Source organism: Neofelis nebulosa, chromosome 16, assembly GCF_028018385.1.
Source record: "Neofelis nebulosa isolate mNeoNeb1 chromosome 16, mNeoNeb1.pri, whole genome shotgun sequence".
Lineage (NCBI taxonomy): Eukaryota > Metazoa > Chordata > Mammalia > Carnivora > Felidae > Neofelis > Neofelis nebulosa.
In genome coordinates this window covers 51,336,194-51,479,784 of record NC_080797.1, presented here as the reverse complement: position 1 = coordinate 51,479,784, position 143,591 = coordinate 51,336,194, and positions in this window count along the sequence as shown.

Here is a 143,591-nt window from a genome sequence, read left to right as displayed (position 1 = left end):
TTGGGAAGACCTTTATCTCTCCTTCTATTCTAAATGCCAGACTTGCTGGATAAAGGATTCTCGGCTGCATATTTTTTCTGTTTAGCACACTGAAGATATCGTGCCAAGCCTTTCTGGCCTGCCAAGTTTCAAAGGAGAGATCAGTCACGAGTCGTATAGGTCTCCCTTTATATGTGAGGGCACGTTTATCCCTTGCTGCTTTCAGAATTTTCTCTTTATCCTTGTATTTTGCCAGTTTCACTATGATATGTCGTGCAGAACATCGATTCAAGTTACGTCTGAAGGGAGTTCTCTGTGCCTCTTGGATTTCAATGCCTTTTTCCTTCCCCAGTTCAGGGAAGTTCTCAGCTATAATTTCTTCAAGTACCCCTTCAGCACCTTTCCCTCTCTCTTCCTCCTCTGGGATACCAATTATGCGTATATTATTTCTTTTCAGTGTATCACTTAGTTCTCTAATTTTCCCCTCATACTCCTGGATTTTTTTATCTCTCTTTCTTTCAGCTTCGTCTTTCTCCATCACATTACCTTCTAGTTCACCTATTCTCTCCTCTGCCTCTTCAATCCGAGCCGTCATGGTTTCCATTTTGTTTTGCATTTCGTTTATAGCGTTTTTCACCTCCTCGTGACTGTTCCTTAGTCCCTTGATCTCTGTGGCAAGAGATTCTCTGCTGTCCTGTATACTGTTTTCAAGCCCAGCGATTAATTTTATGACTAGTATTCTAAATTCACTTTCTGTTATATTATTTAAATCCTTTTTGATCAGTTCATTAGCTGTTGTTATTTCCTGGAGATCCGTCTGAGGGGAATTCTTCCGTTTGGTCATTTTGGATAGTCCCTGGAGTGGTGAGGACCCGCAGGGCACTTCCCCCTTGCTGTGGTGTGTAACTGGAGTTGGTGGGCGGGGCCGCAGTCCGTCCTGATGTCTGCCCCCAGCCCACCGCTGGGGCCACAGTCAGACTGGTGTGTGCCTTCTCTTCCCCTCTGCTAGGGGCGGGATTCACTGTGGGGTGGCGTGGCCCGTGTGGGCTACTTGCACACTGCCAAGCTTGTGGTGCTGGGGATCTGGCGTATTAGCTGGGGTGGGTAGGCAAGGTGCACGGGGGCAGGATGGGCAGGCTTAGCTCGCTTCTCCTTAGGTGATCCACTTCAGGAGGGGCCCTGTGGCAGTGGGAGGGTGTCAGATTCGCTGCCGTAGGTTTGGCTCGGCAGAAGCACAGAGTTGGGTGTTTGCGCTGAGCGAGCAAGTTCCCTGGCAAGAACTGGTTCCCTTTGGGATTCTGGCTGGGGGATGGGTGGGGGAGATGGCGCTGGCGAGCGCCTTTGTTCCCCGCCAAGCTGAGCTCTGCCGTCCGGGGGCTCAGCAGCTCTCCCTCCCTTTGTCCTCCAGCCTTCCCGCTTTCTGAGCAGAGCTGTTAACTTATGACCTCCCAGACGCTAAGTCGAGCTTGCTGTCAGAACACAGTCCTTGTGGCCCCTACGCTTATCCCAGCCAGACTCGGGGACTCTGCTTGGCCGGCGAGCCGCCCCTCCGCCCCGGCTCCCTCCCGCCAGTTCTTGCAGCACGCACCGCCTCGCCGCCCTTCCTACCCTCTTCCGTGGGCCTCTCGTCTGCTCTTGGCTCCGGAGACTCCGTTCTGCTAATCCTCTGGCGGTTTTCTGGGTTCTTAAGGCAGGTGTAGGTGGAATCTAAGTGATCAGTAGGACACGCTGTGAGCCCAGCGTCCTCCTACGCCGCCAACTTCCGGAACTCCTGCTTCAAAGTCTTTGTCTCTCTCTCAGCACTTTTCTGCTTGCAATGTCCCTCTCTCTCTCTTTCTCTCACTCACTCTCTCAAAAGTGAAATGAATGTTTTAAACTGTTAAAAGACATGGCGCAACGAGGGTTCTTCCGTGACTCATTGGTTCAACATTGCTTCATTGCTAAAGTCATGATCTTATGGTTTGCAAGCCCTCCCCCACATCAGTTCTCTCCTGTGAGCAGGGAGACGCCTTGGGATCATCTGTCCCACTCTACCCCTCACTGACTGCTCTGTCTGTCTCTGTCTCCCTCTCCTCTCTCTTTCTCTCTGAGTCTCCCTGTGTCTGAAATGTAATAAAAACACACCAAAGAGAGGACAATGGTGGAATAGGTACATAGAGACACAGTGTTCCTATGAGAGATGCAAATGGGATAATTCTGTGGATGAAGTGGCTCCTACAATCTCCTGGCAAGCTGACTGTGTCACGAATGAGAAACACCTATGGGCAAGGGCAAAGGGAAACCTCCACTGTTTGCAGTAGGAGTCTTCATGGCAAGATACCTTATTCTTACTCGGGAAAAAGAAGAAAAGCTTCGGGAGTTCACTCTTTTCCTTTTGATCAAAGGAGAGAGGCAGCAGTGTTACCAGGGGCGTGGTGTTGTGTTCAAGTGTTTTGAACTGGCCTGTGGTGCAGTAGTTCTTGAATGGTGTCTTTCCGTGCTAACAAGGTCCTCGCGACTGGTGCCCACGGGGGAGCCAAGTGGTCTTCAGAGTGAAAGCATCCTTAACATGCAGGGAGGGAGACACGTTGGCTAACCATCATTTCTTTTCTCAGCCAGCCAGACACCAAGTACTCCCACGAAGGCTATCTTTCCTGGGGGATATCAGAAACTGATTGCTCTTGGTTTAGCCCAGACAAGAGTCAGAGCTCATTAGGAATGCCTTGGCACTCCCTATGGGGGATGGCCTCCTTGGCCTTGCCTGGGACCCAAGACGTAATTATAAATACATCCATGGGAATTGGAACGGCTACACACACGGCCAAAGGCTTTCATTTCAGCTAAGAATGAGATAAAGTTGAGAAGCAACTGTCCAGCTCCATGTGCCTCTTGTCCCAGAAGTAAGGATCGCTCCCTCCTGATCCCTCTGACCCTGTGTACACACATGCATTCCTGCTGGGCACCTTGAAACGCCCTGGGCTTATCTTTACCAACAGGTTACTGAAAGGCAATTTATTTTCTTTTAGTTTATTGTACGTTTTGAGTTCCATCCAAATTAGTTAGCCTCTAGTGCAACAATGATTTCAAAAGTAGATTCCTCGGGGCGCCTGGGTGGCTTGGTCGGTTGGGTGTCCGACTTCGGCTCAGGTCACGATCTCACGGTCCGTGATTTCGAGTCACGCGTCGGACTCTGTGCTGACAACTCCGAGCCTGGAGCCTGTTTCAGATTCTGTGTCTCCCTCTCTCTCTGCCCCTCCCCTGTTCATGTTCTGGCTCTCTCTGTCTCAAAAATAAATAAACGTCAAAAAAATATTTATAAAAAATAATAAATAAAAGAGTATATTCCTTAACACTTCTTACCCCGTTAGCCCCCACCCTCTCCCACAACACCTCCAGGGACCCTCTGTGTCTTCTCCATATTTAAGAGTCTCTTATGTTTTGGCCCCCTCCCTCTTTGGAGATTATTTGTGCCTCCCTTCCTTTATGTTCCTCTGTTCTGTGTCTTAAAGGCCTCAGATGAGTGAAGTCGCTTGATAGTTGTGTTTCTCTGACTGACTACTTTCGCGTACCATAAAACCCTCCAGTTCTATCAATGTAGCTGCAAAAGGCAAGATGACATTCTTTGTGATTGCTGAGCAACCCTCCATTGTATATATCGACCACACCCTCTTTATCCATTCATCCATCGATGGACATTTGGGCTCTTTCCATACTTTGGCTGTTGCTGACAGTGCTGTTATAAAAGTTGGGGCGCATGTGCCCTTCCGAAACAGCCTTCCTGTCTCCCTTGGATAAATACCTAGTAGTGCAATTGCTGGGTCGTAGGAAGGAACCATATTTAATTTTTTGAGTAATGTCCAGCGTGGCTGCACCGCTTGCATTCCCACCAGCAATGCAAAAAGTTCCTGTTTCTCCACAGCCTCACTGGCCTCCATTGTCAATGTTGGTCTTTCTGGCAGGTATAAGATGGTATCCCGTTGTGGTTTTGATGTGTAATTCCCTGATGATGAGTGATGTTGAGCGTTTTTTTCATGTGTCGGGTGGCCATCTGCAAGTCTCCTTTGAAGCAGTGTCTCTTCATGTCTTTGGTTCATTTCTTCACTGGAGTGTTTGTTTTTGGGGTGTCGACTTTGATAAGTTCTTTCTAGATTTTGGATACGAACCCTTTATCTGATATGTCGTTGGCACATAGCTTCTCCCATTCTCTCGGTCGCCCTTTAGTATTGAGGACTGTTTCCTTCGCTGTGCAGAAGCGTGTTATTTTGATGAGGCCCGGATAGTGCATTTTCCCTTTTGCCTCCTGAAAGGCAATATTTCAGCATATCCTGTGGCCCAGCATATCCCAGAGTGACAAGAACGGGGCCAGAATGCCTAGTAAACGTAGAGGAAATGGCTCTGGGACAGTGTGCCTGAATGGACAACAGGGACAACTGAGGTTGGAAAAGAGCAACAGGGTGGGGGAGAATACACAGAAGGCCAAAGTTCTTTATGAACCAAAGAGAATGGCATATAGCAAAAAAAAAAAGTAAGCGACTAGCAGAATCTCCTGGCAAGATGGTTGTCTCAGCAGTAAGAACACAGTGGGGGCAACAACAAAGGAGACCTCCTGCATTGTTCTTTCAAAAGGAGATGGAAAGTTTCTGGCTTTGGATTTTTCTTTTTTTTTTCTTTTTTCCCTCTCCTCTGAAACAGTCATGCTATACAGTTAGCCTCTTATAGGTTGTGGCTGACCCTCAAGTGTTTGGAAAGTGCCTCTGTTGTACTGTTGCTTGCACGGGCTCTTCCTGAACATTCTGCAGGGCCTGAAGGATTCTGCAATTGGGTGAACCTTCTACACTTCAGAACGCGGTCATCTGTAGAAGATAGTGTTTCAATTCTGCTATTCCCATGCCAACTTTCTTCAATATGTGTCTGTGCGGGGGCAGGGGGGGTAGGGTGGACAGGGGAGGTCAGTGGATAATTCTGTGTAGCAGATACTGAATGCTTTCAGACAGAATTGGAGCAACATCGGAACTTTCCACCAATCCCTGGGTTTCCACTGAGTTATTGACAGCACCATTGTGCCTAGTGGAGCCAGCATATAAATAGATGAACCACAAGGAATGGGCACATGGATGGCTCAGTCGGTTAAGTGGCTGAGTCGTGATTTCAGCTCAGGTCATGATTTTATCCTTTTGAGGCCATGCCCCGCATCACGCTTTGTGCTCACAGCCTGGAGCCTGCTTCGGGTCGGGTGTCTCCTTCTTTCTGTCCCTACCCCACACCTGCTAGCTCTCTCTCTCTCTCTCTCTCTCTCTCTCTCTCATTCCCACTCAAAAATGAAAAATATTTGAAATCAGGATTCAGAAAGGAAAGCAAACCTGTGACAGAATGGGAATGGACACATGGAAGGCCAAAGTTCCTCCTGAACTACGAGAACGAGTGGAAGCAAGAATAGAGTGACTAGAAGAATCTATGTGAAGCTGGCTGTCCTCAGAATAGGAAGCACCTCTGCCGTGGGGAAGGGGGAATAAAACCCCTGTTTTTACCTGGAAGCCCAGTCCAGAGGAAATCTCCTTCTGGAATTCAAATGAGAACGGGATACTACTGAAAAAGTACCATAAGGCTCACAGATTCCTTGTTGCAGATGTCAGACTGGTTTTCTAACTCCTCTGGGCCTGCGTACAGGCCAACATTCTGTGCTGGGCCCCTCCACTGCGCTAGGTTTCCTGATGTTCGCATGGTTCTCAAACACACGAGATGAGAGGCCCCGTAGCCCAAACTATCCCAGAGTCCAGAGAACTTGACCCAAACCCTCACCAAAAATGAGAAAGAATTGGTCCTAAAATCTGGCCCCAAATGCCTACCAGCTGAAATGTACTTTGAGAAAAGACCAGAAATGGACGTGGATACACAGAGGCCCAACGATCTTTCTTACCCAGTAGACAAAGAAAAAGCAAAGGATAAAGCGACGAGCATAACCTCAAATGTAAGACACACCAACGAGTTGCACCCAGACAAATGTCCCCTGACTAAACCTGATGCCCCAACTGCAAGCAGTGTTTCTCTAGAAGGTTGGTAAGCCTGGAATTCTTCTGGCCATTGCCTTGCCTCCTGCCCTGTCCATCAAGTAGAGATGGACTATACAGTATTCCTTCAGTGATTGAAGGTCTGCTTGTGGACCTTCAAGTGTTTGGAACCTGACTCTGGTGCAGGTAGAGCATCTGTAATGTAGAGCCTTGGTCTCCCTTGGAGCCATTGCCACCAATTTGTTATTTTCCAAGCCCTGGGACACATTGCGGGATGCCTGGGCTTTCACTGCCTTCACCCATGCCGAGTCCAAAGGTAGGCGCTAAGCTCTCGCTCTGGTCCTGTGCTATGGGAGAGCAAACAGTAACTTCCAGTGTAAGGAAGGATGTCCCTCTTGACTCCCCTGAGTGCTTGGTGCTTGGCCAGCTCTGGGTAAGGGCAGTGAATTGTGGACCTCCCTCCATTTGGACTCACAGATGGTTCCCCTAAGCACACTATGCTTCTGGACCTGGGCAGCACAGAAGTGGCTCCTTCAAGGACCACTGAATCAGGTCTAGGTTCCAAACACGTGCCAAACATCTAGCATCAGAACCCCTTGCCTCTGCATCAATGGTGCATCTCTTTCCTGACGGGAAGGACGGGGCAAACGAGCAAATCCTTTTCTGCCTCTCTTTCTGAAGGAAGAAAACACATCTCCTGCAGAATTGCATGCTAACGTGTAGCCAATGATGGCTAACCATCATTTCTTTTCTCAGCCAGCCAGACACCAAGTACTCCCAGGAAGGCAATCTTTCCTGGGGGATATCAGAAACTGATTGCTCTTGGTTTAGCCCAGACAAGAGTCAGAGCTCATTAGGAATGCCTGGGCACTCCCTATGTGGGGGATGGCCTCCTTGGCCTTGCCTGGGAACCAAGACGTCATTATCAATACAGCCAGGGAAGTTGAATGGCTACACACACGGCCAATGGCTTTCATTTCAGCTGAGAATGAGATAAAGTTGAGAAGCAACTGTCCAGCTCCATGTGCCACTTGTCCCAGAAGGAAGGATAGCTCCCTCCTCATCCCTCTGACCCTGTGTACATACATGCATTCCTGCTGGGCACCTTGAAACGCCCTGGGCTTATCTTTGACAACAGGGTACGGAAAGGCAATTTATTTTCTTTTTTTTTACATTTCGAGTTCCATCCAAATTAGTTAGCCTCTAGTGCAACAATGATTTCAAGAGTAGATTCCTTAACCCTTCTTACCCACTTAGCCCACACCCCCTCCCACAACACCTCCAGGGACCCTCTGTGTGTTCTCCATATTTAAGAGTCTCTTATGTTTTGGCCCCCTCCCTCTTTGGAGATTATTTGTGCCTCCCTTCCTTTATGTTCATCTGTGCTGTGTCTTAAAGGCCTCAGATGAGTGAAGTCGCTTGATAGTTGTGTTTCTCTAACTACTTTCGCGTACCATAAAATCCTCTAGTTCTATCAATGTAGCTGCAAAAGGCAAGATGACATTCTTTGTGACTGCTGAGCAACACTCCATTGTATATATCGACCACACCTTCTTTATCCATTCATCCATCGATGGACATTTGGGCTCTTTCCATACTTTGGCTGTTGCTGACAGTGCTGTTAGAAAGGTTGGTGCGCATGTGCCCTTTCGAAACAGCCTTCCTGTCTCCCTTGGATAAATACCTAGTAGTGCAATTGCTGGGTCATAGGGAGGTTCCATTCTTAATTTTTTGAGTAATGTCCAGAGTGGCTGCCCCGCTTCCATTCCCACCAGCAATGCAAAGAGATCCTGTTTCTCCACAGCCTCGCCAACCTCAGATGTTGCCTCCGTTGTCAATGTTGGTCTTTCTGGCAGGTATAAGGTGGTATCCCGTTGTGGTTTTGATGTGTAATTCCCTGATGATGAGTGATGTTGAGCATTTTTTTCATGTGTCGTGTGGCCATCTGGAAGTCTTCTTTGGAGCAGTGTCTCTTCATGTCTTTGGCTCATTTCTTCACTGGAGTGTTTGTTTTTGGGGTGTCGACTTTGATAAGTTCTTTCTAGATTTTGGATACGAACCCTTTATGTGGTATGTCGTTGGCACATAGCTTCTCCCATTCTCTCGGTCGCCCTTTAGTATTGAGGACTGTTTCCTTCACTGTGCAGAAGAATGTTATTTTGATGAGGCCCCCATAGTGCATTTTCCCTTTTGCCTCCTGGAAGGCAATTTTTCAGCATATCCTGTGGCCCAGCATATCCCAGAGTGACAAGAACGGGGCCAGAATCCCTAGATAAATGTAGAGGAAATGGCTCTGGGACAGTGTGCCTGAATGGAAAACAGGTACAACTGAGCTTGGTAAAGAGCACGAGGGTGGGGGAGAATACACAGAAGGCCAAAGTTCTTTATGAACCAAAGAGAATGGCATATAGCCAAAAAAAAAAAAAAAGTAAGCGACTAGCAGAATCTCCTGGCAAGATGGTTGTCTCAGCAGTAAGAACACAGTGAGGGCAACAACAAAGGAGACCTCCTGCGTTGTTCTTTCAAAAGGAGATGGAAAGTTTCTGGCATTGGATTTTTCTTTTTTTTTTTCTTTTTTCCCTCTCCTCTGAGACAGTCATGCTATACAGTTAGCCTCTTATACGTTGTGGCTGACCCTCAAGTGTTTGGAAAGTTCCTCTGTTGTACTGGTGTTTGCACGGGCTCTTCCTGCACATTCTGCAGGGCATGAAGGATTCTGCAATTGGGTGAACCTTCTACACTTCAGAACGCGGTCATCTGTAGAAGATTGTGTTTCAATTCTGCTATTCCCATGCCATCTTGTCTTCAATATGTGTCTGTGCGGGGAGGGGGGCGTAGGGTGGACAGGGGAGGTCAGTGGATAATTCTGTGTAGCAGATACTGAATGCTTTCAGATAGCATTGGAGCAACATGGGAACTTTCCACCAATCCCTGGGTTTCAACTGTGTTATTGACAGCACCATTGTGCCTAGTGGAACCAGCATATAAATAGATGAACCACAATGGATGGGCACATGGATGGCTCAGTCGGTTAAGTGGCTGAGTCGGGATTTCAGCTCAGGTCATGATTTCATCCTTGTGAGCCCATGCCCCGCATCACGCTTTGTGCTCACAGCCTGGAGCCTGCTTCGGGTCGGGTGTCTCCTTCTTTCTGTCCCTACCCCACACCTGCTAGCTCTCTCTCTCTCTGTCTCTCTCTCTCTCTCTCTCTCTCTCTCTCTCTCATTGCCACTTAAAAATGTAAAATGTTTGAAATCAGGAGTCACAAAGGAAAGCAAACCTGTGACAGAATGGGAATGGACACATGGAAGGCCATAGTTGCTCCTGAACTACGAGAACGAGAGCAAGCAAAGAATAGAGTGACTAGTAGAATCTATGTGAAGCTGGCTGTCCTCAGAATAGGAAGCACCTCTGCCGTGGGGAAGGGGGAATAAAACCCCTGTTTTTACCTTGAAGCCCAGTCCAGAGGAAATCTCCTTCTGGAATTCAAATGAGAACGGGATACTACTGAAAAAGTAACTTATGGCTCACAGATTCCTTGTTGCAGAAGTCAGACTGGTTTTCTAACTCCTCTGGGCCCATGTACAGGCCAACATTCTGTGCTGGGCCCCTCCACTGCGCTAGGTTTCCTGATGTTCGCATGGTTCTCAAACACACGAGATGAGAGGCCCCGTAGCCCAAACTATCCCAGAGTCCAGAGAACTTGACCCAAACCCTCACCTAAAATGAGAAAGAATTGATCCTAAAATCTGGCCCCACATGCCTACCAGCTGAAATGTACTTTGAGAAAAGACCAGAAATGGACGTGGATACACAGAGGCCCAACGATCTTTCTTACCCAGTAGACAAGGAAAAAGCAAAGGATAAAGCGACGAGCATAACCTCAAATGTAAGACACTCCAACGAGTTGCACCCAGACAAATGTCCCCTGACTAAACCTGATGCCCCAACTGCAAGCAGTGTTTCTCTAGAAGGTTGGTAAGCCTGGAATTCTTCTGGCCATTGCCTTTCCTCCTGCCCTGTCCATCAAGTAGAGATGGACTATACAGTATTCCTTCAGTGATTGAAGTTCTGCTTGTGGACCTTCAAGTGTTTGGAACCTGACTCTGGTGCAGGTAGAGCATCTGTAATGTAGAGCCTTGGTCTCCCTTGGAGCCATTGCCACCAATTTGTTATTTTCCAAGCCCTGGGACACATTGCGGGATGCCTGGGCTTTCACTGCCTTCACCCATGCCGAGTCCAAAGGTAGGCGCTAAGCTCTCGCTCTGGTCCTGTGCTATGGGAGAGCAAACAGTAACTTCCAGTGTAAGGAAGGATGTCCCTCTTGTCTCCCCTGAGTGCTTGGTGCTTGGCCAGCTCTGGGTAAGGGCAGTGAAGGGTGGACCTCCCTCCATTTGGACTCACAGATGGTTCCCCTAAGCACAGTATGTTTCTGGACCTGGGCAGCACAGAAGGGGCTCCTTCAAGGACCACTGAATCAGGTCCAGGTTCCAAACACGTGCCAAACATCTAGCAGCAGAACCCCTTGCCTCTGCATCAATGGTGCATCTCTTTCCTGATGGGAAGGATGGGGCAAACGAGCAAATCCTTTTCTGCCTCTCTTTCTGAAGGAAGAAAACACATCTCCTGCAGAATTGCATGCTAACGTGTAGCCAATGGAGGGTTCCGTTTACCACACCCTCACGAGTTTCTTCCTGCCCACACAGTCAGCCTGCCAGGCGATAGCAGGAGGCCCTGAATTCTAACCCTACCCATTCACTTCTGTAATGATAAGCTTTGGTCCTCGGGGTGTCAACTTGCATGTTATTGTTCTTGTTTTCAAACTAGGATCTGTCTGGGGGACATTCTGAGCCAGAGCCTGAGAAATGTACTCTGAACTACATGTTTGCAGGATCCATGGGTCTGTGTCAGGTACACAGTCCAGGTCCAAAATTTGGTGTGGGTTTGCCAGAGAGTTCCTGAGCCAATTGACCACGATCAGTGTGTGGTATCCCAGACGGTAGCCCGTCTGTCCCCGGGGGCTTGGCGCTTAGTCAGCTAGAGTTATGGCAGGGATGGGTAGCCAGCTGGTCACCATCCCCTGGCTACCAGAGGTGCCTTCCTCCTGCTGAGTAGATGGCTCACGCATATGCACTCTGCCTAAGCCCCTGGATGGTGCCCAAAGGGACGTTGTAGTAAATGTTGGAGCCAGGCCAGGTTCTAACCAGTTGATCATCAGCCTGGGGCCGCAAACAGCCACAGCGGAATCACTGCTGCCACTGTCCTCTGAAGGAAAGGGCAAGAAACAGACCCAGGTCCAGGGAATTCCCTCTCTTTCTAAAGGAGGAATGCAGGCCCCTTGTTCACAGAGCTCCCGGGTATAGCCAGTAAAGGGCCCCTTCAACAAAGCCCGCAGGTGTTGCTTATCCGTGAGACAGCCAGCTTGCTAGCCTTTTGCTGTAGTCACTACATTACCACCACAGCCCTTTCTGATTCCTACTTAAGACCTCTGGCCCTCTGTGAATCTATTTCACCACTTTGCTCTAGTTTCAAGTAGTTCCTCGTTGGGTGCATTCCATCTTCCATGTTTTCAGAGGCTGGGCCTGGTGTTCAGCTGGGTATCCTAGTCCCATTTTTGTGACCGTGTCTAGGTTAGGTCACAGGGTCCCTGGCAAGTTGCTGTCAAAACCATGCAGTCATTCAGGGGCCTAGGCCATTGGAAAGGCCCAGATGAGAACATTGGCAATTTTTCTGGTCCAGAGGATGGAAAGGGGGCTGGCCACCTCCTGTGTGGAGGGAATACGAAGCTACACAGCCCCTTTCCAGATTGACCCCATTCCTATTGAAATATTGAAAAATGAGGCCCTGATTATGGCCACTCCCGTCCCAAGACTCTATGTCTAACTATGTCCCCGTGTAGATTTAGGAGCCATTGGAGCTGTGACTCACTCAACCCACACCCAGGGATTGATTTTCACACCACCTTATGCGTGTTGGGCATGGTCCCCAAGCAAGGCAAGCCAGCCCCTGCTAATGGCTGTACTTGCACTGACTCAGACTTGGGTTTACCTTCCTTCTGGGGCACAGAGGGGCCAGTGGGACCCAGGGGGCATAGGTGGTGGGTGCAGGTCCCCAGCACAAGGAGGTTGCTGGGACAGGTGCCAAGGCATGAACAGCCCTGTGCGTCAAGGCAGTGCCCGAGCAACCTCAGTGGTCCAGCAAAGCCATTCGGTGCTCCTGGTGTGGCAACCTTGGCATTGGCCTGTGCATTGCTGTCCTCCTTCAGCATACTCCACAATAGCCACAGTGAGAGTTCTGGCTGCAAGGACTAGGTCCACAGCCGCCCTTGCAAGGACTGTGGTAGAAGGCAGGGACTGGCACCTAGGCTGGAGCCCATTGGGGCAGAACCTGGTGTTTGCCTCCTTACCAATTCACTTCTCCCAGCCCCTGTTTGGAGCACTAAAGGCCTCTCACATGTGTACCCTCACACGAAATGGATAGTTATGGTGGGTTGTGTTGATGAAAGCCAGGATTAACCTGTAAGAAGGATGTACTGAGTCGCGGTGTTGGCCAGCGTGCAATATGCCTGCAAGAAATGCAGAGGTTGGTAACAGCACAGCGTTGCCTTGTCTGTTCACATATCATTCAGGTTGCCCTGTTTTAAAATGAATAGATCTTGCCCTGAGTATCATTCAGAGAGTGTAACAACTTCCCATTTTACGTTCGTTCTTGCCTTTTCCAGAGGCTGGAAAACGCGAGAGGCTCTGGTAGGGTGACGGAGATATAAGTCGTTGAGGGAGAGCCAAGGCCAGTTGACCCATTATGATTAGATGGCACTCCGGAGAATCCGAACACTCTACAGCAGAACGCTGAAAACATTTGTTCTGTAGCTGTTGTCTAACTAAGGGGACTTAGGTCATCATAATTCGAGGTTACCCCAGAGCACCCTCGTCCTTTCTTCTGGAGGATGTGCCAAGGATGGCCCATGGGTCCAGCAGGCACCTACTCATTTCAGGCATTCCTTGTCCATGTTTGGGCCATTGAGCATGCAGCCAAGCAAATGGATGCGGCTGCCCCATGGCAGAGCTGTCTCTACCCCGTTGCTTCTTTCTCCGTCGTCACTTCCCTAGGGTCTACTTTTTCTTGAAAATATCATCAGTGTGTATGTGCCAAGGCACATGTGGGGTAGTAAACTGGATAGTAAAATGACCGCACATGGACAGCAAGTGAGCATGATTAGAATGCTCAGAATATTGGACTTTCTCATTTCTAATCTCTATTGGTCGTGACCTGCACCCAATCATGATACCTGTGGTCCTGCAGGCCATCTGTGCCCCAGATGGAAGGTAAATCCAAGACGCGTAAGTGCAAGTGCTGTCTCTAGGAGTGGTTGAGCTGCTTTGCTGGGCCCCACCTGCGACGTGCCAAGGCCCGTGGGAAAATGTATCCCTGGACACAGGTCGAGTGAGTGACAGCTCTATGGCTCCTAAGTCAAAATAGGGAAATTGGTAGATAAATAAACATGGGAGGGCCACAGGAGGACCCAGATTCCACATGTCCGGATATTTCTCTGGGACACAGGCTCTGAATGGCATCCAGAGACAAGGGTCTTTGGATACCGAAAAAAGGGTATTCATTGAAACGGAAATGCGAATGGCCAAAGTGATTCATTACTGAAGAGACGGGGACGAAGGTTAGAATGAAGTGTCTAGAATGACAATTTCCTGACAAGGTCCTGCGTAAGGAGGAAGAACACCTGAGGCGAGAGAAAAACTCAAACTCTCTGGAAAGGGAAAACCTCTAGAAAGTCCAGTCTGCAATGGGTCTGCTTATGTCCTTCTGCAACAGAGGGACAGCTTCTGGCCTTGGCTGTTTTTTTGCCATTCCCATCAGGAGACAGAGGCAGCAGGGATTCAGGGGTAGTGGGTCCATGCTCCAGGCTGTCGCTCAAGTGTTTGCAACCGTTTGTGTTATGCATTCGATGGTGAAGGGCCACTGTCTGCACTGACCAGGTCCTGGAACATAGCTCGTATGCGTGGATTGTGTGCTCTTCAGAATCTGAGGCCAAGCAGTAAGTGCTCTCTGAGAGCAGGGCTATCTTTCCTGTGGGTTGTCAGAAAAGAATTTCCCTGGGTGGGCACGGAAGCAGCGTGAGAACTCACTATGCATGCCTGGGAGCTCACTGTGTGACTGACAGCCTCACTGGCTCACCCGGGCTGCAAACCAAGTCCTAGTTAGCACATAGCATTGGCATGGGAATGGCTCTAAAGACAACGAAAGTTTCCTTTCAGATGAGAATCGGAGAAGGCTGAGAGGGAAATGTGTCGCGCCATTTGCCTTTGTCCCAGACGTGAGGTCAACTGCCTTCCCACACCCTTTGGCCCTAACTACACACAAATATCCTCTGTTGGGTACCTTCCCCTGATTTACATCTCATGTTGGCAATTTAGATCTGGAAGGCATGTTGCAAGGCTCCCAGGGCCCAAGTTATTGTGCTGTCACAAGAACTCATCCAGAATCCCCAATTAAAATCAGAGGGAATTGCTCTGAACCATGGGCCCTGATGTGCCCATGGAAGATTCTCATTTTAGAAAGGGTAAACGGGGGCACCTGGATGACTCCTTCCCCTAAACCTCAACTCTTGGCTTCTGCTCAGGTCATGGTCTCCCAGTTCTCGAGTTCGGGTCCCTAGTCGGGCTTCGTGCTGAGATCTCGAAGCCTGGAGCCTGCTTCAGAGTTTTTTCTTTCTTTTTGTGTGTGTGTGTGTGTGTGTGTGTGTTTTTATTTTTTAATTTTTTTATTTTTTAATATATGAAATTTACTTTCAAATTGGTTTCCATACAACACCCATTGCTCATCCCAAAAGGTGCCCTCCTCAATACCCATCAACCACCGTGCCCTCCCTCCCACCCCCATCAACCCTCAGTTTGTTCTCAGTTTTTAACAGTCTCTTATGCTTTGGCTCTCTCCCACTCTAACCTCTTTTTTTTTTCCTTCCCCTCCCCTATGGGTTTCTGTTACGTTTCTCAGGATCCACATAAGAGTGAAACCATATGGTATCTGTCTTTCTCTGTATGGCTTATTTCACTTAGCATCACACTCTCCAGTTCCATCCACGTTGCTACAAAAGGCCATATTTCATTTTTTCTCATTGCCACATAGTATTCCAATGTGTATATAAACCACGTGTTCTTTATCCATTCATCAGTTGATGGACATTTAGGCTCTTTCCATAATGTGGCTGTTGTTGAGAGTGGTGCTATAAACATTGGGGTACAAGTGCCCCTATGCATCAGTACTCCTGTATCCCTTGGATAAATTCCTAGCAGTGCTATTGCTGGGTCATAGGGTAGGTCTATTTTTAATTTTCTGAGGAACCTCCACACTGCTTTCCAGAGCGGCTGCACCAATTTGCATTCCCACCAAAAGTGCAACAGGGTTCCCGTTTCTCCACATCCTCTCCAGCATCTATAGTCTCCTGATTTCTTCATTTTGGCCACTCTGACTGGCGTGAGGTGGTATCTGAGTGTGGTTTTGATTTGTATTTCCCTGATAAGGAGCGACGTTGAACATCTTTGCATGTGCCTGTTGGCCATCCGGATGTCTTCTTTAGAGAAGTGTCTATTCATGTTTTCTGCCCATTCCTTCACTGGGTTATTTGTTTTTCGGGTGTGGAGTTTGATGAGCTCTTTATAGATTTTGGATACTAGCCCTTTGTCCCATGTGTCATTTGCAAATATCTTTTCCCATTCCTTTGGTTGCCTTGTAGTTTTGTTGGTTGTTTCCTTTGCTGTGCAGAAGCTTTTTATCTTCATAAGGTCCCAGTAATTCACTTTTGCTTTTAATTCCCTTGCCTTTGGGGATGTGCCGAGTAAGAGATTGCTACGGCTGAGGTCAGAGAGGTCTTTTCCTGCTTTCTCCTCTAAGGTTTTGATGGTTTCCTGTCTCACATTCAGGTTCTTTATCCATTTTGAGTTTATTTTTGTGAATGGTGTGAGAAAGTGGTCCAGTTTCAACCTTCTGCATGTTGCTGTCCAGTTCTCCCAGCACCATTTGTTAAAGAGACTGTCTTTTTTCCATTGGATGTTCTTTCCTGCTTTGTCAAAGATGAGTTGGCCATACGTTTGTGGGTCTAGTTCTGGGGTTTCTATTCTATTCCATTGCTCTATGTGTCTGTGTTTATGCCAATACCATGCTGTCATGATGATAACAGCTTTGTAGTAGAGGCTAAAGTCTAGGATTGTGATGCCTCCTGCTTTGGTCTTCTTCTTGAAAATTACTTTGGCTCTTCGGGGCCTTTTGTGGTTCCATATGAATTTTAGGATTTCTTGTTCTAGTTTCGAGAAGAATGCTGGTGCAATTTTGATTGGGATTGCTTTGAATGTGTAGATAGCTTTGGGTAGTATTGACATTTTGACAATATTTATTCTTCCAATCCATGAGCAGGGAATGTCTTTCCATTTCTTTCTATCTTCTTCAATTACCTGCATAAGCTTTCTATAGTTTTCAGCATACAGATCTTTTACATCTTTGGTTAGATTTATCCCTAGGTATTTTATGCTTCTTGGTGCAATTGTGAATGGGATCAGTTCCTTTATTTGTCTTTCTGTTGCTTCATTGTTAGTGTATAAGAATGCAACTGATTTCTGTACATTCATTTTGTATCCTGCAACTTTGCTGAATTCATGTATCAGTTCTAGCAGACTTTTGGTGGAGTCTATCGGATTTTCCATGTATAATATCATGTCATCTGCAAAAAGCGAAAGCTTGACTTCACCTTGCCAATTTTGATGCCTTTGATTTCCTTTTGTTGTCTGATTGCTGATGCTAGCACTTCCAGCACTATGTTAAACAACAGCGGTGAGAGTGGGCATCCCTGTCGTGTTCCTGATCTCAGGGAAAAAGCTCTCAGTTTTTCCCCGTTGAGGATGATGTTAGCTGTGGGCTTTTCATAAATGGCTTTTATGATCTTTAAGTATGTTCCTTCTATCCAGACTTTCTCCAGGGTTTTTATTAAGAAAGGGTGCTGGATTTTGTCAAAGGCCTTTTCTGCATCGATTGACAGGATCATATGGTTCTTCTTTTTTTTTTTTTTTTGTTAATGTGATGTATCACGTTGATCGATTTGCGAATGTTGAACCAGCCCTGCATCCCAGGAATGAATCCCTCTTGATCATAGTGAATAATTCTTTTTATATGCTGTTGAATTCGATTTGCTAGTATCTTATTGAGATTTTTGCATCCATATTCATCAGAGATATTGGTCTGTAGTTCTCTTTTTTTACTGGGTCTCTGTCTGGTTTAGGAATTAAAGTAAAAATGGCTTCATAGAATGAGTCTGGAAGTTTTCCTTCCCTTTCTATTTCTTGGAATAGCTTGAGAAGGATAGGTATTATCTCTGCTTTAAACGTCTGGTAGAACTCCCCTGGGAAGCCATCTGGTCCTGGACTCTTATTTGTTGGGAGATTTGTGATAACCGGTTCAATTTCTTCGCTGGTTATGGGTCTGTTCAAGCTGTCTATTTCCTCCTGATTGAGTTTTGGAAGAGTGTGGGTGTTTAGGAATTTGTCCATTTCTTCCAGGTTGTCCAATTTGTTGGCATATAATTTTTCATAGTATTCCCTGATAATTGTTTGTATCTCTGAGGGATTGGTTGTAATAATTCCATTTTCATTCATGATTTTATCTATTTGGGTCATCTCCCTTTTCTTTTTGAGAAGCCTGGCTAGAGGTTTGTCAATTTTGTTTATTTTTTCAAAAAACCAACTCTTGGTTTCGTTGATCTGCTCTACAGTTTTTTTAGATTCTATATTGTTTATATCTGCTCTGATCTTTATGATTTCTCTTCTTCTGCTGGGTTTAGGCTGCCTTTGCTGTTCTTCTTCTATTTCCTTTAGGTGTGCTGTTAGATTTTGTATTTGGGAGTTTTCTTGTTTCTTGAGATAGGCCTGGATTGCAATGTATTTTCCTCTCAGGACTGCCTTCGCTGCATCCCAAAGCGTTTGGATAGTTGTATTTTCATTTTCGTTTGTTTCCATATATTTTTTACTTTCTTCTCTAATTGCCTGGTTGACCCACTCCTTCGTTAGTAGGGTGTTCTTTCACCTCCATGCTTTTGGAGGTTTTCCAGACTTTTTCCTGTGGTTGATTTCAAGCTTCATAGCATTGTGGTCTGAAAGTATGCATGGTATAATTTCAATTCTTGTAAACTTCTGAAGGGCTGTTTTGTGACCCAGTAAATGATCTATCTTGGAGAATGTTCCTTGTGCACTCGAGAAGAAAGTATATTCTGTTGCTTTGGGATGCAGAGTTCTAAATATATCTGTCAAGTCCATCTGATCGAATGTATCATTCAGGGCCCTTGTTTCTTTATTGACTGTGTGTCTAGATGATCTATCCTTTTCTGTAAGTGGGGTGTTAAAGTCCCCTGCAATGACCACATTCTTATCAATAAGGTTGCTTATGTTTCTGAGTAATTGTATTATATATATGGGGGCTCCGGTATTTGGCGCATAGACATTTATAATTGTTAGCTCTTCCTGATGGATAGACCCTGTAATTATTATATAATGCCCTGCTTCATCTCTTGTTACAGCCTTTAATTGAAAGTCTAGTTTGTCTGATATAAGTATGGCTACTCCAGCTTTCTTTTGGCTTCCAGTAGCATGATAAATAGTTCTCCATCCCCTCACTCTCAATCTAAAGTTGTCCTCAGATCTAAAATGAGTCTCTTGTAGACCGCAAATAGATGGGTCTTGTTTTTTTATCCATTCTGATACACTATGTCTTTTGGCTGGCGCATTTAATCCATTTACATTCAGAGTTATTCTAGAAAGATACGGGTTTACAGTCATTGTGATGTCTGTATGTTTTAGGCTTGTAGTGATGTCTCTGGTACTTTGTCTCACAGGATCCCCCTTAGGATCTCTTGTAGGGCTGGTTTCGTGGTGACAAATTCCTTCAGTTTTTGTTTGTTTGGGAAGACCTTTATCTCTCCTTCTATTCTAAATGCCAGACTTGCTGGATAAAGGATTCTCGGCTGCATATTTTTTCTGTTTAGCACACTGAAGATATCGTGCCAAGCCTTTCTGGCCTGCCAAGTTTCAAAGGAGAGATCAGTCACGAGTCTTATAGGTCTCCCTTTATATGTGAGGGCACGTTTATCCCTTGCTGCTTTCAGAATTTTCTCTTTATCCTTGTATTTTGCCAGTTTCACTATGATATGTCGTGCAGAAGATCGATTCAAGTTACGTCTGAAGGGAGTTCTCTGTGCCTCTTGGATTTCAATGCCTTTTTCCTTCCCCAGTTCAGGGAAGTTCTCAGCTATTAATGTCTTCAAGTACCCCTTCAGCACCTTTCCCTCTCTCTTCGTCCTCTGGGATACCAATTATGCGTATATTATTTCTTTTTAGTGTATCACTTAGTTCTCTAATTTTCCCCTCATACTCCTGGATTTTTTTTATCTCTCTTTCTTTCAGCTTCCTCTTTCTCCATCACATTATCTTCTAGTTCACCTATTCTCTCCTCTGCCTCTTCAATACGAGCCGTCATGGTTTCCATTTTGTTTTGCATTTCGTTTAAAGCGTTTTTCAGCTCCTGGTGACTGTTCCTTAGTCCCTTGATCTCTGTGGCAAGAGATTCTCTGCTGTCCTGTATACTGTTTTCAAGCCCAGCGATTAATTTTATGACTAGTATTCTAAATTCACTTTCTGTTATATTATTTAAATCCTTTTTGATCAGTTCATTAGCTGTTGTTATTTCCTGGAGATCCTTCTGAGGGGAATTCTTCCGTTTGGTGATTTTGGATAGTCCCTGGAGTGGTGAGGACCCGCAGGGCACTTCCCCCTTGCTGTGGTGTGTAAGTGGAGTTGGTGGGCGGGGCCGCAGTCCGACCTGATGTCTGCCCCCAGCCCACCGCTGGGGCCACAGTCAGACTGGTGTGTGCCTTCTCTTCCCCTCTGCTAGGGGCGGGATTCACTGTGGGGCGGCGTGGCCCGTCTGGGCTACTTGCACACTGCCAGGCTTGTGGTGCTGGGGATCTGGCGTATTAGCTGGGGTGGGTAGGCAAGGTGCACGGGGGCAGGAGGGGCAGGCTTAGCTCCCTTCTCCTTAGGTGATCCACTTCAGGAGGTGCCCTGTGGCAGTGGGAGGGAGTCAGATCCGCTGCCGGAGGTTTGGCTCGGCAGAAGCACAGAGTTGGGTGTTTGCGCTGAGCGAGCAAATTCCCTGGCAAGAACTGGTTCCCTTTGGGATTCTGGCTGGGGGATGGGTGGGGGAGATGGCGCTGGCGAGCGCCTTTGTTCCCCGCCAAGCTGACCTCTGCCGTCCTGGGGCTCAGCAGCTCTCCCTCCCTTTGTCTTCCAGCCTTCCCGCTTTCTGAGCAGAGCTGTTAACTTATGACCTCCCAGACGCTAAGTCGCGCTTGCTGTCGGAACACAGTCCTTCTGGCCCCTCCGCTTTTCCCAGCCAGACTCGGGGACTCTCCTTGGCCGGCGAGCCGCCCCTCCGCCCGGGCTCCCTCCTGCCAGTCCTTGGAGCACGCACCGCCTCGCCGCCCTTCCTACCCTCTTCCGTGTGCCTCTCGTCTGCTCTTGGCTCCGGAGACTCCGTTCTGCTAACCCTCTGGCGGTTTTCTGGGTTCTAAAGGCAGGTGTAGGTGGAATCTAAGTGATCAGCAGGACGAGCGGTGAGTCCAGCGTCCTCCTACGCCGCCATCTTCCGGAACTCCTGCTTCAGAGTCTTTGTCTCTCTCTCAACCCTTTTCTGCTTGCAATGTCCCTCTCTCTCTCTCTTTATCTCACTCACTCTCTCAAAAGTGAAATAAATGTTTTAAACTGTTAAAAGACATGGGGCTACGGGGGGCTCTTGGGTGACTCATTGGTTCAACATTTCTTCATTGCTAAAGTCATGATCTTATGGTTTGCAAGCCCTCCCCCACCTCAGTTCTCTCCTGTGAGCAGGGAGACGCCTTGGGATCATCTGTCCCACTCTACCCCTCACTGCGTGCTCTCTCTGTCTCTGTCTCTCTCTCCTCTCTCTTCCTCTCTGTCTCTCACTCTGTCTGAAAAGTAATAAAAAAACACAAAAGAGAGGACAATGGTGGAATAGTTACATAGAGACACAGTGTTCCTATGAGAGATACAAATGGGATAATTTTGTGGATGAAATGGCTCCTACAAACTCCTGGCAAGCAGACTGTGTCAGGAATAAGAAACACCTATGGGCAAGCGCAAAGGGAAACCTCCACTGTTTGCAGTAGGAATCTTCATGGCAAGATACCTTATTCTTAATCGGGAAAGAGAAGAAAAGCTTCGGGAGTTCACTCTTTTCCTTTTGATCAAAGGAGAGAGGCAGCAGTGTTACCAGGGGCGTGGTGTTGTGTTCAAGTGTTTTGAACTGGCCTGTGGTGCAGTAGTTCTTGAATGGTGTCATTCAGTGCTAACAAGGTCCTCGCGACTGGTGCCCACGGGGGAGCCAACTGGTCTTCAGAGTGAAAGCATCCTTAACATGCAGGGAGGGAGACACGTTGGCTAACCATCATTTCTTTTCTCAGCCAGCCAGACACCAAGTACTCCCAGGAAGGGTATCTTTCCTGGGAGATATCAGAAACTGATTGCTCTTGGTTTAGCCCAGACAAGAGTCAGAGCTCATTAAGAATGCCTGGGCACTCCCTATGTGGGGGATGGCCTCCTTGGCCTTGCCTGCGAACCAAGACGTCATTATCAATACAGCCAAGGAAATGGAATGGCTACACACACGGCCAAAAGCTTTCATTTCAGCGGAGAATGAGATAAAGTTGAGAAGCAACTGTCCAGCTCCATGTGCCTCTTGTCCCAGAAGTAAGGATAGCTCCCTCCTGATCCCTCTGACCCTGTGTACACATATGCATTCCTGCTGGGCACCTTGAAACGCCCTGGGGTTATCTTTGCCAAGAGGGTACTGAAAGGCAATTTATTTTATTTTATTTTATTTTATTTTATTTTATTTTATTTTACGTTTCGAGTTCCATCCAAATTAGTTAGCCTCTAGTGCAACAATGATTTCAAGAGTAGATTCCTTAACACTTCTTACCCAGTTAGCCCACACCCCCTCCCACAACACCTCCAGGGACCCTCTGTGTGTTCTCCATATTTAAGAGTCTCTTATGTTTTGGCCCCCTCCCTCTTTGGAGATTATTTGTGCCTCCCTTCCTTTATGTTCATCTGTTCTGTGTCTTAAAAGCCTCAGATGAGTGAAGTCGCTTGATAGTTGTGTTTCTCTGACTGACTACTTTCGCGTACCATAAAACCTTCTAGTTCTATCAATGTAGCTGCACAAGGCAAGATGACATTCTTTGTGACTGATGAGCAACACTCCATTGTATATATCGACCACACCTTCTTTATCCATTCATCCATCGATGGACATTTGGGCTCTTTCCATACTGTGGCTGTTGCTGACAGTGCTGTTATAAAAGTTGGGGCGCATGTGCCCTTTCGAAACAGCCTTCCTGTCTCCCTTGGATAAATACCTAGTAGTGCAATTGCTGGGTCGTAGGGAGGTTCCATTTTTAATTTTTTGAGTAATGTCCAGAGTGGCTGCCCCGCTTGCATTCCCACCAGCAATGCAAAGAGATCCTGTATCTCCACAGCCTCGCCAATCTCAGATGTTGCCTCTGATGTCAATGTTGGTCTTTCTGGCAGGTATAAGGTGGTATCCCGTTGTGGTTTTGATGTGTCATTCCCTGATAATGAGTGATGTTGAGCATTTTTTTCATGTGTCGGGTGGCCATCTGCAAGTCTTCTTTGGAGCAGTGTCTCTTCATGTCTTTGGCTCATTTCTTCAATGGAGTGTTTGTTTTTGGGGTGTCGACTTTGATAAGTTCTTTCTAGATTTTGGATACGAACCCTTTATCTGATATGTCGTTGGCACATAGCTTCTCCCATTCTCTCGGTCGCCCTTTAGTATTGAGGACTGTTTCCTTCGCTGTGCAGAAGCGTGTTATTTTGATGAGGCCCCGATAGTGCATTTTCCCTTTTGCCTCCTGAAAGGCAATTTTTCAGCATATCCTGTGGCCCAGCATATCGCAGAGTGAGAAGAACGGGGCCAGAATCCCTAGATAAACGTAGAGGAAATGGCTCTGGGACAGTGTGCCTGAATGGACAACAGGGACCACTGAGCTTGGAAAAGAGCACCAGGGTGGGGGAGAATACACAGAAGGCAAAAGTTCTTTATGAACCAAAGAGAATGGCATATAGCAAAAAAAAAAAAAAAAAAAAAAAAAAAATGAAGCGACCAGCAGAATCTCCTGCAAGGTGGTGGTTTCAGCAGTAAGAACACTCTGGGGGCTACAACAAAGGAGACCTCCTGCGTTGTTCCTTAAAAAGGAGATGGAAAGTTTCTGGCATTGGATTTTTCTTTCTTTCTTTCTTTTTTCTTTTTTGCCCTCTCCTCTGAGACAGGCATGCTATACAGTTAGCAGGTTGTACGTTGTGGCTGACCCTCAAGTGTTTGGAAAGTGCCTCTGTTGTACTGGTGCTTGCATGGGCTCTTCCTGCACATTCTGCAGGGCCTGAAGGATTCTGCAAATGGGTGAACTGTCTACTCTTCAGAACGCGGGCATCTGTAGAAGATAGTGTTTCAATTCTGCAATTCCCATGCCAACTTTTCTTCAATATGTGCTTGTGCGGGGGAGGGGTGTATGGGGGACAGGGGAGGTCAGTGGATCCTTCTGTGTAGCAGATACTGAATGCTTTCAGACAGCATTGGAGCAACATGGGAACTTTTCATCCAATCCCTGGTTTTCCACTGAGTTATTGACAGGCCCATTGTGCCTAGTGGAAACCAAGATATAAATAGATGAACCACAAGGGATGGGCACATGGATGGCTCAGTCGGTTAAGTGGCTGAGCCGTGATTTCAGCTCAGGTCATGATTTCATCCTTGTGAGGCCATGCCCCGCATCAGGCTTTGTGCTCACAGCATGGAGCCTGCTTCATGTCGGGTGTCTCCCTCTTTCTGTCCCTACCCCACACCTGCTAGCTCTCTCTCTCTGTCTCTCTCTCTCTGTCTCTCTCTCTCTCTCTCTCTCTCATTCCCACTGAAAAATGAAAAATATTTGAACTCAGGATTCAGAAAGGAAAGCAAACCAGTGACCGAATGGGAATGGACACATGGAATGCCAAAGTTCCTCCTGAACTACGAGAACGAGAGCAAGCAAAGAATAGAGTGACTAGTAGAATCTATGTGAAGCTGCCTGTCCTCAGAATAGGAAGCACCTCTGCAGTGGGGAAGGGGGAATAAAACCCCTGTATTTACTTGGAAGCCCAGTCCAGAGGAAATCTCCTTCTGGAATTCAAATGAGAACGGCATACAACTGAAAAAGTACCGTATGGCTCACAGTTTCCTTGTTGCAGAAGACTGGTTTTCTAACTCCTCTGGGCCTGCATACAGGCCAACATTCTGTGCTGGGCCCGTCCACTGGCGCTAGGTTTCCTGATGTTCGCATGGTTCTCAAACACACGAGATGAGAGGCCCCGTAGCCCAAAGTATCCCAGAGTCCAGAGAACTTGACCCAAACCCTCACCTAAAATGAGAAAGAATTGGTCCTGAAATCTGGCCCCACATGCCTACCAGCTGAAATGTACTTTGAGAAAAGACCAGAAATGGTCGTGGATACACAGAGGCCCAACGATCTTTCTTACCCAGTAGACAAGGAAAAAGCAAAGGATAAAGCGACGAGCATAACCTCAAATGTAAGACATTCCAACGAGTTGCACCCAGAGGAAAGTCCCCTGACTAAACCTGACGCCCCAACTGCAAGCAGTGTTAATCTAGGAAGTTGGTAAGCCCGGAATTCTTCTGGCCATTGCCTTTCCTCCTGCCCTGTCCATCAAGTATAGATGGACTATACAGTATAACTTCAGTGATTGAAGGTCTGCTTGTGGACCTTCAAGTGTTTGGAACCTGGCTCTGGTGCAGGTAGAGCATCTGTAATGTGGAGCCCTGGTCTCCCTTGGAGCAATTGCCACCAATTTGTTATTTTCCAAGCCTTGGGACACATTGCGGGATGCCTGGGCTTTCACTGCCTTCACCCAAGCCGAGCCCAAAGGTTGGCGCTAAGCTCTCGCTCTGGTCCTGGGCTATGGGAGAGCAAACAGTAACTTCCAGTGTAAGGAAGGATGTCCCTCTTGTCTCTCACTGAGTGCTTGGTGCTTGGCCAGTTCTGGGTAAGTGCAGTGAAGGGTGGACCTCCCTTCATTTCGACTCACAGATGGTTCCCCTTGGCACATTATGCTTCTGGACCTGGGCAGCGCAGAAGGGGCTCCTTCAAGGACCACTGCATCAGGTTCAGGTTCCAAACACGTGCCAAACATCTAGCAGCAGAACCCCTTGCCTCTGAATCAATGGTGCATCTCTTTCCTGATGGGAAGGTCAGGACAAACCAGCAAATCCCTTTCTGCCTCTCTTTCTGAAGGAAGAAAACACACCTCCTGCAGAACTGCATGCTCAGGTGTAGCCACTGGAGGTTTCCTTTTACCACACGCTCACGGGTTTCTTCCTGCCCACACAGTCAGCCTGTCAGACGATAGCAGGAGGCCATGAATTCTAACCCTACCCATTCACTTCTGTAAGTAAAAGCTTTGGTCCTCGGGGTGTCAACTTGCATGTTATTGCTCTTGTGTTCAAACTAGGATCTGTCTGGGGGCCATTCTGAGCCAGAGCCTCAGAAATGTACTCTGAACTACATGTTTGCAGGATCCATGGGTCTGTGTCAGGTACACAGTCCAGGTCCAAAAATTGGTGTGGGGTTGCCAGTGAGTTCCTGAGCCAATTGACCACGATCAGTGTCTGGTATCCCAGACGGTAGCCCGTCTATCCCCGGGGGCTTGGTGCTTAGTCAGCTAGAGTCATGGCAGGGAAGGGTAGCCAGCTGGTCACCCTCCCATGGCTACCAGAGGTGCCTTCCTCCTGCTGAGTAGATGGCCCATGCATGTGCACTCTGCCTAAGCCACTGGATGGTGCCCAAAGTGACGATGTAGTAAATGTTGGAGCCAGGCCAGGTTCTAACCAGTTGATCATCAGCCTGGGGCCCCAAACAGCCACAGCGGAATCACTGCTGCCACTGTCCTCTGAAAGAAAGGGCAAGAAACAGACCCAGGTCCAGGGAATTCCCTCTCTTTCTAAAGGAGGAAGGCAGGCCCCTTGTTCACAGAGCTCCCGGGTATAACCAGTAAAGGGCCCCTTCACCAAAGCCCACAGGTGTTGCTTATGCCTGAGACAGCCAGCTTGCTAGCCTTTTGCTGTAGTCACTGCATTACCACCACAGCCCTTTCTGATTCCTACTTAAGACCTCTGGCCCTCCGTGAATCAATTTTCACCGCTTTGCTCTAGTACCAACTAGTTCCTCGCTGGGTACATATCATCTTCCATGTTTTCAGAGGCTGGTCCCTGGTATTCAGCTGGGTATCCTAGTCCCATTTTTGTGACCGTGTCTAGGTTAGGTCACAGGGTCCCTGGCAAGTTGCTGTCAAAACCATGCAGTCGTTCAGGGGCCTAGGCCATTGGAAAGGCCCAGATTAGAACATTGGCAAATTTTCTCGTCCAAAGGATGGAAAGGGGGCTGGCCGCCTACTTTGTGGAGGGAACACAGAGCTACACAACCCCTTTCCAGATTGACCCCATTCCTATTGAAATATTGAAAAATGAGGCCCTGGTTATGGCGACTCCTTTCCCAAGGCTCTATGTCTAACTCTGTCCCCGTGTAGATTTAGGAGCCATTGGAGCTGTGTCTCACTCAACCCACACCCAGGGATTGATTTTCACATCACCCTATGCGTGTTGGACATGGTCCCCAAGCAAGGCAAGCCAGCCCCTGCTAATGGCTGTACTTGCACTGACTCAGACTTGGGTTTACCTTCCTTCTGGGGCACAGAGGGGCCAGTGGGAACCAGGGGGCCAAGGTGGTGGGTGAAGGACCCCAGCACAGGGAGGTACCTGGGACAGGTGCAAAGGCATGTACGGCCCTGTGCGTCAAGGCAGTGCCCGAGCAACCTCAGTGGTCCAGCAAAGCCATTCGGTGCTCATGGTGTGGCAACCTTGGCATTGGCATGTACATTGCTGTCCTCCTTCAGCATACTCCACAATAGCCACAGTGAGAGTTCTGGCTGCAAGGACTAGGTCCACAGCCGCCCTTGCAAGGACTGTGGTAGAAGGCAGGGACTGGCACCTAGGGTGGAGCCGATTGGGGCAGCACCTGGTGTTTGCCTCCTTACCAGTTCACTTCTCCCAGCCCCTGTTTGGAGCACTAAAGGCCTCTCACATGTATACCCTCACAGGAAATGGATAGTTATGGTGGGTTGTGTTGATGAAAGCCAGGATTCATCTCTAAGAAGGATGTACTGAGTAGCGGTGTTGGCCAGCGTGCAATATGCCTGCAAGAAATGCAGAGGTTGGTAACAGCACAGCGTTGCCTCGTCTGTTCACATATCATTCAGGTTGCCCTGTTTTAAAATGAATACATCTTGTCCTGAGTATCATTCAGAGAGTGTAACAACTTCCCATTTTACGTTACTTCTTGCCTTTTCCAGATGCTGGAGAACGCGAGAGGCTCTGGTGGGTTGACGGAGATATAAGTCATTGAGGGAGAGTGAAGGCCATTTGACCCATTATGATTAGGTGGAACTCTGGAGAATCCCAACACTCTACAGGAGAACGCTGAAAACATTTGTTCTGTAGCTGTTGTCTAACTAAGGGGACTTAGATCATCATAATTCGAGGTGCCCCCAGAGCACCTTCGTCCTTTCTTCTGGAGACTGCGCCAAGAATGGCCCATGGGTCCAGCAGGCACCTACTCATTTCAGGCATTCCTTGTCCATGTTTGGGCCATTGAGCATGCAGCCAAGCAAATGGATGCGGCTGCCCCATGGCAGAGCTGTCTCTACCCCTTTGCTTCTTTCTCCCTCGTCACTTCCCTAGGGTCTACTTTTTCTTGAAAACATCATCAGTGTGTATGTGCCAAGGCCCATGTGGGGAAAGTAAACTGGATAGTAAAATGACCGCACATGGACAGCAAGTGAGTATGATTAGAATGCTGAGAATATGAGACTCTCTCATTTCTAAACTCTATTGGTCGTGACCTACACCCAATCATGATACCTGTGGTCCTGCGGGCCATCTGTGCCCCAGATGGAAGGTAAATCAAGGACGGGTAAGTGCAAGTGCTGTCCCTAGGAGTGGTTGAGCTGCTTTGCTGGGCCCCACCTGCGACGTGCCCAGGCCGGTGGGAAAATGTATCCCTGGGCACGGGTCAAGTGAGTGACAGCTCTATGGCTCCTAAGTCAAAACAGGGAAATTGGTAGATAAAGAAACATGGGAGGGCCACAGGAGGACCCAGGTTCCAAATGTCCGGATATTTCTCTGGGAAAAAGGCTCTGAATGGCACCCAGAGACAAGGGTCTTTGTATACCGAAAAAACGGGATTCATTGAAACGGAAATGTGAATGGCCAAAGTGAATCATTACTGAAGAGACAGGGACGCAGGTGAGAATGAAGTGTCTAGAATGACAATTGCCTGGCAAGGTCCTGCCTAAGGAGGAAGAACACCTGAGGCGAGAGAAAAACTAAAACTCTCTGGAAAAGGGAAAACCTCTGGAAAGTCCAGTCTGCAATGGGTCTGCCTGTGTCCTTCTGCAACAGAGGGACAGCTTCTGGCTTTCGCTGTTTTTCCTGCCATTCCCATCAGGAGACAGAGGCAGCAGGGATTCAGGGGTAGTGGGTCCATGCTCCAGGCTGTCGCTCAAGTGTTTGCAACCGTTTCTGTTATGCATCCGATGGTGACGGGCCACTGTCTGCACTGACCAGGTCCTGGAACATAGCTCGTATGCGTGGATTGTGTGCTCTTCAGAATCTGAGGCCAAGCAGTAAGTACTCTCTGAGACCAGGGCTATCTTTCCTGTGGGTTGTCAGAAAATAATTTCCCTTGGTGGGCATGGAAGCAGCGTGAGAACTCACCATGCATGCCTGGGAGCTCACTGTGTGACTGACAGCCTCACTGGCTCACCCGGGCTGCAAACCAAGTCCTAGTTAGCACATAGCATTGGCATGGGAATGGCTCTAAGGACCACGAAAGTTTCCTTTCAGATGAGAATGGGAGAAGGCTGAGAGGGAAATGTGTCGCGCCATTTGCCCTTGTCCCAGAGGTGAGGTCAACTGCCTTGCCACACCCTTTGGACCTAACTACACACAAATATCCTCTGTTGGGTACCTTCCCCTGACCTACATCTCTTGTTGTCAATTTAGATCTGGAAGGCATGTTGCAAGGATCCTAGGGCCCAACTTATTGTGCTGTCAAAAGAACACATCCAGAATCCCCAATTAAAATCAGAGGGAATTGCTCTCAACCATGGGCCCTGATGTGCCCTTGGAAGATTCTCTTTTTAGAAAGGGTAAAAGGGGGCACGTGGATGACTCATTCCCCTAAACCTCAACTCTTGGCTTCTGCTCAGGTCATGGTCTCCCAGTTCTCGAGTTCGGGTCCCGACTCGGGCTTCGTGCTGAGAGCTCGAAGCCTGGAGCCTGCTTCAGAGTCTTTGTCTCTCTCTCAGCCCTTGTCTGCTTGCAATGTCCCTCTCTCTATCTCTCTCACTCACTCTCCCAAAAGTGAAATAAATGCTTTAAACTGTTAAAAGACATGGGGCTACGGGGGATCTTGGGTGACTCATTGGTTCAACATTGCTTCATTGCTAAAGTCATGATCTTATGGTTTGCAAGCCCGCCCCCAACTCAGTTCTCTCCTGTGATCAGGGAGACGCCTTGGGATCATCTCTCCCACTCTACCCCTCACAGTCTGCTCTCTCTGTCTCTGTCTCCCTCTCCTCTCTCTTTCTCTCTGTCTCTCCCTCTGTCTGAAAAGTAATAAAAACACACAAAAAAGAGGAAAATGGTGGAATAGGTACATAGAGACACAGTGTTCCTATGAGAGATGCAAATGGGATCATTCTGTGGATAAAATGGCCCCTACAATCTCCTGGCAAGCTGACTGTGTCAGGAATAAGAAACACCTATGGGCAAGGGCAAAGGGAAACCTCCACTGTTTGCAGTAGGAGTCTTCATGGCAAGATACCTTATTCTTACTCGGGAAAGAGAAGAAAAGCTTCGGGAGTTCACTCTTTTCCTTTTGATCAAAGGAGAGAGGCAGCAGTGTTACCAGGGGCGTGGTGTTGTGTTCAAGTGTTTTGAACTGGCCTGTGGTGCCGTAGTTCTTCAATGGTGTCTTTCAGTGCTAACAAGGTCCTCGCGACTGGTGCCCACGGGGGAGCCAACTGGTCTTCAGAGTGAAAGCATCCTTAACATGCAGGGAGGGAGACACGTTGGCTAACCATCATTTCTTTTCTCAGCCAGCCAGACACCAAGTACTCCCAGGAAGGCAATCTTTCCTGGGGGATATTAGAAACTGATTGCTCTTGGTTTAGCCCAGACAAGAGTCAGAGCTCATTAGGAATGCCTGGGCACTCCCTATGTGGGGGATGGCCTCCTTGGCCTTGCCTGGGACCCAACACGTAATTATCAATACAGCCAGGGAATTGGAATGGCTACACACACGGCCAAAGGCTTTCCTTTCAGCGGAGAATGAGATAAAGTTGAGAAGCAACTGTCCAGCTCCATGTGCCTCTTGTCCCAGAAATAAGGATCGCTCCTTCCTGATCCCTCACACTTGCATTCCTGCTGGGCACCTTGAAACGCCCTGGGCTTATCTTTGCCAACAGGGTACTGAAAGGCAATTTCTTTTCTTTTATTTTATTTTAGGTTTTGAGTTCCATCCAAATTAGTTAGCCTCTAGTGCAACAATGATTTCAAGAGTAGATTCCTTAACACTTCTTACCCAGTTAGCCCACACCCCCTCCCACAACACCTCCAGGGACCCTCTGTGTGTTCTCCATATTTAAGAGTCTCTTATGTTTTGGCCCCCTCCCTCTTTGGAGATTATTTGTGCCTCCCTTCCTTTATGTTCATCTGTTCTGTGTCTTAAAGGCCTCAGATGAGTGAAGTCGCTTGATAGTTGTGTTTCTCTGACTGACTACTTTCGCGTACCATAAAACCCTCTAGTTCTATCAATGTAGCTACAAAAGACAAGATGACATTCTTTGTGACTGATGAGCAACACTCCATTGTTTATATCGACCACACCTTCTTTATCCATTCATCCTTCGATGGACATTTGGGCTCTTTCCATACTTTGGCTGTTGCTGACAGTGCTGTTATAAAAGTTGGGGCGCATGTGCCCTTTCGAAACAGCCTTCCTGTCTCCCTTGGATAAATACCTAGTAGTGCAATTGCTGGGTCGTAGGGAGGTTCCATTTTTAATTTTTTGAGTAATGTCCAGAGTGGCTGCCCCGCTTGCATTCCCACCAGCAATGCAAAGAGATCCTGTTTCTCCACAGCCTCGCCAATATCAGATGATGCCTCCGTTGTCAATGTTGGTCTTTCTGGCAGGTATAAGGTGGTATCCCGTTGTAGTTTTGATGTGTAATTCCCTGATGATGAGTGATGTTGAGCATTTTTTTCATGTGTCGGGTGGCCATCTGTAAGTCTCCTTTGGAGCAGTGTCTCTCATGTCTTTGGTTCATTTCTTCACTGGAGTGTTTGTTTTTGGGGTGTCGACTTTGATAAGTTCTTTCTAGGTTTTGTTTATTTTTGGGACAGAGAGAGACAGAGCATGAACGGGGGAGGGGCAGAGAGAGAGTGAGACACAGAATCGGAAACAGGCCCCAGGCTCCGAGCCATCAGCCCAGAGCCCGACGCGGGGCTCGAATTCACGGACCGCGAGATCGTGACCTGGCTGAAGTCGGACGCCTAACCGACTGCGCCACCCAGGCGCCCCTAGGTTTTGGATACGAACCCTTTATCTGATATGTCGTTGGCACATAGCTTCTCCCAGTCTCTAGGTCGCCCTTTAGTATTGAGGACTGTTTCCTTCACTGCGCAGAAGCGTGTTATTTTGATGAGGCCCCAATAGTGCATTTTCCCTTTTGCCTCCTGAAAGGCAATTTTTCAGCATATCCTGTGGCCCAGCATATCCCAGAGTGACAAAATCGGGGACAGAATCCCTAGATAAACGTAGAGGAAATGGCTCTGGGACAGTTGCCTGAATGGACAACAGGGACAACTGAGCTTGGCAAAGAACACCAGCGTGGGGGAGAATACACAGAAGGCCAAATTTCTTTATGAACCAAAGAGAATGGCATATAGAAAAAAAAAAAAAAGAAGAAGAAGCGACTAGCAGAAACTCCTGGCAAGATGGTTGTCTCAGCAGTAAGAACACTGTGGGGGCTACAACAAAGGAGACCTCCTGCGTTGTTCCTTCAAAAGGAGATGGAAAGTTTCTGGCATTGGATTTTTCTTTTTCTTTTTCTTTTTTGCCCTCTCCTCTGAGACAGTCATGCTATACAGTTAGCAGCTTGTAGGTTGTGGCTGACCCTCAAGTGTTTGGAAAGTGCCTCTGATGTACTGGTGCTTGCATGGGCTCTTCCTGCACATTCTGCAGGGCCTGAAGGATTCTGCAAATGGGAGAACTGTCTACTCTTCAGAACCCGGGCATCTGCAGAAGAGAGTGTTACAATTCTGCTATTCCCATGCCAACTTGTATTCAATATGTGTCTGTGCGGGCGGGGGGTAGGGGGGACAGGGGAGGTCAGTGGATCCTTCTGTGTAGCAGATAATGAATGCTTTCAGACAGCATTGGAGCAACATGGGAACTTTCCACCAATCCCTGGGTTTCCACTGAGTTATTGACAGCACCAGTGTGCTTAGTGAAAACCAGGATATAAATAGATGAACCACAAAGGATGGGCACATGGATGGCTCAGTCGGTTAAGTGGCTGAGACGTGATTTCAGCTGAGGTCATGATTTCATCCTTGTGAGGCCATGCCCCGTATCAGGCTTTGTGCTCACAGCATGGAGCCTGCTTCGGGTCGGGTGTCTCCCTCTTTCTGTCCCTACCCCACACCTGCTAGCTCTCTCTCTCCCTCTGTCTCACTCTCTCTCTCTCTCTCTCATTACCACTCAAAAAGGAAAAATGTTTGAAATCAGGATTCACAAAGGAAAGCAAACCAGTGACAGAATGGGAATGGACACATGGAAGGCCAAAGTTCCTCCTGAACTACGAGAACGAGAGCAAGCAAAGAATAGAGTGACTAGTAGAATCCATGTGAAGCTGGCTGTCCTCAGAATAGGAAGCACCTCTGCAGTGGGGAAGGGGGAATAAAACCCCTGTTTTTACCTGGAAGCCCAGTCCAGAGGAATTCTCCTTCTGGAATTCAAATGAGAACGGGATACAACTGAAAAAGTGCCCTATGGCTCACAGTTTCCTTGTTGCAGAAGTAAGACTGGTTTTCTAACTCCTCTGGGCCCGCATACAGGCCAACATTCTGTGCTGGGCCCCTCCACTGCGCTAAGTTTCCTGATGTTCGCAAGGTTCTCAAACACACGAGATCAGAGGCCCCGTAGCCCAAAGTATCCCAGAGTCCAGAGAACTTGACCAAACCCTCACCTAAAATGCGAAAGAATTGGTCATAAAATCTGGCCCCAAATGCCTACCAGCTGAAATGTACTTTGAGAAAAGACCAGGAATGGTCGTGGATACACAAAGGCCCAACGATCTTTCTTACCCAGTAGACAAGGAAAAAGCAAAGGATAAAGCGACGAGCATAACCTCAAATGTAAGACACTCCAATGAGTTGCACCCAGAGAAAAGTCACCTGAATAAACCTGATGCCCCAACTGCAAGCAGTGTTTATCTACAAGGTTGGTAAGCCCGGAATTCTTCTGGCCATTGCCTTTCCTCCTGCCCTGTCCATCAAGTAGAGGTGGACTCTACAGCATTCCTTCAGTGATTGAAGGTCTGCTTGTGGACCTTCAAGTGTTTGGAACCTGGCTCTGGTACAGGTAGAGCATCTGTAATGTAGAGCCTTGGTCTCCCTTGGAGCCATTGCCACCAATTTGTTATTTTCCAAGCCGTGGGACACATTGCGGGATGCCTGGGCTTTCACTGCCTTCACCCAAGCCGAGCCCAAAGGTTGGCGCTAAGCTCTCGCTCTGGTCCTGTCCTATGGGAGAGCAAACAGTAACTTCCAGTGTAAGGAAGGATTTCCCTCTTGTCTCTCTCTGAGTGCTTGGTGCTTGGCCAGCTGTGGGTAAGGGCAGTGAAGGGTGGACCTCCCTTCATTTCGACTCACAGATGGTTCCCCTAGGAACACTATGCTTCTGGACCTGTGCAGCACTGAAGGGGCTCCTTCAAAGACCACTGCATCAGGTCCAGGTTCCAAACACGTGCCAAACATCTAGCAGCAGAACCCCTTGCCTCTGCATCAATGGTGCATCTCTTTCCTGATGGGAAGGACAGGACAAACCAGCAAATCCTTTTCTGCTTCTCTCTCTGAAGGAAGAAAACACACCTCCTGCAGAATTGCATGCTCAGGTGTAGCCAGTGGGTTTCCTTTTACCACACCCTCACGGGTTTCTTCCAGCCCACACAATCAGCCTGCCAGGCGATAGCAGGAGGCCCTGAATTCTAACCCTACCCATTCACTTCTGTAATGAGAAACTTTGGTCCTCGGGGTGTCAACTTGCATGGTATTGCTCTTGTGTTCAAACTGTGATCTGTCTGGGGGGCATTGTGAGCCAGACCCTCAGAAATGTACTCTGAACTACATTTTTGCAGGATCCATGGGTCTGTGTCAGGTACACAGTCCAGGTACAAAAATTGGTGTGGGGTTGCCAGTGAGTTCCTGAGCCAATTGACGACGATCAGTGTCTGGTAACCGAGACGGTAGCCCGTCTGTCCCCGGGGGCTTGGTGCTTAGTCAGCTAGAGACATGGCAGGGATGGGTAGCCAGCTGGTCACCCTCCCCTGGCTACCAGAAATGCCTTCCTCCTGCTGAGTAGATGGCTCATGTATGTGCACTGTGCCTAAGCCACTGGATGGTGCCCAAAGGGACGTTGTAGTAAATGTTGGAGCCAGGCCAGGTTCTAACCAGTTGATCATCAGCCTGGGGCCCCAAACAGCCACAGCGGAATCACTGCTGCCACTGTCGTCTGAGGGAAAGGGCAAGAAACAGACCCAGGTCGAGGGAATTCCCTCTCTTTATAAAGGAGGAAGGCAGGCCCCTTGTTCACAGAGCTCCCGGGGATAACCAGTAAAGGGCCCCTTCACCAAAGCCCACAGGTGTTGCTTATCCGTGAGACAGCCAGCTTGCTAGCCTTTTGCTGTAGTCACTGCATTACCATCACAGCCCTTTCTGATTCCTACTTAAGACCTCTGGCCCTCCGTGAATCTATTTTCACCACTTTGCTCTAGTTTGAAGTAGTTCCTCGTTGGGTGCATTCCATCTTCCATGTTTTCAGAGGCTGGTCCCTGGTGTTCATCTGGGTATCCTAGTCCCATTTTTGTGACCGTGTCTAGGTGAGGTCACAGGGTCCCTGGCAAGTTGCTGTCAAAACCATGCAGTCATTCAGGGGCCTAGGCCATTGGAAAGGCCCAGATTGGAACATTGGCAATTTTTCTGGTCCAGAGGATGGAAAAGGGGCTGCCTGCCTACTGTGGAGGGAACACGAATCTACACAGCCCCTTTCCAGATTGACCCCATTCCTATTGAAATATTGAAAAATGAGGCCCTGGTTATGGCCACTCCCTTCCCAAGGCTTTATGTCTAACTATGTCCTCATGTAGATTTAGGAGCCATTGGAGCTGTGACTCAGTAAACCCACACCCAGGGATTGATTTTCACACCACCCTATGCGTGTTGGACATGGTCCCCAAGCAAGGCAAGCAGCCCCTGCTAATGGCTGTACTTGCACTGACTCAGACTTGGGTTTACCTTCCTTCTGGGGCACAGAGGGGCCAGTGGGACCCAGGGGGCATAGGTGGTGGGTGCAGGTCCAAAGCACAAGGAGGTTCCTGGGACAGGTGCCAAGGCATGAACAGCCCTGTGCATCAAGGCAGTGCCCGAGCAACCTCAGTGGTCCAGCAAAGCCATTCGGTGCTCATGGTGTGGCAACCTTGGAATTGGCCTGTGCATTGCTGTCCTCCTTCAGCATACTCCACAATAGCCAGAGTGAGAGTTCTGGCTGCAAGGACTAGTTCCACAGCCGCCCTTGCAAGGACTGTGGTAGAAGGCAGGGACTGGCACCTAGGGTGGAGCCGATTGGGGCAGCACCTGGTGTTTGCCTCCTTACCAGTTCACTTCTACCAGCCCCTGTTTGGAGCACTAAAGTCCTCTCACATGTGTACCCTCACAGGAAATGGATAGTTATGGTGGGTTGTGTTGATGAAAGCCAGGAATAACCTCTATGAAGGATGTACTGAGTCGCGGTGTTAGGCAGCGTGCAATATGCCTACAAGAAATGCAGAGGTTGGTAACAGCACAGCGTTGCCTCTTCTGTTCACATATCATTCAGTTTGCCCTATTTTAAAATGAATAGATCTTGCCCTGAGTATCATTCAGAGAGTGTAACAACTTCCAATTTTACGTTAGTTCTTCCTTTTCCAGAGGCTGGAATACGAGAGAGGCTCTGGTACGGTGACGGAGATATAAGTCGTTGAGGAGAGCCAAGGCCAGTTGACCCATTATGATTAGATGGAACTCTGGAGAATCCCAACACTCTACAGGAGAACGCTGAAAGCATTTGTTCTCTAGCTGTTGTCTAACTAAGGGGACTTAGATCATCATAATTCGAGGTGCCCCCAGAGCACCCTCGTCCTTTCTTCTGGAGGCTGCACCAAGGATGGCCCATGGGTCCAGCAGGCACCTACTCATTTCAGGCATTCCTTGTCCATGTTTCGGCCATTGAGCATGAAGCCAAGCAAATGGATGCGGCTGCCCCATGGCAGAGCTGTCTCTACCCCTTTGCTTCTTTCTCCCTCGTCACTTCCCTAAGGTCTACTTTTTCTTGAAAACATCATCAGTGTGTATGTGCCAAGGCACATGTGGGGATTGTAAACTGGATAGTAAAATGACCGCACATGGACAGCAAGTGAGCATGATTCCTCTCAGAGTATTAGACTTTCTCATTTCTAATCTCTATTGGTCATGACCTGCAACCAATCATGATACCTGTGGTCCTGCGGGCCATCTGTGCCCCAGATGGAAGGTAAATCCAAGACGGGTAAGTGCAAGTGCTGTCTCTAGGAATGGTTGAGCTGCTTTGCTGGGCCCCACCTGCGACGTGCCCAGACCTGTGGGAAAACGTAACCCTGGGCACAGGTCGAGTGAGTGACAGCTCTATGGCTCCTAAGTCAAAACAAGGAAATTGGTATATAAAGAAACATGGGCCACAGGAGGACCCAGGTTCCACATGTCAGGATATTTCTCTGGGACACAGTCTCTGAATGGCACCCAGAGACAAGGGTCTTTGTATACCGAAAATAGGGTATTCATTGAAACGGAAATGCAAATGGCCAATGTGATTCATTACTGAAGAGACGGGGATGCAGGTTAGAATGAAGTGTCTAGAAGGACAATTTCCTGGCAAGGTCCTGCGTAAGAAGGAAGAACACCTGAGGCGAGAGAAAAACTAAAACTCTCTGGAAAATGGAAAACCTCTGGAAAGTCCAGTTTTTTTTTTTGTTTTTTTTTTTTATTTTTGGGACAGAGAGAGACAGAGCATGAACGGGGGAGGGGCAGAGAGAGAGGGAGACACAGAATCGGAAACAGGCTCCAGGCTCCGAGCTATCAGCCCAGAGCCCGACGCGGGGCTCGAACTCACGGACCGCGAGATCGTGACCTGGCTGAAATCGGACGCTTAACCGACTGCGCCACCCAGGCGCCCCGAAAGTCCAGTCTTCAATGGGTCTGCCTATGTCCTTCTGCAACAGAGGGACAGCTTCTGGCTTTGGCTGTTTTTCCTGCCGTTCCCATCCGGAGACAGAGGCAGCAGGGATTCAGGGGTAGTGGGGCCATGCTCCAGGCTGTCGTTCAAGTGTTTGCAACCGTTTCTGTTATGCATTCGATGGTGAAGGGCCAGTGTCTGCCCTGACCAGGTCCTGGAACATAGCTCGTATGCCTGGATTGTGTGCTCTTCAGAATCTGAGGCCAACCAGTAAGTGCTCTCTGAGAGGAGAGCTATCTTTCCTGTGGGTTGTCAGAAAATAATTTCCCTTGGTGGGCACGGAAGCAGCGTGAGAACTCACCATGCATGCCTGGGAGCTCACTGTGTGACTGACAGCCTCACTTGCTCACCCGGGCTGCAAACCAAGTCCTAGTGAGCACATAGCATTGGCATGGGAATGGCTCTAAGGACAACGAAAGTTTCCTTTCAGATGGGAATGGGAGAAGGCTGAGAGGGAAATGTGTCGCGCCATTTGCCCTTGTCCCAGACGTGAGGTCAACTGCCTTCCCACACCCTTTGGCCCTAACTACACACAAATATCCTCTGTTGGGTACCTTCCCCTGATCTACATCTCATGTTGTCAATTTAGATCTGGAAGGCATGTTTCAAGGCTCCTAGGGCCCAACTTATTGTGCTGTCACAAGACCTCATCCAGAATCCCCAATTAAAATCAGAGGGAATTGCTCTGAACCATGGGCCCTGATGTGCCCATGGAAGATTCTCATTTTAGAAAGGGTAAAAGGGGGCACGTGGATGACTCATTCCCCTAAACCTCAACTCTTGGCTTCTGCTCAGGTCATGGTCTCCCAGTTCTCGATTTCGTGTCCCTAGTCGGGCTTCGTGCTGAGAGCTCGAAGCCTGGAGCCTGCTTCAAAGTTTTTTCTTTCTTTCTTTCTTTTTTTTTTGTTTGTGTGTGTGTGTTTTTATTTTTTTATTTTTTTATTTTTTAATATATGAAATTTACTTTCAAATTGGATTCCATAGAACACCCAATGCTCATCCCAAAAGGTGCCCTCCTCAATACCCATCAACCACCCTGCCCTCCCTCCCACCCCCATCAACCCTCAGTTTGTTCTGTTTTTTTTTTTTTGTTTTTTTTTTTTTAATTTATTTATTTTTTATTTTTTAATATATGAAATTTACTGTCAAATTGGTTTCCATACAACACCCAGTGCTCATCCCAAAAGGTGCCCTCCTCAATACCCATCACCCACCCTGCCCTCCCTCCCACCCCCCATCAACCCTCAGTTTGTTCTCAGTTTTTAACAGTCTCTTATGCTTTGGCTCTCTCCCACTCTAACCTCTTTTTTTTTTTTTCCCTTCCCCTCCCCCATGGGTTTCTGTTACGTTTCTCAGGATCCACATAAGAGTGAAACCATATGGTATCTGTCTTTCTCTGTATGGCTTATTTCACTTAGCATCACACTCTCCAGTTCCATCCACGTTGCTACAAAAGGCCATATTTCATTTTTTCTCATTGCCACATAGTATTCCATTGTGTATATAAACCACGTGTTCTTTATCCATTCATCAGTTGATGGACATTTAGGCTCTTTCCATAATTTGGCTGTTGTTGAGAGTGCTGCTATAAACATTGGGGCACAAGTGCCCCTATGCATCAGTACTCCTGTATCCCTTGGATAAATTCCTAGCAGTGCTATTGCTGGGTCATAGGGTAGGTCTATTTTTAATTTTCTGAGGAACCTCCACACTGCTTTCCTGAGCGGCTGCGCCAATTTGCATTCCCACCATCAGTACAACAGGGTTCCCGTTTCTCCACATCCTCTCCAGCATCTATAGTCTCCTGATTTCTTCATTTTGGCCACTCTGACTGGCATGAGGTGGTATCTGAGTGAGGTTTTGATTTGTATTTTCCTGAGAAGGAGCAACGTTGAACATCTTTTCATGTGCCTGTTGGCCATCCGGATGTCTTCTTTGGAGAAGTGTCTATTCTTGTTTTCTTCCCATTTCTTCACTGGGTTATTTGTTTTTCGGGTGTGGAGTTTGATGAGCTCTTTATAGATTTTGGATACTAGCCCTCTGTCTGATGTGTCATTTGCAATAATCTTCTCCCATTCCTTTGGTTGCCTTTTAGTTTTGTTGGTTGTTTCCTTTGCTGTGCAGAAGCTTTTTATCTTCATAAGGTCCCAGTAATTCACTTTTGCTTTTAATTCCCTTGCCTTTGGGGATGTGCCGAGTAAGAGTTTGCTACGGCTGAGGTCAGAGAGGTCTTTTCCTGCTTTCTCCTCTAAGGTTTTGATGGTTTCCTGTCTCACATTCAGGTTCTTTATCCATTTTGAGTTTATTTTTGTGAATGGTGTGAGAAAGTGGTCTAGTTTCAACCTTCTGCATGTTGCTGTCCAGTTGTCCCAGCACCATTTGTTAAAGAGACTGTCTTTTTTCCATTGGATGTTCTTTCCTGATTTGTCAAAGATGAGTTGGCCATACCTTTGTGCGTCTGGTTCTGGGGTTTCTATTCTATTCCATTGGTCTATGTGTCTGTGTTTATGCCAATACCATGCTGTCTTGATGATTACAGCGTTGTAGTAGAGGCTAAAGTCTGGGATTGTGATGCTTCCTGCTTTGGTCTTCTTCTTCAAAATTACTTTGGCGATTCGGGGCCTTTTGTGGTTCCATATGAATTGTAGAATTGCTTGTTCTAGATTCGAGAAGAATGCTGGTGCAATTTTGATTGGGATTGCATTGAATGTGTAAATAGCTTTGGGTAGTATTGACATATTGACAATATTTATTCTTCCAATCCATGAGCAGGGAGTGTCTTTCCATTTCTTTCTATCTTCTTCAATTACCTGCATAAGCTTTCTATAGTTTTCAGCATACAGATCTTTTACATCTTTGGTTAGATTTATCCCTAGGTATTTTATGCTTCTTGGTGCAATTGTGAATGCGATCAGTTTCTTTATTTGTCTTTCTGTTGCTTCATTGTTAGTGTATAAGAATGCAACTGATTTCTGTACATTGATTTTGTATCCTGCAACTTTGCTTTATTCATGTATCAGTTCTAGCAGACTTTTGGTTGAGTCTATCGGATTTTCCATGTATAATATCATGTCATCTGCAAAAAGCGAAAGCTTGACTTCATCTTTGCCAATTTTGATGCCTTTGATTTCCTTTTGTTGTCTGATTGCTGATGCTAGAACTTCCAGCACTATGTTAAACAACAGCGCTGAGAGTGGGCATCCCTGTCATGTTCCTGATCTCAGGGAAAAAGCTCTCAGTTTTTCCCCGTTGAGGATGACGTTAGCTGTGGGCTTTTCATAAATGGCTTTTATGATCTTTAAGTATGTTCCTTCTATCCCGACGTACTCCAGGGTTTTTATTAAGAAAGGGTGCTGGATTTTGTCAAAGGCCTTTTCTGCATCGATTGACAGGATCATATGGTTCTTCTCTTTTTTTTTTTTGTTAATGTAATTATCACGTTGATCGATTTGCGAATATTAAACCAGCCCTGCATGCCAGGAATGAATTTCACTTCATCATAGTGAATAATTCTTTTTATATGCTGTTGAATTCAATTTGCTAGTATCTTATTGAGAATTTTTGCATCCATATTCATCAGAGATATTGGCCTGTCGTTCTCTTTTTTTACTGGGTCTCTGTCTGGTTTATGAATCAAAGTAATACTGGCTTCATAGAATGAGTCTGGAAGTTTTCCTTCCCTTTCTATTTCTTGGAATAGCTTGAGAAGGATAGGTATTATCTCTGCTTTAAACGTCTGGTAGAACTTCCCTGGGAAGCCATCTGGTCCTGGACTCTTATTTGTTGGGAGATTTGTGATAACCGGTTCAATTTCTTCGCTGGTTATGGGTCTGTTCAAGCTTTCTATTTCCTCCTGATTGAGTTTTGGAAGAGTGAGGGTGTTTAGGAATTTGTCCATTTCTTCCAGGTTGCCCAATTTGTTGGCATATAATTTTTCATAGTATTCGCTGATAATTGTATCTCTGAGGGATTGGTTGTAACAATTCCATTTTCATTCATGATGTTATCTATTTGGGTCAGCTCCCTTTTCTTTTTGAGAAGCCTGGATAGAGGTTTGTCAATTTTGTTTATTTTTTCATAAAACCAACTCTTGGTTTCGTTGATCTGCTCTACAGTTTTTTTAGATTCTGTATTGTTTATTTCTGCTCTGATCTTTATGATTTCTCTTCTTCTGCTGGGTTTAGGCTGCCTTTGCTGTTCTGCTTCTATTTCCTTTAGGTGTGCTGTTAGATTTTGTATTTGGGAGTTTTCTTGTTTCTTGAGATAGGCCTGGATTGCAATGTATTTTCCTCTCAGGACTGCCTTCGCTGCATCCCAAAGTGTTTGGATTGTTGTATTTTCATTTTCGTTTGTTTCCATATATTTTTTAATTTCTTCTCCAATTGCCTGGTCGACCCACTCCTTCGTTAGTAGGGTGTTCTTTCACCTCCATGCTTTTGGAGGTTTTCCAGACTTTTTCCTGTGGTTGATTTCAAGCTTCATAGCATTGTGGTCTGAAAGTATGCATGGTATAATTTCAATTCCTGTAAACTTATAAAGGGCTGTTTTGTGACCCAGTAAATGATCTATCTTGGAGAATGTTCCATGTGCACTCGAGAAGAAAGTATATTCTGTTGCTTTGGGATGCAGAGTTCTAAATATATCTGTCAAGTCCATCGGATCCAATGTATCCTTCAGGGCCCTTGTTTCTTTATTGACTGTGTGTCTAGATGATCTATCCATTTCTGTAAGTGGTGTGTTAAAGTCCCCTGCAATGACCACATTCTTATCAATAAGGTTGCTTATGTTTATGAGTAAGTGTTTTATATATCTGGGGGCTCCGGTATTTGGCGCATAGACATTTATAATTGTTAGCTCTTCCTGATGGATAGACCCTGTAATTATTATATAATGCCCTTCTTCATCTCTTGTTACAGCCTTTAATTGAAAGTCTAGTTTGTCTGATATAAGTATGGCTACTCCAGCTTTCTTGTGGCTTCCAGTAGCATGATAAATAGTTCTCCATCCCCTCACTCTCAATCTAACGGTGTCCTCAGATCTAAAATGAGTCTCTTGTAGACAGCAAATAGATGGGTCTTGTTTTTTTATCCATTCTGATACCCTATGTCTTTTGGCTGGCGCATTTAATCCATTTACATTCAGTGTTATTCTAGAAAGATACGGGTTTAGAGTCATTGTGATGTCTGTATGTTCTATGCTTGTAGTGATGTCTCTGGTACTTTGTCTCACAGGATCCCCCTTAGGATCTCTTGTAGGGCTGGTTTCGTGGTGACAAATTCCTTCAGTTTTTGTTTGTTTGGGAAGACCTTTATCTCTCCTTCTATTCTAAATGACAGACTTGCTGGATAAAGGATTCTCGGCTGCATATTTTTTCTGTTTAGCACACTGAAGATATCGTGCCAAGCCTTTCTGGCCTGCCAAGTTTCAAAGGAGAGATCAGTCACGAGTCTTATAGGTCTCCCTTTATATGTGAGGGCACGTTTATCCCTTGCTGCTTTCAGAATTTTCTCTTTATCCTTGTATTTTGCCAGTTTCACTATGATATGTCGTGCAGAACATCGATTCAAGTTACGTCTGAAGGGAGTTCTCTGTGCCTCTTGGATTTCAATGCCTTTTTCCTTCCCCAGTTCAGGGAAGTTCTCAACTATAATTTCTTCAAGTACCCCTTCAGCACCTTTCCCTCTCTCTTCCTCCTCTGGGATACCAATTATGCGTATATTATTTCTTTTTAGTGTATCACTTAGTTCTCTAATTTTCCCCTCATACTCCTGGATTTTTTTATCTCCCTTTCTTTCAGCTTCCTCTTTCTCCATCACATTACCTTCTAGTTCACCTATTCTCTCCTCTGCCTCTTCAATCCGAGCCGTCATGATTTCCATTTTGTTTTGCATTTCGTTTAAAGCGTTTTTCAGCTCCTCGTGACTGTTCCTTATTCCCTTGATCTCTGTGGCAAGAGATTCTCTGCTGTCCTGTATACTGTTTTCAAGCCCAGCGATTAATTTTATGACTAGTATTCTAAATTCACTTTCTGTTATATTATTTAAATCGTTTTTGATCAGTTCATTAGCTGTTGTTATTTCCTGGAGATCCTTCTGAGGGGAATTCTTCCGTTTGGTCATTTTGGATAGTCCCTGGAGTGGTGAGGACCCGCAGGGCACTTCCCCCTTGCTGTGGTGTATAAGTAGAGTTAGTGGGCGGGGCCGCAGACCGACCTGATGTCTGCCCCCAGCCCACCGCTGGGGCCACAGTCAGACTGGTGTGTGCCTTCTCTTCGCCTCTCATAGGAGCGGGATTCACTGTGGGGTGGCGTGGCACGTCCTGGCTACTTGCACACTGCCAGGCTTGTGGTGCTGGGGATCTGGCGTATTAGCTGGGGTGGGTAGGCAAGATGCACGGGGGCAGAAGGGGCAGGCTTAGCTTGCTTCTCCTTAGGTGATCCACTTCGGGAGGGGCCCTGTGGCAGTGGGAGGGAGTCAGATCCGCTGCCGGAGGTTTGGCTAGGCAGAAGCACAGAGTTGGGTGTTTGCACTGAGCGAGCAAGTTCCCTGGCAAGAACTGGTTCCCTTTGGGATTCTGGCTGGGGGATGGGTGGGGGAGATGGCGCTGGCGAGCGCCTTTGGTGCCCGCCAAGCTGAGCTCTGCCATCCGGGGGCTCAGCAGCTCTCCCTCCCTTTGTCCTCCAGCCTTCCCGCTTTCTGAGCAGAGCTGTTAACTTATGACCTCCCAGACGCTAAGTCGCGCTTGCTGTCGGAACACAGTCCTTCCGGCCCCTCCGCTTTTCCCAGCCAGACTCGGGGACTCTGCTTGGCCGGCGAGCCGCCCCTCCGCCCCGGCTCCCTCCCGCCAGTTCTTGGAGCACGCACCGCCTCGCCGCCCTTTCTTCCCTCTTCCGTGGGCCTCTCGTCTGCTCTTGGCTCCGGAGACTCCGTTCTGCTAATCCTCTGGCGGTTTTCTGGGTTCTTAAGGCAGGGGTAGGTGGAATCTAAGTGATCAGCCCGACACGCGGTGAGCCCAGCGTCCTCCTACGCCGCCAACTTCCGGAACTCGTGCTTCAAAGTCTTTGTCTCTCTCTCAGCACTTTTCTGCTTGCAATGTCCCTCTCTCTCTCTTTCTCTCACTCACTCTCTCAAAAGTGAAATGAATGTTTTAAACTGTTAAAAGACATGGGTCAACGGGGGCTCTTCTGTGACTCATTGGTTCAACATTGCTTCATTGCTAAAGTCATGATCTTATGGTTTGCAAGCCCTCCCCCATATCAGTTCTCTCCTGTGAGCAGGGAGACACCTTGGGATCATCTGTCCCACTCTACCCCTCACTGACTGCTCTGTATGTCTCTGTCTCCCTCTCCTCTCTCTTTCTCTCTGAGTCTCCCTGTGTCTGAAATGTAATAAAAACACACCAAAGAGAGGACAATGGTGGAATAGGTACATAGAGACACAGTGTTCCTATGAGAGATGCAAATGGGATAATTCTGTGGATGAAGTGGCTCCTACAATCTCCTGGTAAGCTGACTGTGTCAGGAATGAGAAACACCTATGGGCAAGGGCAAAGGGAAACCTCCACTGTTTGCAGTAGGAGTCTTCATGGCAAGATACCTTATTCTTACTCGGGAAAAAGAAGAAAAGCTTTGGGAGTTCACTCTTTTCCTTTTGATCAGAGGAGAGAGGCAGCAGTGTTACCAGGGGCGTGGTGTTGTGTTCAAGTGTTTTGAACTGGCCTGTGGTGCAGTAGTTCTTGAATGGTGTCTTTCGGTGCTAACAAGGTCCTCGCGACTGGTGCCCACGGGGGAGCCAAGTGGTCTTCAGAGTGAAAGCATCTTTAACATGCAGGGAGGGAGACACGTTGGCTAACCATCGTTTCTTTTCTCAGCCAGCCAGACACCAAGTACTCCCAGGAAGGCAATCTTTCCTGGGGGATATCAGAAACTGATTGCTCTTGATTTAGCCCAGACAAGAGTCAGAGCTCATTAGGAATGCCTGGGCACTCCCTATGTGGGGGATGGCCTCCTTGGCCTTGCGTGGGACCCAAGACGTCATTATCAATACAGCCAGGGAAGTTGAATGGCTACACACACGGCCAAAGGCTTTCATTTCAGCTGAGAATGAGATAAAGTTGAGAAGCAAATGTCCAGCTCCATGTGCCACTTGTCCCAGAAGGAAGGATAGCTCCCTCCTGATCCCTCTGACCCTGTGTACACACATGCATTCCTGCTGGGCACCTTGAAACGCCATGGGCTTATCTTTGCCAACAGGGTACTGAAAGGCAATTTATTTTCTATTTTTTTACATTTCGAGTTCCATCCAAATTTGTTAGCCTCTCGTGCAACAATGATTTCAAGAGTAGATTCCTTAACACTTCTTACCCAGTTAGCCCACACCCCCTCCCCCAACACCTCCAGGGACCCTCTGTGTGTTCTCCATATTTAAGAGTCTCTTATGTTTTGGCACCCTCCCTCTTTGTACATTATTTGTGCCTCCCTTCCTTTATGTTCATCTGTTCTGTGTCTTAAAGGCCTCAGATGAGTGAAGTCGCTTGATAGTTATGTTTCTCTAACTACTTTCGCGTACCATAAAACCCTCTAGTTCTATCAATGTAGCTGCAAAAGGCAAGATGACATTCTTTGTGACTGCTGAGCAACACTCCATTGTATATATCGACCACACCTTCTCTATCCATTCATCCATCGATGGACATTTGGGCTCTTTCCATAGTTTGGCTGTTGCTGACAGTTCTGTTATAAACGTTGGGGCGCATGTGCCCTTTCGAAACAGCCTTCCTGTCTCCCTTGGATAAATACCTAGTAGTGCAATTGCTGGGTCGTAGGGAGGTTCCATTTTTAATTTTTTGAGTAATGTCCAGAGTGGCTGCCCCGCTTCCATTCCCACCAGCAATGCAAAGAGATCCTGTTTCTCCACAACCTCGCCAACCTCAGATGTTGCCTCCGTTGTCAATGTTGGTATTTCTGGCAGCTATAAGGTGGTATCCCGGTGTGGTTTTGATGTGTAATTCCCTGATGATGAGTAATGTTGAGCATTATTTTCATGTGTCGGGTGGCCATCTGGAAGTTTTCTTTGGAGCAGTGTCTCTTCATGACTTTGGCTCATTTCTTCACTGGAGTGTTTGTTTTTGGGGTGTCGACTTTGATAAGTTCTTTCTAGATTTTGGATATGAGCCCATTATCTGATATGTCGTTGGCACATAGCTTCTCCCATTCTCTCGGTCGCCCTTTAGTATTGAGGACTGTTTCCTTCGCTGTGCAGAAGCGTGTTATTTTGATGAGGCCCCAATAGTGCATTTTCCCTTTTGCCTCCTGAAAGGCAATTTTTCAGCATATCCTGTGGCCCAGCATATCCCATAGTGACAAGAACGGGGCCAGAATCCCAGGATAAACATACAGGAAACGGCTCTGGGACAGTGTGCCTGAATGGACAACAGGGACAACTGAGCTTGGAAAAGGGCAACAGGGTGGGGGAGAATACACAGAAGACCAAAGTTATTTATGACCAAAAGAGAATGGCATATAGCAAAAAAAAAAAAAAAAAAAATGACGCCAGTAGCAGATTCTCCTGGCAAGATGGTTGTCTCAGCAGTAAGAACACTGTGGGGGCTACAACAATGGAGACTTCCTGCGTTTTTCCTTAAAAAGGAGATGGAAAGTTTCTGGCATTGGATTTTTTTTGTTTCTTTTTTTTTCTTTTTTGCCCTCTCCTCTGAGACAGTCATGCTATACAGTTAGCAGCTTGTAGGTTGTGGCTGACCCTCAAGTGTTTGGAAACTGCATCTTTTGTACTCGTGCTTGCATGGGCTCTTCTGGGACATTCTGCAGGAACTGAAGGATTCTTCAAATGGGTGAAGTGTCTAGTATTCAGAACGCGAGCATCTGTAGAAGACAGTGTTGTAATTCTGCTATTCCCATGCCAACTTGTCTTCAATATGTGTCTGTGCGGGAGAGGAGGGTAGGGGGGACAGGGGAGGTCAGTGGATCCTTTTGTGTAGCAGATACTGAATACTTTCAGACAGCATTGGAGCAACATGGGAACTTTCCACCAATCCCTGGTTTTCCACTGAGTATTGACAGGCCCATTGTGCCTAGTGGAAACCAGGATATAAATAGATGAACCACAAGGGATGGGCACATGGATGGTTCAGTCGGTTAAGAGGCTGAGCAGTGATTTCAGCTCAGGTCATGATTTGACCCTTGTGAGGCCATGCCCCGCATCAGGCTTGGTGCTCACAGCATTGAGCCTGCTTTGGGTCGGGTGTCTTTCTTTCTGTCCCTACCCCACACCTGCTAGCTCTCTCTCTCTCTCTGTCTCTCTCTGTCTCTCTCTCTCTCTCTCTCTCTCTCTCATTCCCACTCAAAAATGAAAAGTGTTTGAAAGCAGGATTCACAAAGGAAAGCAAACCAGTGACAGAATGGTAATGGACACATGGAAGGCCAAAGTTCCTCCTGAACTACGAGAACGAGAGCAAGCAAAGAATAGAGTGACTAGTAGAATCTATGTGAAGCTGGCTGTCCTCAGAATAGGAAGCACCTCTGCAGTGGGGAAGGGGGAATAAAACCCCTGTTTTTACTTGGAAGCCCAGTCCAGAGGAAATCTCCTTCTGGAATTCAAATGAGAACGGGATACAACTGAAAAAGTACCGTATGGCTCACAGTTTCCTTGTTGCAGAAGTAAGACTGGTTTTCTAACTCCTCTGGGCCCGCATACAGGCCTACATTCTGTGCTGGGCCCCTCCACTGCGCTACGTTTCCTGATGTTTGCATGGTTCTCAAACACACGAGATGAGAGGTCTCGTAGCCCAAAGTATCCCAGAGTCCAGAGAACTTGACCCAAACCCTCACCTAAAATGAGAAAGAATTGATCCTAAAATCTGGCCCCAAATGCCTACCAGCTGAAATGTACTTTCAGAAAAGACCAGAAATGGACGTGGATACACAAAGGCCCAACGATCTTTCTTACCCAGTAGACAAGGAAAAAGCAAAGGATAAAGCGACGAGCATAACCTCAAATGTAAGACACTCCAACGAGTTGCACCCAGACAAATGTCCCCTGACTAAACCTGATGCCCCAACTGCAAGCAGTTTTTATCTAGAAGGTTGGTAAGCCTGGAATTTTTCTGGCCATTGCCTTTCCTCCTGCCCTGTCCATCAAGTAGAAATGGACTCTACAGTATTCCTTCAGTGATTGAAGGTCTGCTTGTGGACCTTCAAGTCTTTGGAACGTGGCTCTGGTGCAGGCAGAGCATCTGTAATGTAGAGCCTTGGTCTCCCTTGGAGCCATTGCCACCAATATGTTATTTTCCAAGCCTTGGGACACATTGCGGGATGCCTGGGCTTTCACTGCCTTCACCCAAGCCGAGCCCAAAGGTTGGCGCTAAGCTCTCGCTCTGGTCCTGTGCTATGGGAGAGCAAACAGTAACTTCCAGTGTAAGGAAGGATGTCCCCCTTGTCTCTCCCTGAGTGCTTGGTGCTTGGCCAACTCGGGGTAAGGGCAGTGAAGGGTGGACCTCCCTTCATTTCGACTCCCAGATGGTTCCCCTAGGCACACTAAGCTTCTGGACCTGGGCAGCATAGAAGGGGCTCCTTCAAGGACCACTGCAGCAGGTCCAGGTTCCAAACACGTGCCAAACATCTAGCAGCAGAACCCCTTGCCTCTGCATCAATGTTGCATCTCTTTCCTGATGGGAAGGACAGGACAAACCAGCAAATCCCTTTCTGCCTCTCTTTCTGAAGGAAGAAAACACACCTCCTGCAGGACTGCATGCTCAGGTGTAGTCAATGGAGTTTTCCTTTCACCACACCCTCACGGGTTTCTTCCTGCCCACACAGTCAGCCTGCCAGGCGATAGCAGGAGGCCTTGAATTCTAACCCTACCCATTCACTTCTGTAATGAAAAGCTTTGGTCCTCGGGGTGTCAACTTGCATGTTATTGCTCTTGTGTTCAAACTAGGATCTGTCTGGGGGCCATTCTGAGCCAGAGCCTCAGAAATGTACTCTGAACTACATTTTTGCAGGATCCATGGGTCTGTATCAGGTACACAGTCCCGGTCCAAAAATTGGTGTGGGATTGCCAGTGTGTTCCTGAGCCAATTGACCACGATCAGTGTCTGGTATCCCAGACGGTAGCCCGTCTGTCCCCGTGGGCTTGGTGCTAAGTCAGCTAGAGTCATGGAAGGGAAGGGTAGCCAGGTGGTCACCCTCCCCTGGCTACCAGAGGTGCCTTCCTCCTGCTGAGTAGATGGCTCATGCATGCGCACTCTGCCTAAACCACTGGATGGTGCCCAAAGGGACGTTGTAGTAAATGTTGGAGCCAGGCCATGTTCTAACCAGTTAATCATCAGCCTGGGGCCCCAAACAGCCACAGCGGAATCACTGCTGCCACTGTCCTCTGAAGGAAAGGGCAAGAAACAGACCCAGGTCCAGGGAATTCCCTCTCTTTCTAAAGGAGGAAGGCAGGCCCCTTGTTCACAGAGCTCCCGGATGTAGCCAGTAAAGTGCCGTTCACCAAAGCCCACAGGTGTTGCTTATCCCTGAGACAGCCAGCTTGCTAGCCTTTTGTTTTAGTCACTGCATTACCACCACAGCCCTTTCTGATTCCTACTTAAGACCTCTGGCCCTCCGTGAATCTATTTTCACCCCTTTGCGCTAGTTTCAAAGTAGTTCCTCGCTGGGTGCATTCCATCTTCCATGTTTTCAGAGGCTGGTCCCTGGTGTTCAGCTGGATATCCTAGTCCCATTTTTGTGACCGTGTCTAGGTGAGGTCACAGGGTCCCTGGCAAGTTGCTGTCAAAACCATGCAGTCATTCAGGGGCCTAGGCCATTGGAAAGGCCCAGATTAGAACATTGGCAATTTTTCTGGTCCAGAGGATGGAAAGGGCCTAGCCACCTACTGTGTGGAGGGAACACGAAGCTACACAGCCCCATTTCAGATTGACCCATTTCCTATTGAAATATTGAAAAATGAGGCCCTGGTTATGGCCACTCCCTTCCCAAGGCTCTATGTCTAACTATGTCCCCGTTAGATTTAGGAGCCATTGGAGCTGTGACTCACTCAACCCACACCCAGGGATTGATTTTCACACCACCCTATGCGTGTTGGACATGGTCCCCAAGCAAGGCAAGTAGCCCCTGCTAATGACTGTACTTGCCCTGACTCAGACATGGGTTTACCTTCCTTCTGGGGTACAGAGGGGCCAGTGGGACCCAGGGGGCATAGGTGGTGGGTGCAGGTCCCCAGCACAAGGAGGTTCCTGGGACACGTGCCAAGGCATGAACAGCCCTGTGCGTCAACGCCGTGCCCGAGCAACCCCAGTGGTCCAGCAAAGCCATTCGGTGCTCATGGTGTGGCAACCTTGGCATTGGCCTGTACATTGCTGTCCTCCTTCAGCATACTCCATAATAGCCACAGTGAGAGTTCTGGCTGCAAGGACTAGGTCCACAAGCGCCTTTGCAAGGACTGTGGTAGAAGGCAGGGTCTGGCACCTAGGGTGGAGCCCATTGGGGCAGCACCTGGTGTTTGCCTCCTTAGCAGTTCACTTCTCCCAGCCCCTGTTTGGAACACTAAAGTCCTCTCACATGTGTACCCTCACAGCAAATGGAAAGTTATGGTGCGTTGTGTTGATGAAAGCCAGGATTCACCTATAAGGATGTACTGAGTGGGGGCGTTGGCCAGCGTGCAATATGCCTGCAAGAAATGCAGAGGTTGGTAACAGCACAGCGTTGCCTCGTCTGTTCACATATCATTCAGGTTGCCCTCTTTTAAAATGAATAGATCTTGCCCTGAGTATCATTCAGAGAGTGTAACAACTTCCCATTTTACGTTCTTTCTTGCCTTTTCCAGAGGCTTGAAAACGTGGGAGGCTCTGGTAGGGTGATGGAGATATAAGTCGTTGAGGGAGAGCCATGGCCAGTTGACCCTTTATGATTAGATGGAACTCTAGAGAATCCCAACAGTCTACAGGGGAACGCTGAAATCATTTGTTCTGTAGCTGTTGTCTAAATAAGGGGACTTAGCTCATCATAATTCGAGGTGCCCCCAGAGCACCCTCGTCCTTTCTTCTGGAGGCTGCGCCAAGGATGGCCCATGGGTCCAGCAGGCACCTACTCATTTCAGGCATTCCTTGTCCATGTTTGGGCCATTGAGCATGCTGCCAAGCAAATGGATGCGGGTGCCCCATGGCAGAGCTGTCTCTAACCTTTGCTTCTTTCTACCTCGTCATTTCCTTAGGGTCTACTTTTTCTTGAAAACATCATCAGTGTGTATGTGCCAAGGCACATGTGGGGATAGTAAACTGGATAGTAAATGACCGGACATGGACAGCAAGTGAGCATGATTAGAATGCTCAGAATATGAGACATTCTCATTTCTAAACTCTATTGGTCGTGACCTGCACCCAATCATGATACCTGTGGTCCTGCGGGCCATCTGTGCCCCAGATGGAAGGTAAATCCAAGACACGTAATTGCAAGTGCTGTCTCTAGGAGTGGTTGAGCTGCTTTGCTGGGCCCCACCTGCGACGTGCCCAGGCCGGTGGGAAAATGTATCCCTGGGCACGAGTCGAGTGAGAGACAGCTCTATGGCTCCTAAGTCAAAACAGGGAAATTGGTAGAGAAAGAAACATGGGAGGGCCACAGGAGGACCCAGGTTCCACATGTCCGGATATTTTTCTGGGACACAGGCTCTGAATGGCACCCAGAGAGAAGTGTCTTTGTATACCGAAAAAAGGGCATTCATTGAAACGGAAATGTGAATGGCCAAAGTGATTCATTACTGAAGAGACGGGGACGCAGGTTAGAATGAAGTGTCTAGAATCACAATTTCCTGGCAAGGTCCTGCGTAAGGAGGAGGAACAGCTGAGGCGAGAGAAAAACTCAAACTCTAACGGGAAAACCTCTGGAAAGTCCAGTCTGCAATGGGTCTGCCTATGTCCTTCTGCAACACAGGGACAGCTTCTGGCCTTGGCTGTTTTTCCTGCCATTCCCATCAGGAGACAGAGGCAGCAGGGATTCAGGGGTAGTGGGTCCATGCTCCAGGCTGTCGCTCAAGTGTTTGCAACCATTTCTGTTATGCATTCGATGGTGAAGGGCCACTGTCTGCACTGACCAGGTCCTGGAACATAGCTCGTATGCGTGGATTGTGTGCTCTTCAGAATCTGAGGCCAAGCAGTAAGTGCTCTCTGAGAGCAGGGCTATCTTTCTTGTGTGTTGTCAGAAAAAAATTTCCCTTCGTGGGCACGGAAGCAGCGTGAGAACTCACCATGCATGCCTGGGAGCTCACTGTGTGACTGACAGCCTCACTGGCTCACCCGGGCTGCAAACCAAGTCCTAGTTAGCACATAGCATTGGCATGGGAATGGCTCTTCTAAGGACAACGAAAGTTTCCTTTCAGATGAGAATGGGAGATGGCTGAGAGGGAAATGTGTCGCGCCATTTGCCCTTGTCCCAGACGTGAGGTCAACTGCCTTCCCACACCCTTTGGCCCTAACTACACACAAATATCCTCTGTTGGGTACCTTCCCCTGACCTACATCTCATGTTGTCAATTTAGATCTGGAAGGCATGTTGCAAGGCTCCTAGGGCCGAACTTATTGTGCTGTCACAAGAACTCATCCAGAATCCCCAATTGAAATCAGAGGGAATTGCTCTGAACCATGGGCCCTGATGTGCCCATGTAAGATTCCCATTTTAGAAAGGGTAAAAGGGGTCACGTGGATGATTCATTCCCCTAAACCTCAACTCTTGGCTTCTGCTCAGGTCATGGTCTCCCAGTTCTTGATTTCGGGTCCTTACTCGGGCTTCGTGCTGAGAGCTCAAAGCCTGGAGCCTGATTCAGAGTCTTTGTCTCTCTCTCAGCCCTTTTCTACTTGCAATGTCCCTCTCTCTCTCTCTCACTCACTCTCTCAAAAGTGACATAAATGTTTTAAACTATTAAAAGACATGGGGCTACGGGGGCTCTTGGGTGACTCATTGGTTCAACATTGCTTCATTGCTAAATTCTTCATCTTATGGTTTGTAAGCCCTCCCCCACCTCAGTTCTCTCCTGTGAGCAGGGAGACGCCTTGGGATCATCTGTCTCACTCTACCCCTCACTGCCTGCTCTCTCTGTCTCTGTCTCCCTCTCCTGTCTCTTTCTCTCTGTCTCTCCCTCTGTCTGAAAAGTAATAAAAACACACAAAAAAGAGGAAAATGGTGGAATAGGTACATAGAGACACAGTGTTCCTATGAGAGATGCAAATGGGATAATTCTGTGGATGAAATGGCTCCTACAATCTCCTGGCAAGCTGACTGTGTCAGGAATAAGAAACACCAATGCAAGGGCAAAGGGAAACCTCCACTGTTTTCAGTAGGAGTCTTCATGGCAAGATACCTTATTCTTACTCGGGAAAGAGAAGAAAAGCTTCGGGAGTTCACTCTTTTCCTTTTGATCAGAGGAGAGAGGCAGCAGTGTTACCAGGGGCGTGGTGTTGTGTTCAAGTGTTTTGAACTGGCCTGTGGTGCCGTAGTTCTTGAATGGTGTCTTTCAGTGCTAACAAGGTCCTCGTGACTGGTGCCCACGGGGGAGCCAACTGGTCTTCAGAGTGAAAGCATCCTTAACATGCAGGGAGGGAGACACGTTGGCTAACGAACATTTCTTTTCTCAGCCAGCCAGACATCAAGTACTCCCAGGAAGGCAATCTTTCCTGGGGGATATCAGAAACTGATTGCTCTTGGTTTAGCCCAGAGAAGAGTCAGAGCTCATTAGGAATGCCTGGGCACTCCCTATGTGGGGGATGGCCTCCTTGGCCTTGCCTGGGACCCCAGACGTAATTATCAATACAGCCAGGGAATTGGAATGGCTACACACACGGCCAAAGGCTTTCCTTTCAGCTGAGAAGGAGATAAAGTTGAGAAGCAACTGTCCAGCTCCATGTGCCTCTTGTCCCAGAAGTAAGGATCGCTCCTTCCTGATCCCTCTGACCCTGTGTACACACATGCATTCCTGCTGGGCACCTTGAAATGCCCTGGGCTTATCTTTGCCAACAGGGTACTGAAAGGCAATTTCTTTTCTTTTATTTTATTTTAGGTTTTGAGTTCCATCCAAATTAGTTAGCCTCTAGTGCAACAATGATTTCAAGAGTAGATTCCTTAACACTTCTTACCCAGTTAGCCCTCACCCCCTCCCACAACACCTCCAGGGACCCTCTGTGTGTTCTCCATATTTAAGAGTCTCTTATGTTTTGGCCCCCTCCCTCTTTGTACATTATTTGTGCCTCCCTTCCTTTATGTTCATCTGTTCTGTGTCTTAAAGGCCTCAGATGAGTGAAGTCGCTTGATAGTTGTGTTTCTCTGACTGACTACTTTCGCGTACCATAAAACCCTCTAGTTCTATCAATGTAGCTGCAAAAGGCAAGATGACATTCTGTGTGACTGCTGAGCAACACTGCATTGTATATATCGACCACACCTTCTTTATCCATTCATCCATAGATGGACATTTGGGCTCTTTCCATACTGTGGCTGTTGCTGACAGTGCTGTAATAAAAGTTGGGGCGCATGTGCCCTTCTGAAACAGCCTTCCAGTCTCCCTTGGATAAATACCTAGTAGTGCAATTGCTTGGTCGTAGGGAGGTTCCATTTTTAATTTTTTGAGTAATGTCCAGAGTGGCTGCCCCGCTTCCATTCCCACCAGCAATGCAAAGAGATCCTGTTTCTCCACAGCTTCGCCAATCTCAGATGATGCCTCCGTTGTCAATGTTGGTCTTTCTGGCAGGTATAAGGTGGTATCCCGTTGTGGTTTTGATGTGTAATTCCCTGATGATGAGTGATGTTGAGCATTTTATTCATGTGTCGGGTGGACATCTGCAATTCTTCTTTGGAGCAGTGTCTCTTCATGTCTTTGACCCATTTCTTCACTGGAGTGTTTGTTTTTGGCGTGTAGACTTTGATAAGTTCTTTCTAGATTTTGGATACGAACCCTTCATCTGATATGTCGTTGGCACATAGCTTCTCCCATTCTCTCGGTCGCCCTTTAGTTTTGTGGACTGTTTCCTTCACTGTGCAGAAGCGTGTTATTTTGATGAAGCCCCAATAGTGCATTTCCCCTTTTGCATCCTGAAGGCAATTTTTCAGCATATCCTTTTGCCCAGCATATCCCAGAGTGACAAGAACGGGGCCAGAATCCCTAGATAAACGTAGAGGAAATGGCTCTGGGATAGTGTGCCTGAATGGACAACAGGGACAACTGAGCTTGGAAAAGGGCAACAGGGTGGGGTAGAATACACAGAAGGCCAAAGTTCTTTATGAACCAAAGAGAACGGCATATAGCAAAAAAAAAAAAAAAAAAAAAAAAATGAAGTGACAATCAGAATCTCCTGGCAAGATGGTTGTCTCAGCAGTAAGAACACTGTGGGGGCTACAACAAAGGAGACCTCCTGCGTTGTTCCTTCAAAAGGAGATGGAAAGTTTCTGGCATTGGATTTTTTTGTTTTTTTGCCCTCTTCTCTGAGACAGTCATGCTATACAGTTAGCAGCTTGTAGGTTGTGACTGATCCTCAAGTGTTTGGAAAGTTCCTCTGTTGTACTGGTGCTTGCATGGGCTCTTCCTGCGCATTCTGCAGGGCTTAAAGGATTCTGCAAATGGGTGAACTGTCTACTCTTCAGAAATCGGGCATCTGTAGAAGATAGTGTTTCAATTCTGTTATTGCCATGCCAACTTGTCTTCAATATGTGTCTGTTTGGGGGGGGGTAGGGGGGACAGGGGAGGTCAGTGGATCCTTCTGTGTAGCTGATACTAAATGCTTTCAGACAGCTTTGGAGCAACATGGGAACTTTTCACCAATCCCTGGTTTTCCACTGAGTTATTGACAGGCCCATTGTGCCTAGTGGAAACCAGGATATAAATAGATGGACCACAAGGGATGGGCACATGGATGGCTCAGTCGGTTAAGTGGCTGAGTCGTGATTTCAGCTCAGGTCATGATTTCATCCTTGTGAGGCCATGCCACGCATCAGGCTTTGTGCTCACAGCATGGAGCCTGCTTCGTGTCGGGTGTCTCCCTCTATCTGTCCCTACCCCATACCTGCTAACTTTCTGTCTCTCTCTGTCTCTCTCTTTCTGTCTCTCTCTGTCTCTCTCTCTCTCTCATTCCCACTCAAAAATGAAAAATGTTTGAAATCAGGATTAACAAAGGAAAGCAAACCAGTGACAGAATGGGAATGGACACATGGAAGGCCAAAGTTCCTCCTGAAATACGAGATCGAGAGGAAGCAAAAATAGAGTGACTAGTAGAATCTATGTGTAGCTGGCTGTCCTCAGAATAGGAAGCACCTCTGCAGAGGGAGAGGGGGAATAAAACCCCTGTTTTTACCTGGAAGCCCAGTCCAGAGGAATTCTCCTTCTGGAATTCAAATGACAACGGGATACAACTGAAAAAGTACCGTATGGCTCACAGTTTCCTTGTTGCAGAAGTAAGACTGGTTTTCTAACTCCTCTGGGCCCGCATACAGGCCAACATTCTGTGATGGAACCCTCCACTGCGCTACGTTTCCTGATGTTCGCATGATTCTCAAACACACGAGACGAGAGGCCCCGTAGCCCAAGGTATCCCAGAGTCCAGAGAACCTGACCCAAACCCTCACCTAAAAGGAGAAAGAATTGGTCCTCAAATCTGGCAGCAAATGCCTACCAGCTGAAATGTACTTTGAGAAAAGACCAGAAATGGACGTGGATACACAGAGACCCAACGATCTTTCTTATACAGTAGACAAAGAAAAAGCAAAGGATAAAGCGACGAGCATAACCTCAAATGTAAGACACTCCAACGAGTTGCACCCAGAGAAATGTCCCCTGACTAAACCTGATGCCCCAACTGCAAGCAGTGTTTCTCTAGAATGTTGGTAAGCCCGGAATTCTTCCGGTGATTGCCTTTCCTCCTGCCCTGTACATCAAGTAGAGATGGACTATACAGTATTCCTTCAGTGATTGAAGGTCTGGTTGTGGACCTTCAAGTGTTTGGAACCTGGCTCTGGTGCAGGTAGAGCATCTGTAATGTAGAGCCTTGGCCTCCCTTGGAGCCATTGCCACAAATTTGTTATTTTCCAAGCCTTGTGACACATTGTGGCGTGCCTGGGCTTTCATTGCCTTCACACAAGCCGAGCCCAAAGGTTGGCTCTAAGCTCTCGCTCTGGTCCTGTGGTATGGGAGAGCAAACAGTAACTTCCAGTGTAAGGAAGGATGTCCCTCTTGTCTCTCCATGAGTGTTTGGTGCTTGACCAGCTCTGGGTAATGGCAGTGAAGGGTGGATCTCCCTTCATTTCGACTCGCAGATGGTTCCCCTAGGCACACTATGCTTCTGGACCTGGGCAGCACAGAAGAGGCTCCTTCAAGGACCACTGCAGCAGGTCCAGGTTCCAAACACGTGCCAAACATCTAGCAGCAGAACCCCTTGCCTCTGCATCAATGGTGCATCTCTTTCCTGATGGGAAGGACAGGACAAACCAGCAAACCCCTCTGCCTCTTTCTGAAGGAAGAAAACACACCTCCTGCAGAATTGCATGCTCAAGTGTAGCCAATGGAGGTTTCCTTTTACCACACCCTCACGGGTTTCTTCCTGCCCACACAGTCAGCCTGCCAGGCGATAGCAGGAGGCCCTGAATACTAAACCTACCCATTCACTTCTGTAATGAAAAGCTTTGGTCCTCGGGGTGTCAACTTGCATGTTATTGCTCTTGTGTTCAATCTAGGATCTGTCTGGGGGCCATTCTGAGCCAGAGCCTGAGAAATGTACTCTGAACTACATGTTTCCAGGATCCATGGGTCTGTGTCAGGTACACAGTCCAGGTACAAAAATTGGTGTGGGGTTGCCAGTGAGTTCCCGAGCCAATTGACCACGATCAGTGTCTGGTATCCCAGACGGTAGGCCGTCTGTCCCTGGGGGCTTGGAGCTTAGTCAGCTAGAGTCATGGCAGGGATGGGTAGCCAGCTGGTCACCCTCCCCTGGCTACCAGAGGTGCCTCCCTCCTGCTGAGTAGATGGCTCATGCATGCGCACTCTGCCTAAGCCACTGGATGGTGCCCAAAGGGACGTTGTAGTAAATGTTGGAGCCAAGCCAGGTTCTAACCAGTTGATCATCAGCCTGGGGCCCCAAACAGCCACAGCGGAATCACTGCTGCCACTGTCCTCTGAAGGAAAGGGCAAGAAACAGACCCAGGTCCAGGGAATTCCCTCTCTTTCTATAGGAGGAAGGCAGGCCCCTTGTTCACAGAGCTCCCGGGTATAGCCAGTAAAGGACCCCTTCACCAAAGCCCACAGGTGTTGCTTACCCTGAGACAGCCACCTTGCTAGCCTTTTGCTGTAGTCACTGCATTACCACCACAGCCCTTTCTGATTCCTACTTAAGACCTCTGGCCCTCTGTGAATCTATTTTCACCACTTTGCTCTAGTAGCAAGTAGTTCCTCGTTGGGTGCATTCCATCTTCCATGTTTTCAGAGGCTGGTCCCTGGTGTTCAGCTGGGTATCCTAGTCCCATTTTTGTGACCGTGTCTAGGTGAGGTCACAGGGTCCCTGGCAAGTTGCTGTCAAAACCATGCAGTCATTCAGGGGCCTAGGCCATTGGAAAGGCCCAGATTGGAACATTGGCAAATTTTCTGGTCCAGAGGTTGGAAAGGGGGATGGTCGCCTAGTTTGTGGAGGGAACACGAAGCTCCACAGCCCCTTTCCAGATTGACCCCATTCCTACTGAAATATTGAAAAATGAGGCCCTGGTTATGGCCACTCCCTTCCCAAGGCTCTATGTCTAACTATGTCCCCGTGTAGATTTAGGAGCCATTGGAGCTGTTACTCACTAAACCCACACCCAGGGATTGATTTTCACACCACCCTATGTGTGTTGGACATGGTCCCCAAGCATGGCAAGTCAGCCCCTGCTAATGGCTGTACTTGCACTGACTCAGACTTGGGTTTACCTTCCTTCTGGGGCACAGAGGGGCCAGTTGGACCCAGGGGGCATAGGTGGTGGGTGCAGGTCCCCAGCACAAGGAGGTTCCTGGGACAGGTGCCAAGGCATGGAGAGCCCTGTACGTCAAGGCAGAGCCCGAGCAACCTCAGTAGTCCAAAATAGCAATTCGGTGCTCATGGTGTGGCAACCTTGGCATTGGCCTGTGCATTGCTGTCCTCCTTCAGCATACACCACAATAGCCACAGTGAGAGTTCTGGCTGCAAGGACTAGGTCCACAGCCGCCCTCGCAAGGACCTTGGTAGAAGGCAGGGACTGGCACCTAGGGTGGAGCCCATTGGGGCAGCACCTGGTGTTTGCCTCCTTACCAGTTCACTTCTCCCAGCCCCTGTTTGGAGCACTAAAGGCCTCTCACATGTGTACCCTCACAGCAAATGGATAGTTATGGTGGGTTGTGTTGATTAAAGCCAGGATTCACCTATAAGAAGGATGTACTGAGTCGCGGGGTTGGCCAGCGTGCAATATGCCTGCAAGAAATGCAGAGGTTGGTAACAGCACAGCGTTGCCTCCTCTGTTCATATATCATTCAGGTTGCCCTGTTTTAAAATGAATAGATCTTGCCCTGAGTATCATTCAGAGAGTGTAACAACTTCCCATTTTACGTTAGTTCTTGCCTTTTCCAGAGGCTTGAAAACGCGAGAGGCTCTGGTGGGGTGACGGAGATACAAGTCTTGAGAGAGAGCCAAGCCAGTTGACCCATTATGATTAGATGGAACTCTGGAGAATCCCAACACTCTACAGGAGAACGCTGAAAGCATTTGCTCTGTAGCTGTTGTCTAAGTAAGGGGACTTAGCTTCATAATTCGAGGTGCACCCAGAGCACCCTCGTCCTTTCTTTTGAAGGCTGCGCCAAGGATGGCCCATGGGTCCAGCAGCCACCTACTCATTTCAGGCATTCCTTGTCCATGTTTGGGCCATTGAGCATGCAGCCAAGCAAATGGATGCGGCTGCCCCTTGGCAGAGCCGTCTCTACCCCTTTGCTACTTTCTCCATCGTCACTTCCCTAGGGTCTACTTTTTCTTGAAAACATCATCAGTGTGTATGTGCCAAGGCACATGTGGGGATAGTAAACTCGATAAGAAAATGACCGCACATGGACAGCAAGTGAGCATGATTAGAATGCTCAGAATATGAGACTTTCTCCTTTCTAAACTCTATTGGTCGTGACCTGCACCCAATCATGATACCTGTGGTCCTGCGGGCCATCTGTGCCCCAGATGGAAGGTAAATCCAAGACGGGTAAGTGCAAGTGCTGTCTCTAGGAGTGGTTGAGCTGCTTTTCTTGGACCCACCTGCGACGTGCCCAGGCCGGTGGGAAAATGTATCCCTGGGCACAGGTCGAGTGAGTGACAGCTCTATGGCTCCTAAGTCAAAACAAGGAAATTGGTAGATAAAGAAACATGGGAGGGCCACAGAAGGAACGAGGTTCCATATGTCCGGATATTTCTCTGGGACACAGGCTCTGAATGGCACCCAGAGACAATGGTCTTTGTATACCAAAAAAAGGACATTCATTGAAATGGAAATGAGAATGGCCAAAGTGATTCATTCCTGAAGAGACGGGGACACAGGTGAGAATGAAGTGTCTAGAATGACAATTTCTTGGCAAGTTCCTGCGTAAGGAGGAAGAACACCTGAGGCGAGAGAAAAACTCAAACCCTAAAGGGAAAACATCTGGAAAGTCCAGTCTGCAATCGGTCTGCCTGTGTCCTTCTGCAACACAGGGACAGCTTCTGGCCTTGGCTGTTTTTCCTGCCGTTCCCATCAGGAGACAGATGTAGCAAGGATTCAGGGGTAGTGGGTCCATGCTGCAGGCTGTCGCTCAAGTGTTTGCAACCGTTTCTGTTATGCATTTGATGGTGAAGGTCGACTCTGCACTGACCAGGTCCTGGAACATAGCTCGTATGCGTGGATTGTGTGCTCTTCAGAATCTGAGGCCAAGCAGTAAGTGCTCTCTGAGAGCAGGGCTATCTTTCCTGTGGGTTGTCAGAAAATAATTTCCCTTGGTGGGCGCGGAAGCAGCGTGAGAAGTCACCATGCATTGCTGGGAGCTCACTGTGTGACTGACAGCCTCACTGGCTCACCCGGGCTGCAAACCAAGTCCTAGTTAGCACATAGCATTGGCATGGGAATGGCTCTAAGGACAACGAAAGTTTCCTTTCAGATGAGAATGGGAGAAGGCTGAGAGGGAAATGTGTCGTGCCATTTGCCCTTGTCCCAGACGTGAGGTCAACTGTCTTCCCACACCCTTTGGCCCTAACTACACACAAATATCCTCTGTTGGGTACCTTCCCCTGACCTACATCTCATGTTGTCAATTTAGATCTGGAAGGCATGTTGCAAGGCTCCTAGGGCCCAACTTATTGTGCTGTCACAAGAACTCATCCAGAATCCCCAATTGAAATCAGAGGGAATTGCTCTGAACCATGGGCCCTGATGTGCCCATGTAAGATTCCCATTTTAGAAAGGGTAAAAGGGGTCACGTGGATGATTCATTCCCCTAAACCTCAACTCTTGGCTTCTGCTCAGGTCATGGTCTCCCAGTTCTTGATTTCGGGTCCTTACTCGGGCTTCGTGCTGAGAGCTCAAAGCCTGGAGCCTGATTCAGAGTCTTTGTCTCTCTCTCAGCCCTTTTCTACTTGCAATGTCCCTCTCTCTTTCTCTCACTCACTCTCTCAAAAGTGACATAAATGTTTTAAACTATTAAAAGACATGGGGCTACGGGGGATCTTGGGTGACTCATTGGTTCAACATTGCTTCATTGCTAAATTCTTCATCTTATGGTTTGTAAGCCCTCCCCCACCTCAGTTCTCTCCTGTGAGCAGGGAGACGCCTTGGGATCATCTGTCCCACTCTACCCCTCACTGCCTGCTCTCTCTGTCTCTGTCTCCCTCTCCTGTCTCTTCCTCTCTGTCTCTCCCTCTGTCTGAAAAGTAATAAAAACACACAAAAAAGAGGAAAATGGTGGAATAGGTACATAGAGACACATTGTTCCTATGAGAGATGCAAATGGGATCATTCTGTGGATGAAATGGCTCCTACAATCTCCTGGCAAGCTGACTGTGTCAGGAATAAGAAACACCTATGGGCAAGGGCAAAGGGAAACCTCCACTGTTTTCAGTAGGAGTCTTCATGGCAAGATACCTTATTCTTACTCGGGAAAGAGAAGAAAAGCTTCGGGAGTTCACTCTTTTCCTTTTGATCAGAGGAGAGAGGCAGCAGTGTTACCAGGGGCGTGGTGTTGTGTTCAAGTGTTTTGAACTGGCCTGTGGTGCCGTAGTTCTTGAATGGTGTCTTTCAGTGCTAACAAGGTCCTCGTGACTGGTGCCCACTGGGGAGCCAACTGGTCTTCAGAGTGAAAGCATCCTTAACATGCAGGGAGGGAGACACGTTGGCTAACGAACATTTCTTTTCTCAGCCAGCCAGACATCAAGTACTCCCAGGAAGGCAATCTTTCCTGGGGGATATCAGAAACTGATTGCTCTTGGTTTAGCCCAGAGAAGAGTCAGAGCTCATTAGGAATGCCTGGGCACTCCCTATGTGGGGGATGGCCTCCTTGGCCTTGCCTGGGACCCCAGACGTAATTATCAATACAGCCAGGGAATTGGAATGGCTACACACACGGCCAAAGGCTTTCCTTTCAGCTGAGAAGGAGATAAAGTTGAGAAGCAACTGTCCAGCTCCATGTGCCTCTTGTCCCAGAAGTAAGGATCGCTCCTTCCTGATCCCTCTGACCCTGTGTACACACATGCATTCCTGCTGGGCACCTTGAAATGCCCTGGGCTTATCTTTGCCAACAGGGTACTGAAAGGCAATTTCTTTTCTTTTATTTTATTTTAGGTTTTGAGTTCCATCCAAATTAGTTAGCCTCTAGTGCAACAATGATTTCAAGAGTAGATTCCTTAACACTTCTTACCCAGTTAGCCCACACCCCCTCCCACAACACCTCCAGGGACCCTCTGTGTGTTCTCCATATTTAAGAGTCTCTTATGTTTTGGCCCCCTCCCTCTTTGTACATTATTTGTGCCTCCCTTCCTTTATGTTCATCTGTTCTGTGTCTTAAAGGCCTCAGATGAGTGAAGTCGCTTGATAGTTGTGTTTCTCTGACTGACTACTTTCGCGTACCATAAAACCCTCTAGTTCTATCAATGTAGCTGCAAAAGGCAAGATGACATTCTGTGTGACTGCTGAGCAACACTGCATTGTATATATCGACCACACCTTCTTTATCCATTCATCCATCGATGGACATTTGGGCTCTTTCCATACTGTGGCTGTTGCTGACAGTGCTGTAATAAAAGTTGGGGCGCATGTGCCCTTCCGAAACAGCCTTCCTGTCTCCCTTGGATAAATACCTAGTAGTGCAATTGCTTGGTCGTAGGGAGGTTCCATTTTTAATTTTTTGAGTAATGTCCAGAGTGGCTGCCCCGCTTCCATTCCCACCAGCAATGCAAAGAGATCCTGTTTCTCCACAGCTTCGCCAATCTCAGATGATGCCTCCGTTGTCAATGTTGGTCTTTCTGGCAGGTATAAGGTGGTATCCCGTTGTGGTTTTGATGTGTAATTCCCTGATGATGAGTGATGTTGAGCATTTTATTCATGTGTCGGGTGGACATCTGCAATTCTTCTTTGGAGCAGTGTCTCTTCATGTCTTTGACCCATTTCTTCACTGGAGTGTTTGTTTTTGGCGTGTAGACTTTGATAAGTTCTTTCTAGATTTTGGATATGAACCCTTTATCTGATATGTCGTTGGCACATAGCTTCTCCCATTCTCTCGGTCGCCCTTTAGTTTTGTGGACTGTTTCCTTCACTGTGCAGAAGCGTGTTATTTTGATGAAGCCCCAATAGTGCATTTCCCCTTTTGCCTCCTGAAGGCAATTTTTCAGCATATCCTTTTGCCCAGCATATCCCAGAGTGACAAGAACGGGGCCCGAATCCCTAGATAAACGTAGAGGAAATGGCTCTGGGATAGTGTGCCTGAATGGACAACAGGGACAACTGAGCTTGGAAAAGGGCAACAGGGTGGGGTAGAATACACAGAAGGCCAAAGTTCTTTTTGAACCAAAGAGAACGGCATATAGCAAAAAAAAAAAAAAAAAATGAAGTGACAATCAGAATCTCCTGGCAAGATGGTTGTCTCAGCAGTAAGAACACTGTGGGGGCTACAACAAAGGAGACCTCCTGCGTTGTTCCTTCAAAAGGAGATGGAAAATTTCTGGCATTGGATTTTTTTGTTTTTTTGCCCTCTTCTCTGAGACAGTCATGCTATACAGTTAGCAGCTTGTAGGTTGTGGCTGATCCTCAAGTGTTTGGAAAGTTCCTCTGTTGTACTGGTGCTTGCATGGGCTCTTCCTTCGCATTCTGCAGGGCTTAAAGGATTCTGCAAATGCGTGAACTGTCTACTCTTCAGAACGCGGGCATCTGTAGAAGATAGTGTTTCAATTCTGTTATTCCCATGCCAACTTGTCTTAAATATGTGTCTGTTTGGGGGGGGGTAGGGGGGACAGGGGAGGTCAGTGGATCCTTCTGTGTAGCTGATACTAAATGCTTTCAGACAGCTTTGGAGCAACATGGGAACTTTTCACCAATCCCTGGTTTTCCACTGAGTTATTGACAGGCCCATTGTGCCTAGTGGAAACCAGGATATAAATAGATGAACCACAAGGGATGGGCACATGGATGGCTCAGTCGGTTAAGTGGCTGAGTCGTGATTTCAGCTCAGGTCATGATTTCATCCTTGTGAGGCCATGCCCCGCATCAGGCTTTGTGCTCACAGCATGGAGCCTGCTTCGTGTCGGGTGTCTCCCTCTATCTGTCCCTACCCCATACCTGCTAACTTTCTGTCTCTCTCTGTCTCTCTCTTTCTGTCTCTCTCTGTCTCTCTCTCTCTCTCATTCCCACTCAAAAATGAAAAATGTTTGAAATCAGGATTAACAAAGGAAAGCAAACCAGTGACAGAATGGGAATGGACACATGGAAGGCCAAAGTTCCTCCTGAAATACGAGATCGAGAGGAAGCAAAAATAGAGTGACTAGTAGAATCTATGTGTAGCTGGCTGTCCTCAGAATAGGAAGCACCTCTGCAGAGGGAGAGGGGGAATAAAACCCCTGTTTTTACCTGGAAGCCCAGTCCAGAGGAATTCTCCTTCTGGAATTCAAATGACAACGGGATACAACTGAAAAAGTACCGTATGGCTCACAGTTTCCTTGTTGCAGAAGTAAGACTGGTTTTCTAACTCCTCTGGGCCCGCATACAGGCCAACATTCTGTGATGGAACCCTCCACTGCGCTACGTTTCCTGATGTTCGCATGATTCTCAAACACACGAGATGAGAGGCCCCGTAGCCCAAAGTATCCCAGATTCCAGAGAACCTGACCCAAACCCTCACCTAAAAGGAGAAAGAATTGGTCCTCAAATCTGGCCCCAAATGCCTACCAGCTGAAATGTACTTTGAGAAAAGACCAGAAATGGACGTGGATACACAGAGACCCAACGATCTTTCTTATACAGTAGACAAAGAAAAAGCAAAGGATAAAGCGACGAGCATAACCTCAAATGTAAGACACTCCAACGAGTTGCACCCAGAGAAATGTCCCCTGACTAAACCTGATGCCCCAACTGCAAGCAGTGTTTCTCTAGAATGTTGGTAAGCCAGGAATTCTTCCGGTGATTGCCTTTCCTCCTGCCCTGTACATCAAGTAGAGATGGACTATACAGTATTCCTTCAGTGATTGAAGGTCTGGTTGTGGACCTTCAAGTGTTTGGAACCTGGCTCTGGTGCAGGTAGAGCATCTGTAATGTAGAGCCTTGGCCTCCCTTGGAGCCATTGCCACAAATTTGTTATTTTCCAAGCCTTGTGACACATTGTGGCGTGACTGGGCTTTCATTGCCTTCACCCAAGCCGAGCCCAAAGGTTGGCTCTAAGCTCTCGCTCTGGTCCTGTGCTATGGGACAGCAAACAGTAACTTCCAGTGTAAGAAAGGATGTCCCTCTTGTCTCTCCCTGAGTGCTTGGTGCTTGGCCAGCTCTGGGTAATGGCAGTGAAGGGTGGATCTCCCTTCATTTCGACTCGCAGATGGTTCCCCTAGGCACACTATGCTTCTGGACCTGGGCAGCACAGAAGGGGCTCCTTCAAGGACCACTGCAGCAGGTCCAGGTTCCAAACACGTGCCAAACATCTAGCAGCAGAACCCCTTGCCTCTGCATCAATGGTGCATCTCTTTCCTGATGGGAAGGACAGGACAAACCAGCAAATCCCTTTCTGCCTCTTTCTGAAGGAAGAAAACACACCTCCTGCAGAATTGCATGCTCAGGTGTAGCCAATGGAGGTTTCCTTTTACCACACCCTCACGGGTTTCTTCCTGCCCACACAGTCAGCCTGCCAGGCGATAGCAGGAGGCCCTGAATACTAAACCTACCCATTCACTTCTGTAATGAAAAGCTTTGGTCCTCGGGGTGTCAACTTGCATGTTATTGCTCTTGTGTTCAATCTAGGATCTGTCTGGGGGCCATTCTGAGCCAGAGCCTCAGAAATGTACTCTGAACTACATGTTTCCAGGATCCATGGGTCTGTGTCAGGTACACAGTCCAGGTCCAAAAATTGGTGTGGGGTTGCCAGTGAGTTCCTGAGCCAATTGACCACGATCAGTGTCTGGTATCCCAGACGGTAGGCCGTCTGTCCCTGGGGGCTTGGAGCTTAGTCAGCTAGAGTCATGGCAGGGATGGGTAGCCACCTGGTCACCCTCCCCTGGCTACCAGAAGTGCCTTCCTCCTGCTGAGTAGATGGCTCATGCATGTGCACTCTGCCTAAGCCCCTGGATGGTGCCCAAAGGGACGTTGTAGTAAATGTTGGAGCCAGGCCAGGTTCTAACCAGTTGATCATCAGCCTGGGGCCCCAAACAGCCACAGCGGAATCACTGCTGCCACTGTCCTCTGAAGGAAAGGGCAAGAAACAGACCCAGGTCCAGGGAATTCCCTCTCTTTCTATAGGAGGAAGGCAGGCCCCTTGTTCACAGAGCTCCCGGGTATAGCCAGTAAAGGACCCCTTCACCAAAGCCCACAGGTGTTGCTTATCCCTGAGACAGCCAGCTTGCTAGCCTTTTGCTGTAGTCACTGCATTACCACCACAGCCCTTTCTGATTCCTACTTAAGACCTCTGGCCCTCTGTGAATCTATTTTCACCACTTTGCTCTAGTATCAAGTAGTTCCTCGTTGGGTGCATTCCATCTTCCATGTTTTCAGAGGCTGGTCCCTGGTGTTCAGCTGGGTATCCTAGTCCCATTTTTGTTACCGTGTCTAGGTGAGGTCACAGGGTCCCTGGCAAGTTGCTGTGAAAACCATGCAGTCATTCAGGGGCCTAGGCCATTGGAAAGGCCCAGATTGGAACATTGGCAATTTTTCTGGTCCAGAGGTTGGAAAGGGGGATGGTCGCCTAGTTTGTGGAGGGAACACGAAGCTCCACAGCCCCTTTCCAGATTGACCCCATTCCTACTGAAATATTGAAAAATGAGGCCCTGGTTATGGCAACTCCCTTCCAAGGCTCTATGTCTAACTATGTCCCCGTGTAGATTTAGGAGCCATTGGAGCTGTGACTCACTAAACCCACACCCAGGGATTGATTTTCACACCACCCTATGTGTGTTGGACATGGTCCCCAAGCAAGGCAAGCCAGCCCCTGCTAATGGCTGTACTTGCCCTGACTCAGACTTGGGTTTACCTTCCTTCTGGGGCACAGAGGGGCCAGTGGGACCAAGGGGGCATAGGTGGTGGGTGCAGGTCCCCAGCACAAGGAGGTTCCTGGGACAGGTGCCAAGGCATGGAGAGCCCTGTACGTCAAGGCAGAGCCCGAGCAACCTCAGTAGTCCAAAATAGCAATTCGGTGCTCATGGTGTGGCAACCTTGGCATTGGCCTGTGCATTGCTGTCCTCCTTCAGCATACTCCACAATAGCCACAGTGAGAGTTCTGGCTGCAAGGACTAGGTCCACAGCCGCCCTCGCAAGGACCTTGGTAGAAGGCAGGGACTGGCACCTAGGGTGGAGCCCATTGGGGCAGCACCTGGTGTTTGCCTCCTTACCAGTTCACTTCTCCCAGCCCCTGTTTGGAGCACTAAAGGCCTCTCACATGTGTACCCTCACAGCAAATGGATAGTTATGGTGGGTTGTGTTGATTAAAGCCAGGATTCACCTATAAGAAGGATGTACTGAGTCGCGGGGTTGGCCAGCGTGCAATATGCCTGCAAGAAATGCAGAGGTTGGTAACAGCACAGCGTTGCCTCCTCTGTTCATATATCATTCAGGTTGCCCTGTTTTAAAATGAATAGATCTTGCCCTGAGTATCATTCAGAGAGTGTAACAACTTCCCATTTTACGTTACTTCTTGCCTTTTCCAGAGGCTTGAAAACGCGAGAGGCTCTGGTGGGGTGACGGAGATACAAGTCGTTGAGGGAGAGCCAAGCCAGTTGACCCATTATGATTAGATGGAACTCTGGAGAATCCCAACACTCTACAGGAGAACGCTGAAAGCATTTGCTCTGTAGCTGTTGTCTAAGTAAGGGGACTTAGCTTCATAATTCGAGGTGCACCCAGAGCACCCTCGTCCTTTCTTCTGAAGGCTGCGCCAAGGATGGCCCATGGGTCCAGCAGCCACCTACTCATTTCAGGCATTCCTTGTCCATGTTTGGGCCATTGAGCATGCAGCCAAGCAAATGGATGCGGCTGCCCCATGGCAGAGCCGTCTCTACCCCTTTGCTACTTTCTCCATCGTCACTTCCCTAGGGTCTACTTTTTCTTGAAAACATCATCAGTGTGTATGTGCCAAGGCACATGTGGGGATAGTAAACTGGATAGTAAAATGACCGCACATGGACAGCAAGTGAGCATGATTAGAATGCTCAGAATATGAGACTTTCTCGTTTCTAAACTCTATTGGTCGTGACCTGCACCCAATCATGATACCTGTGGTCCTGCGGGCCATCTGTGCCCCAGATGGAAGGTAAATCCAAGACGGGTAAGTGCAAGTGCTGTCTCTAGGAGTGGTTGAGCTGCTTTGCTTGGACCCACCTGCGACGTGCCCAGGCCGGTGGGAAAATGTATCCCTGGGCACAGGTCGAGTGAGTGACAGCTCTATGGCTCCTAAGTCAAAACAAGGAAATTGGTAGATAAAGAAACATGGGAGGGCCACAGAAGGAACGAGGTTCCATATGTCCGGATATTTCTCTGGGACACAGGCTCTGAATGGCACCCAGAGACAATGGTCTTTGTATACCAAAAAAAGGGCATTCATTGAAACGGAAATGAGAATGGCCAAAGTGATTCATTACTGAAGAGACGGGGACACAGGTTAGAATGAAGTGTCTAGAATGACAATTTCTTGGCAAGTTCCTGCGTAAGGAGGAAGAACACCTGAGGCGAGAGAAAAACTCAAACCCTAAAGGGAAAACATCTGGAAAGTCCAGTCTGCAATCGGTCTGCCTATGTGCTTCTGCAACAGAGGGACAGCTTCTGGCCTTGGCTGTTTTTCCTGCTGTTCCCATCAGGAGACAAAGGTAGCAAGGATTCAGGGGTAGTGGGTCCATGCTGCAGGCTGTCGCTCAAGTGTTTGCAACCGTTTCTGTTATGCATTTGATGGTGAAGGTCGACTCTGCACTGACCAGGTCCTGGAACATAGCTCGTATGCGTGGATTGTGTGCTCTTCAGAATCTGAGGCCAAGCAGTAAGTGCTCTCTGAGAGCAGGGCTATCTTTCCTGTGGGTTGTCAGAAAATAATTTCCCTTGGTGGGCGCGGAAGCAGCGTGAGAAGTCACCATGCATGCCTGGGAGCTCACTGTGTGACTGACAGCCTTACTGGCTCACCCGGGCTGCAAACCAAGTCCTAGTTAGCACATAGCATTGGCATGGGAATGGCTCTAAGGACAACGAAAGTTTCCTTTCAGATGAGAATGGGAGAAGGCTGAGAGGGAAATGTGTCGTGCCATTTGCCCTTGTCCCAGACGTGAGGTCAACTGCCTTCCCACACCCTTTGGCCCTAACTACACACAAATATCCTCTGTTGGGTACCTTCCCCTGACCTACATCTCATGTTGTCAATTTAGATCTGGAAGGCATGTTGCAAGGCTCCTAGGGCCCAACTTATTGTGCTGTCACAAGAACTCATCCAGAATCCCCAATTAAAATCAGAGGGAATTGCTCTGAAACATGGGCCCTGATGTGTCCATGGAAGATTCTCATTTTAGAAAGGGTAAAAGGGGGCACCTGGATGACTCATTCCCCTAAACCTCAACTCTTGGCTTCTGCTCAGCTCATGGTCTCCCAGTTCTCGAGTTCGGGTCCCTAGTCGGGCTTCGTGCTGAGAGCTCGGAGCCAGGAGCCTTCTTCAGAGTCTTTTCTTTGTGTGTGTGTGTGTGTGTGTGTGTGTGTGTGTTTATTTTTTTATTTTTTTATTTTTTAATATATGAAATTTACTGTCAAATTGGTTTCCATACAACACCCAGTGCTTATCCCAAAAGGTGCCCTCCTCAATACCCATCAACCACCCTGCCCTCCCTCCCACCCCCATCAACCCTCAGTTTGTTCTCAGTTTTTAACAGTCTCTTATGCTTTGGCTCTCTCCCACTCTAACCTCTTTTTTTTTTCCTTCTCCTCCCCCATGGGTTTCTGTTACGCTTCTCAGGATCCACATAAGAGTGAAACCATATTGTATCTGTCTTTCTCTGTATGGCTTATTTCACTTAGCATCACACTCTCCAGTTCCATCCACGTTGCTACAAAAGGCCATATTTCATTTTTTCTCATTGCCACGTAGTATTCCATTGTGTATATAAACCACAAGTTCTTTATCCATTCATCAGTTGATGGACATTTAGGCTCTTTCCATAATTTGGCTGTTGTTGAGAGTGCTGCTATAAACATTGGGGTACAAGTGCCCCTATGCATCAGTACTCCTGTATCCCTTGGATAAATTCCTAGCAGTGCTATTGCTGGGCCATAGGGTAGGTCTATTTTTAATTTTCTGAGGAACCTCCACACTGCTTTCGAGAGCGGCTGCACCAATTTGCATTCCCACCAACAGTGCAAGAGGGTTCCCGTTTCTCCACATCGTCTCCAGCATCTATAGTCTCCTGATTTCTTCATTTTGGCCACTCTGACTGGCGTGAGGTGGTATCTGAGTGAGGTTTTGATTTGTATTTTCCTGAGAAGGAGCAACGTTGAACATCTTTTCATGTGCCTGTTGGCCATCCGGATGTCTTCTTTAGAGAAGTGTCTATTCATGTTTTCTGCCCATTCCTTCACTGGGTTATTTGTTTTTCGGGTGTGGAGTTTGATGAGCTCTTTATAGATTTTGGATACTAGCCCTTTGTCCCATGTGTCATTTGCAAATATCTTTTCCCATTCCTTTGGTTGCCTTTTAGTTTTGTTGGTTGTTTCCTTTGCTGTGCAGAAGCTTTTTATGTTCATAAGGTCCCAGTAATTCACTTTTGCTTTTAATTCCCTTGTCTTTGGGGATGTGCCGAGTAAGAGATTGCTACGGCTGAGGTCAGAGAGGTCTTTTCCTGCTTTCTCCTCTAAGGTTTTGATGGTTTCCTGTCTCACATTCAGGTTCTTTATCCATTTTGAGTTTATTTTTGTGAATGGTGTGAGAAAGTGGTCCAGTTTCAACCTTCTGCATGTTGCTGTCCAGGTCTCCCAGCACCATTTGTTAAAGAGACTGTCTTTTTTCCATTGGATGTTCTTTCCTGCTTTGTCAAAGATGAGTTGGCCATACGTTTGTGGGTCTAGTTCTGGGGTTTCTATTCTATTCCATTGGTCTATGTGTCTGTGTTTATGCCAATACCATGCTGTCTTGATGATGACAGCTTTGTAGTAGAGGCTAAAGTCTGGGATTGGGATGCCTCCTGCTTTGGTCTTCTTCTTAAAAATTACTTTGGCTCTTCGGGGCCTTTTGTGGTTCCATATGAATTGTAGGATTGCTTGTTCTAGATTCGAGAAGAATGCTGGTGCAATTTTGATTGGGATTGCATTGAATGTGTAGATAGCTTTGGGTAGTATTGACATTTTGACAATATTTATTCTTCCAATCCATGAGCAGGGAATGTCTTTCCATTTCTTTCTATCTTCTTCAATTACCTGCATAAGCTTTCTATAGTTTTCAGCATACAGATCTTTTACATCTTTGGTTAGATTTATCCCTAGATATTTTATGCTTCTTGGTGCAATTGTGAATGGGATCAGTTTCTTTATTTGTCTTTCTGTTGCTTCATTGTTAGTGTATAAGAATGCAACTGATTTCTGTACATTGATTTTGTATCCTGCAACTTTGCTGAATTCATGTATCAGTTCTAGCAGACTTTTGGTGGAGTCTATCGGACTTTCCATGTATAATATCATGGCATCTGCAAAAAGCAAAAGCTTGACTTCATCTTTGCCAATTTTGATGCCTTTGATTTCCTTTTGTTGTCTGATTGCTGATACTAGAACTTCCAGCACTATGTTAAACAACAGCGGTGAGGGTGGGCATCCCTGTCGTGTTCCTGATCTCAGGGAAAAAGCTCTCAGTTTTTCCCCGTTGAGGATGATGTTAGATGTGGGCTTTTCATAAATGGCTTTTATGATCTTTAAGTATGTTCCTTCTATCCCGACTTTCTCCAAGGTTTTTATTAAGAAAGGGTGCTGGATTTTGTCAAAGGCCTTTTCTGCATCGATTGACAGGATCATATGGTTCTTCTCTTTTTTTTTTGTTAATGTGATGTATCACGTTGTTCGATTTGCGAATGTTGAACCAGCCCTGCATGCCAGGAATGAATCCCACTTTATCATAGTGAATAATTCTTTCTATATGCTGTTGAATTCGATTTGCTAGTATCTTATTGAGAATTTTTGCATCCATATTCATCAGAGATATTGGCCTGTAGTTCTCTTTTTTTACTGGGTCTCTGGTTTAGGAATCAAAGTAATACTGGCTTCATAGAATGAGTCTGGAAGTTTTCCTTCCCTTTCTATTTCTTGGAATAGCTTGAGAAGGATAGGTATTATCTCTGCTTTAAACGTCTGGTAGAACTCCCCTGGGAAGCCATCTGGTCCTGGACTCTTATCTGTTGGGAGATTTTTGATAACCGGTTCAATTTCTTCGCTGGTTATGGGTCTGTTCAAGCTTTCTATTTCCTCCTGATTGAGTTTTGGAAGAGTGTGGGTGTTTAGGAATTTGTCCATTTCTTCCAGGGTGTCCAATTTGTTGGCATATAATTTTTGAAAGTATTCCCTGATAATTCTTTGTATCTCTGAGGGATTGGTTGTAAGAATTCCATTTTCATTCATGATGTTATCTATTTGGGTCAGCTCCCTTTTCTTTTTGAGAAGCCTGGCTAGAGGTTTGTCAATTTTGTTTATTTTTTCAAAAAACCGACTCTTGGTTTCGTTGATCTGCTCTACAGTTTTTTTAGATTCTATATTGTTTATATCTGCTCTGATCTTTATGATTTCTCTTCTTCTACTGGGTTTAGGCTGCCTTTGCTGTTCTGCTTCTATTTCCTTTAGGTGTGCGCTTAGATTTTGTATTTGGGAGTTTTCTTGTTTCTTGAGATAGGCCTGGATTGCAATGTATTTTCCTCTCAGGACTGCCTTCGCTGCATCCCAAAGCGTTTGGATTGTTGTATTTTCATTTTCGTTTGTTTCCATATATTTTTTAATTTCTTCTCTAATTGCCTGGTTGACCCACTCCTTCGTTAGTAGGGTGTTCTTTCACCTCCACGCTTTTGGAGGTTTTCCAGACTTTTTCCTGTGGTTGATTTCAAGCTTCATAGCATTGTGGTCTGAAAGTATGCATGGTATAATTTCAATTCTTGTAAACTTATAAAGGGCTGTTTTGTGACCCAGTAAATGATCTATCTTGGAGAATGTTCCATGTGCACTCGAGAAGAAAGTATATTCTGTTGCTTTGGGATGCAGAGTTCTAAATATATCTGTCAAGTCCATCTGATCGAATGTATCCTTCAGGGCCCTTTTTTCTTTATTGACTGTGTGTCTAGATGATCTATCCATTTCTGTAAGTGGGGTGTTAAAGTCCCCTGCAATGACCACATTCTTATCAATAAGGTTGCTTATGTTTCCGAGTAATTGTTTTATATATCTGGGGGCTCTGGTATTTGGCGCATAGACATTTATAATTGTTAGCTCTTCCTGATGGATAGACCCTGTAATTATTATATAATGCCCTTCTTCATCTCTTGTTACAGCCTTTAATTGAAAGTCTAGTTTGTCTGATATAAGTATGGCTACTCCAGCTTTCTTGTGGCTTCCAGTAGCATGAAAAATAGTTCTCCATCCCCTCACTCTCAATCTAAAGGTGTCCTCAGATCTAAAATGAGTCTCTTGTAGACCGCAAATAGATGGGTCTTGTTTTTTTATCCATTCTGATACCCTATGTCTTTTGGCTGGCGCATTTAATCCATTTACATTCAGTGTTATTCTAGAAAGATACGGGTTTAGAGTCATTGTGATGTCTGTATGTTTTATGCTTGTAGTGATGTCTCTGGTATTTTGTCTCACAGGATCCCCCTTAGGATCTCTTGTAGGGCTGGTTTCGTGGTGACAAATTCCTTCAGTTTTTGTTTGTTTGGGAAGACCTTTATCTCTCCTTCTATTCTAAATGCCAGACTTGCTGGATAAAGGATTCTCGGCTGCATATTTTTTTCTGTTTAGCACACTGAAGATATCGTGCCAAGACTTTCTGGCCTATCAAGTTTCAAAGGAGAGATCAGTCACGAGTCGTATAGGTCTCCCTTTATATGTGAGGGCACGTTTATCCCTTGCTGCTTTCAGAATTTTCTCTTTATCCTTGTATTTTGCCAGTTTCACTATGATATGTCGTGCAGAAGATCGATTCAAGTTACGTCTGAAGGGAGTTCTCTGTGCCTCTTGGATTTCAATGCCTTTTTCCTTCCCCAGTTCAGGGAAGTTCTCAGCTATAATTTCTTCAAGTACCCCTTCAGCACCTTTCCCTCTCTCTTCGTCCTCTGGGATACCAATTATGCGTATATTATTTCTTTTTAGTGTATCACTTAGTTCTCTAATTTTCCCATCATACTCCTGGATTTTTTTATCTCTCTTTCTTTCAGCTTCCTCTTTATCCATCACATTACCTTCTAGTTCACCTATTCTCTCCTCTGCCTCTTCAATCCGAGCCGTCATGGTTTCCATTTTGTTTTGCATTTCGTTTAAAGCGTTTTTCAGCTCCTCGTGACTGTTCCTTAGTCCCTTGATCTCTGTGGCAAGAGATTCTCTGCTGTCCTGTATACTGTTTTCAAGCCCAGCGATTAATTTTATGACTAGTATTCTAAATTCACTTTCTGTTATATTATTTAAATCGTTTTTGATCAGTTCATTAGCTGTTGTTATTTCCTGGAGATCCTTCTGAGGGGTATTCTTCCGTTTGGTAACTTTGGATAGTCCCCGGAGTGGTGAGGACCCGCAGGGCACTTCCCCTTTGCTGTGGTGTATAAGTGGAGTTGGTGGGCGGGGCCGCAGTCCGACCTGATGTCTGCCCCCTGCTCACCGCTGGGGCCACAGTCAGACTGGTGTGTGCCTTGTCTTCCCCTCTCCTAGGGCGGGATTCACTGTGGGATGGCGTGGCCCGTCTGGGCTACTTGCACACTGCCAGGCTTGTGGTGCTGTGGATCTGGCGTATTAGCTGGGGTGGGTAGGCAAGGTGCACGGGGGCAGGAGGGGCAGGCTTAGCTCGCTTCTCCTTAGGTGATCCACTTCAGGAGGGGCCCTGTGGCAGTGGGAGGGAGTCAGATCCGCTGCCGGAGGTTTGGCTCGGCAGAAGCACAGAGTTGGGTGTTTGCACGGAGAAGCGAGCAAGTTCCCTGGCAAGAACTGGTTCCCTTTGGGATTCTGGCTGGGGAATGGGTGGGGGAGATGGCGCTGGCGAGCGCCTTTGTTCCCCGCCAAGCTGAGCTCTGCCATCTGGGGGCTCAGCAGCTCTCCTTCCCTTTGTCCTCCAGCCTTCCCGCTTTCTGAGCAGACCTGTTAACTTATGACCTCCCAGACGCTAAGTCGTGCTTGCTGTCGGAACACAGTCCTTCTGGCCCCTCCGCTTATCCCAGCCAGACTCGGGGACTCTGCTTGGCCGGCGAGCCGCCACTCCACCCTGGCTCCCTCCCGCCAGGCCTTGGAGCACGCACCGCCTCGCCACCCTTCCTACACTCTTCCGTGGGCATCTCGTCTGCTCTTGGCTCCGGAGACTGCGTTCTGCTAACCCTCTGGCGGTTTTCTGGGTTCTTAAGGCAGGTGTAGGTGGAATATAAGTGATCAGCAGGACGAGTGGTGAGCCCAGCGTCCTCCTACGCCGCCATCTTCCGGAACTCCTGCATCAGAGTCTTTGTCTCTCTCTCAGCCCTTTTCTACTTGCAATGTCCCTCTCTCTCTCTTTCTCTCACTCACTCTCTCAAAAGTGAAATAAATGTTTTAAACTGTTAAAAGATATGGGGCTACGGGGGCTCTTGGGTGACTCATTGGTTCAACATTGCTTCATTGCTAAAGTCATGATCTTATGGTTTGCAAGCCCTCCCCCACATCAGTTCTCTCCTGTGAGCAGGGAGACGCCTTGGGATCATCTGTCCCACTCTACCCATCACTGCCTGCTCTCTCTGTCTCTGTCTGCCTCTCCTCTCTCTTCCTCTCTGTCTCTACCTCTGTCTGAAAAGTAATAACAACAAACAAAAGAGAGGACAATGGTGGAATAGTTACATAGAGACACAGTGTTCCAATGAGAGATACAAATGGGATAATTTTGTGGATGAAATGGCTCCTACAATCTCCTGGCAAGCTGACTGTGTCAGGAATGAGAAACATCTATGGGCAAGCGCAAAGGGAAACCTCCACTGTTTGCAGTAGGAATCTTCATGGCAAGATACCTTATTCTTAATCGGGAAAGAGAAGAAAAGCCTCGGGAGTTCATTCTTTTCCTTTTGATCAAAGGAGAGAGGCAGCAGTGTTACCAGGGGCGTGGTGTTGTGTTCAAGTGTTTTGAACTGGCCTGTGGTGCAGTAGTTCTTGAATGGTGTCGTTCAGTGCTAACAAGGTCCTCGCGACTGGTGCCCACGGGGGAGCCAACTGGTCTTCAGAGCGAAAGCATCCTTAACATGCAGGGAGGGAGACACGTTGGCTAACCAACATTTCTTTTCTCAGCCAGCCAGACACCAAGTACTCCCAGGAAGGCAATCTTTCCTGGGGGATATCAGAAACTGATTGCTCTTGGTTTAGCCCAGACAAGAGTCAGAGCTCATTAGGAATGCCTGGGCACTTCCTATGTGGGGGATGGCCTCCTTGGCCTTGCCTGGGACCGAAGACGAAATTATCAATACAGCCAGGGAATTGGAATGGGTACACACATGGCCAAAGGCTTTCATTTCAGCGAAGAATGAGATAAAGTTGAGAAGCAACTGTCCAGCTCCATGTGCCTCTTGTCCCAGAAGTAAGGATACCTCCCTCCTGATCCCTCTGACCCTGTGTACACACATACATTCCTGCTGGGCACCTTGAAATGCCCTGGGCTTATCTTTGCCAACAGGGTACTGAAAGGCAATTTATTTTATTTTATTTTATTTTATTTTATTTTATTTTACGTTTTGAGTTCCATCCAAATTAGTTAGCCTCTAGTGCAACAATGATTTCAAGAGTAGATTCCTTAACACTTCTTACCCAGTTAGCACACACCCCCTCCCACAACACCTCCAGGGACCCTCTGTGTGTTCTCCATATTTAAGAGTCTCTTATGTTTTGGCCCCCTCCCTCTTTGGAGATTATTTGTGCCTCCCTTCCTTTATGTTCATCTGTTCTGTGTCTTAAAGGCTTCAGATGAGTGAAGTCGCTTGATAGTTGTGTTTCTCTGACTGACTACTTTCGCGTAACATAAAACCCTCTACTTCTATCAATGTAGCTGCAAAAGGCAAGACGACATTCTTTGTGACTGCTGAGCAACACTCCATTGTATATATCGACCACACCTTCTTTATCCATTCATCCATCGATGGATATTTGGGCTCTTTCCATACTTTGGCTGTTGCTGACAGTGCTGTTAGAAAAGTTGGGGCGCATGTGCCCTTCTGAAACAGCCTTCCTGTCTCCCTTGGATAAATACCTAGTAGTGCAATTGCTGGGTCGTAGGGAGGTTCCATTTTTAATATTTTGAGTAATGTCCAGAGTGGCTGCCCCGCTTGCATTCCCACCAGCAATGCAAAGAGATCCTGTTTCTCCACAGCCTCGCCAACCTCAGATGTTGCCTCCGTTGTCAATGTTGGTCTTTCTGGCAGGTATAAGGTGGTATCCCGTTGTGGTTTTGATGTGTAATTCCCTGATGATGAGTGATGTTGAGCATTTTTTTCATGTGTCGGGTGGCCATCTGCAAGTCTTCTTTGGAGCAGTGTCTCTTCATGTCTTTGGCTCATTTCTTCACTGGAGTGTTTGTTTTTGGGGTGTCGACTTTGATAAGTTCTTTCTAGATTTTGGATACGAATCCTTTATCTGATATGTCGTTGGCACATAGCTTCTCCCATTCTCTCGGTCGCCCTTTAGTATTGAGGACTGTTTCCTTCGCTGTGCAGAAGCGTGTTATTTTGATGAGGCCCCCGTAGTGCATTTTCCCTTTTGCCTCCTGGAAGGCAATTTTTCAGCATATCCCGTGGCCCAGCATATCGCAGAGTGCCAAGAACGGGGCCAGAATCCCTAGATAAACGTAGGGGAAATGGCTCTGGGACAGTGTGCCTGAATGGACAACAGGTACAACTGAGCTTGGTAAAGAGAACGAGGGTGGGGGAGAATACACAGAAGGCCACAGTTCTTTATGAACCAAAGAGAATGGCATATAGCAAAAAAAAAAAAAAAAAATGAGGCGACTACCAGAAACTCCTGGCAAGATGGTTGTCTCAGCAGAAAGAACACTGTGAGGGCTACAACAAAGGAGACCTCCTGCGTTGTTCCTTCAAAAGGAGATGGAAAGTTTCTGGCAGTGGATTTTTTTTTCTTTTTTCTTTTTTGCCCTCTCCTCTCAGACAGTCATGCTATACAGTTAGCAGCTTATAGGTTGTGGCTGACCCTCAAGTGTTTGGAAAGTGCCTCTGTTGTACTATTGCTTAAATGGGCTCTTCCTGCACATTCTGCAGGGCCTGAAGGATTCTGCAAATGGGTGAATTGTCTACTCTTCAGAACGCGGGCATCTGTAGAAGATAGTGTTTCAATTCTGCTATTCCCATGCCAACTTGTCTTCAATATGTGTCTGTGTGGGGGGTGGGGTTAGGGGGGACAGGGGAGGTCAGTGGATCCTTCTGTGTAGCAGATACTGAATGCTTTCAGACAGCATTGGAGCAACATGGGAACTTTCCACCAATCCCTGGTTTTCCACGGAGTTATTGACAGGCCCATTGTGCCTAGTGGAAACCAGGAAAAAAATAGATGAACCACAAGGGATGGGCACATGGATGGCTCAGTCGGTTAAGGGGCTGAGTCTTATTCAGCTCAGGTCATGATTTCATCCTTGTGATACCATGCCCCGCATCAGGCTTTGTGCTCACAGCATGGAGCCTGCTTCAGGTCGGGTGTCTCCCCATTTCTGTCCTTACCACACACCTGCTAGCTCTCTCTTTCTATCTCTCTCTCACTCTCTCTGTCTCTCTCTCTCTCTCTCATTTCCTCTCAAACATGAAAAATGTTGGAAATCAGGAGTCACAAAGGAAAGCAAACCAGTGACCGAATGGGAATGGACACATGGAAGGACATAGTTCCTCCTGACCTACGAGAACGAGAGCAAGCAAAGAATAGAGTTACTAGAAGAATCTATGTTAAGCTGGCTGTCCTCAAAATAGGAAGCACCTCTGCAGTGGGGAAGGGGGAATAAAACCCCTCTTTTTCCTGGTAGCCCAGTCCAGAAGAAATCTCCTTCTGGAGTTCAAATGACAACGGGATACTACTGAAAAAGTACCGTATGGGTCACAGATTCCTTGTTGCAGAAGTAAGACTGGTTTTCTAATTCCTCTGGGCCCGCGTACAGGCCAACATTCTGTGATGTGTCCCTCCACTTCTCTAGGTTTCCTGATGTTCGCATGGTTCTCAAACACACGAGATGAGAGGACCCGTAGCCCAAACTATCCCAGAGTCCAGAGAACTTGACCCAAACACTCACCTAAAATGAAAAAGAATTGGTCCTAAAATGTGGACCCAAATGCCTACCAGCTGAAATGTACTTTGAGAAAAGACCAGAAATGGTCGTGGATACACAGAGGCCCAACGATCTTTCTTACCCAGTAGACAAGGAAAAAGCAAAGGATAAAGCGACAAGCATAACCTCAAATGTAAGACACTCCAACGAGTTGCACCTAGAGAAATGTCCCTTGAATAAACCTGATGCCCCAACTGCAAGCAGTGTTTATCTAGAAGGTTGGTATGCCCGGAATTCTTCTGGCCATTGCCTTTCCTCCTGTCCTGTCCATCAAGTATAGATGGACTCTACAGTATTCCTTCAGTGATTGAAGGTGGGCTTGTGGACCTTCAAGTGTTTGGATCCTGGCTCTGGTGCAGGTAGAGCATCTGTAATGTAGAGCCTTGGTCTCCCTTGGAGCCATTGCCACCAATTTGTTATTTTCCAAGCCTTGGGACACATTGCGGGATGCCTGGGCTTTCACTCCCTTCACCTAAGCCGAGCCCAAAGGTTGGCACTAAGCTCTCGCGCTGGTCCTGTGCTATGGGAGAGCAAACAGTAACTTCCAGTGTAAGGAAGGATTTCCCTCTTGTCTCTCCCTGAGTGCTTGGTGGTTGGCCAGCTCTGGGAAAGGGCAGTGAAGGGTGGACCTCCCTTCATTTGGACTCACACATGGTTCCCCTGGCAGACTATGCTTCTGGACATGGGTAGCACAGAAGGGACTCCTTCAAGGACCACTTCATCAGGTCCAGGTTGCAAACACGTGCCAAACATCTAGCAGCAGAACCCCTTGCCTATGCATCAATGGTGCAACTCTTTCCTGATGGGACGGACGGGACAAACGAGCAAATCCTTTTCTGCCTCTCTTTCTGAAGGAAGAAAACACATCTCCTGCAGAATTGCATGCTAAGGTGTAGCCAATGGAGGGTTCCGTTTACCGCACCCTCACGGGTTTCTTCCTGCCCACACAGTCAGCCTGCCAGGTGATAGCAGGAGGCCCTGAATTCTAACACAACCCATTCATTTCTGTAATGATAAGCTTTGGTCCTCTGGGTGTCAACTTGCATGTTATTGCTCTTGTGTTCAAACTAGGATTTGTCTCAGGGCCATTCTCAGCCAGAGCCTAAGAAATGTACTCTGAACTACATGTTTGCAGGATCCATGGGTCTTAGTCAGGTACACAGTCCAGGTCCAAAAATTGGTGTGGGGTTGCCAGTGAGTTCTTGAGCCAACTGACCGCGATTACTGTCTGGTATCCCAGACGGTAGCCCGTCTGTCCCCAGGGCCATGGTGCTTAGTCAGCTAGAGTCATGGCAGGGAAGGGTAGCCAGCTGGTCACCCTCTCCGGGCTACCAGAGGTGCCTTCCTCTTGCTGAGTAGAAGGCTCATGCATGTGCACTCTGCCTAAGCAACTGGATGGTGCCCAAAGGGACGTTGTAGTAAATGTTGGAGCCAGGCCAGGTTCTAACCAGTTGATCATCAGCCTGCGGCCCCAAACAGCCACAGCTGAATCACTGCTGCCACTGTCCTCTGAAGGAAAGGGCAAGAAACAGACCCAGGTCCAGGGAATTCCCTCTCTTTCTAAAGGAGGAAGGCAGGCCCCTTTTTCACAGAGCTCCCGGGGATAACCAGTAAAGGGCCCCTTCACCAAAGTCCACAGGTGTTGCTTACCCTGAGACAGCCAGCTTGCCAGCCTTTTGCTGCAGTCACTGCATTACCACCACAGCCCTTTCTGATTCCTACTTAAGACCTCTGGCCCTCCGTGAATCTATTTTCACCACTTTGCTCTAGTTTCAAAGTAGTTCCTCGCTGGGTGCATTCCATCTTCCATGTTTTCAGAGGCTGGTCCCTGGTATTCAGCTGGGTATCCTAGTCCCATTTTTGTGACCGTGTCTAGGTGAGGTCACAGGGTCCCTGGCAAGTTGCTGTCAAAACCATGCAGTCATTCAGGGGCCTAGGCCATTGGAAAGGCCCAGATTAAAACATTGGCAATTTTTCTGGTCCAGAGGATTGAAAGGGGGCTCTCCACCTACTGTGTGGAGGGAACACGAAGCTACACAGCCCCTTTCCAGATTGACCCCATTCCTATTGAAATATTGAAAAATGAGGCCCTCCCTTGGCCTCTCCCTTCCCAAGGCTCTATGTCTAACAATGTCCCCGTGTAGATTTAGGAGCCATTGGAGCTGTGACTCACCAAACCCACACCCATATATTGATTTTCACACCACCCTATGCGTGTTGGACAGGGTCCCCAAGCACGGCAAGCCAGCCCCTGCTAATGGCTGTACTTGCACTGACTCAGACTTGGGTTTACATTCCTTCTGGGACACAGAGGGGCCAGTGGGACCCAGGGGGCATAGGTGGTGGGTGCAGGTCCCCAGCACAAGGAGGTTCCTGGACAGGTGCCAAGGCATGAACAGCCCTGTGCGTCAAGGCAGTGCCCGAGCAACCTCAGTGGTCCAGCAAAGCCATTCGGTGCTCATGGTGTGGCAACCTTGGCATTGGCCTGTGCATTGCTGTCCTCCTTCAGCATACTCCACAATAGCCACAGTGAGAGTTCTGGCTGCAAGGACTAGGTCCACAGCCGCCCTTGCAAGGACTGTGGTAGAAGGCAGGGACTGGCACCTAAGGTGGAGCCGATTGGGGCAGCACCTGGTGTTTGCCTCCTTACCAGTTCACTTCTCCCAGCCCCTGTTTGGAGCACTAAATGCCTCTCACATGTGTACCCTCACAGCAAATGGATAGTTATGGTGGGTTGTGTTGATGAAAGCCAGGATTCACCTATAACAAGGATGTACTGAGTCGCGGTGTTAGGCAGCGTGCAATATGCCTGCAAGAAATGCAGAGGTTGGTAACAGCACAGAGTTGCCTCGTCTATTCACATATCATTCAGGTTGCCCTGTTTTCAAATTAATAGATCTTTCCCTGAGTATTATTCAGAGAGTGTAACAACTTCCCATTTTACGTTAGTTCTTGCCTTTTCCAGAGGCTGGAAAACGCGAGAGGCTCTGGTAGGGTGACGGAGATATAAGTCGTTGAGGGAGAGTCAAGGCCAGTTGACCCATTATGATTAGATGGAACTCTGGAGAAACCCAACACTCTACAGGAGAACGCTGAAAGCATTTGTTCTGTAGCTGTTGTCTAACTAAGGGGACTTAGCTCATCATAATTCGTGGTGCCCCCAGAGCACCCTCGTCCTTTCTTCTGGAGGCTGCGCCAATGATGGCCCATGGGTCCAGCAGGCACCTACTCATTTCAGGCATTTCTTGTCCATGTTTGGGCCATTGAGCATGCAGCCAAGGAAATGGATGCGGCTGCCCTATGGCAGAGCTGTCTCTACCCCTTTGCTTCTTTCTCCCTAGCCACTTCCGTAGGGTCTACTTTTTCTTGAAATCATCATCAGTGTGTATGTGCCAAGGCACATGTGTGGAAAGTAAACTCGATAAGAAAATGACCGCACATGGACAGCAAGTGAGCATGATTAGAATGCTCAGAATATTAGACTTTCTCCTTTCTAAACTCTATTGGTCGTGACCTGCACCCAATCATGATACCTGTGGTCCTGCGGGCCATCTGTGCCCCAGATGGAAGGTAAATCCAAGACGGGTAAGTGCAAGTGCTGTCTCTAGGAGTGGTTGAGCTGCTTTGCTGGGCGCCACCAGCGACGTGCCCAGGCCGTTGTGAAAATGTATCCCTGCGCACGGGTCGAGTGAGTGACAGCTCTATGCCTCCTAAGTCATAACAGGGAAATTGGTAGATAAAGAAATATGGGAGGGCCACAGGAGGACCCAGGTTCCACATGTCCGGATATTTCTCTGGGACACAGGCTCTGAATGACACCCAGAGACAAGGGTCTTTGTATACCGAAAAAAGGGTATTCATGGAAACGGAAATGCGAATGGCCAAAGTGATTCATTACTGAAGAGACGGGGACACAGGTGAGAATGAAGTGTCTAGAATGACAATTTCCTGGCAAGGTGCTGCGTAAGGAGGAAGAACACGTGAGGCGAGAGAAAAACTCAAACTCTAAAGGGAATACCTCTGCAAAGTCCAGTCTGCAATGGGTCTGCCTATTTCCTTCTGCAACGCAGGGACACCTTCTGGACCTGGCTGTGTTTCCTACCATTGCCATCAGGAGACAGAGTCAGCAGGGATTCAGGGGTAGTGGGTCCATGCTCCAGGCTGTCGCTCAAGTGTTTGCAACCGTTTCTGTTATGCATTCGTTGGTGAAGGACCACTGTCTGCACTGACCAGGTCCTGGAACATAGCTCGTATGCGTGGATAGTGTGCTCTTCACAATCTGAGGCCAAGTAGCAAGTGCTCTCTGAGAAAAGGGCTATCTTTCCTGTGGGTTGTCAGAAAATAATTTCCCTTGGTGGGCACGGAAGCAGCGTGAGAACTCACTATGCATGCCTGGGAGCTCACTGTGTGACTGACAGCCTCACTGGCTCACCCGGGCTGCAAACCAAGTCCTAGTTAGCACATAGCATTCGCATGGGAATGGCTCTAAGGACATCGAAAGTTTCCTTTCAGATGAGAATGGGAGAAGGCTGAGAGGGAAATGTGTTGCGCCATTTGCCCTTGTCCCAGACGTGAGGTCAACTGCCTTCCCACACCCTTTGGCCCTAACTACACACAACTATCCTCTGTTGGGTACCTTCCCCTGACCTACATCTCATGTTGTCAATTTAGATCTGGAAGGCATGTTGCAAGGCTCCTAGGGCCCAACTTATTGTGCTGTCACAAGAACTCATCCAGAATCCCCAATTAAAATCAGAGGGAATTGCTCTGAACCATGGGCACATCAGTGCCCATGGAAGATTCTCATTTTAACAAGGGCAAAAGGGGGCAAGTGGATGACTCATTACCCTAAACCTCAACTCTTGGCTTTTGCTCAGGTCATGGTCTCCCAGTTGTCGAGTTCGGGTCCCTAGTGGGGCTCCGTGCTGAGAGCTCCAAGCCTGGAGCCTGCTTCAGAGTCTTTGTCTCTCTCTCACCCCTTTTCTGCTTGCAATATCCCTTTCTCTCTCTTTCTCTCACTCACTCTCTCAAAAGTGAAATAAATGTTGTAAACTGTTAAAAGACATGGGGCTACGGGGGTCTTGGGTGACTCATTGGTTCAACATTGCTTCATTGCTAAAGTCATGATCTTATGGTTTGCAAGCCCTCCCCCACATCAGTTCTCTCCTGTGAGCAGGGAGACGCCTTGGGATCATCTGTCCCACTCTACCCCTCACTGCCTGCTCTCTCTGTCTCTCTCTCCCTCTCCTCTCTCTTTCTCTCTGTCTCTCCCTCTGTCTGAAAAGTAATAAAAACACACCAAAGAAAGGAAAATGGTGGAATAGGTACATAGAGACACAGTGTTCCTATGAGAGATGCAATGGGATAATTCTGTGGATGAAATGGCTCCTACAATCTCCTGGCAACCTGACTGTGTCAGGAATAGGAAACACCTATGGGCAAGGGCAAAGGGAAACCTCCACTGTTTGCAGTAGGAGTCTTCATGGCATGATACCTTATTCTTACTCGGGAAAGAGAAGAAAAGTTTCGGCAGTTCACTCTTTTCCTTTTGATCAATGGAGAGAGGGAGCAGTGTTACCAGGGGCGTGGTGTTGTGTTCAAGTGTTTTGAACTGGCCTGTGGTGCAGTAGTTCTTGAATGGTGTCTTTCAGTGCTAACAAGGTCCTCGCGACTGGTGCTCACGGGGGAGCCAACTGGTCTTCAGAGTGAAAGCATCCTTAACATGCAGGGAGGGTGACACGTTGGCTAACCATCATTTCTTCTCTCAGCCAGCCAGACACCAAGTACTCCCAGGAAGGCAATCTTTCCTGGGGGATATCAGAAACTGATTGCTCTTGGTTTAGCCCAGACAAGAGTCAGAACTCATTAGGAATGCCTGGGCACTCCCTATGTGGGGGATGGCTTCCTTGTCCTTGCCAGGGACCCCAGACGTAATTATCAATACAGCCAGGGAATTGGAATGGCTACACACATGGCCAAAGGCTTTCATTTCAGCGGAGAATAAGATAAAGTTGAGAAGCAACTGTCCAGCTCCATGTGCCTCTTGTCCAAGAAGTAAGGATAGCTCCCTCCTGATCCCTCTGACCCTGTGTACACACATGCATTCCTGCTGGGCACCTTGAAACGCCCTGGGCTTATCTTTGCCAACCGTGTACTGAAAGGCAATTTATTTTTTTTCTTTTATTTTACGTTTTGAGTTCCATCCAAATTAGTTAGCCTCTAGTGCAACAATGATTTCAAGATTAGATTCCTTAACACTTCTTACCCAGTTAGCCCACACCCCCTCCCACAACACCTCCAGGGACCCTCCGTGTGTTCTCCATATTTAAGAGTCTCCTATGTTTTGGCACCCTCCCTCTTTGGAGATTATTTGTGCCTCCCTTCCTTTATGTTCCTCTGTTCTGTGTCTTAAAGGCCTCAGATGAGTGAAGTCGCTTGATAGTTGTGTTTCTCTGACTGACTACTTTCGCGTACCATAACACCTTCTAGTTCTATGAATGTAGCTGCAAAAGGCAAGATGACATTCTTTGTGACTGCTGAGCAACACTCCATTGTATACATCGACCACACCTTCTTTATCCATTCATCCATTGATGGACATTTGGGCTCTTTCCATACGTTGGCTCTTGCTGACAGTGCTGTTATAAAAGTTGGGGCGCATGTGCCCTTCTGAAACAGCCTTCCTGTCTCCCTTGGATAAATACCTAGTAGTGCAATTGCTGGGTCGTAGGGAGGTTCCATTTTTAATTTTTTGAGTAATGTCCAGAGTGGCTGCCCCGCTTGCATTCCCACCAGCAATGCAAAGAGATCCTGTTTCTCCACAGCCTCGCCAACCTCAGATGTTGCCTCCGTTGTCAATGTTGGTCTTTCTGGCAGGTATAAGGTGGTATCCCGTTGTGGTTTTGATGTGTAATTCCCTGATGATGAGTGATGTTGAGCGTTTTTTTCATGTGTCGGGTGGCCGTCTGGAAGTCTCATTTGGAGCAGTGTCTCTTCATGTCTTTGGCTCATTTCTTCACTGGAGTGTTTGTTTCTGGGGTGTCGACTTTGATAAGTTCTTTCTAGATTTTGGATACGAACCCTTTATCTGATATGTCGTTGGCACATAGCTTCTCCCATTATCTTGGTCGCCCTTTAGTATTGAGGACTGTTTCCTTCACTGTGCAGAAGCTTGTTATTTTGATGAGGCCCCAATAGTGCATTTTCCCTTTTGCCTCCTGAAAGGCAATTTTTCAGCATATCCTGTGGCCCAGCATATCCCAGAGTGACAAGAACGGGGCCAGAATCCCTAGATAAACGTAGAGGAAATGGCTCTGGGACAGTGTGCCTGAATGGAAAACAGGGACAACTGAGCTTGGAAAAGAGCAACAGGGTGGGGGAGAATACACAGAAGGCCAAAGTACTTTATGAACCAAAGAGAATGGCATATAGCAAAAAAAAAAAAAAAATGAAGCGACTAGCAGAATCTCCTGGCTAGATGTTTGTCTCAGCTGTAAGAACACTGTGGGGGCTACAACAAAGGAGACCTCCTGCGTTGTTCCTTCAAAAGGAGATGGAAAGTTTCTGGCATTGGATTTTTCTTTTTTTTTCTTTTTTTCTTTTTTGCCCTCTCCTCTGAGACAGTCATGCTATATATACATTTAGCAGCTTGTAGGTTGTGGCTGACCCTCAAGTGTTTGGAAAGTGCCTCTGTTGTACTGTTGCTTGCATGGGCTCTTCCTGCACATTCTGCAGGGCCTGAAGGATTCTGCAAATGGGTGAACTGTCTCCTCTTCAGAACGCGGGCATCTGTAGAAGATAGTGTTTCAATTCTGCTATTCCCATGCCAACTGGTCTTCAATATGTGTCTGTGCGTGGGGTGGTGGGTAGGGGGGACAGGGGAGGTCAGTGGATCCTTCTGTGTAGCAGATACTGAATGCTTTCAGACAGCATTGGAGCAACATGGGAACTTTCCTCCAATCCCTGGTTTTCCACTGAGTTATTGACAGTCCCATTGTGCCTAGTGGAAACCAGGATATAAATAGATGAACCACAAGGGATAGGCACATGGATGGCTCAGTCGGTTAAGTGGCTGAGTCGTGATTTCAGCTCAGGTCATGATTTCATCCTTGTGAGGCCATGCCCCGCATCAGGCTTTGTGCTCACAGCATAGAGCCTGCTTCGGGTCTTGTGTCTCCCTCAATCTGTCCCTTCCCCACACCTGCTAGCTCTCACTCTCTGTCTGTCTGTCTGTCTGTCTCTCTCTCTCTCTCATTCCCACTCAAAAATGAAAAATGTTTGAAATCAGGAGTCACAAAGGAAAGCAAACCAGTGACAGAATGGGAATGGACACATGGAAGGCCAAAGTTCCTCCTGAACTACGGGAACTGGAGCAAGCAAAAATCGAGTGACTAGTAGAATCTATGTGAAGCTGGCTGTCCTCAGAATAGGAAGCACCTCTGCAGTGGGGAAGAGGGAATAAAACCCCTGTTTTACCTGGAAGCCCAGTGCAGAGGAAATCTCCTTCTGTTTTTCAAATGAGAACGGGATACAACTGAAAAAGTACCGTATGGCTCACAGTTTCCTTGTTGCAGAAGTAAGACTGGTTTTCTAACTCCTCTGGGCCCGCATACAGGCCTACATTCTGTGCTGGGCCCCTCCAGTGCGCTATGTTTCCTGATGTTCGCATGGTTCTCAAACACAGGAGATGAGAGGCCCCGTAGCCCAACGTATCCCAGAGTCCAGAGAACTTGACCCAAACCCTCACATAAAATGAGAAAGAATTGGTCCTAAAATCTGGCCCCACATGCCTACCAGCTGAAATGTACTTTGAGAAAAGACCAGAAATGGACGTGGATACACAGAGGCCCAACGATCTTTCTTACCCAGTAGACAAGGAAGAAGCAAAGGATAAAGCGTCGAGCATAACCTCAAATGTAAGACACTCCAACGAGTTGCACCCAGACAAATGTCGCCTGACTAAACCTGATGCCCCAACTGAAAGCAGTGTTTATCTAGAATGTTGGAAAGCCCGGAATTCTTCTGGCCATTGCCTTTCCTCCTGCCCTGTCCATCAAGTAGAGATGGACTCTACAGTATTCCTTCAGTGATTGAAGGTCTGCTTGTGGACCTTCAAGTGTTTGGAACCTGGCTCTGGTGCAGGTAGAGCATGTGTAATGTAGAGCCTTGGTCTCCCTTGGAGCCATTGCCACCAATTTGTTATTTTCCAAGCCTTGCGACACATTGCGGGATGCCTGGGCTTTCACTCCCTTCACCCAAGCCGAGCCCAAAGGTTGGCGCTAAGCTCTCGCTCTGGTCCTGTGCTATGGGAGAGCGAACAGTAACTTCCAGTGTAAGGAAGGATGTCCCTCTTGTCTCTCCCTGAGTGCTTGGTGCTTGGCCAGCTGTGGGTAAGGGCAGTGAAGGGTGGAGCTCCCTTCATTTGGACTCACAGATGGTTCCCCTAAGCACACTATGCTTCTGGACCTGGGCAGTACAGAAGGGGCTCCTTCAAGGACCACTGCATCAGATCCAGGTTCCAAACACGTGCCAAACATCTAGCAGCAGAACCCCTTGCCGCTGCATCAATGGTGCATCTCTTTCCTGATGGGAAGGGCAGGACAAACCAGCAAATCCCTTTCTGCCTCTCTTTCTGAAGGAAGAAAACACACCTCCTGCAGAACTGCATGCTCAGGTGTAGCCAGTGGAGGTTTCCTTTTACCACACCCTCACGGGTTTCTTCCTGCCCACACAGTCAGCCTGCCAGGCGATAGCAGGAGGCCCTGAATTCTAACCCTACCCATTCACTTCTGTAATGAAAAGCTTTGGTCCTCGTGGTGTCAACTTGCATGTTATTGCTCTTGTGTTCAAACTATTATCTGTCTGGGGGCCATTCTGAGCCAGAGCCTGAGAAATGTACTCTGAACTACATGTTTGCAGGATCCATGGGTCTGTGTCAGGTACACAGTCCAGGTCCAAAAATTGGTGTGGGGTTGCCAGTGAGTTCCTGAGCCAACTGACCACGATCAGTGTCTGGTATCCCAGACGGTAGGCCGTCTGTCCCTGGGGGCTTGGTGCTTAGTCAGCTAGAGTCATGGCAGGGATGGTTAGCCAGCTGGTCACCCTCCCCTGGCTACCAGAGGTGCCTTCCTCCTGCTGAGTAGATGGCTCATGCATGTGCACTCTGCCTAAGCCACTGGATGGTGCCCAAAGGGACGTTGTAGAAAATGTTGGAGCGAGGCCAGGTTCTAACCAGTTGATCATCAACCTGGGTCCCCAAACAGCTAGAGCGGAATCACTGCTGCCACTGTCCTCTGAAGGAAAGGGCAAGAAACAGACCCAGGTCCAGGGAATTCCCTCTCTACTGAAAGGCAATTTATTTTCTTTTATTTTATTTTACGTTTTGAGTTCCATCCAAATTAGTTAGCCTCTAGTGCAACAATGATTTCAAGAGTAGATTCCTTAACACTTCTTACCCAGTTAGCCCACATCCCCTCCCACAACACTTCCAGGGACCCTCTGTTAGCCCAGTTAGGCCACACCCCCTCCCACAACACCTCTAGGGACCCAACTAGAAAAGTTGGGGCGCATGTGCCCTTCCGAAAATCCTTCCTGTCTCCCTTGGATAAATACCTAGTAGTGCAATTGCTGGGTCGTAGGGAGGTTCCATTTTTAATTTTTTGAGTAATGTCCAGAGTGGCTGACCAGCTTGCATTCCCACCAGCAATGCAAAGAGATCCTGTTTCTCCACAGCCTCGCCAACCTCAGATGTTGCCACCGTTGTCAATGTTGGTCTTTCTGGAAGACCATCTGGAAGTCTTCTTTGGAGCAGTGTCTCTTCATGTCTTTGGCTCATTTCTTCACTGGAGTGTTTGTTTTTGGGGTGTCGACTTTGATATGTTCTTTCTAGACTTTGGATGCGAACCCTTTATGTGAAATGTCGTTGGCACATAGCTTCTCCCATTCTCTCGGTCGCCCTTTAGTATTGAGGACTGTTTCCTTCGCTGTGCAGAAGCGTGTTATTTTGATGACGCCCCCATAGTGCATTTTCCCTTTTGCCTCCTGAAAGGCAATTTTTCAGCATATCCTGTGGCCCAGCATATCGCAGAGTGACAAGAACGGGGCCAGAATCCCTAGATAAACGTAGAGGAAATGGCTCTGGGACAGTGTGCCTGAATGGACAACAGGGACACTGAGCTTGGAATAGAGGACCAGGATGGGGGAGAATACACAGAAAGCCAAAGTTCTTTATGAAGCAAAGAGAATGGCATATACCAAAAAAAAAAAAAAAAAATGAAGCCACCAGCAGAATCTCCTGGCAAGATGGTTGTCTCAGCAGTAAGAACCCTGTGGGGGCTACAACAAAGGAGACATCCTGTGTTGTTCCTTCAAAAGGAGATGGAAAGTTTCTGGCATTGGATTTTTCTATTTTTTTTTCTTTTTTGCCCTCTCCTCTGAGACAGGCATGCTATACAGTTAGCAGCTTGTAGGTTGTGGCTGACCCTCAAGTGGTTGGAAAGTGCCTCTGTTGTACTGGTGCTTGCACGGGCTCTTCCTGCACATTCTGCAGGGCCTGAAGGATTCTGCAATTGGGTGAACTGTCTACACTTCAGAACGCGGGCATCTGTAGAAGATAGTGTTTCAATTCTGCTATTCACATGCCAACTGGTCTTCAATATGTGTCTGTGCGGGGGGTGGTGGGTAGGGGGGACAGGGGAGGTCAGTGGATCGTTCCGTGTAGCAGATACTGAATGCTTTCAGACAGCATTGGAGCAACATGGGAAATTTCCACCAATCCCTGGTTTTCCATTGAGTTATTGACAGGCCCATTGTGCCTAGTGGAAACCAGGATATAAATAGATGAACCACAAGGGATGGGCACATGGATGGCTCAGTCGGTTAAGTGGCTGAGTCGTGATTTCAGCTCAGGTCATGATTTCATCCTTGTGAGGCCATGCCCCGTATCAGGCTTTGTGCTCACAGCATGGAGCCCGCTTCGGGTCGGGTGTCTCCCTCTTTCTGTCCCTACCCCACACCTGCTAGCTCTCTCTCTCTGTCTGTCTCTCTCTCTCTCTCCTTCCCTCTCAAAAATGAAAAATGTTTGAAATCAGGATTCACAAAGGAAAGGAAACCAGTGACAGAACGGGAATGGACACATGGAAGGCCAAAGTTCCTCCTGAACTACGAGAACGAGAGCAGGCAAAGAATAGAGTGACTAGTCGAATCTATGAGAAGCTGGCTGTCCTCAGAATAGGAAGCACCTCTGCAGTGGGGAAGGGGGAATAAATCCCCTGTTTTTACCTGGAAGCCCAGTGCAGAGGAAATCTCCTTCTGGAATTCAAATGAGAACGGGATACAACTGAAAAAGTACCGTATGGCTCACAGTTTCCTTGTTGCAGAAGTAAGACTGGTTTTCTAAATCCTCTGGGCCCGCATAACCCAACATTCTGTGCTGGGCCCCTCCACTGGCGCTAGGTTTCCTGACGTTCGCATGGTTCTCAAACAGGTCATGGTCTCCAAATTTTCGAGTTCGGGTCCCTAGTCGGGCTTCGTGCTGAGAGCTCGAAGCCTGGAGCCTGCTTCACAGTCTTTGTCTCTCTCTCAGCCCTTTTCTGCTTGCAATGTCCCTCTCTCTCTCTTTCTCTCACTCACTCTCTCAAAAGTGAAATAAATGTTGCAAACTGTTAAAAGACATGGGGCTACGGGGGTCTTGGGTGACTCATTGGTTCAAGATTGCTTCATTGCTAAAGTCATGATCTTATGGTTTGCAAGCCCTCCGCCACATCATTTCTCTCCTGTGAGCAGGGAGACGCGTTGGGATCAACTGTCCCACTCTACCCCTCACTGCCTGCTCTCTCTGTCTCTGTCTCCCTCTCCTCTCTCTTTCCCTCTGTCTCTCCCTCTGTCTGAAAAGTAATAAAAACACACAAAAGAAAGGAAAATGGTGGAAAAGGTACATAGAGACACAGTGTTCCTATGAGAGATGCAAATGGGATAATTCTGTGGATGAAATGGCTCCCACAATCTCCTGTCAAGCTGACTGTGTCAGGAATAAGAAACACCTATGGGCAAGGGCAAAGGGAAACCTCCACTGTTTGCAGTAGGAGTCTTCATGGCAAGATACCTTAATCTTACTCGGGTAAGAGACGAAAAGCTTCGGGAGTTCACTCTTTTCCTTTTGATCAAAGGAGAGAGGCAGCAGTGTTACCAGGGGCATGGTGTTGTGTTCAAGTGTTTTGAACTGGCCTGTGGTGCAGTAGTTCTTGAATGGTGTCTTTCCGTGCTAACAAGGTTCTCGTGACTGGTGCCCATGGGGAAGCCAACTGGTCTTCAGAGTGAAAGCATCCTTAACATGCAGGGAGGGAGACACGTTGGCTAACCATCATTTCTTTTCTCAGCCAGCCAGACACCAAGTACTCCCAAGAAGGCAATCTTTCCTGGGGGATATCAGAAACTGATTGCTCTTGGTTTAGCCCAGACAAGAGTCAGAACTCATTAGGAATGCCTGGGCACTCCCTATGTGGGGGATGGCCTCCTTGGCCTTGCCTGGGACCCAACACGTAATTATCAATACAGCCAGGGAATTGGAATGGCTACACACACGGCCAAAGGCTTTCCTTTCAGCTAAGAATGAGATAAAGTTCAGAAGCAACTGTCCAGCTCCATGTGCCTCTTGTCCCAGAAGTAAGGATAACTCCCTCCTGATCCCTCTGACCCTGTGTACACACATGCATTCCTGCTGGGCACCTTGAAACGTCCTGGGCTTATCTTTGCCAACAGGGTACTGAAAGGCAATTTATTTTATTTTATTTTATTTTATTTTATTTTATTTTACGTTTTGAGTTCCATCCAAATTAGTTAGCCTCTAGTGCAGCAATGATTTCAAGAGTAGATTCCTTAACACTTCTTACCCAGTTAGCCCACACCCCCTCCCACAACACCTCCAGGGACCCTCTTTGTGTTCTACATATTTAAGAGTCTCTTATGTTTTGGCCCCCTCCCTCTTTAGACATTATTTGTGCCTCCCTTCCTTTATCTTCATCTGTTCTGTGTCTTAAAGGCCTCAGATGAGTGAAGTCGCTTGATAGTTGTGTTTCACTGACTGACTACTTTCGCGTACCATAAAACCTTCTAGTTCTATCAATGTAGCTGCACAAGGCAAGATGACATTCTTTGTGACTGATGAGCAACACTCCATTGTATATATCGACCACACCTTCTTTATCCATTCATCCATCGATGGACATTTGGGCTCTTTCCATACTGTGGCTGTTGCTAACAGTGCTGTTATAAAAGTTGGGGCGCATGTGACCTTTCGAAACAGCCTTCCTGTCTCCCTTGGATAAATACCTAGTAGTGCAATTGCTGGGTCGTAGGGAGGTTCCATTTTTGATTTTTTGAGTAATGTCCAGGGTGGCTGCCCCGCTTGCATTCCCACCAGCAATGCAAAGAGATCCTGTTTCTCCACAGCCTCGCCAACCTCAGATGTTGCCTCCGTTGTCAATGTTGGTCTTTCTGGCAGGTATAAGGTGGTATCCCGTTGTGGTTCTGATGTGTAATTCCCTGATGATGAGTGATGTGCAGCATTTTTTTCATGTGTCGGGTGGCCATCTGCAAGTCTTCTTTGGAGCAGTGTCTCTTCATGTCTGTGGCTCATTTCTTCACTGGAGTGTTTGTTTTCGGGGTGTCGACTTTGATAAGTTCTTTCTAGATTTTGGATACGAACCCTTTATCTGATATGTCGTTGGCACATAGCTTCTCCCATTCTCTCGGTCGCCCTTTAGTATTGAGGACTGTTTCCTTCGCTGTGCAGAAGCGTGTTATTTTGATGAAGCCCCGATAGTGCATTTTCACTTTTGCCTCCTGAAAGGCAATTTTTCAGCATATCCTGTGGCCCAGCATATCCCAGAGTGACAAGAACGGGGCCAGAATCCCTAGATAAATGTAGAGGAAATGGCTCTGGGACAGTGTGCCTGAATGGACAACAGGGACAACTGCGCTTGGAAAAGAGCACCAGGGTGGGGGAGAATACACAGAAGGCCAAAGTTCTTTATGAACCAAAGAGAATGGCATATAACAAAAAATAAATGACGCGACTAGCAGAATCTCCTGGCAAGATGGTTGTCTCAGCAGTAAGAACACTGTGGGGGCTACAACAAAGGAGACCTCCTGCGTTGTTCCTTCCAAAAGAGATGGAAAGTTTCTGGCATTGGATTTTTCTTTTTTTTTTTTTCTTTTTTGCCCTCTCCTCTGAGACAGTCAGTCTATACAGTTAGCAGCTTGTAGGTTGTGGCTGACCCTCAAGTGTTTGGAAAGTGCCTCTGTTGTACTGGTGCTTGCATGGGCTATTCCTGCACATTCTGCAGGGCCTGAAGGATTCTGCAAATGGGTGAACTGTCTACTCTTCAGAACGCGGGCATCTGCAGAAGAGAGTGTTTCAGTTCTGCTATTCCCATGCCAACTTGTCTTCAATATGTGTCTGTGCGAGGGGGGATGTGTAGGTGGGACAGGGGAGGTCAGTGGATCCTTTTGTGTAGCAGATACTGAATGCTTTCAGACAGCATTGGATCAACATGGGAACTTTCCACCAATCCCTGGTTTTCCACTGAGTTATTGACAGGCCCATTGTGCCTAGTGGAACCTGTATATAAATAGATGAACCACAAGGGATGGGCACATGGATGGCTCAGTCGGTTAAGTGGCTGAGCCGTGATTTCAGCTCAGGTCATGATTTCATCCTTGTGAGGCCATGCCCCGCATCAGGCTTTGTGCTCACAGCATGGAGCCTGCTTCGTGTCGGGTGTCTCCCTCTTTCTGTCCCTACTCCACCCCTAATAGCACTCTCTCTCCCTCTGTCTCTCTCTCTGTGTCTCTCTCTCTCTCATTCCCACTCAAAAATGAAAAATGTTTGAAATCAGGATTCAGAAAGGAAAGCAAACCAGTGACCGAATGGGAATGGACACATGGAAGGCCAAAGTTCCTCCTGAACTAGGAGAACGAGAGTAAGCAAAGAGTAGAGTGACTAGTAGAATTTATGTGAAGCTGGCTTCCTCAGAATAGGAAGCACCTCTGCAGTGGGGAAGGGGGAATACAACCCCTGTTTTTACCTGGAAGCCCAGTCCAGAGGAAATCTCCTTCTGGAATTCAAATGAGAACGGGATACAACTTAAACAGTACCGTATGGCTCACAGTTTCCTTGTTGCAGAAGTAAGACTGGTTTTCTAACTCCTCTGGGCCCGCATACAGGCCAACATTCTGTGCTGGGCCCCTCCACTGCGCTACGTTTCCTGATGTTCGCATGGTTCTCAAACACACGAGATGAGAGGCCCCGTAGCCCAAAGTATCCCAGAGTCCAGAGAACTTGACCCAAACACTCATCTAAAATGAGAAAAAACTGGTCCTAAAATCTGGCCCCAAATGCCTACCTGCCGAAATGTACTTTGAGAAAAGACCAGAAATGGTCGTGGATACACAGAGGCCCAACGATCTTTCTTACCCAGTAGACAAGGAAAAAGCAAAGGATAAAGCGACGAGCATAACCTCAAATGTAAGACACTCCAACGAGTTGCACCTAGAGAAATGTCCCCTGACTAAACCTGATGCCCCAACTACAAGCTGTGTTTATCTAGAAGGTTGGTATGCCCGGAATTCTTCTGGCCATTGCCTTTCCTCCTGTCCTGTCCATCAAGTATAGATGGACTCTACAGTATTCCTTCAGTGATTGAAGGTCTGCTTGTGGACCTTCAAGTGTTTGGATCCTGGCTCTGGTGCAGGTAGATCATCTGTAATGTAGAGCCTTGGTCTCCCTTGGAGCCATTGCCACCAATGTGTTATTTTCCAAGCCTTGGGACACATTGCGGGATGCCTGGGCTTTCACTCCCTTCACCTAAGCCGAGCCCAAAGGTTGGCACTAAGCTCTCGCTCTGGTCCTGTGCTATGGGAGAGCAAACAGTAACTTACAGTGTAAGCAAGGATTTCCCTCTTGTCTCTCTCTGAGTGCTTGGTGCTTGGCCAGCTCTGGGAAAGCGCAGTGAAGGGTGGACCTCCCTTCATTTGGACTCAACGATGGTTTTCCTAGGCACACTATGCTTCTGGACCTGGGCAGCACAGAAGGGGCTCCTTCAAGGACCACTGCATCAGGTCCAGGTTGCAAACACGTGCCAAACATCTAGCAGCAGAACCCCTTGCCTCTGCATCAATGGTGCAACTCTTTCCTGATGGGAAGGACGGGACAAACGAGCAAATCCTTTTCTGCCTCTCTTTCTGAAGGAAGAAAACACATCTCCTGAAGAATTGCATGCTAAGGTGTAGCCAATGGAGGGTTCCGTTTACCACACCCTCACGGGTTTCTTCCTGCCCACATAGTCAGCCTGCCAGGCGATAGCAGGAGGCCATGAATTCTACCCCTACCCATTCACTTCTGTAATGATAAGCTTTGGTCCTCGGGGTGACAACTTGCATGTTATTGCTCTTGTGTTCAAACTAGGATTTGTCTGAGGACCATTCTGAGTCAGAGCCTCAGAAATGTACTCTGAACTACATGTTTGCAGGATCCATGGGTCTGAGTCAGGTACACAGTCCAGGTCCAAAAATTGGTGTGGGGTTGCCAGTTAGTTCCTGAGCCAACTGATCACGATCAGTGTCTGGTATCCCAGACGGTAGCCCGACTGTCCCCGGGGCCATGGTGCTTAGTCAGCTAGAGACATGGCAGGGAAGGGTAGCCAGCTGGTCACCCTCTCCTGGCTACCAGAGGTGCCTTCCTCTTGCTGAGTAGATGGCTCATGCATGTGCACTCTGCCTAAGCCACTGGATGGTGCCCAAAGGGACGTTGTAGTAAATGTTGGAGCCAGGCCAGGTTCTAACCAGTTGATCATCAGCCTGGGGCCCCAAACAGCCACAGCTGAATCACTGCTGCCACTTTCCTCTGAAGGAAAGGGCAAGAAACAGACCCAGGTCCAGGGAATTCCCTCTATTTCTAAAGGAGGAAGGCAGGCCCCTTTTTCACAGAGCTCCCGGGGATAACCAGTAAAGGGCCGCTTCACCAAAGCCCACAGGTGTTGCTTACCCTGAGACAGCCAGCTTGCCAGCCTTTTACTGCAGTCACTGCATTACCACCACAGCCCTTTCTGATTCCTACTTAAGACCTCTGGCCCTCCGTGAATCTATTTTCACCACTTTGCTCTAGTTTCAAAGTAGTTCCTCGCTGGGTGCATTCCATCTTCCATGTTTTCAGAGGCTGGTCCCTGGTGTTCATCTGGGTATCCTAGTCCCATTTTTGTGACCGTGTCTAGGTGAGGTCACAGGGTCCCTGGCAAGTTGCTGTCAAAACCATGCAGTCATTCAGGGGCCTAGGCCATTGGAAAGGCCCAGATTAGAACATTGGCAATTTTTCTGGTCCAGAGGATGGAAAGGGGGCTCTCCACCTACTGTGTGGAGGGAACACGAAGCTACACAGCCCCTTTCCAGATTGACCCCATTCCTATTGAAATATTGAAAAATGAGGCCCTGGTTATGGCCACTCCCTTCCCAAGGCTCTATGTCTAACTATGTCCCCGTGTAGATTTAGGAGACTTTGGAGCTGTGACTCACCAAACCCACACCCAGATATTGATTTTCACACCACCCTATGCGTGTTGGTCATGGTCCCCAAGCAAGGCAAGCCAGCCCCTGCTAATGGCTGTACTTGCACTGACTCAGACTTGGGTTTACCTTCCTTCTGGGGCACAGAGGGGCCAGTGGGACCCAGGGGGCATAGGTGGTGGGTGCAGGTCCCCAGCACAAGGAGGTTCCTGGGACAGGTGCCAAGGCATGAACAGCCCTGTGCGTCAAGGCAGTGCCCGAGCAACCTCAGTGGTCCAGCAAAGAAATTCGGTGCTCATGGTGTGGCAACCTTGGCATTGGCCTGTGCATTGCTGTCCTCCTTCAGCATACTCCACAATAGCCACAGTGAGAGTTCTGGCTGCAAGGACTAGTTCCACAGCCGCCATTGCAAGGACTGTGGTAGAAGCCAGGGAATGGCACGTAGGGTGGAGCCCATTGGGGCAGCACCTGGTGTTTGCCTCCTTACCAGTTCACTTCACCCAGCCCCTGTTTGGAGCACTAAAGGCCTCTCACATGTGTACCCTCACAGCAAATGGATAGTTATGGTGGGTTGTGTTGATGAAAGCCAGGATTCACCTCTAAGAAGGATGTACTGAGTCGCGGTGTTGGCCAGCGTGCAATATGCCTGCAAGAAATGCAGAGGTTGGTAACAGCACAGCGTTGCCTCGTCTGTTCACATATCATTCAGGTTGCCCTGTTTTAAAACGAATAGATCTCGCCCTGAGTATCATTCAGAGAGTGTAACAACTTCCCATTTTACGTTCGTTCTTGCCTTTTCCAGACGCTGGAGAACGCGAGAGGCTCTGGTAGGATGACGGATATATAAGTCGTTGAGGGAGAGCCAATGCCTGTTGACCCATTATGATTAGATGGAACTCTGGAGAATCCCAACACTCTACAGGGGAACGCTGAAAGCATTTGTTCTGTAGCTGTTGTCTAATTAAGGGGACTTACCTCATCATAATTCGAGGTGCCTCCAGAGCACCCTCGTCCTTTCTTCTGGAGGCTGCGCCAAGGATGGCTCATGGGTCCAGCAGGCACCTACTCATTTCAGGCATTCCTTGCCCATGTTTGGGCCATTGAGCATGCATCCAAGCAAATGGATGCGGCTGCCCCATGACAGAGCCGTCTCTACCCCTTTGCTTCTTTCTCCCTAGTCACTTCCCTAAGGTCTACTTTTTCTTGAAAACATCATCAGTGTGTATTTGCCAAGGCATATTTGGGGATTGTAAACTGGAGAGTAAAATGACCGCACATGGACAGCAACTGAGCACGATTAGAATGCTCAGAATATGAGTCTTTCTCATTTCTAATCTCTATTGGTCGTGACCTGCACCCAATCATGATACCTGTGGTCCTGCGGGCCATCTGTGCCCAGATGGAAGGTAAATCAAGGACGGGTAAGTGCAAGTGCTGTCTCTAGGAGTGGTTGAGCTGCTTTGCTGGGCCCCACCTGCGACGTGCCCAGGCCGGTGGGAAAATGTATCCCTGGGCACGGGTCGAGTGAGTGATAGCTCTATGGCTCCTAAGTCAAAACAAGGAAATTGGTAGATAAAGAAACATGGGAGGTCCACAGGAGGACCCAGGTTCCACATGTCCGGATATTTCTCTGGGACACAGGCTCTGAATGGCACCCAGAGACAAGGGTCTTTGGATACCGAAAAAAAGGTATTCATGGAAACGGAAATGCGAATGGCCAAAGTGATTCATTACTGAAGAGACAGGGACGCAGGTTTGAATCAAGTGTCTAGAATGACAATTTCCTGGCAAGGTCCTGCGTAAGGAGGAAGAATACCTGAGGCGAGAGAAAAACTAAAAATCCAAAGGGAAAACCTCTGGAAAGTCCAGTCTGCAATGGGTCTGCCTATGTCCTTCTGCAACACAGGGACAGCTTCTGGCCTTGGCTGTTTTTCCTGCCGTTCCCATCAGGAGACAGAGGCAGCAGGGATTCAGGGGTAGTGGGGCCATGCTCCAGGCTGTCGCTCAAGTGTTTGCAAACGTTTCTGTTATGCATTAGATGGTGAAAGGCCACTGTCTGCACTGACCAGGTCCTGGAACATAGCTCGTATGCGTGGATTGTGTGCTCTTCAGAATCTGAGGCCAAGCAGTAAGTGTTCTCTGAGAGCAGGGCTCTCTTTCCTGTGGGTTGTCAGAAAATAATTTCCCTTGGTGGGCACGGAAGCAGCGTGAGAACTCACCATGCATGCCTGGGAGCTCACTGTGTGACTGACAGCTTCACTGGCTCACCCGGGCTGCAAACCAAGTCCTAGTTAGCACATAGCATTGGCATGGGAATGGCTCTAAGGACCACGAAAGTTTCCTTTCAGATGAGAATGGGAGAAGGGTGAGAGGGAAATGTGTCGCGCCATTTGCCCTTGTCCCAGACGTGAGGTCAACTGCCTTCCCACACCCTTTGGCCCTAACTACACACAAATATCCTCTGTTGGGTACCTTCCCCTGACCTACATCACATGTTGGCAATCTAGATCTGGAAGGCATGTTGCAAGGTTCCTAGGGCCCAAGTTATTGTGCTGTCACAAGAACTCATCCAGAATCCCCAATTAAAATCAGAGGGAATTGCTCTGAAACATGGGCCCTGATGTGCCCATGGAAGATTCTCATTTTAGAAAGGGTAAAAGGGGGCACGTGGATGACTCATTCCCCTAAACCTCAACTCTTGGCTTCTGCTCAGGTCATGGTCTCCCAGTTCTCGAGTTCGCGTCCCTAGTCGGGCTTCGTGCTGAGAGCTCGAAGCCTGGAGCCTGCTTCAGAGTCTTTGTCTCTCTCTCAGCCCTTTTCTGCTTGCAATGTCCCTCTCTCTCTCTTTCTCTCACTCACACTCTCAAAAGTGAAATAAATGTTTTAAACTGTTAAAAGACATGGGGCTACGGGGGCTCTTGGGTGACTCATTGGTTCAACATTGCTTCATTGCTAAAGTCATGATCTTATGGTTTGCAAGCCCTCCCCACCTCAGTTCTCTACTGTGAGCAGGGAGACGCCTTGGGATCATCTGTCCCACTCTACCCCTCACTGCCTGCTCTCTCTGTCTCTGTCTCCCTCTCCTCTCTCTTCCTGTCTGTCTCTCCCTGTGTCTGAAAAGTAGTAGAAAAACACAAAAAGAGGACAATGGTGGAGGAGTAGGTACATAGAGACACAGTGTTCCTGTGAGAGATGCAAATGGGATAATTCTGTGGATGAAATGGCTCCTACAAACTCCTAGCAAGATGACTGTGTCAGGAATAAGAAACACCTATGGGCAAGGGCAAAGGGAAACCTCCACTGTTTGCAGTAGGAGTCTTCATGGCAAGATACCTTATTCTTACTCGGGAAAGAGAAGAAAAGCTTTGGGAGGTCACTCTTTTCCTTTTGATCAAAGGAGAGAGGCAGCAGTGTTACCAGGGGCGTGGTGTTGTGTTCAAGTGTTTTGAACTGGCCTGTGGTGCAGTAGTTCTTGAATGGTGTCTTTCGGTGCTAACAAGGTCCTCGCGACTGGTGCCCACGGGGGAGCCAACTGGTCTTCAGAGTGAAAGCATCCTTAACATGCAGGGAGGGAGACACGTTGGCTAACCATCATTTCTTCTCTCAGCCAGGCAGACACCAAGTACTCCCAGGAAGGCAATCTTTCCTGGGGGATATCAGAAACTGATTGCTCTTGGTTTAGCCCAGATAAGAGTCAGAGCTCATTAGGAATGCCTGGGCACTCCCTATGTGGGGGATGGCCTCCTTGGCCTTGCCTGGGACCCAACACGTAATTATCAATACAGCCAGGGAATTGGAATGCCTACACACACGACCAAAGGCTTTCCTTTCAGCTGATAATGAGATAAAGTTGAGAAGCAACTGTCCAGCTCCATGTGCCTCTTGTCCCAGAAGGAAGGATAGCTCCCTCCTGATCCCTCTGACCCTGTGTACACACATGCATTCCTGCTGGGCACCTGGAAACGTCCTGGGCTTATCTTTGCCAACAGGGTACTGAAAGGCAATTTCTTTTCTTTTATTTTATTTTACGTTTTGAGTTCCATCCAAATTAGTTAGCCTCTAGTGCAACAATGATTTCAAGAGTAGATTCCTTAACACTTCTTACCCAGTTAGCCCACACACCCTCCCAAAACAACTCCGGGTACGCAATGTGTGTTCTCCATATTTAAGAGTCTCGTATGATTTGGCCCCCTCCCTCTTTGGAGGTTATTTGTGCCTCCCTTCCTTTATGTTCATCTCTTCTGTGTCTTAAAGGCCTCAGATGAGTGAAGTCTCTTGATAGTTGTGTTTCTCTGTCTGACTACTTTCGCGTACCATAAAACCCTCTAGTTCTATCAATGTAGCTGCAAAAGGCAAGATGACATTCCTTGTGACTGCTGAGCAACACTCCATTGTATATATCGACCACACCTTCTTTATCCATTCATCCATCGATGGACATTTGGGCTCTTTCCATACTTTGGCTCTTGCGGACAGTGCTGTTATAAACGTTGGGGCGCCTGTGCCCTTTCGAAACAGCCTTCCGGTCTCCCTTGGATAAATACCTAGTAGTGCAATTGCTGGGTCGTAGGGAGGTTCCATTTTTAATTTTTTGAGTAATGTCCAGAGTGGCTGCCCCGCTTGCATTCCCACCAGCAATGCAAAGAGATCCTGTTTCTCCACAACCTCGCCAACCTCAGATGTTGCCTCCGTTGTCAATGTTGGTCTTTCTGGCAGGTATAAGGTGGTATCCCGTTGTGGTTTTGATATGTAATTCCCTGAAGATGAGTGATTTGAGCATTTTTTTCATGTGTCGGGTGGCCATCTGGAAGTCTCCTTTGGAGCAGTGTCTCTTTATGTCTTTGGTTCATTTCCTCACTGGAGTGTTTGTTTTTGGGGTGTCGACTTTGATAAGTTCTTTCTAGATTTTGGATACGAACCCTTTATCTGATATGTCGTTGGCACATAGCTTCTCCCATTCTCTCGGTCGCCCTTTAGTATTGAGGACTGTTTCCTTCACTGTGCAGAAGCGTGTTATTTTGATGAGGCCCCGATAGTGGATTTTCCCTATTGCCTCCTGAAAGGCAATTTTTCAGCATATCCTGTGGCCCAGCATATCGCAGAGTGAATAGAACGGGGCCAGAATCCCTAGATAAACGTAGAGGAAATGGCTCTGGGACAGGGTGCCTGAATGGACAACAGGGACAACTGAGCTTGGCAAAGAGCACCAGGGTGGGGGAGAATACACAGAAGGACAAAGTTTTTTATGAACCAAAGAGAATGGCATATAGAAAAAAAAAAAAAAAAAAAAAAAAAAGAAGCGACCAGCAGAATCTCCTGCAAGATGGTGGTCTCAGCAGTAAGAACACTCTGGGGGCTACAACAAAGGAAACCTCCTGCGTTGTTCCTTCAAAAGGAGATGGAAAGTTTCTGGCATTGAATTTTTCTTTCTTTCTTTCTTTTTTCTTTTTTGCCCTCTCCTCTGAGACAGGCATGCTATACAGATAGCAGATTGTAGGTTGTGGCTGACCCTCAAGTGTTTGGAAAGTGCCTCTTTTGTACTGGTGCTTGCATGGGCTCTTCCTGCACATTCTGCAGGGCCTGAAGGATTCTGCAAATGGGTGAACTGTCTACTCTTCAGAACGCGCGCATCTGTAGAAGATAGTGTTTTAATTCTGCTATTCCCATGCCAACTTTTCTTCAATATGTGCTTGTGCGGGAGAGGGGGGTAGGGGGGACAGGGGAGGTCAGTGGATCCTTCTGTGTAGCAGATACTGAATGCTTTCAGACAGCATTGGAGCAACATGGGAACTTTCCACCAATCCCTGGTTTTCCACTGAGTTATTGACAGGCCCATTGTGCCTAGTGGAAACCAGGTTATAAATAGATGAACCACAAGGGATGGGCACATGGATGGCTCAGTCGGTTAAGTGGCTGAGCCGTGATTTCAGCTCAGGTCATGATTTCATCCTTGTGAGGCCATGCCCCGCATCAGGCTTTGTGCTCACAGCATGGAGCCTGCTTCGGGTCGGGTGTCTCCCTCTTTCTGTCCCTACCCCACACCTGCTAGCTCTCTCTCTCTCTCTCTCTCTCTCTCTGTCTCTCTCTCTCTCTCTCTCATTCCTACTGAAAAATGAAAAATATTTGAACTCAGGATTCAGAAAGGAAAGCAAACCAGAGACCGAATGGGAATGGACACAGGGAATGCCAAAGTTCCTCCTAAACTACGAGAACGAGAGCAAGCAAAGAATCGAGTGACTAGTAGAATCTATGTGAAGCTGGCTGTCCTCAGAATAGGAAGCACCTCTGCAGCGGGGAAGTGGGAAAAAAAACCCTGTTTTTACCTGGAAGCCCAGTCCAGAGGAAATCTCCTTCTGGAATTCAAATGAGAACGGGATACAACTGAAAAAGTACCGTATGGCCCACAGTTTCCTTGTTGCAGAAGTAAGACTGGTTTTCTAACTCCTCTGGGCCTGCATACAGGCCAACATTCTGTGCTGGGCCCGTCCACTGGCGCTAGGTTTCCTGATGTTCGCATGGTTCTCAAACACACGAGATGAGAGGCCCCGTAGCCCAAAGTATCCGAGAGTCCAGAGAACTTGACCCAAACCCTCACCTAAAATGAGAAAGAATTGGTCCTGAAATCTGGCCCCAAATGCCTACCAGCTGAAATGTACTTTGAGAAAAGACCAGAAATGGTCGTGGATACACAGGGGCCCAACGATCTTTCTTACCCAGTAGACAAGGAAAAAGCAAAGGATAAAGCGACGAGCATAACCTCAAATGTAAGACACTCCAATGAGTTGCACCCAGAGAAAAGTCACCTGACTAAACCTGATGCACCAACTGCAAGCAGTGTTTATCTACAAGGTTGGTAAGCCCGGAATTCTTCTGGCCATTGCCTTTCCTCCTGCCCTGTCCATCAAGTAGAGGTGGACTCTACAGTATTCCTTCAGTGATTGAAGGTCTGCTTGTGATCCTTTAAGAGTTTGGAACCTGGTTCTGGTGCAGGTAGAGCATCTGTAATGTGGAGCCCTGGTCTCCCTTGGAACAATTGCCACCAATTTGTTATTTTCCAAGCCTTGGGACACATTGCAGGATGCCTGGGCTTTCACTCCCTTGACCCAATCCGAGCCCAAAGGTTGGCGCTAAGCTCTCGCTCTGGTCCTGTGCTATGGGAGAGCAAACAGTAACTACCAGTGTAAGGAAGGATGTCCCTCTTGTCTCTCCCTGAGTGCTTGGTGCTTGGCCAGCTCTTGGTAAGAGCAGTGAAGGGTGGACCTCCCTTCATTTCGACTCAGATATGGTTCCCCTTGGCACACTATGCTTCTGGACCTGGGCAGCACTGAAGGGGCTCCTTCAAGGACCACTGCATCAGGTTCAGGTTCCAAACACGTGCCAAACATCTAGCAGCAGAACCCCTTGCCTCTGCATCAATGGTGCATCTCTTTCCTGATGGGAAGGTCAGGACAAACCAGCAAATCCCTTTCTGCCTCTCTTTCTGAAGGAAGAAAACACATCTCCTGCAGAACTGCATGCTCAGGTGTAGCCAATGGAGGTTTCCTTTTACCACACGCTCACGGGTTTCTTCCTGCCCACACAGTCAGCCTGTCAGGCGATAGCAGGAGGCCATGAATTCTAACCCTACCCATTCACTTCTGTAAGTAAAAGCTTTGGTCCTCGGGGTGTCAACTTGCATGTTATTGCTCTTGTGTTCAAACTAGGATCTGTCTGGGGGCCATTCTGAGCCAGAGCCTGAGAAATGTACTCTGAACTACATGTTTGCAGGATCAAGGGGTCTGTGTCAGGTACACAGTCCAGGTCCAAAAATTGGTGTGGTGTTGCCAGGGAGTTCCTGAGCCAATTGACCACGATCAGTGTCTGGTATCCCAGATGGTAGCCCGTCTGTCCCCGGGGGCTTGGTGCTTAGTCAGCTAGAGTCATGGCAGGGAAGGGTAGCCAGCTGGTCACTCTCCCCTGGCTACCAGAGGTGCCTTCCTTCCTACTGCTGAGTAGATGGCTCATGCATGTGCACTCTGCCTTAGCCACTGGATGGTGCCCAAAGTGACGATGTAGTAAATGTTGGAGCCAGGCCAGGTTCTAACCAGTTGATCATCAGCCTGGGGCCCCAAACAGCCACAGCGGAATCACTGCTGCCACTGTCCTCTGAAGGAAAGGGTAAGAAACAGACCCAGGTCCAGGGAATTCCCTCTCTTTCTAAAGGAGGAAGGCAGGCCCCTTGTTCACAGAGCTCCCGGGTATAGCCAGTAAAGGGCCCCTTCACCAAAGCCCACAGGTGTTGCTTATCCCTGAGACAGCCAGCTTGCTAGCCTTTTGTTGTAGTCACTGCATTACCACCACAGCCCTTTCTGATTCCTACTTAAGACCTCTGGCCCTCCGTGAATCAATTTTCACCACTTTGCTCTAGTACCAAGTAGTTCCTCGCTGGGTGCATAACATCTTCCATGTTTTCAGAGGCTGGTCCCTGGTATTCAGCTGGGTATCATAGTCCCATTTTTGTGACGGTGTCTAGGTTAGGTCACAGGGACCCTGGCAAGTTGCTGCCAAAACCATGCAGTCATTCAGGGGCCTAGGCCTTTGGAAAGGCCCAGATTAGAACATTGGCAAATTTTCTCGTCCAGAGGATGGAAAGGGGGCTGGCCGCCTACTTTGTGGAGGGAACACGAAGCTACACAGCCCCTTTCCAGATTGACCCCATTCCTATTGAAATATTGAAAAATGAGGCCCTGGTTATGGCCACTCCCTTCCCAAGGCTCTATGTCTAACTATGTCCCCGTGTAGATTTAGGAGCCATTGGAGCTGTGACTCACTCAACCCACAACCAGGGATTGATTTTCACACCACCCTATGCGTGTAGGACATGGGCCCCAACCAAGGCAAGCCAGCCCCTGCTAATGGCTGTACTTGCACTGACTCAGACTTGGGTTTACCTTCCTTCTGGGGCACAGAGGGGCCAGTGGGAAAGAGGGGGCCAAGGTGGTGGGTGCAGGTCCCAAGCACAGGGAGGTTCCTGGGACAGGTGCAAAGGCATGTACAGCCCTGTGCGTCAAGGCAGTGCCCGAGCAACCTCAGTGGTCCAGCAAATCCATTCGGTGCTCATGGTGTGGCAACCTTGGCATTGGCCTGTACATTGCTGTCCTCCTTCAGCATACTCCACAATAGCCACAGTGAGAGTTCTGGCTGCAAGGACTAGGTCCACAGCCGCCCTTGCAAGGACTGTGGTAGAAGGCAGGGACTGGCACCTAGGGTGGAGCCCATTGGGGCAGCACCTGGTGTTTGCCTCCTTACCAGTTCACTTCTCCCAGTCCCTGTTTGGAGCACTAAAGGCCTCTCACATGTGTACCCTCACAGGAAATGGATAGTTATGGTGGGTTGTGCTGATGAAAGCCAGGATTACCCTGTAAGAAGTATGTACTGAGTCGCGGTGTTGGCCAGCGTGCAATATGCCTGCAAAAAGTCATAGGTTGGTAACAGCACAGCGTTTCCTCGTCTGTTCACATATCATTCAGGTTGCCCTGTTTTAAAATGAATAGATCTTGCCCTGAGTATCATTCAGAGAGTGTAACAACTTCCCATTTTACGTTAGTTCTTGCCTTTTCCAGAGGCTTGAAAACGCGAGAGGCTCTGGTAGGGTGACGGAGATATAAGTCGTTGAGGGAGAGCCAAGGCCAGTTGACCCATTATGATTAGGTGGAACTCTGGAGAATCCCAACACTCTACAGCAGAACGCTGAAAGCATTTGTTCTGTAGCTGTTGTCTAACTAAGGGGACTTAGCTCATCATAATTCGAAGTGTCCCCAGAGCACCCTCGTCATTTCTTCTGGAGGCTGCGCCAAGGATGGCCCATGGGTCCAGCAGGCACCTACTCATTTCAGGCATTCCTTGTCCATGTTTGGGCCATTGAGCATGCAGCCAAGCAAATGGATGTTGCTGCCCCATGGCAGAGCCGACTCAACCCCGTTGCTTCTTTCTCCCTCGTCACTTCGCTAGGGTCTACTTTTTTTTGAAAACTTCATCAGTGTGTATGTGCCAAGGCACATGTGGGGATAGTGAACTGGATAGTAAAATGACCGCACATGGACAGCAAGTGAGCATGATTAGAATGCTCAGAATATGAGACTTTCTCATTTCTAAACTCTATTGGGCGTGACTTGCACCCAATCATGATACCTGTGGTCCTGCGGGCCATCTGTGCCCCAGATGGAAGGTAAATCCAAGACGGGTAAGTGCAAGTGCTGTGTCTAGGAGTGGATGAACTGCTTTGCTGGGCCCCACCTGCGACGTGCCCAGGCCGGTTGGAAAACGTATCCCTGGGCACGGGTCGAGTGAGTGACAGCTCTATGGCTCCTAAGTCAAAACAGGGAAATTGGTAGATAAAGAAACATGGGAGGGCCACAGGAGGTCCCGGGTTCCACATGTCCGGATATTTCTCTGGGACACAGGCTCTTAATGGCACCCAAAGATGAGGGTCTTCGTATACCGAAAAGAGGCTATTCATTGAAACGGAAATGCGAATGGCCAAAGTGATTCATTACTGAAGAGACGGGGTTGCAGGTTAGAATGAAGTGTCTAGAAAGAAAATTTCCTGGCAAGGTCCTGCGTAAGGAGAAAGAACACCTGAGGCGAGAGAAAAACTAAAACTCTCTGGAAAAGGGAAAACCTCTGGAAAGTCCAGTCTGCAATGGGTCTGCCTATGTCCTTCTGCAACAGAGGGACAGCTTCTGGCCTTGGCTGTTTTTCCTGCCGTTCCCATCAGGAGACAGAGGCAGCAGGGATTCAGGGGTAGTGGGTCCATGCTCCAAGCTGTTGCTCAAATGTTTGCAACCGTTTCTGTTATGCATTCGATGGTGAAGGGCCCCTGTCTGCACTGACCAGGTCCTGGAACATAGCTCGTATGCGTGGATTGTGTGCTCTTCAGAATCTGAGGCCAAGCAGTAAGTGCTCTCTGAGAGCAGGGCTATGTTTCCTGTGTGTTGTCAGAAAAAAATTTCCCTTGGTGGGCACGGAAGCAGCGTGAGAACTCACCATGCATGCCTGGGAGCTCACTGTGTGACTGACAGCCTCACTGGCTCACCCGGGCCGCAAACCAAGTCCTAGTTAGCACATAGCATTGGCATGGGAATGGCTCTAAGGACAACGAAAGTTTCCTTTCAGATGAGAATGGGAGAAGGGTGAGAGGGAAATGTGTCGCGTCATTTGCCCTTGTCCCAGACGTGAGGTCAACTGCCTTCCCACACCCTTTGGCCCTAACTACACACAAATATCCTCGGTTGGGTACCTTCCCCTGACCTACATCTCATGTTGTCAATTTAGATCTGGAAGGCATGTTGCAATGCTCCTAGAGCCCAAGTTATTGTGCTGTCACAAGAACTCATCCAGAATCCCCAATTAAAATCAGAGGGAATTGCTCTGAACCATGGGCCCTGATGTGCCAATGGAAGATTCTCATTTTAGAAAGGGTAAAAGGGGGCACCTGGATGACTCATTCCCTTAAACCTCAACTATTGGCTTCTGCTCAGGTCATGGTCTCCTAGTTCTCTAGTTCGGGTCCCTAGTCGGGCTTTGTGCTGAGAGCTCGAAGCCTGGAGCCTGCTTCAGAGTCTTTTCTTTTTCTTTTCTTTTTTTTTTTGTGTGTGTGTGTTTATTTTTTTATTTTTTTATTTTTTAATATATGAAATTTAGTGTCAAATTGGTTTCCATACAACACCCAGTGCTCATCACAAAAGGTGCCCTCCTCAATACCCATCAACCACCCTACCCTCCCTCCCACCCCCATCACCCCTCAGTTTGTTCTCAGTTTTTAACAGTCTCTTATGCTTTGGCTCTCTCCCACTCTAACCTCTTTTTTTTTTCCTTCCCCTCTCCCATGGGTTTCTGTTACATTTCTCAGGATCCACATAAGAGTGAAACCATATGGTATCTGTCTTTCTCTTTATGGCTTATTTCACTTAGCATCACACTCTCCAGTTCCATCCACGTTGCTACAAAAGGCCATATTTCATTTTTTCTCATTGCCACGCAGTATTCCATTTTGTATATACACCACGTGTTCTTTATCCATTCATCAGTTGATGGACATTTAGGGTCTTTCCATAATTTGGCTGTTGTTGAGAGTGCTGCTATAAACATTGGGGTACAAGTGCCCCTATGCATCAGTACTCCTATATCCCTTGGATAAATTCCTAGCAGTGGTATTGCTGGGTCATAGGGTAGGTCTATTTTTAATTTTCTGAGGAATCTCCACACTGCTTTCCAGAGCGGCTGCAACAATTTGTATTCCCACCATCAGTGCAAGAGGGTTCCCGTTTCTCCACATCCTCTCCAGCATCTATACTCTCCTGATTTCTTCATTTTGGCCACTCTGACTGGCGTGAGGTGGTATCTGAGTGTGGTTTTGATTTGTATTTCCCTGATAAGGAGCGACGTTGAACATCTTTTCATGTGCCTGATGGCCATCCGGATGTCTTCTTTAGAGAAGTGTCTATTCATGTTTTCTGCCCATTCCTTCACTGGGTTATTTGTTTTTCGGGTGTGGAGTTTGATGAGCTCTTTATAGATTTTGGATACTAGCCCTCTGTCCGATGTGTCATTTGCAAATATCTTCTCCCATTCCTTTGGTTGCCTTGTAGTTTTGTTGGTTGTTTCCTTTGCTGTGCAGAAGCTTTTTATCTTCATAAGGTCCCAGTAATTCACTTTTGCTTTTAATTCCCTTGCCTTTGGGGATGTGCCGAGTAAGCGTTTGCTACGGCTGAGGTCAGAAAGGTCTTTTCCTGCTTTCTCCTCTAAGGTTTTGATGGTTTCCTGTCTCACATTCAGGTTCTTTATCCATTTTGAGTTTATTTTTGTGAATGGTGTGAGAAAGTGGTCTAGTTTCAACCTTCTGCATGTTGCTGTCCAGTTCTCCCAGCACCATTTGTTAAAGAGACTGTCTTTTTTCCATTGGATGTTCTTTCCTGCTTTGTCAAAGATGAGTTGGCCATACGTTTGTGGGTCTAGTTCTGGGGTTTCTATTCTATTCCATTGGTCTATGTGTCTGTGTTTATGCCAATACCATGCTGTCTTGATGATTACAGCTTTGTAGTAGAGGCTAAAGTCTGGGATTGGGATGCCTCCTGCTTTGGTCTTCTTCTTCAAAATTACTTTGGCTCTTCGGGGCCTTTTGTGGTTCCATATGAATTTTAGGATTGCTTGTTCTAGTTTCGAGACGAATGCTGGTGCAATTTTGATTGGGATTGCATTGAATGTGTAGATCGCTTTGGGTAGTATTGACATTTTGACAATATTTATTCTTCCAATCCATGAGCAGGGAATGTCTTTCCATTTCTTTCTATCTTCTTCAATTACCTGCATAAGCTTTCTATAGTTTTCAGCATACAGATCTTTTACATCTTTGGTTAGATTTATCCCTAGGTATTTTATGCTTCTTGGTGCAATTGTGAATGGGATCAGTTTCTTTGTCTTTCTCTTGCTTCATTGTTAGTGTATAAGAATGCAACTGATTTCTGTACATTGATTTTGTATCCCGCAACTTTGCTGAATTCATGTATCAGTTCTAGCAGACTTTTGGTGGAGTCTATCGGATTTTCCATGTATAATATCATGTCATCTGCAAAAAGCGAAAGCTTGACTTCATCTTTGCCAATTTGGATCCCTTTGATTTCCTTTTGTTGTCTGATTGCTGATGCTAGCACTTCCAGCACTATGTTAAACAACAGCGGTGAGAGTGGGCATCCCTGTCGTGTTCCTGATCTCAGGGGAAAAGCTCTCAGGTTTTCCCCGTTGAGGATGATGTTACCTGTGGGCTTTTCATAAATGGCTTTTATGATCTTTAAGTATGTTCCTTCTATCCCGACTTTCTCCAGGGTTTTTATTAAGAAAGGGTGTTGATTTTGTCAAAGGCCTTTTCTGCATCGATTGACAGGATCATATGGTTCTTCTCTTTTTTTTTGTTAATGTAATGTATCACGTTGATCGATTTGCGAATGTTGAACCAGCCCTGCATGCCAGGAATGAATCCCACTTGATCATAGTGAATAATTCTTTTTATATGCTGTTGAATTCGATTTGCTAGTATCTTATTGAGAATTTTTGCATCCATATTCATCAGAGATAGTGGCCTGTAGTTCTCTTTTTTTACTGGGTCTCTGTCTGGTTTAGGAATCAAAGTAATACTGGCTTCATAGAATGAGTCTGGAAGTTTTCCTTCCCTTTCTATTTCTTGGAATAGCTTGAGAAGGATAGGTATTATCTCTGCTTTAAACGTCTGGTAGAACTCCCCTGGGAAGCCATCTGGTCCTGGACTCTTATTTGTTGGAAGATTTGTGATAACCGGTTCAATTTCTTCGCTGGTTATGGGTCTGTTCAAGCTGTCTATTTCCTCCTGATTGAGTTTTGGAAGAGTGTGGGTGTTTAGGAATTTGTCCATTTCTTCCAGGTTGTCCAATTTGTTGGCATATAATTTTTCATAGTATTCACTGATAATTGTTTGTATCTCTGAGGGATTGGTTGTAATAATTCCATTTTCATTCATGATGTTATCTATTTGGGTCATCTCCCTTTTCTTTTTGAGAAGCCTGGCTAGAGGTTTGTCAATTTTGTTTATTTTTTCAAAAAGCCTACTCTTGGTTTCGTTGATCTGCTCTACAGTTTTTTTAGATTCTATATTGTTTATTTCTGCTCTGAAATTTATGATTTCTCTTCTTCTGCTGGGTTTAGGCTGCCTTTGCTGTTCTGCTTCTGTTTCCTTTAGGTGTGCTGTTAGATTTTGTATTTGGGAGTTTTCCTGTTTCTTGAGATAGGCCTGGATTGCAATGTATTTTCCTCTCAGGACTGTCTTCGCTGCATCCCAAAGCGTTTGGATTGTTGTAATTTCATTTTCGTTTGTTTCCATATATTTTTTACTTTCTTCTCTAATTGCCTGGTCGACCCACTCCTTCGTTAGTAGGGTGTTCTTTCACCTCCATGCTTTTGGAGGTTTTCCAGACTTTTTCCTGTGGTTGATTTCAAGCTTCATAGCATTGTGGTCTGAAAGTATGCAGGGCATAATTTTAATTCTTGTAAACTGATGAAGGGCTGTTTTGTGACCCAGTATATGATCTATCTTGGAGAATGTTCCATGTGCACTCGAGAAGAAAGTATATTCTGTTGCTTTGGGATGCAGAGTTCTAAATATATCTGTCAAGTCCATCTGATCGAATGTATCATTCAGGGCCCTTGTTTCTTTATTGACTGTGTGTCTAGGTGATCTATCCATTTCTGTAAGTGGGGTGTTAAAGTCCCCTGCAATGACCACATTCTTATCAATAAGGTTGCTTATGTTTATGATTAATTGTGTTATATATCTGGGGGCTCCGGTATTTGGCGCATAGACACTTATAATTGTTAGCTCTTCCTGATGGATAGACCCTGTAATTATTATATAATGCCCTTCTTCATCTCTTGTTACAGCCTTTAATTGAAAGTCTAGTTTGTCTGATATAAGTATGGCTACTCCAGCTTTCTTGTGGCTTCCAGTAGCATGATAAATAGTTCTCCATCCCCTCACTCTCAATCTAAAGGTGTCCTCAGATCTAAAATGAGTCTCTTGTAGACCGCAAATAGATGGGTCTTGTTTTTTTATCCATTCTGATACCCTATGTCTTTTGGCTGGCGCATTTAATCCATTTACATTCAGTGTTATTCTAGAAAGATACGGGTTTAGAGTCATTGTGATGTCTGTATGTTTTATGCTTGTAGTGATGTCTCTGGTACTTTGTCTCACAGGATCCCCCTTAGGATCTCTTGTAGGGCTGGTTTCGTGGTGACAAATTCCTTCAGTTTTTGTTTGTTTGGGAAGACCTTTATCTCTCCTTCTATTCTAAATGCCAGACTTGCTGGATAAAGGATTCTCGGCTGCATATTTTTTCTGTTTAGCACACTGAAGATATCGTGCCAAGCCTTTCTGGCCTGCCAAGTTTCAAAGGAGAGATCAGTCACGAGTCTGATAGGTCTCCCTTTATATGTGAGGGCACGTTTATCCCTTGCTGCTTTCAGAATTTTCTCTTTATCCTTGTATTTTGCCAGTTTCACTATGATATGTCGTGCAGAAGATCGATTCAAGTTACGTCTGAAGGGAGTTCTCTGTGCCTCTTGGATTTCAATGCCTTTTTCCTTCCCCAGTTCAGGGAAGTTCTCAGCTATAATTTCTTCAAGTACCCCTTCAGCACCTTTCCCTCTCTCTTCCTCCTCTGGGATACCAATTATGCGTATATTATTTCTTTTTAGTGTATCACTTAGTTCTCTAATTTTCCCCTCATACTCCTGGATTTTTTTATCTCTCTTTCAGCTTCCTCTTTCTCCATCACATTACCTTCTAGTTCACCTATTCTCTCCTCTGCCTCTTCAATCCGAGCCGTCATGGTTTCCATGTTGTTTTGCATTTCGTTTAAAGCGTTTTTCAGTTCCTCGTGACTGTTCCTTAGTCCCTTGATCTCTGTGGCAAGAGATTCTCTGCTGTCCTGTATACTGTTTTCAAGCCCAGCGATTAATTTTATGACTAGTATTCTAAATTCACTTTCTGTTATATTATTTAAATCCTTTTTGATCAGTTCATTAGCTGTTGTTATTTCCTGGAGATCCTTCTGAGGGGAATTCTTCCGTTTGGTCATTTTGGATAGTCCCTGGAGTGGTGAGGACCCGCAGGGCACTTCCCCCTTGCTGTGGTGTGTAACTGGAGTTGGTGGGCGGGGCCGCAGTCCGACCTGATGTCTGCCCCAGCCCACCGCTGGGGCCACAGTCAGACTGGTGTGTGCCTTGTCTTCCCCTCTCCTAGGGGCGGGATTCACTGTGGGGTGGCGTGGCCCGTCTGGGCTACTTGCACACTGCCAGGCTTGTGGTGCTGGGGATCTGGCGTATTAGCTGGGGTGGGTAGGCAAGGTGCACGGGGGCAGGAGGGGCAGGCTTAGCTCGCTTCTCCTTAGGTGATCCACTTCAGGAGGGGCCCTGTGACAGTGGCAGGGAGTCAGATCCGCTGCCGGAGGTTTGGCTCTGCAGAAGCACAGAGTTGGGTGTTTGCGCTGAGCGAGCAAGTTCCCTGCAAGAACTGGTTCCATTTGGGATTCTGGCTGGGGGATGGGTGGGGGAGATGGCGCTGGCGAGCGCCTTTGTTCCCCGCTAAGCTGAGCTCTGCCGTCCGGGGGCTCAGCAGCTCTCCCTCCCTTTGTCCTCCAGCCTTCCCGCTTTCTGAGCAGAGCTGTTAACTTATGACCTCCCAGACGCTAAGTCGCGCTTGCTGTCGGAACACAGTCCTTCCGGCCCCTCCGCTTTTCCCAGCCAGACTCGGGGACTCTGCTTGGCCGGCGAGCCGCCCCTCCGCCCCGGCTCCCTCCCGCCAGTCCTTCGAGCACGCACCGCCTCGCCGCCCGTCCTACCCTCTTCCGTGGGTCTCTCGTCTGCTCTTGGCTCCGGAGACTCCGTTCTGCTAACCCTCTGGCGGTTTTCTGGGTTCTTAAGGCAGGTGTAGGTGGAATCTAAGTGATCAGCAGGACGAGCGGTGAGTCCAGCGTCCTCCTACGCCGCCATCTTCCGGAACTCCTGCTTCAGAGTCTTTGTCTCTCTCTCAGCCCTTTTCTGCTTGCAATGTCCCTCTCTCTCTCTCTTTATCTCACTCACTCTCTCAAAAGTGAAATAAATGTTTTAAACTGTTAAAAGACATGGTGCTACGGGGGCTCTTGGGTGACTCATTGGTTCAACATTGCTTCATTGCTAAAGTCATGATCTTATGGTTTGCAAGCCCTCCCCCACCTCAGTTCTCTCCTGTGAGCAGGGAGACGCCTTGGGATCATCTGTCCCACTCTACCCCTCACTGCCTGCTCTCTCTGTCTCTGTCTCCCTCTCCTCTCTCTTCCTCTCTGTCTGTCCCTCTGTCTGAAAAGTAATAAAAAAACACAAAAGAGAGGAATATGGTGGAGTAGGTACATAGAGACACAGTGTTCCTATGAGAGATGCAAATGGGATAATTCTGTGGATGAAATGGCCCCTACAATCTCCTGGCAAGCTGACTGTGTCAGGAATAAGAAACACCTATGGGCAAGTGCAAAGGGAAGCCTCCACTCTTTGCAGTAGGAGTCTTGATGGCAAGATACCTTATTCTTACTCGGCAAAGAGAAGAAAAGCTTCGGGAGTTCACTCTTTTCCTTTTGTCCCCTGATCAAAGGAGAGAGGCAGCAGTGTTACCAGGGGCGTGGTGTTGTGTTCAAGTGTTGTGAATGGCCTGTGGTGCAGTAGTTCTTGAATGGTGTCTTTCAGTGCTAACAAGGTCCTCGCAACTGGTGCCTACGGGGAGCCAACTGGTCTTCAGAGTGAAAGCATCCTTAACATGCAGGGAGGGAGACACGTTGGCTAACCAACATTTCTTTTCTCAGCCAGCCAGACACCAAGTACTCCCAGGAAGGCAATCTTTCCTGGGGGATATCAGAAACTGATTGCTCTTGGTTTAGCCCAGACAAGAGTCAGAGCTCATTAGGAATGCCTGGGCACTCCCTATGTGGGGGATGGCCTCCTTGGCCTTGCCTGGGATCCAACACGTAATTGTCAATACAGCCAGGGAATTGGAATGGCTACACACACGGCCAAAGGCTTTCCTTTCAGCTGAGAATGAGATAAAGTTGAGAAGCAACTGTCCAGCTCCATGTGCCTCTTGTCCCAGAAGGAAGGATAGCTCCCTCCTGATCCCTCTGACCCTGTGTACACACATGCATTCCTGCTGGGCACCTTGAAACGCCCTGGGCTTATCTTTGCCAACAGGGTACTGAAAGGCAATTTCTTTTCTTTCCTTTCTTTTCTTTTCTTTTCTTTTCTTTTCTTTTACGTTTTGAGTTCCATCCAAATTAGTTAGCCTCTAGTGCAACAATGATTTCAAGAGTAGATTCCTTAATACTTCTTACCCAGTTACCCACACCCCCTCCCACAACACCTCCAGGGACCCTCTGTGTATTCTCCATATTTAAGAGTCTCTTATGTTTTGGCCCCCTCCCTGTTTGGAGATTATTTGTGCCTCCCTTCCTTTATGTTCATCTGTTCTGTGTCTTAAAGGTCTCAGATGGGTGAAATCTCTTGATAGTTGTTTTTCTCTGACTACTGTCGCATACCATAAAACCCTCTAGTTCTATCAATGTAGGTGCAAAAGGCAAGATGACATTCTTTGTGACTGCTGAGCAACACTCCATTGTATATATCGACCACACCTTCTTTATCCATTCATTCATCGATGGACATTTGGGCTCTTTCCATACTTTGGCTGTTGCTGACAGTGCTGTTAGTAAAGTTGGGGCGCATGTGCCCTTCCGAAACAGCCTTCCTGTCTCCCTTGGATAAATACCTAGTAGTGCAATTGCTGGGTCGTAGGGAGTTTCCATTTTTAATTTTTTGAGTAATGTCCAGAGTGGCTGCCCCGCTTGCATTCCCACCAGCAATGCAAAGAGATCCTGTTTCTCCACAGCCTCGCCAACCTCAGATGTTGCCTCCGTTGTCAATGTTGGTCTTTCTGGCAGGTATAAGGTGGTATCCCGTTGTGGTTTTGATGTGTAATTCCCTGATGATGAGTGATGTTGAGCATTTTTTTCATGTGTCGGGTGGCCATCTGCAAGTCTTCTTTGGAGCAGTGTCTCTTCATGTCTGTGGCTCATTTCTTCACTGGAGTGTTTGTTTATGGGGTGTCGACTTTGATAAGTTCTTTCTAGATTTTGGATACGAACCCTTTATCTGATATGTAATTGGCACATAGCTTCTCCCATTCTCTCGGTCGCCCTTTAGTATTGAGGACTGTTTCCTTCGCTGTGCAGAAGCGTGTTATTTTGATGAGGCCCCGATAGTGCATTTTCCCTTTTGCCTCCTGAAAGGCAATTTTTCAGCATATCCTGTGGCCCAGCATATCCCAGAGTGACAAGAACGGGGCCAGAACACCTAGATAAACGTAGAGGAAATGGCTCTGGGACAGTGTGCCTGAATGCACAACAGAGACAACTGAGTTTGGAAAAGAGCAGCAGGGTGGGGGAGAATACACAGAAGGCCAAATTTCTTTATGAACCAAAGAGAATGGCATATAGCAAAAAAAAAAATGAAGCGACTAGCAGAATCTCCTGGCAAGATAGTTGTCTCAGCAGTAAGAACACTGTGGGGGCTACAACAAAGGAGACCTCCTGCGTTGTTCCTTCAAAAGGAGATGGAAAGTTTCTGGCATTGGATTTTTCTTTTTCTTTTTCTTTTTGCACTCTCCTCTGAGACAGTCATCCTATACATTTAGCAGCTTGTAGGTTGTGGCTGACCCTCAAGTGTTTGGAAAGTGCCTCTGTTGTACTCGTGCTTGCATGGGCTCTTCCTGCACATTCTGCAGGGCCTGAAGGATTCTGCAAATGGGTGAACTGTCTACTCTTCAGAACGCGGGCATCTGTAGAAGATAGTGTTTCAATTCTGCCATTCCCATGCCAACTTGTCTTCAATATGTGTCTGTGCGGGTGTGGTAGGTTAGGGGGGATAGGGGAGGTCAGTGGATCCTTCTGTGTAGCAGATGCAGAATGCTTTCAGACAGCATTGGAACAACATGGGAACTTTCCACCAATCCCTGGTTTTCCACTGAGTTATTGACAGGCCCATTGTGCCTAGTGGAACCAGCATATAAATAGATGAACCACAAGGGATGGGCACATGGATGGCTCAGTCGGTTAAGTGGCTGAGTCGTGATTTCAGCTCAGGTCATGATTTCATCCTTGTGAGCCCATGCCCCGCATCAGGCTTTGTGCTCACAGCATGGAGCCTGCTTCGTGTCGGGTGTCTCCCTCTTTCTGTCCCTACCCCACACCTGCTAGCTCTCTCTCTCTCTCTGTCTCTCTCTCTCTCTCTCTCATTCACACTCAAAAATGAAAAATGTTTGAAATCAGGATTCACAAAGGAAAGCAAACCAGTGACAGAATGGGAATGGACACATGGAAGGCCAAAGTTCCTCCTGAACTATGAGAACGAGAGCAAGCAAAGAATAGAGTGACTAGTAGAATCTATGTGAAGCTGCCTGTCCTCAGAATAGGAAGCACCTCTGCAGCGGGGAAGGGGGAATAAAACCCCTGTTTTTACCTGGAAGCCCAGTCAAGAGGAAATCTCCTTCTGGAATTCAAATGAGAACGGGATACAACTGAAAAAGTACCGTATGGCTCACAGTTTCTTTGTTGCCGAAGTAAGACTTGTTTTCTAACTCCTCTGGGCTCGCATAGAGGCCAACATTCTGTGCTGGCCCCCTCCACTGCGCTAGGTTTCCTGATGTTCGCATGGTTCTCAAACACACGAGATGAGAGGCCCCGTAGCCCAAAGTATCCCAGAATCCAGAGAACTTGACCCAAACCCTCAACTAAATTGTGAAAGAATTGGTACTAAAATCTGGCCCCAAATGCCTACCAGCTGAAATGTACTTTGAGAAAAGACCAGAAATGGACCTGGATACACAGAGGCCCAACGACCTTTCTTACCCAGTAGACAAGGAAAAAGCAAAGTATAAAGCGACGAGCATAACCTCAAATGTAAGACACTCCAACGAGTTGCACCCAGACAAATGTCCCCTGACTAAACCTGATGCCCCAGCTGCAAGCAGTGTTTATCTAGGAGGTTGGTAAGCCCGGAATTCTTCTGTCCATTGCCTTTTCTCCTGCCCTGTCCATCAAGTATAGATTGACTATACAGTATTCCTTCAGTGATTGAAGGTCTGCTTGTAGACCTTCAAGTGTTTGGAACCTGGCTCTGGTGCAGGTAAAGCATCTGTAATGTAGAGCCTTGGTTTCCCTTGGAGCCATTGCCACCAATTTGTTATTTTCCAAACCTTGGGACACATTGCGGGATGCCTGGGCTTTCAATCCCTTCACCCAAGCCGAGCCCAAAGGTTGGCGCTAAGCTCTCGCTCTGGTCCTGTGCTATGGGAGAGCAAACAGTAACTTCCAGTGTAAGGAAGGATGTCCCTCTTGTCTCTCCCTGAGTGCTTGGTGCTTGGCCAGCCCTGGGTAAGGGCAGTGAAGGGTGGACCTCCCTTCATTTGGACTCAGAGATGGTTCCCCTTGGCACAATATGCTTCTGGACCTGGGCAGCACAGAAGGGGCACCTTCAACGACCACTGCATCAGGTCCAGGTTCCAAACACGTGCCAAACATCTAGCAGCAGAACCCCTTGCCTCTGCATCAATGGTGCATCTCTTTCCTGATGGGAAGGACAGGACAAACCAGCAAATCCCTTTCTGCCTCTCTTTCTGAAGGAAGAAAACACACCTCCTGCAGAACTGCATGCTCAGGTGTAGATAGTGGAGGTTTCCTTTTATCACACCCTCACGGGTTTCTTCCTGCTCACACTGTCAGCCTGCCAGGCGATAGCAGGAGGCCATGAATTCTACCCCTACCCATTCACTACTGTAATGAAAAGCTTTGGTCCTCGGGGTGTCAACTTGCATGTTATTGCTCTTGTGTTCAAACTAGGTTCTGTCTGGGGGCCATTCTGAGCCAGAGCCTGAGAAAAGTACTCTGAACTACATTTTAGCAGGATTAATGGGTCTGTGTCAGGTACACAGTCCAGGTCCAAAAATTGGTGTGGGGTTGACAGTGAGTTCCTGAGCCAATTGACCACGATCAGTGTCTGGTATCCCAGACGGTAGCCCGTCTGTCCCCGGGGCTTGGTGCTTAGTCAGCTAGAGTCATGGCAGGGAAGGGAAGCCAGCAGGTCACCCTCCCCTGGCTACCAGATGTGCCTTCCTCCTGCTGAGTAGATGGCTCATGCATGTGCATTCTGCCTAAGACACTGGATGGTGCCCAAAGGGACTTTGTAGTAAATGTTGGAGCCAGGTCATGTTCTAACCAGTTGATCATCAGCCTGGGGCCCCAAACAGCTACAGCGGAATCACTGCTGCCACTGTCCTCTGAAGGAAAGGGCAAGAAACAGACCCAGGTCCAGGGAATTCCCTCTCTTTCTAAAGGAGGAAGGCAGGCCCCTTGTTCACAGAGCTCCCGTGTATAGCCAGTAAAGGGCCTCTTCACCAAAGCCCACAGGTGTTGCTTATCCCTGAGACAGCCAGCTTGCTAGCCTTTTGCTGTAGTCACTGCATTACCACCACAGCCCTTTCTGATTCCTACTTAAGACCTCTGGCCCTCCGTGAATCTATTTTCACCACTTTGCTCTAGTTTCAAAGTAGTTCCTCGTTGGGTGCATTCCATCTTCCATATTTTCAGAGGCTGGTCCCTGGTGTTCATCTGGTTATCCTAGTCCCATTTTTGTGACCGTGTCTAGGTTAGGTCACAGGGTCCCTGGCAAGTTGCTGTCAAAACCATGCAGTCATTCAGGGGCCTAGGCCATTGGAAAGGCCCAGATTAGAACATTGGCAATTTTTCTGGTCCAGAGGATGGAAAGGGGCTGGCCACCTACTGTGTGGAGGGAACACGAAGCTACACAGCCCCTTTCCAGATTGACCCCATTCCTATTGAAATATTGAAAAATGAGGCCCTGGTTATGGCCACTCCGTTCCCAAGGCTCTATGTCTAACTATGTCCCCGTGTAGATTTAGGAGCCATTGGAGCTGTGACTCACGAAACCCACACACAGGGATTGATTTTCACACCACCCTATGCGTGTTGGTCAGGGTCCCCAAGCAAGGCAATCCAGACCCTGCTAATGGCTGTACTTGCACTGATTCAGACTTGGGTTTACCTTCCTTCTGGGGCACAGAGGGGCCAGTGGGACCCAGGGGGCATAGGTGGTGGGTGCAGGTCCCCAGCACAAGGAGGTTCCTGGGACAGGTGCCAAGGCATGAACAGCCCTGTGCGTCAAGGCAGTGCCCGAGCAACCTCAGTGGTCCAGCAAAGCCATTCGGTGCTCATGGTGTGGCAAACTTGGCATTGGCCTGTGCATTGCTGTCCTCCTTCAGCATACTCCACAATAGCCAGAGTGAGAGTTCTGGCTGCAAGGACTAGTTCCACAGCCGCCCTTGCAAGGACTGTGGTAGAAGGCAGGGACTGGCACCTAGGCTGGAGCCCATTGGGGCAGCACCTGGTGTTTGCCTCCTTACCAGTTCACTTCTCCCAGCCCCTGTTTGGAGCACTAAAGGCCTCTCACATGTGTACCCTCACAGCAAATGATTAGTTATGGTGGGTTGTGTTGATGAAAGCAAGGATTCACCTATAAGAAGGATGTACTGAGTCGCGGTGTTGGCCAGCGTGCCATATGCCTGCAAGAAATGCAGAGGTTGGTAACAGCACAGCGTTGCCTCGTCTGTTCACATATCATTCAGGTTGCCCTGTTTTAAAATGAATAGATCTTGCCCTGAGTATCATTCAGAGAGTGTAACAACTTCCCATTTTACGTTACTTCTTCCCTTTTCCAGAGGCTGGAAAACGCGAGAGGCTCTAGTAGGGTGACGGAGATATAAGTCGTTGATGGAGAATCAAGGCCAGTGGACCCATTATGATTAGGTGGAACTCTGGAGAATCCCAACACTCTACAGGAGAACGCTGAAAACATTTGTTCTGTAGCTGTTGTCTAACTAAGGGGACTTAGCTCATCATAATACGAGGTGCCCCCTGAGCACTCTCGTCATTTCTTCTCGAGGATGCGCCAAGGATGGCCCATGGGTCCCGCAGGCACCTACTCATTTCAGGCATTCCTTGTCCATGTTTGGGCCATTGAGCATGCAGCCAAGCAAATGGATGCGGCTGCCCCATGGCAGAGCTGTCTCTACCCCTTTGCTTCTTTCTCCATCGTCACTTACCTAGGGTCTACTTTTTCTTGAAAACATCATCAGTGTGTATGTGCCAAGGCACATGTGGGGAAAGTAAACTGGATAGTAAAATGACCGCACTTGGACAGCAAGTGAGCATGATTAGAATGCTCAGAATATGAAACTTTCTCCTTTCTAAACTCTATTGGTCGTGACCTGCTCCCAATCATGATACCTGTGGTCCTGCGGGCCATCTGTGCCCCAGATGGAAGGTAAATCAAGGACGGGTAAGTGCAAGTGCTGTCTCTAGGAGTGGTTGAGCTGCTTTGCTGGGCCCCACCTGTGACGTGGCCAGGCCGGTGGGAAAACGTATCCCTGGGCACGGGTCGAGTGAGTGACAGCTCTATGGCTCCTAAGTCAAAACAGGGAAATTGGTAAAGAAACATGGGAGGGCCACACGAGGACCCAGGTTCCACATGTCCGGATATTTCCTGGGAAAAAGGCTCTGAATGGCACCCAGAGACAAGGGTCTTTGTATACCGAAAAAACGGGACTCATTGAAACGGAAATGTGAATGGCCAAAGTGATTCATTACTGAAGAGACAGGGACGCAGGTGAGAATGAAGTGTCTAGAATGACAATTTCCTGGCAAGGTCCTGCGTAAGGAGGAAGAACACCTGAGGCGAGAGAAAAACTAAAACTCTAAAGGGAAAACCTCTGGAAAGTCCAGTCTGCCATGGGTCTGCCTATGTCCTTCTGCAACAGAGGGACAGCTTCTGGCCTTGGATGTTTTTCCTGCCGTTCCCATCAGGAGACAGAGGCAGCAGGGACTCAGGGGTAGTGGGTCCATGCTCCAGGCTGTCGCTCAAGTGTTTGCAACCGTTTCTGTTATGCATTCGATGGTGACGGGCCACTGTCTGCACTGACCAGGTCCTGGAACATAGCTCGTAAGCGTGGATTATGTGCTCTTCAGAATCTGAGGCCAAGCAGTAAGTGCTCTCTGAGAGCAGAGCTATCTTTCCTGTGGGTTGGCAGAAAATAATTTCCCTTGGTGGGCACGGAAGCAGCGTGAGAACTCACCATGCATGCCTGGGAGCTCACTGTGTGACTGACAGCCTCACTGGCTCACCCGGGCCGCAAACCAAGTCCTAGTTAGCACATAGCATTGGCATGGGAATGGCTCTTCTAAGGACAACGAAAGTTTCCTTTCAGATGAGAATGGGAGAAGGCTGAGAGGGAAATGTGTCGCGCCATTTGCCCTTGTCCCAGACGTGAGGTCAACTGCCTTCCCACACCCTTTGGCCCTAACTACACACAAATATCCTCTGTTGGGTGTCTTCCCATGACCTACATCTCATGTTGTCAATTTAGATCTGGAAGGCATGTTGCAAGGCTCCTAGGGCCCAACTTATTGTGCTGTCACAAGAACTCATCCAGAATCCCCAATTAAAATCAGAGGGAATTGCTCTGAACCATGGGCCCTGATGTGCCCTTGGAAGATTCTCATTTTAGAAAAGGTAAAAGGGGACACGTGGATGACTCATTCCCCTAAACCTCAACTCTTGGCTTCTGCTCAGGTCATGGTCTCCCAGTTCTCGAGTTCGGCTCCCTAGTCGGGCTTCGTGCTGAGAGCTCGAAGCCTGGAGGCTGCTTCAGAGTCTTTTTTTTCTTTTTTTTTGTGTGTGTGTTTATTTTTTTATTTTTTAATATATGAATTTTACTGTCAAACTGGTTTCCATACAACACCCAGTGCTCATCCCAAAAGGTGCCCTCCTCAATACCCATCAACCACCCTGCCCTCCCTCCCACCCCCATCAACCCTCTGTTTGTTCTCAGTTTTTAACAGTCTCTTATGCTTTGGCTCTCTCCCACTCTAACCTCTTTTTTTTTTTTTCCCCTTCCCCTCCCCCATGGGTTTCTGCTACGTTTCTCAGGATCCACCTAAGAGTGAAACCATATGGTATCTGTCTTCCTCTGTATGGCTTATTTCACTTAGCATCACACTCTCCAGTTCCATCCACGTTGCTACAAAAGGCCATATTTCATTCTTTCTCATTGCCACGTAGTATTCCATTGTGTATATAAACCAGAATTTCTTTATCCATTCATCAGTTGATGGACATTTAGGCTCTTTCCATAATTTGGCGATTGTGGAGAGTGCTGCTATAAACATTGGGGTACAAGTGCCCCTATGCATCAGTACTCCTGTATCCCTTGGATAAATTCCTAGCAGTGCTATTGCTGGGTCATAGGGCAGGTCTATTTTTAATTTTCTGAGGAACCTCCACACTGCTTTCCAGAGCGGCTGCACCAATTTGCATTCCCACCAACAGTGCAAGAGGGTTCCCGTCTCTCCACATCCTCTCCAGCATGTATAGTCTCCTGATTTCTTCATTTTGGCCACTCTGACTGGCGTGAGGTGGTATCTGAGTGTGGTTTTGCTTTGTATTTCCCTGATAAGGAGCGACGTTGAACATCTTTGCATGTGCCTGTTGGCCATCCGGATGTCTTCTTTAGAGAAGTGTCTATTTATGTTTTCTGCCCATTCCTTCACTGGGTTATTTGTTTTTCGGGTGTGGAGTTTGATGAGCTCTTTATACATTTTGGATACTAGCCCTTTGTCCGATGTGTCATTTGCAAATATCTTTTCCCATTCCTTTGGTTGCCTTTTCATTTTGTTGGTTGTTTCCTTTGCTGTGCAGAAGCTTTTTATCTTCATAAGGTCCCAGTAATTCACTTTTGCTTTTAATTCCCTTGCCTTTGGGGATGTGCCGAGTAAGAGATTGCTACGGCTGAGGTCAGAGAGGTCTTTTCCTGCTTTCTCCTCTAAGGTTTTGATGGTTTCCTGTCTCACATTCAGGTTCTTTATCCATTTTGAGTTTATTTTTGTGAATGGTGTGAGAAAGTGGTCTAGTTTCAACCTTCTGCATGTTGCTGTCCAGTTCTCCAAGCACCATTTGTTAAAGAGACTGTCTTTTTTCCATTGGATGTTCTTTCCTGCTTTGTCAAAGATGAGTTGGCCATACGTTTGTGGGTCTAGTTCTGGGCTTTCTATTCTATTCCATTGGTCTATGTGTCTGTGTTTCTGCCAATACCATGCTGTCTTGATGATTTCAGCTTTGTAGTAGAGGCTAAAGTCTGGGATTGTGATGCCTCCTGCTTTGGTCTTCTTCTTCAAAATTACTTTGGCTCTTCGGGGCCTTTTGTGGTTCCATATGAATTTTAGGATTTCTTGTTCTAGTTTCGAGAAGAATGCTGGTGCAATTTTGATTGGGATTGCATTGAATGTGTAGATAGCTTTGGGTAGTATTGACATTTTGACAATATTTATTCTTCCAATCCATGAGCAGGGAATGTCTTTCCATTTCTTTCTATCTTCTTCAATTACCTGCATAAGCTTTCTATAGTTTTCAGCATACAGATCTTTTACATCTTTGGTTAGATTTATCCCTAGGTATTTTATGCTTCTTGGTGCAATTGTGAATGGGATCAGTTTCTTTATTTGTCTTTCTGTTGCTTCATTGTTAGTGTATAAGAATGCAACTGATTTCTGTACAGTGATTTTGTATCCTGCAACTTTGCTGAATTCATGTATCAGTTCTAGCAGACTTTTGGTGGAGTCTATCGGATTTTCCATGTATACTATCATGTCATCTGCAAAAAGCGAAAGCTTGACTTCATCTTTGCCAATTTTGATGGCTTTGATTTCCTTTTGTTGTCTGATTGCTGATGCTAGAACTTCCAGCACTATGTTAAACAACAGCGGTGAGAGTGAGCATCTCTGTCGTGTTCCTGATCTCAGGGAAAAAGCTCTCAGTTTTTCCCCGTTGAGGATGATGTTAGCTGTGGGCTTTCATAAATGGCTTTTATGATCTTTAAGTATGTTCCTTCTATCCAGACTTTCTCCAGGTTTTTATTAAGAAAGGGTGCTGGATTTTCTCAAAGGCCTTTTCTGCATCGATTGACAGGATCATATGGTTCTTCTCTTTTTTTTTGTTAATGTGATGTATCACGTTGATCGATTTGCGAATGTTGAACCAGCCCTGCATGCCAGGAATGAATCCCACTTGATCATAGTGAATAATTCTTTTTATATGCTGTTGAATTCGATTTGCTAGTATCTTATTGAGAATTTTTGCATCCATATTCATCAGAGATATTGGCCTGTAGTTCTCTTTTTTTACTGGGTCTCTGTCTGGTTTAGGAATCAAAGTAATACTGGCTTCATAGAATGAGTCTGGAAGTTTTCCTTCCCTTTCTATTTCTTGGAATAGCTTGAGAAGGATAGGTATTATCTCTGCTTTAAACGTCTGGTAGAACTCCCCTGGGAAGCCATCTGGTCCTGGACTCTTATCTGTTGGGAGATTTGTGATAACCGGTTCAATTTCTTCGCTGGTTATGGGTCTGTTCAAGCTGTCTATTTCCTCCTGATTGAGTTTTGGAAGAGTGTGGGTGTTTAGGAATTTGTCCATTTCTTCCAGGTTGTCCAATTTGTTGGCATATAATTTTTCATAGTATTCCCTGATAATTGTTTGTATCTCTGAGGGATTGGTTGCAATAATTCCATTTTCATTCATGATGTTATCTATTTGGGTCATCTCCGTTTTCTTTTTGAGAAGCCTGGCTAGAGGTTTGTCAATTTTGTTTATTTTTTCAAAAAAACCAACTCTTGGTTTCGTTGATCTGCTCTACAGGTTTTTTAGATTCTATATTGTTTATTTCTGCTCTGATCTTTATGATTTCTATTCTTCTGCTGGGTTTAGGCTGCCTTTGCTGTTCTGCTCCTATTTCCTTTAGGTGTGCTGTTAGATTTTGTATTTGGGAGTTTTCTTGTTTCTTGAGATAGGCCTGGATTGCAATGTATTTTCCTCTCAGGACTGCCTTCACTGCATCCCAAAGCGTTTGGATAGTTGTATTTTCATTTTCGTTTGTTTCCATATATTTGTTAATTTCTCCTCTAATTGCCTGGTTGACACACTCCTTCGTCAGTAGGGTGTTCTTTCACCTCCATGCTTTTGGAGATTTTCCAGACTTTTTCCTGTGGTTGATTTCAAGCTTCATAGCATTGTGGTCTGAAAGTATGCATGGTATAATTTCAGTTCTTGTAAACTTCTGAAGGGCTGTTTTGTGACCCAGTAAATGATCTATCTTGGAGAATGTTCCATGTGCACTCGAGAAGAAAGTATATTCTGTTGCTTTGGGATGCAGAGTTCTAAATATATCTGTCAAGTCCATCTGATCCAATGTATCATTCAGGGCCCTTGTTTCTTTATTGACTGTGTGTCTAGATGATCTATCCTTTTCTGTAAGTGGGGTGTTAAAGTCCCCTGCAATGACCACATTCTTATCAATAAGGTTGCTTATGTTTCTGAGTAATTGTTTTATATATCTGGGGGCTCCGGTATTTGGCGCATAGACATTTATAATTGTTATCTCTTCCTGATGGATAGACCCTGTAATTATTATATAATGCCCTTCTTCATCTCTTGTTACAGCCTTTAATTGAAAGTCTAGTTTGTCTGATATAAGTATGGCTACTCCAGCTTTCTTGTGGCTTCCAGTAGCATGATAAATAGTTCTCCATCCCCTCACTCTCAATCTAAAGGTGTCCTCAGATCTAAAATGAGTCTCTTGTAGACAGCAAATAGATGGGTCTTGTTTTTTTATCCATTCTGATACCCTATGTCTTTTGGCTGGCGCATTTAATCCATTTACATTCAGTGTTATTCTAGAAAGATACGGGTTTAGAGTCATTGTGATGTCTGTATGTTTTATGCTTGTAGTGATGTCTCTGGTACTTTGTCTCACAGGATCCCCCTTAGGATCTCTTGTAGGGCTGGTTTCGTGGTGACAAATTCCTTCAGTTTTTGTTTGTTTGGGAAGACCTTTATCTCTCCTTCTATTCTAAATGCCAGACTTGCTGGATAAAGGATTCTCGGCTGCATATTTTTTCTGTTTAGCACACTGAAGATATCGTGCCAAGCCTTTCTGGCCTGCCAAGTTTCAAAGGAGAGATCAGTCACGAGTCTGATAGGTCTCCCTTTATATGTGAGGGCACTTTTATCCCTTGCTGCTTTCAGAATTTTCTCTTTATCCTTGTATTTTGCCAGTTTCACTATGATATGTCGTGCAGAAGATCGATTCAAGTTACGTCTGAAGGGAGTTCTCTGTGCCTCTTGGATTTCAATGCCTTTTTCCTTCCCCAGTTCAGGGAAGTTCTCAGCTATAATTTCTTCAAGTACCCCTTCAGCACCTTTCCCTCTCTCTTCCTCCTCTGGGATACCAATTATGCGTATATTATTTCTTTTTAGTGTATCACTTAGTTCTCTAATTTTCCCCTCATACTCCTGGATTTTTTTATCTCTCTTTCTTTCAGCTTCCTCTTTCTCCATCACATTATCTTCTAGTTCACCTATTCTCTCCTCTGCCTCTTCAATCCTAGCCGTCATGGTTTCCATTTTGTTTTACATTTCGTTTAAAGCGTTTTTCAGCTCCTCGTGACTGTTCCTTAGTCCCTTGATCTCTGTGGCAAGAGATTCTCTGCTGTCCTGTATACTGTTTTCAAGCCCAGCGATTAATTTTATGACTAGTATTCTAAATTCACTTTCTGTTATATTATTTAAATCCTTTTTGATCAGTTCATTAGCTGTTGTTATTTCCTGGAGATCCTTCTGAGGGGAATTCTTCCGTTTGGTCATTTTGGATAGTCCCTGGAGTGGTGAGGACCCGCAGGGCACTTCCCCCTTGCTGTGGTGTGTAACTGGAGTTGGTGGGCGGGGCCGCAGTCCGACCTGATGTCTGCCCCAGCCCACCGCTGGGGCCACAGTCAGACTGGTGTGTGCCTTGTCTTCCCCTCTCCTAGGGGCGGGATTCACTGTGGGGTGGCGTGGCCCGTCTGGGCTACTTGCGCACTGCCAGGCTTGTGGTGCTGGGGATCTGGCGTATTAGCTGGGGTGGGTAGGCAAGGTGCACGGGGGCAGGAGGGGCAGGCTTAGCTCGCTTCTCCTTAGGTGATCCACTTCAGGAGGGGCCCTGTGGCAGTGGGAGGGAGTCAGATCCGCTGCCGGAGGTTTGGCTCGGCAGAAGCACAGAGTTGGGTGTTTGCACGGAGAAGCGAGCAAGTTCCCTGGCAAGAAATGGTTCCCTTTGGGATTCTGGCTGGGGGATGGGTGGGGGAGATGGCGCTGGCGAGCGCCTTTGTTCCTCGCCAAGCTGAGCTCTGCCGTCCGGGGGCTCAGCAGCTCTCCCTCCCTTTGTCCTCCAGCCTTCCCGCTTTCTGAGCAGAGCTGTTAACTTATGACCTCCCAGATGCTAAGTCGCGCTTGCTGTCGGAACACAGTCCTTCCGGCCCCTCCGCTTTTCCCAGCCAGACTCAGGGACTCTGCTTGGCCTGCGAGCCGCCCCTCCGCCCCGGCTCCCTCCCGCCAGTCCTTGGAGCACGCACCGCCTCGCCGCCCTTCCTACCCTCTTCCGTGGGCCTCTCGTCTGCTCTGGGCTCCGGAGACTCCGTTCTGCTAACCCTCTGGCGGTTTTCTGGGTTCTTAAGGCAGGTGTACTTGGAATCTAAGTGATCAGCAGGACGAGCGGTGAGCCCATCGTCCTCCTACGCCGCCATCTTCCAAACTCCTGCTTCAGAGTCTTTGTCTTTCTCTCAGCCCTTTTCTGCTTGCAATTCCCTCTCTCTCTCTTTCACTCACTCTCTCTAAAGTGAAATAAATGTTTTAAACTGTTAAAAGACATGGGGCTACGGGGGCTCCTGGGTGACTCATTGGTTCAACATTGCTTCATTGCTAAAGTCATGATCTTATGGTTTGCAAGCCCTCCCCCACCTCAGTTCTCTCCTGTGAGCAGGGAGACATCTTGGGATCATCTGTCCCACTCTACCCATCACTGCCTGCTCTCTCTGTCTCTGTCTGCCTCTCCTCTCTCTTCCTCTCTGTCTCTCCCTCTGTCTGAAAAGTAATAAAAACACACAAAAGAGAGGAAAATGGTAGAATAGGTACATAGAGACACAGTGTTCCTATGAGAGATGCAAATGGGATAATTCTGTGGATGAAATGGCTCCTACAATCTCCTGGCAAGCTGACTGTGTCAGGAATGAGAAACACCTATGGGCAAGGGCAAAGGGAAACCTCCACTGTTTGCAGTAGGAGTCTTCATGGCAAGAAACCTTATTCTTACTCGGGAAAGAGAAGAAAAGCTTCGGAAGTTCACTCTTTTCCTTTTGATCAAAGGAGAGAGGCAGCAGTGTTACCAGGGGCGTGGTGTTGTGTTCAAGTGTTTTGAACTGGCCTGTGGTGCAGTAGTTCTTGAATGGTGTCTTTCAGTGCTAACAAGGTCCTCGCGACTGGTGCCTACGGGGAGCCAACTGGTCTTCAGAGTGAAAGCATCCTTTCTTTTTTTTTTTTTTTTAATTTTTTTTTTCAACATTTATTTATTTTTGGGACAGAGAGAGACAGAGCATGAACGGGGGAGGGACAGAGAGAGAGGGAGACACAGAATCGGAAACAGGCTCCAGGCTCTGAGCCATCAGCCCAGAGCCTGACGCGGGGCTCGAACTCACTGGCCGCGAGATCGTGACCTGGCTGAAGTCGGACGCTTAACCGACTGCGCCACCCAGGCGCCCCAGAGTGAAAGCATCCTTAACATGCAGGGAGGGAGACACGTTGGCTAACGAACATTTCTTTTCTCAGCCAGCCAGACACCAAGTACTCCCAGGAAGGCAATCTTTCCTGGGGGATATCAGAAACTGATTGCTCTTGGTTTAGCCCAGACAAGAGTCAGAGCTCATTAGGAATGCCTGGGCACTCCCTATGTGGGCGATGGCCTCCTTGGCCTTGCCTGGCACCGAACACGTAATTGTGAATACAGCCAGGGAATTGAAATGGCTACACACATGGCCAAAGGCTTTCATTTCAGCGGAGAATGAGATAAAGTTGAGAAGCAACTGTCCAGCTCCATGTGCCTCTTGTCCCAGAAGTAAGGATAGCTCCCTCCTGATCTCTCTGACCCTGTGTACACATATGCATTCCTGCTGGGCACCTTGAAACGCCCTGGGCTTATCTTTGCCAACAGGGTACTGAACGGCAATTTTTTTTCTTTTCTTTTCTTTTCTTTTCTTTTCTTTTCTTTTCTTTTCTTTTCTTTTCTTTTACGTTTTGAGTTCCATCCAAATTAGTTAGCCTCTAGTGCAACAATGATTTCAAGAGTAGATTTCTCGGGGCGCCTGAGTGGCTTGGTCGGTTGGGTGTCCGACTTTGGCTCAGGTCACGATCTCACGGTCCGTGAGTTCGAGCCCCGCGTCGGACTCAGGGCTGACAGCTCAGAGCCTGGAGCCTGTTTCAGATTCTGTGTCTCCCTCTCTCTCTGCCCCTCCCCTGTTCATGCTCTGGCTCTCTCTGTCTCAAAAATAAATAAACGTCAAAAACAAAATTTGTAAAAAAAAATAATTAAAAGAGTAGATTCCTTAACACTTTTTACCCTGTTAGCCCACACCCCCTCCCACAACACCTCCACGGACCCTCTGTGTGTTCTCCATATTTAAGAGTCTCTTATGTTTTGGCCCCCTCCCTCTTTGTACATTATTTGTGCCTCCCTTCCTTTATGTTCATCTGTTCTGTGTCTTAAAGGCCTCAGATGAGTGAAGTCGCTTGATAGTTGTGTTTCTCTGACTGACTACTTTCGCATACCACAAAACCCTCTAGTTCTATCAATGTATCTGCAAAAGGCAAGATGACATTCTCTGTGACTGCTGAGCAACACTCCATTGTATATATCGACCACACCTTCTTTATCCATTCATCCATCGATGGACATTTGGGCTCTTTCCATACTTTGGCTGTTGCGGACAGTGCTGTTAGAAACGTTGGGGCGCATGTGCCCTTCCGAAACAGCCTTCCTGTCTCCCTTGGATAAATACCTAGTAGTGCAATTGCTGGGTCGTAGGGAGGTTCCATTTTTAATTTTTTGAGTAATGTCCAGAGTAGCTGACCCGCTTGCATTCCCACCAGCAATGCAAAGAGATCCTGTTTCTCCACAGCCTCGCCAACCTCAGATGTTGCCTCCGTTGTCAATGTTGGTCTTTCTGGCAGGTATAAGGTGGTATCCCGTTGTGGTTCTGATGTGTAATTCCCTGATGATGAGTGATGTTGAGCATTTTTTTCATGTGTCGGGTGGCCATCTGGACGTCTTCTTTGGAGCAGTGTCTCTTCGTGTCTTTGGCTCATTTCTTCACTGGAGTGTTTGTTTTTGGGGTGTCGACTTTGATAAGTTCTTTCTAGATTTTGGATACGAACCCTTTATCTGATATGTCGTTGGCACATAGCTTCTCCCATTCTCTCGGTCGCCCTTTAGTATTGAGGACTGTTTCCTTCGCTGTGCAGAAGCGTGTTAATTTGATGAGGCCCCAATAGTGCATTTTCCCTTTTGCCTCCTGAAAGGCAAATTTTCAGCATATCCCGTGGCCCAGCATATCGCAGAGTGCCAAGAACGGGGCCAGAATCCCTAGATAAATGTAGAGGAAATGGTTCTGGGACAGTGTGCCGGAATGCACAACAGGGACCACTGAGCTTGGACAAGAGCACCAGGGTGGGGAGAATACACAGAAGGCCAAAGTTATTTATGACCCAAAGAGAATGGCATATAGCAAAAAAAAAAAAAAAAAAAAAAATGAAGCCAGTAGCAGATTCTCCTGGCAAGATGGTTGTCTCAGCAGTAAGAACACTGTGGGGGGCTACAAAAATGGAGACCTGCTGCGTTTTTCCTTCAAAAGGAGATGGAAAGTTTCTGGCATTGGATTCTTCTTTTTTTTTTCCTTTTTTTTTCGTTTTTGCCCTGTCCTCTGAGACAGTCATGCTATACAGTAAGCAGCTTGTAGGTTGTGGCTGACCCTCAAGTGTTTGGAAAGTGCATCTTTTGTACTGGTGCTTGCATGGGCTCCTCCTGCACATTCTGCAGGGCCTGAAGGGTTCTTCAATGGGTGAACTGTCTACTCTTCAGAACGCGAGCATCTGTAGAAGACAGTGTTTTAATTCTGCTATTCCCATGCCAACTTGTCTTCAATATGTGTCTGTGCGGGAGAGGGGGGTAGGGGGGACAGGGGAGGTCAGTGGATCCTTCTGTGTAGCAGATACTGAATGCACTCAGACAGCATTGGAGCAACATGGGAACTTTCCACCAATCCCTGGTTTTCCACGGAGTTATTGACAGGCCCATTGTGCCTAGTGGAAACCAGGATATAAATAGATGAACCACAAGGGATGGGCACATGGATGGTTCATTTGGTTAAGAGGCTGAGCCGTGATTTCAGCTCAGGTCATGATTTCATCCTTGTGAGGCCATGCCCCGCATCAGGCTTTGTGCTCACAGCATGGAGCCTGCTTTGGGTCGGGTGTCTCCCTCTTTCTGTCCCTACCCCACACCTGCTAGCTCTCTCTCTCTCTCTCTGTCTCTCTCTCTCTCTGTCTCTCTCTCTCTCTCATTCCCACTCAAAAATGAAAAGTGTTTGAAATCAGGATTCACAAAGGAAAGCAAACCAGTGACAGAATGGGAATGGACACATGGAAGGCCAAAGTTCCTCCTGAACTACGAGAACGAGAGCAAGCAAAGAATAGAGTGACTAGTAGAATCTATGTGAAGCTGGCTGTCCTCAGAATAGGAAGCACCTCTGCAGTGGGGAAGGGGGAATAAAACCCCTGTTTTTACTTGGAAGCCCAGTCCAGAGGAAATCTCCTTCTGGAATTCAAATGAGAACGGGATACAACTGAAAAAGTACCGTATGGCTCACAGTTTCCTTGTTGCAGAAGTAAGACTGGTTTTCTAACTCCTCTGGGCCCCCATACAGGCCTACATTCTGTGCTGGGCCCCTCCACTGCGCTACGTTTCCTGATGTTCGCATGGTTCTCAAACACACGAGATGAGAGGCCTCGTAGCCCAAAGTATCCGAGAGTCCAGGGAACTTGACCCAAACCCTCACCTAATATGAGAAAGAATTGATCCTAAAATCTGGCCCCACATGCCTACCAGCTGAAATGTACTTTGAGAAAAGACCAGAAATGGACTTAGATACACAGAGGCCCAACGATCTTTCTTTCCCAGTGGACAAGGAAAAAGCAAAGGATAAAACGACGAGCATAACCTCAAATGTAAGACACTCCAACGAGTTGCACCCAGACAAATGTCCCCTGACTAAACCTGATGCCCCAACTGCAAGCAGTGTTTCTCTAGAAGGTTGGTAAGCCTGGAATTCTTCTGGCCATTGCCTTTCCTCCTGCCCTGTCCATCAAGTAGAGATGGACTATACAGTATTCCTTCAGTGATTGAAGGTCTGCCTGTGGAACTTCAAGTGTTTGGAACCTGGCTCTGGTGCATGTAGAGCATCTGTAATGTAGAGCCTTGGTCTCCCTTGGAGCCATTGCCACCAATGTGTTATTTTCCAAGCCTTGGGACACATTGCGGGATCCCTGGGCTTTCACTGCCTTCACCCAAGGCGAGCCCAAAGGTTGGTGCTAAGCTCTCGCTCTGGTCCTGTGCTATGGGAGAGCAAACAGTAACTTCCAGTGTAAGGAAGGATGTCCCTCTTGTCTCTCCCTGAGTGCTTGGTGCTTGGCCAGCTCTGGGTAATGGCAGTGAAGGGTGGATCTCCCTTCATTTCGACTCGGAGATGGTTCCCCTAGGCACACTATGCTTCTGGACCTGGGCAGCACAGAAGAGGCTCCTTCAAGGACCACTGCAGCAGGTCCAGGTTCCAAACACGTGCCAAACATCTAGCAGCAGAACCCCTTGCCTCTGCATCAATGGTGCATCTCTTTCCTGATGGGAAGGACAGGAAAACCAGCAAATCCCTTTCTGCCTCTTTCTGAAGGAAGAAAACACACCTCCTGCAGAATTGCATGCTCAGGTGTAGCCAATGGAGGTTTCCTTTTACCACACCCTCACGGGTTTCTTCCTGCCCACACAGTCAGCCTGCCAGGCGATAGTAGGAGGCCCTGAATACTAAACCTACCCATTCACTTCTGTAATGAAAAGCTTTGGTCCTCGGGGTGTCAATTTGCATGTTATTGCTCTTGTGTTCAATCTAGGATCTGTCTGGGGGCCATTCTGAGCCAGAGCCTCAGAAATGTACTCTGAACTACATGTTTCCAGGATCCATGGGTCTGTGTCAGGTACACAGCCCAGGTACAAAAATTGGTGTGGGGTTGCCAGTGAGTTCCTGAGCCAATTGACCACGATCAGTGTCTGGTATCCCAGACGGTAGGCCGTCTGTCCCTGGGGGCTTGGAGCTTAGTCAGCTAGAGTCATGGCAGGGATGGGTAGCCAGCTGGTCACCCTCCCCTGGCTACCAGAGGTGCCTCCCTCCTACTGAGTAGATGGCTCATGCATGTGCACTCTGCCTAAGCCACTGGATGGTGCCCAAAGGGACGTTGTAGTAAATGTTGGAGCCAAGCCAGGTTCTAACCAGTTGATCATCAGCCTGGGGCCCCAAACAGCCACAGCGGAATCACTGCTGCCACTGTCCTCTGAAGGAAAGGGCAAGAAACAGACCCAGGTCCAGGGAATTCCCTCTCTTTCTATAGGAGGAAGGCAGGCCCCTTGTTCACAGAGCTCCCGGGTATAGCCAGTAAAGGACCCCTTCACCAAAGCCCACAGGTGTTGCTTATCCCTGAGACAGCCAGCTTGCTAGCCTTTTGCTGTAGTCACTGCATTACCACCACAGCCCTTTCTGATTCCTACTTAAGACCTCTGGCCCTCTGTGAATCTATTTTCACCACTTTGCTCTAGTATCAAGTAGTTCCTCGTTGGGTGCATTCCATCTTCCATGTTTTCAGAGGCTGGTCCCTGGTGTTCAGGTGGGTATCCTAGTCCCATTTTTGTGACCGTGTCTAGGTGAGGTCACAGGGTCCCTGGCAAGTTGCTGTCAAAACCATGCAGTCATTCAGGGGCCTAGGCCATTGGAAAGGCCCAGATTGGAACATTGGCAATTTTTCTGGTCCAGAGGTTGGAAAGGGGGATGGTCGCCTAGTTTGTGGAGGAAACACGAAGCTCCACAACCCCTTTCCAGATTGACCCCATTCCTACTGAAATATTGAAAAATGAGGCCCTGGTTATGGCCACTCCCTTCCCAAGGCTCTATGTCTAACTATGTCCCCGTGTAGATTTAGGAGCCATTGGAGCTGTGACTCACTAAACCCACACCCAGGGATTGATTTTCACACCACCCTATGTGTGTTGGACATGGTCCCCAAGCATGGCAAGTCAGCCCCTGCTAATGGCTGTACTTGCACTGACTCAGACTTGGGTTTACCTTCCTTCTGGGGCACAGAGGGGCCAGTTGGACCCAGGGGGCATAGGTGGTGGGTGCAGGTCCCCAGCACAAGGAGGTTCCTGGGACAGGTGCCAAGGCATGGAGAGCCCTGTACGTCAAGGCAGAGTCCGAGCAACCTCAGTAGTCCAAAATAGCAATTCGGTGCTCATGGTGTGGCAACCTTGGCATTGGCCTGTGCATTGCTGTCCTCCTTCAGCATACTCCACAATAGCCACAGTGAGAGTTCTGGCTGCAAGGACTAGGTCCACAGCCGCCCTCGCAAGGACCTTGGTAGAAGGCAGGGACTGGCACCTAGGGTGGAGCCGATTGGGGCAGCACCTGGTGTTTGCCTCCTTACCAGTTCACTTCTCCCAGCCCCTGTTTGGAGCACTAAAGGCCTCTCCCATGTGTACCCTCACAGCAAATGGATAGTTATGGTGGGTTGTGTTGATGAAAGCCAGGATTCACCTATAAGAAGGATGTACTGAGTCGCAGTGTTGGCCAGCGTGCAATATGCCTGCAAGAAATGCAGAGGTTGGTAACAGCACAGCGTTGCCTCCTCTGTTCATATATCATTCAGGTTGCCCTGTTTTAAAATGAATAGATCTTGCCCTGAGTATCATTCAGAGAGTGTAACAACTTCCCATTTCACGTTAGTTCTTGCCTTTTCCAGAGGCTTGAAAACGCGAGAGGCTCTGGTGGGGTGACGGAGATACAAGTCATTGAGGGAGAGCCAAGCCAGTTGACCCATTATGATTAGATGGAACTCTGGAGAATCCCAACACTCTACAGGAGAACGCTGAAAGCATTTGCTCTGTAGCTGTTGTCTAAGTAAGGGGACTTAGCTTCATAATTCGAGGTGCACCCAGAGCACCCTCGTCCTTTCTTCTGAAGGCTGCGCCAAGGATGGCCCATGGGTCCAGCAGCCACCTCCTCATTTCAGGCATTCCTTGTCCATGTTTGGGCCATTGAGCATGCAGCAAAGCAAATGGATGCGGCTGCCCCATGGCAGAGCCGTCTCTACCCCTTTGCTACTTTCTCCATCGTCACTTCCCTAGGGTCTACTTTTTCTTGAAAACATCATCAGTGTGTATGTGCCAAGGCACATGTGGGGATAGTAAACTGGATAGTAAAATGTCCGCACATGGACAGCAAGTGAGCATGATTAGAATGCTCAGAATATGAGACTTTCTCGTTTCTAAACTCTATTGGTCGTGACCTGCACCCAATCATGATACCTGTGGTCCTGCGGGCCATCTGTGCCCCAGATGGAAGGTAAATCCAAGACGGGTAAGTGCAAGTGCTGTCTCTAGGAGTGGTTGAGCTGCTTTGCTTGGACCCACCTGCGACGTGCCCAGGCCGGTGGGAAAATGTATCCCTGGGCACAGGTCGAGTGAGTGACAGCTCTATGGCTCCTAAGTCAAAACAAGGAAATTGGTAGATAAAGAAACATGGGAGGGCCACAGAAGGAACGAGGTTCCATATGTCCGGATATTTCTCTGGGACACAGGCTCTGAATGGCACCCAGAGACAATGGTCTTTGTATACCAAAAAAAGGGTATTCATTGAAACGGAAATGAGAATGGCCAAAGTGATTCATTACTGAAGAGACGGGGACACAGGTTAGAATGAAGTGTCTAGAATGACAATTTCTTGGCAAGTTCCTGCGTAAGGAGGAAGAACACCTGAGGCGAGAGAAAAACTCAAACCCTAAAGGGAAAACATCTGGAAAGTCCAGTCTGCAATCGGTCTGCCTATGTGCTTCTGCAACAGAGGGACAGCTTCTGGCCTTGGCTGTTTTTCCTGCTGTTCCCATCAGGAGACAGAGGTAGCAAGGATTCAGGGGTAGTGGGTCCATGCTGCAGGCTGTCGCTCAAGTGTTTGCAACCGTTTCTGTTATGCATTTGATGGTGAAGGTCGACTCTGCACTGACCAGGTCCTGGAACATAGCTCGTATGCGTGGATTGTGTGCTCTTCAGAATCTGAGGCCAAGCAGTAAGTGCTCTCTGAGAGCAGGGCTATCTTTCCTGTGGGTTGTCAGAAAATAATTTCCCTTGGTGGGCGCGGAAGCAGAGTGAGAAGTCACCATGCATGCCTGGGAGCTCACTGTGTGACTGACAGCCTCACTGGCTCACCCGGGCTGCAAACCAAGTCCTAGTTAGCACATAGCATTGGCATGGGAATGGCTCTAAGGACAACGAAAGTTTCCTTTCAGATGAGAATGGGAGAAGGCTGAGAGGGAAATGTGTCGTGCCATTTGCCCTTGTCCCAGACGTGAGGTCAACTGCCTTCCCACACCCTTTGGCCCTAACTACACACAAATATCCTCTGTTGGGTACCTTCCCCTGACCTACATCTCATGTTGTCAATTTAGATCTGGAAGGCATGTTGCAAGGCTCCTAGGGCCCAACTTATTGTGCTGTCACAAGAACTCATCCAGAATCCCCAATTAAAATCAGAGGGAATTGCTCTGAAACATGGGCCCTGATGTGTCCATGGAAGATTCTCATTTTAGAAAGGGTAAAAGGGGGCACCTGGATGACTCAATCCCCTAAACCTCAACTCTTGGCTTCTGCTCAGCTCATGGTCTCCCAGTTCTCGAGTTCGGGTCCCTAGTCGGGCTTCGTGCTGAGAGCTCGGAGCCAGGAGCCTTCTTCAGAGTCTTTTCTTTGTGTGTGTGTGTGTGTGTGTGTGTGTGTGTGTGTGTGTGTTTATTTTTTTATTTTGTTATTTTTTAATATATGAAATTTACTGTCAAATTGGTTTCCATACAACACCCAGTGCTTATCCCAAAAGGTGCCCTCCTCAATACCCATCAACCACCCTGCCCTCCCTCCCAACCCCATCAACCCTCAGTTTGTTCTCAGTTTTTAACAGTCTCTTATGCTTTGGCTCTCTCCCACTCTAACCTCTTTTTTTTTTCCTTCTCCTCCCCCATGGGTTTCTGTTACGCTTCTCAGGATCCACATAAGTGTGAAACCATATGGTATCTGTCTTTCTCTGTATGGCTTATTTCACTTAGCATCACACTCTCCAGTTCCATCCACGTTGCTACAAAAGGCCATATTTCATTTTTTCTCATTGCCACGTAGTATTCCATTGTGTATATAAACCACAAGTTCTTTATCCATTCATCAGTTGATGGACATTTAGGCTCTTTCCATAATTTGGCTGTTGTTGAGAGTGCTGCTATAAACATTGGGGTACAAGTGCCCCTATGCATCAGTACTCCTGTATCCCTTGGATAAATTCCTAGCAGTGCTATTGCTGGGCCATAGGGTAGGTCTATTTTTAATTTTCTGAGGAACCTCCACACTGCTTTCGAGAGCGGCTGCACCAATTTGCATTCCCACCAACAGTGCAAGAGGGTTCCCGTTTCTCCACATCGTCTCCAGCATCTATAGTCTCCTGATTTCTTCATTTTGGCCACTCTAACTGGCGTGAGGTGGTATCTGAGTGAGGTTTTGATTTGTATTTTCCTGAGAAGGAGCAACGTTGAACATCTTTTCATGTGCCTGTTGGCCATCCGGATGTCTTCTTTAGAGAAGTGTCTATTCATGTTTTCTGCCCATTCCTTCACTGGGTTATTTGTTTTTCGGGTGTGGAGTTTGATGAGCTCTTTATACATTTTGGATACTAGCCCTTTGTCCCATGTGTCATTTGCAAATATCTTTTCCCATTCCTTTGGTTGCCTTTTAGTTTTGTTGGTTGTTTCCTTTGCTGTGCAGAAGCTTTTTATGTTCATAAGGTCCCAGTAATTCACTTTTGCTTTTAATTCCCTTGTCTTTGGGGATGTGCCGAATAAGAGATTGCTACAGCTGAGGTGAGAGAGGTCTTTTCCTGCTTTCTCCTCTAAGGTTTTGATGGTTTCCTGTCTCACATTCAGGTTCTTTATCCATTTTGAGTTTATTTTTGTGAATGGTGTGAGAAAGTGGTCTAGTTTCAACCTTCTGCATGTTGCTGTCCAGTTCTCCCAGCACCATTTGTTAAAGAGACTGTCTTTTTTCCATTGGATGTTCTTTCCTGCTTTGTCAAAGATGAGTTGGCCATACGTTTGTGGGTCTAGTTCTGGGCTTTCTATTCTATTCCATTGGTCTATGTGTCTGTGTTTATGCCAATACCATGCTGTCTTGATGATGACAGCTTTGTAGTAGAGGCTAAAGTCTGGGATTGTGATGCCTCCTGCTTTGGTCTTCTTCTTAAAAATTACTTTGGCTCTTCGGGGCCTTTTGTGGTTCCATACGAATTGTAGGATTGCTTGTTCTAGATTCGAGAAGAATGCTGGTGCAATTTTGATTGGGATTGCATTGAATGTGTAGATAGCTTTGGGTAGTATTGACATTTTGACAATATTTATTCTTCCAATCCATGAGCAGGGAATGTCTTTCCATTTCTTTCTATCTTCTTCAATTACCTGCATAAGCTTTCTATAGTTTTCAGCATACAGATCTTTTACATCTTTGGTTAGATTTATCCCTAGGTATTTTATGCTTCTTGGTGCAATTGTGAATGGGATCAGTTTCTTTATTTGTCTTTCTGTTGCTTCATTGTTAGTGTATAAGAATGCAACTGATTTCTGTACATTGATTTTGTATCCTGCAACTTTGCTGAATTCATGTATGAGTTCTAGCAGACTTTTGGTGGAGTCTATCGGACTTTCCATGTATAATATCATGGCATCTGCAAAAAGCAAAAGCTTGACTTCATCTTTGCCAATTTTGATGCCTTTGATTTCCTTTTGTTGTCTGATTGCTGATGCTAGAACTTCCAGCACTATGTTAAACAACAGCGGTGAGGGTGGGCATCCCTGTCGTGTTCCTGATCTCAGGGAAAAAGCTCTCAGTTTTTCCCCGTTGAGGATGATGTTAGATGTGGGCTTTTCATAAATGGCTTTTATGATCTTTAAGTATGTTCCTTCTATCCCGACTTTCTCCAAGGTTTTTATTAAGAAAGGGTGCTGGATTTTGTCAAAGGCCTTTTCTGCATCGATTGACAGGATCAT